Here is a 144179-nt window from a genome sequence, read left to right as displayed (position 1 = left end):
AAACTCCTCCAATCAGACTCTGCTGTTTATTACTGTGCAGCCAGTCAGCACAGTGCTGCACACGTACACAACCACCATACTAAAACCTCAAACCCTGCTTCAAACTGTGGATTGTTCACTAAGACAGTTGAACATGTGAGTAGAGATAACCAGACTGTGGCACGCTCCAGAGAGCTTCTGAACTATAAAACAACAGATCTTGTCCTTGTTCTTTCATTAAATTCTCCGATTTGGTTTTGACTTCCTGAAAAACGTATATGAGAGGTCCCTAGATTATATTAGAAATAATCTACTGTCAGGGAATTAATTGCACTATTTCATCGATTATTTGTATTTATTTTGAAGAGTTGTATTTTTTAAAGTCTTTCAAAAGCCTTTTTGATCTGATGAAGATTTATATTACCAGCTGATGTTTCATATGGAAATGATGACAACAAGTTCAAGCAAATATTAGATTAGATTAGATTAGATTAGATTAGATTAGATTAGATTAGATTAGATTAGATTAGATTAGATTAGATAAAACTTTATTGATCCCTTTGGGCGGGTTCCCTCAGGGAAATTAAGATTCCAGCAGCATCATTACAGATAAACAGAGAAAAGAAATAGAGAAAAACTTCTAGATAAATTAAAATAAATTAATTATTTACATATACAAATATAAAAGAATAAGATATGGAGAAGAGAGGAAGGGGGAGGGGGGAGAAGTGGGGTTAGGGTAAGTGTGTGTGTGTGTGGGGGGGGGGGGGGGGGGGAAGCAGGAAAGATATTGCACATTATATTGCACATTGTCCGGTATTGCTTATTGTTAGTCTTGGCTACTGCTCCTTCCCGTCCTCTGTCCTCCTGTTACCCCTCCTCCCCCCCAGAGAGGAGTTGTACAGTCTGATGGCGTGAGGGACAAAGGAGTTTTTGAGTCTGTTCGTCCTGCACTTGGGAAGGAGCATTCTGTCACTGAACAGGCTCGTCTGGTTGCTAATGACGGTGTGCAGAGGGTGACTGGCATTGTCCATGATGTTCAATAGTTTGTCCATAGACCTCTTCTCTGCCACCGTCACCAGAGAGTCCAGCTTCATGCCGACCACAGAGCCGGCCCGCCTGATCAGTTTGTCCAGCCTGGATGTGTCCTTCTTGGATGTGCTGCCCCCCCAGCACACCACGGTGTAAAACAGGACACTGGCGACCACAGACTGATAGAACATCCACAGGAGTTTCCTGCAGATGTTAAAGGACCGCAGCCTCCTAAGGAAGTAAGATTAGATTAGATTCAACTTTATTGTCATTGCACATGTCACTGGTACAAGGCATCAAAATGCAGATTGCATCTAACCAGAATTGCATCGCAATAAATAACCTAAGTGTGATATACAAATATAAATGTACAGAAATTACAGGGTATGGAATGGTATAATGATATAGATATTTACAGTATGTACAAATGTGCGATATGAATGTACTATAGTGCAATGATATTATATATATATATATATATATATCTGCAGTATATACAACATGTGGTATGAATAAACAGTAGTACAAATGGTGATAGTGCAGTGAAGTCAGTTCAAGTCAATTCAGTTTGGTCGGGGGGGGTTGGTGAGTGTGTGTCCTTGTGTGTGTGTGTGTGGGGGGGGGGGGGGTCAGGGGTGGAGTTCAACAGTGAGACAGCTGAAGGAAAAAAACTGTTCCTGAACCCAGTGGTTTTGGTCCAAAGGCTCCTGTAGCGCCTTCCAGAGGGCAGGGGAGTGAACAGTTTGTGTGCTGGGTGGCAGGAGTCTTTGTTGATGTTTATGGCTCTCCTGAGACATTGCTTTCTGTAGATGTCTTCAATAGCAGGAAGCGAGGCTCCCAACACACGCTGGGCGATTTTCACCACCTTCTGCAGTGCCTTCTGGTCCGAAACAGAGCAGTTCCCATACCAGACTGTAATGCAGATGGTTAGAATGCTCTCGATGGTACAGCGGTAGAAGTTCACCAGGATGTCTGAAGAGAGATGTTTTTTCTTCAGAGTCCTCAAGAAAAAGAGATGCTGGTGAGCCTTCTTGACAAGGTTGGAGCAGTTGGTTGTCCAGGTGAGGTCCTGCGAGATGGGGATCCCCAGGAATTTGAAGCTGGTCACACGCTCCACTGCTGCACCGTTGCTATGAATGGGTGTGTGTGGGTGTGTGTGTGTGTGTGTCAGCATTCCTCTTGAAGTCCACGATGAGCTCCTTGGTCTTATTGGTATTGAGCAGCAGGTTGTTCTCGCTGCACCACACAGCCAGGCGGACTACCTCCTCCCTGTAGGCTGACTCATTGTTGTCCTTGATGAGGCCTATCACTGTGGCATCATCTGCAAACCTGATGATGGTGTTAGTGTAATGTACAGGTCTGCAGTCATGAGTAAAGAGGGAGTAGAGGAACGGGCTCATCACACAGCCTTGTGGTATGCCGGTGTTTAGGATGAGGGTGGAGGAGCAGTGATGGTCTAAACAAACATGTCGGGACCTGTTGGTTAGAAAATCCAACAACCAGTTCCGGGTGGGAGCACTGCTGCCCAGATCTGTGAGTTTGGTGACGAGCTTAGAGAGGATGACAGTGTTAAATGCTGAACTGAAATCTATGAACAGTATTCTGGTGTATGTGTTGCAGCCAGAATGCATACAATATTACAGCATACAATAGATTGAACAGATTTTTCTGAAACTTTTCAAAGGATATGATGTCTCTGGGGCAGCACAGTGGTGTAGTGGTTAGCGCTGTCTCCTCACAGCAAGAAGGTCTGGGTTCGAGCCCCGTGGCCAGCGAGGGCCTTTCTGTGCAGAGTTTGCATGTTGTCCATGTGGGTTTCCTCCAGGTGCTCCGGTTTCCCCCACAGTCCAAAGACATGCAGGTTAGGTTAACTGGTGACTCTAAATTGACCGTAGGTGTGAATGGTTGTCTGTGTCTGTGTGTCAGCCCTGTGATGACCTGGCGACTTGTCCAGGGTGTACCCCGCCTTTCGCCCGTAGTCAGCTGGGATAGGCTCCAGCTTGCCTGCGACCCTGTAGAACAGGATAAAGCGGCTAGAGATAATGAGATGAGATGATGTCTCTGCTGAAACGCTGATGTTTAGAGTGGAGTAACCTGCTCTAGTATTCTACTCCTAGATGCTACGACATTACATCTTAAGGGTTTGAACCAGATATAAATACAGATACAAATATGAATATTTTAATGTAAACTTGCCAGAAATATTCATATGGTATCTGGCTAATATTAGTTAATCATCAGCATCATTTATTCTTCCTTGAATGAATGATTGTATCCCAAAATAACCATCACAGGTGAAAATACCTACATTCACCAATTATCACAACAGCCAGTTGCCATTATACCTATATTTACCCCACTTCTTATGAACAGGGTCTCTGCACATTTCTGACCAGCAAAAATAATACTTTTTAAGACCATTTTAAGACCACTGAGTATAAAAAATAAGACCACTACCGCGGAACAAATACGTACAGTAAAAAAAAAAAAAAAAAAAGCACACTCTAGGTTAAGTTCAAAGCATTTTTTTAAATAAATAAGTGCATCTTCAGTTTACAAAACAGAACATTAGCTGCCTTCTCGATATTTTAATAGTAGGGTACTGCTCTAAACAAACAGTGAGGAAACAAATTGATCTTCAGTTAACAAAACAGAACATTAACTGCCTTCTCGATATTTTAATAGTAGGGTACTGCCATGAACATAAACAGTGAGGAAACAAGGAAGTTTGACTACTGATCGAACTGCCTCAGTGCATCGGATTTCTCCTTAATGTCAGCCTTCAGGCCAACCAACTCCTCCCTTTTTTCTTTGGCTCGACGTCTGAGTGTGTTGGATTTTGTTATTAGAGTTGCCATTTTTGTTCCACCTCCTTATCTTAATTTGTTAGGTTGGTGGAAGCCTACCTTGAAGTTTTCCAGCAAGTCCTCAGCAGTTGAGTGGCCCATATACTGTGATCCGAGATACCGGGACTGCACTCGAGAACCAGTCTCATCCGTCACCCAATACCTCACGTGAATGTCGAGCTGCTTGCGCTTGGTGGTTCGATTCATAGACTCATCAAACATGACAACGAAGCTGCCTTGATTGACGGTAGCCAGAAGTTCACGTTTGATAAATGGAGCCAGACCAAATCGCGCTAGATATGATGTCTTGTCTTTCCCACAAGTAAACAATTTGGCATACTCGGAATCGGGGAACATTGCCTGGAAGACTGCGCCCACACCTTCATTTGAAGTGTATGAGTGGTGTCGGGTAATCGTCTGCAGAACCCACAGTATTTCTGCCTTCAGCGTAGCGGTTGGGGCGAATGCCGCGAAAGCACTTGTGCTGGGACCCGGAGACGCTAAAGCTGGCGTTGCACTTTTTGTGACCATAGAGGCGAACATTGGCATGGGGACTGTTGTTGCCCGACTAGCAGCATAGTGCATATGCTTTTCCCCTTTCGAGTGAGCGTCAAGGGCTTTACAGCCCATTGTTGTTAACTTGATGTCTTTCCGACATACCTTACATCTCGCTTCATATTCTGAAGTTGCTGTTGTTAGCCAACTTTTGTATTTTGGCTCCTCAAGCCACTTGTTACTAAACTTACACTTCCCCATCTCCGTTCAAGTTCAACCACTTCTTCCTTGTCTGCTCTACTCTCAATGGTTCTACTACATGGATAAAAGAACACACTGCCCCCTGTGGCGTGGTTCCTGCGCTATTAGAACTAGTGCTAGACACACAACGGCTCTTGTGCTACTTGTTCAGCATCTTGATAACAAACGACGCTGGTTGAATAAATAACGTTAGCGCGGAAAAAAAATCCAGACATATGGTTTTTTTTTTCATTTACCGTAGGCTACCCGGATGAAATTTAATACCTCCCATGTGAAATTTAATACCATAGCTCAAAAAATAGTGAAATATAATGCTTTTTAAGACCTTAAAAAACACATATTAAAAATAAGACTTTTTAAGACTTTGTAAGGATCCGCGGAGATCCTGTATGAAATTTACAGTAATTGGTGCAGTTTTTCATGTAAGATTCACTGAATGCAACTGTTGGTATGGCAGTTCAGGGGTCTATCAGGTAAAGCTACCGAAGCTGTATGGTATGTTGCTGTTATTTCTTTTTTTGTCTGTGTGACAGAAATGGCTTCGGGTTTGTTCATGTAAAGTTTTCCAGCCCTGACCTAGAGCACTCCCTGTCCTCCATATTTTAGTGTCTTCCTTCTTAACACACCTGATTCAGCTCATCAGAAAATGAACACTCCTGTTAGAGCAGAGAAATTGCTCCAAATTGTGCTGTTCATAAGCAGTGGATTTTGATATATCTTCAGGTTCAGTTCCACATCTGTAAGGATCAGTGCAGTTTGGGGTCAGTAGGGGGAGATATACCTTAATCAGAACTCTCTCTCTCTCTCTCTCTCTCTCTCAGACTTCCTTGTTTAAATGTGGAAGCTCATCACATCATCACACCCAACCCACCTCTAATAGTGTAAATGAAATGTCAATACTCAAACATGTCAGACTCACTCAGGCTGTGGATCAGAAGGATGTATGGTTCTTGTGGACTCTGTGTTTTCTTAATTGTGTTTTATGGTAGGGCATTAAATAAATACATATGAACAAGATAAAGCAGTTAATGAACTTGACTGAATAACTGTCTTAATTATGCACTAACTTTTTTTTTTCTTTAATAGGGAGGGCAAACTGTGTGACAATTCAACAGACTTCATTCATCCTAATCAGTGAAACAGAAGAAATTAAAATCACTTGTAAACATGATGGTAGCACCTTACCAACAATGTTATGGTATCAGCAAAAAAGCAGCACGGTTATGGATCTAATTGGATATACTGCTGGACCGACGAGTGATCCAAACTACGAAGATGGATTTAAAGATCAATTCAAACAGAGCAGACAGAGCACAACTGAAGGAAGTCTGACCATCTCTAAACTCCACCAGTCAGACTCTGCTGTTTATTACTGTGCAGCCAGTAAACACAGTGCTGCACATTTACACAACAGCCTTACTAAAACATCTCACACACACACACACACACACACACACACACACACACACACCAGAGGTTTGTTATCTGATGAGGTTTTAAATTGCTTTCTGGTATTTTACAGTATGTGTATCAGGTGACTGAACTCCACTATGATTATTTGAGTTTTTATACAGTGCTCTTCACACCTATTGCATTTGTTTAGAAAAGTTCTACAGATTTTTTTTTTTCTAGTTTGATCATTACCTGGTCAATTGTTTTGGTTTTTTTTTCATGAAAATTGCTCATTTTGCCTGTTTCCAAATCTTTTCCTTTGTTTTATACTCATGGTCAACAGGAATGGCATAGTACATAATGTTTCAGTATCTGCACTGGCTAGTCAGACAAACCACCAATCAAAGATCTCATGTATCTCTGTGTATTTATACCATTTTTAATCTTTCATTGAATTCTTCTGTTCTGGTGTCAGACATTCTGCAGATCTGGTACAAGGAGAATTAACTGCACAGCAGAGAGTTCTGGAAGATATATTCAATATTTTAGCTGAAAAGGCAAACATTATTATTATTATTATTATTATTATTATTATGTTTTCCAAAAAATTAACTCTGAAAGAGAACCTCCTGAATAGAAACTAATATGAGACACCAAGATTGTAAATATTGTTGTCCATCATCTCTGCGATGAAGATGATTCCAGCATAGCAATCTGCAATGTCTCTGAGAACATTTATGGCTGATCAACCCATCTCATCTCATCTCATCTCATTATCTCTAGCTGCTTTATCCTGTTCTTCAGGGTCACAGGCAAGCTGGAGCCTATCCCAGCTGACTACGGGCGAAAGGCGGGGTACACCCTGGACAAGTCGCCAGGTCATCACAGGGCTGACACATAGACACAGACAACCATTCATACTCACATTCACACCTACGGTCAATTTAGAGTCAGCAGTTAACCTAACCTGCATGTCTTTGGACTGTGGGGGAAACCGGAGCACCCGGAGGAAACCCACGCAGACACAGGGAGAACATGCAAACCCCGCACAGAAAGGCCCTCGCCGGCCTCGAACCCGGACCTTCTTGCTGTGAGGTGACAGCGCTAACCATTACACCACCGTGCCGCCCCTGATCAACCCAATCTTCAGAAAACATACAAGGCCACAGACATCACACACAAAATAGATATCCAGTGGGGCTTATAGTTCATGCTGGTGCTGCTGATCATGGCGAACAAGCCTCTTCACATGTGACACTTCCCTGCGTTCCGCATCAAAAACTGCAATGCTTGAGCTTACTGCATTATGCCACAGCGCACAGTTGGTAGCCATTTCTTCCCATGTTTGGTGATCGAACTTGCAAAGTTTTACATGGTACTTTAGATTGGCCTTGTTGCACTTTCTGTCTGCCTTGAGTTAATTTGCCACGACTAAGTTCGGAATAGAAAATGCACTTGGGTAGCCAATAGATGGGCATACGGACTAGGCAACCTGACTAGTGAAACTGAGACTTTATAGTCTTTGACTCGATACTGGTAGAATTTACATGAGTTAGGATGTCAACATCAGGTAGGTGAACTTGCCAGCGGTAGGTGGTCCACATTTCGCATCCATAGAGTTGGGAGCTGAGAACAACTGCATTATAAACCTTCAACCTGGTCGATAGTTTCAGTCCTCTCTCATCAAAGACACGTTGTCGAAGTCGCCTGAATGTAACACTCACTTTATTGATTCTACTAGTAACCTCTTTATCAATTGTAGTATCATTGGATTGAATACTTCCCAAGTAAGTGAAGCTATGGACAGCCTTCAGCCTTTCTCAACTGATGGTAAATGACAGCTCATAATAAGGTTGACCTCAAGGGAGCTGATGCATCACCTCCATCCTTTTCATGCTTACTGTGAGCCCGAAGCAAGAGATAGCAGTGGAAAACTGCTTTATGAGAAGTTGCAGATCCTCTTCGCTGTGGGCCATGAGCGCCATTTCGTCAGCAAAGAGCAGTTCACGGATCAGCTCTTGCTCGATGTTGGTGGTGGCCTGTAGAAAACGAAGGATGAAGACCTTGCCATCAAGGCGATACTTGATGTAAACCCCTTTGGTGTTGTTTTCATCTTGGGGGACATCCATAAGGATAGTAGTAATTGACAGCACTCCCTGTCCTCCATATTTTAGTGTTTTGTTTGCTCTTGAAACACCTGATTCAGCTCATCAGAAAATTAACACCCTCATTAGAGCAGAAAAATTGCTCCATTGTGTTGTTCATAAGCAGTGAATTTTGATATATCTTCAGGTTCAGTTCCATAGCTGTTAGGATCAGTGCAGTTTTGGGTCAATAGGGGGAGATATATCTTAATCAGAACACTGAACCTCCTCCCTCTCTCTCTCTCTTTCAGACTTCCTTGTTTAAATGTGGAAGCTGGCCACATCATCACACCCAACCCACCTCTCAGACAACAAATGAAATATCAATACTCTAAGATGTCAGACTCACTCAGGCTGTGCATCAGAAGGATGTATGGTACTTGTGGACTCTGTGTTGTCTTCATTTTGTTTTTCGGTAGGACTGATGGAGTGTATCAATGCATGAATGAATGATGATCATATTGACTCGAATCCACGGAAATGAAAGTATGTTTTTGTTTTAATTTTTTTGACAAATATTTCTTTTTTGCTTCTACAGGGAATGCAAACTGTGTAACATTTCAACAGACTCCATCAATCCTCATCAAGGAATCAGAAAACATTGCAGTCAATTGCAGCCATGACAACAATAACTTAGATTATATGTATTGGTATCAGCAAAACCACCGTACAGTTATGGCACTGATCAGATATACCAGTTCTGCACTGAGTGATCCAAAATACGAGGATGAATTTAAAGATCGGTTCAAAATAATCAGAGAGGACACACTTACAGGAAGTCTGACCATCTCTAATCTCCGTCAGTCAGATTCTGCTGTTTATTACTGTGCAGCCAGTCAGCACAGTGCTGCACACTTACACAACAGCCTTACTAAAACATCTCACACATCAGAAGTGTGTTATCTAGAGTGGATTTTCTATTACCATCTGGTGTTTATAAGCATACTGTACCTGAACACTATTCTGATTATTCTTTTTATACAAATGAAGCTCAAGATGTTGTAGACAACAGTATATCATATTTTTTCTCCTTTTTTTAATTATCTGACTTTAATCCTTGTCCAAAATGTGGATTTGCAAGTAAAACTATGAAATAAAGTATTTACAGTTGTGGTCAGAAGTTTACATACAGTGACATGAATGTTATCTTGGATATGAATATCATGGCAATACTTGGGCTTTCAGTAATTTCTTTGAACTGTTCTGTTTCTGTGGCAGAATGATTGTACAACATACATCTTGAATTAAAAAAAACACTAGAATTTGGTGCACAAGTGTTCATTTTCTTTGGGTTTTCTGAAATCAACACAGGGTCAAAATTTTCATAAATGTTCAAAAATTTACATACGCTCACTTAGATTATTAATTCAGAGGTGCTGAAACTTCCAAAATGTCTCTTATCTTGCCAAGGCCGAGGTCTCTTGACTTCCTGTTAGTGATCATGATTGATTACAGCTGGTAGCTTCTCTGTGCCTTCATAAAAAGGGTTTGTTTACAGCACTCACTGGATTGACCAGCACACAGTAAAGTGGGAAAGTCCAAGGAGCTTAGTGCAGATCTGAGAAAGAGGATCACACATACTGTATACACAACTCCGGAATGTCTCTTGGAGCCATTTCTAAACAACTGCAAATTCCAAGATCAGTTCAAACAATTGTATGCAAGTTATTGTTAGGTGTAGTCACTTTGCCAAGCCACTTTGCTTCAAGAAAACCCAAACTGTCACCCTCAGCTGAAAGGAAATTGGTTTGGATGGTCAGGAACAACCTGGAAACCACCATGGCATAGCCCTGCCATGAACTGGAAGCTGATGGATCACTGTCTACAGTTCAGATCACCATGGACTAAGAGGCTGCTATCCAAGAAATAACTCCTTGCTCCAAAATTGACACCTCCAAGCTTAATTAAAGTTTGAAGCTGACCACACAGACAGAGAATACAGCCTTCTGGAGGATAGCTGTATGGTCAAATGAGACAAAGATTGAGTTGTTTGGCCACAATGACCACCATGTACAGAGGGACACTGTACCAGCTGGTGGTGGTCGTAGGATCATCATGCTCTGGGGCTGTTTTGCTGCCAGTGGAACTGGTTCATTGCATAAAGTGGATGGAATAATGAAGGAAGACTACCTCAGAATTCTTCAGCATAAACTATCAGAAACTTGAACACAACTTGGGACTTTGGAGTTACAACAGGACAATGAACCCAAACACACATCAGAGCTGGTTGTGGAGGATAAAGCAGGCTAACTTAAGCTTAAAACAAGTCCTGACTTCAACCCGATTGAAAATATATGGACCGTGCTTATAAGTCAAGTCCATGCCAAGAAAAAAAATTAATTGAACTCTACCAATTCTACCATGAAGAGTCATAAAATATCCAACCAGAATTCTGCCAGAAGCTTGTTCATGGTGAACAAAAATGTTTGGTCAAAGTGAATCTTGTGAAGAGACATTGTACACAAATATTAGGTGTGCTGTATGTATATTTTTGACCATGTATGTATAATTTTGACCATGTGTCGATTTTCAGAAAACCCAAAGAAAATTAAAACTCGTGCACCAAATTCTCATGTTTTTATTTTTTTAATGAAAGATGTATGCTGTACATCCTGCCACAGAAACAGAACAGTTCAAAGACATTACTAAAAGCCCAAATATTGCCATGACATTCATATCCAAGATGACGTTCATGTCACTGTATGTAAACTTCTAATCACAACTGTACATGTGATGAACATCAGTTACAATAGAAACCATTTATAACATACCGGTAGTTATACATCTGATTTCTCCCTTTTTATATAATAGATATCAGAGGTTAAGGTCCTCTGCTTCAAAGGTTCATTCTTAGAAATCTTAAGAATACAGAGAAATTGCAAGAACATCATGCTAATTTTAACAAAATTACAATTTTCATACGACGATTATGGTAGAGGCCTCTTTTTTTTTCTTTTACTAGTTTGCGTGGACTTCCTAGTTTATATGTGGAAGCTGAACACATCCCACCCCTCTGTAACGGTATAAAGTCTCATCTCAATGTGTTCACTGAAGCTGTGCCTCATGAGGATGGATGGTTCTTGGGAACTCTGTGTGTTTTTTATTTTGATTGTTGGTAGGACCATTTAATAATCTTGCATCTACTGACATTTAAAAAAAAAACATATGAACCAGATAAAGCAGTTACTCAATTTGACTGTCTTATTGATATACTCACATTCACTTTAGTACATTAAAATTATCACTATTTCTGTCTCTCTCTTTTCTTTAAAAGGGAGGGCAAACTGTGTGACCGTTGAACAGATTTCATTCATCCTAATCAATGAAACAGAAAAAATAACAATAAATTGTAGCCATGATGGTAGCACCTTGCAAATGATGTTATGGTATCAGCAAAAAAGCAGCACAGTTATGGATCTAATTGGATATACTGCTGGATCGATGGGTGAACCAAACTATGAGGATGGATATAAAGATCGATTCAAACAGAGCAGACAGAGCACAACTGAAGGACGTCTGACCATCTCTCAACTCCGCCAGTCAGACTCTGCTGTTTATTACTGTGCAGCAAAGGAACACAGTGCTGCACATTTACACAACAGCCTTACTAAAACATCTCACACACACACACACACACACCATAGGTTTGTTATCTGATGAGGTTTTAAATTGCTTTCTGGTATTTTATATGTACCAGGTGACTGAACTCCACTATGATTATTTGAGTAACTGTGTGAATGAGAGGAAATTAAGTGTGATACAGAGTAGCTGTCTTTAATCTTCTACTGAATTATTCTTTCACACTCGGCTCTGTTATATAACATTTTAGAGACTAGATGTGGGTAAGAAATATAATAAAAATGATAGCAAGACTTATTGTAATGGTGTTTTTACAGGTCTTAGAAAAATCAATCAGACAGCTGCAGTTTGTCCAGGATGCTGCTTCCAGAGTCCTCACTAACACCAAGAAAGTGTGCTGTATTACACCGTTCCTCAAATCACTGCAATGGCTTCCTGTGTGTCAAAGGATAGAGTTTAAAATACTATTACTAGTCTCTAAAGCACTAAATGGTCTCAGGCCTAAATACTGTATATCTCTGATTTACATGTTCGCTATGAAGCATCCAGACCTCTCAGGTTATCTGGCACTGGTTTACTCAGTGTTCCCTGAATCAAAACCAAATGAAGTGAGACAGCGTTTAGTTTCTGTCTTCCTGACTTGTAGAAGAAGGTTCCAGAATACCTGAGGTCTGCTAAATACTATCACTTCATTCAAATCAGGGCTTAATGCATTATTGTTTAAAGCAGCTTTCCAATAAATTATAGATGAAATTTATTTTTATTTATTTTAACTACTCATGCTTGCCTTTGCTTTTGTTGTTTTTACATGTACTTTTTTCTATTTAATTAGTTTTTAAATGAATTTCTTTTCATCTTTAAACACATTTAGTTGCTTTTGTGATTGTTTCTGTTCTCATCTTTTATCTTTTATTGAATGTTTTATATTCGTATATTTTATATATATATATATATATATATATATACAGTGGGGCAAAAAAGTATTTAGTCAGTCACCAATTGTCCAAGTTCTTGCTCTTAAAAAGATGAGAGGCCTGAAATTTCCATCATAGGTATACCTCAACTATGAGAGACAAAATGAGAAGAAAAAAAAAATCCAGAAATCACATTGTCTGATTTTTAGAGAATTTATTTGCAAATTATGGTGGAAAATAAGTATTTGGTCAATAGCAAAAGTTCATCTCAATACTTTGTTATATACCCTTTGTTGGCAACGACAGAGGTCAAACGTTTTCTGTAAGTCTTCACAAGGTTTTCACACACTGTTGCTGGTATTTTGGCCCATTCCTCCATGCAGATCTCCTCTAGAGCAGTGATGTTTTGGGGCTGTCGCTGGGCAACACGGACTTTCAACTCCCTCCAAAGATTTTCTATGGGGTTGAGATCTGGAGACTGGCTAGGCCACTCCAGGACCTTGAAATGCTTCTTATGAAGCCACTCCTTCGTTGCCCGGGCGGTGTGTTTGGGATCATTGTCATGCTGAAAGACCCAGCCACGTTTCATCTTCAATGCCCTTGCTGATGGAAGGAGGTTTTCACTCAAAATCTCACGATACATGGCCCCATTCATTCTTTCCTTTACACGGATCAGTCGTCCTGGTCCCTTTGCAGAAAAACAGCCCCAAAGCATGATGTTTCCACCCCCATGCTTCACAGTAGGTATGGTGTTCTTTGGATGCAACTCAGCATTCTTTCTCCTCCGAACATGACAAGTTGAGTTTTTACCAAAAAGTTCTATTTTGGTTTCATCTGACCTTATGACATTCTCCCAATCCTCTTCTGGATCATCCAAATGCTCTCTAGCAAACTTCAGACGGGCCTGGACATGTACTGGCTTAAGCAGGGGGACACGTCTGGCACTGCAGGATTTGAGTCCCTGGCGGCGTAGTGTGTTACTGATGGTAGCCTTTGTTACTTTGGTCCCAGCTCTCTGCAGGTCATTCACTAGGTCCCCCCGTGTGGTTCTGGGATTTTTGCTCACTGTTCTTGTGATCATTTTGACCCCACGGGGTGAGATCTTGCGTGGAGCCCCAGATCGAGGGAGATTATCAGTGGTCTTGTATGTCTTCCATTTTCTAATATTTGCTCCCACAGTTGATTTCTTCACACCAAGCTGCTTACCTATTGCAGATTCAGTCTTCCCAGCCTGGTGCAGGTCTACAATTTTGTTTCTGGTGTCCTTTGACAGCTCTTTGGTCTTGGCCATAGTGGAGTTTGGAGTGTGACTGTTTGAGGTTGTGGACAGGTGTCTTTTATACTGATAACGAGTTCAAACAGGTGCCATTAATACAGGTAATGAGTGGAGGACAGAGGAGCCTCTTAAAGAAGTTGTTACAGGTCTGTGAGAGCCAGAAATCTTGCTTGTTTGTAGGTGACCAAATACTTATTTTACCGAGGAATTTACCAATTAATTAATTAAAAATCCTACAATGTGATTTCCTGGATTCTTTCCCCCCATTCTGTCTCTCATAGTTGAAGTGTACCTATGATGAAAATTACAGGCCTCTCTCATCTTTTTAAGTGGGAGAACTTGCACAATTGGTGGCTGACTAAATACTTTTTTGCCCCACTGTATATATATATATATATATATATATATATATATATATATATATATATATCTTCAGGTTCAGTTCCACATCTGTAAGGATCAGTGCAGTTTGGGGTCAATAAGGGGAGATATACAGTGGTGCTTGAAAGTTTGTGAACCCTTTAGAATTTTCTATATTTCTGCATAAATATGACCTAAAACATCATCAGATTTTCACACAAGTCCTAAAAGTAGATAAAGAGAACCCAGTTGAACAAGTGAGACAAAAATATTATACTTGGTCATTTATTTATTGAGGAAAATGATCCAATATTACATATCTGTGAATGGCAAAAGTATGTGAACCTCTAGGATTAGCAGTTAATTTGAAGGTGAAATTAGAGTCAGGTGTTTTCAATCAATGGGATGACAATCAGGTGTGAGTGGGCACCCTGTTTTATTTAAAGAACAGGGATCTATCAAAGTCTGATCTTCACAACACATGTTTGTGGAAGTGTATCATGGCACGAACAAAGGAGATTTCTGAGGACCTCAGAAAAAACGTTGTTGATGCTCATCAGGCTGGAAAAGGTGACAAAAGCATCTCTAAAGAGTTTGGACTCCACCAATCCACAGTCAGACAGACTGTCTACAAATGGAGGAAATTCAAGGCCACTGTTACCCTCCCCAGGAGTGGTCGACCAACAAAGATCACTCCAAGAGCAAGGCGTGTAATAGTTAGCGAGGTCACAAAGGACCCCAGGGTAACTTCTAAGCAACTGAAGGCCTCTCTCACATTGACTAATGTTAATGTTCATGAGTCCACCATCAGGAGAACACTGAACAACAATGGTGTGCATGGCAAGGTTGCAAGGAGAAAGCCACTGCTGTCCAAAAAGAACATTGCTGCTCGTCTGCAGTTTGCCTAAGATCACTTGGACAAGCCAGAAGGCTATTAGATAAATGTTTTGTGGATGGATGAGACCAAAGTAGAACTTTTTGGTTTAAATGAGAAGCGTTATGTTTGGAGAAAGGAAAACACTGCATTCCAGCATAAGAACCTTATCTCATCTGTGAAACATGGTGGTGGTAGTATCATGGTTTGGGCCTGTTTTGGTGCATCTGGGCGAGGACGGCTTGCCATCATTGATGGAACAATGAATTCTGAATTATACCAGCGAATTCTAAAGGAAAATGTCAGGACATCTGTCCATGAACTGAATCTCAAGAGAAGGTGGGTCATGCAGCAAGACAACGACCCTAAGCACACAAGTTGTTCTACTAAAGAATGGTTAAAGAAGAATAAAGTTCATGTTTTGGAATGGCCAAGTCAAAGTCCTGACCTTAATCCAATCAAAATGTTGTGGAAGGTCCTGAAGCGAGCAGTTCATTTGAGGAAACCCACCAACATCCCAGAGTTGAAGCTGTTCTGTACGGAGGAATGGACTAAAACTCCTCCAAGCCGGCGTGCAGGACTGATCGACAGTTACCGGAAATGTTTAGTTGCAGTTATTGCTGCACAAGGGGGTCAAACCAGATACTGAAAGCAAAGGTTCACATACTTTTGCCACTCACAGATGTGTAATATTGGATCATTTTCCTCAATAAATAAATGACCAAGTATAATATTTTTGTCTCATTTGTTTAACTGGGTTCTCTTTATCTACTTTTAGGACTTGTGTGAAAATCTGATGATGTTTTAGGTCATATTTATGCAGAAATATAGAAAATTCTAAAGGGTTCACAAACTTTCAAGCACCACTGTATCTTATAACCCCGATTCCAAAAAAATTGGGACAAAGTACAAATTGTAAATAAAAACGGAATGCAATAATTTACAAATCTCAAAAACTGATATTGTATTCACAATAGAACATAGACAACATATCAAGTGTCGAAAGTAAGACATTTTGAAATTTCATGCCAAATATTGGCTCATTGGAAATTTCATGACAGCAACACATCTCAAAAAAGTTGGGACAGGGGCAATAAGAGGTTGGAAAAGTTAAAGGTACAAAAAAGGAACAGCTGGAGGACCAAATTGCAACTCATTAGGTCAATTGGCAATAGGTCATTAACATGACTGGGTATAAAAAGAGCATCTTGGAGTGGCAGCGGCTCTCAGAAGTAAAGATGGGAAGAGGATCACCAAGCCCCCTAATTCTGCACCAACAAATAGTGGAGCAATATCAGAAAGGAGTTCGACAGTGTAAAATTGCCAAGAGTTTGAACATATCATCATCTACAGTGCATAATATCATCAAAAGATTCAGAGAATCTGGAAGAATCTCTGTGGGTAAGGGTCAAGGCCGGAAAACCATACTGGGTGCCCGTGATCTTGGGCCCTTAGACGGCATTGCATCACATACAGGCATGCATCTGTATTGGAAATCACAAAATGGGCTCAGGAATATTTCCAGAGAACATTATCTGTGAACACAATTCACCGTGCCATCCGCCGTTGCCAGCTAAAACTCTATAGTTCAAAGAAGAAGCCATATCTAAACATGATCCAGAAGCGCAGACGTCTTCTCTGGGCCAAGGCTCATTTAAAATGGACTGTGGCAAAGTGGAAAACTGTTCTGTGGTCAGACGAATCAAAATTTGAAGTTCTTTATGGAAATCAGGGACGCCGTGTCATTCGGACTAAAGAGGAGAAGGACGACCCAAGTTGTTATCAGCGCTCAGTTCAGAAGCCTGCATCTCTGATGGTATGGGGTTGCATTAGTGCATGTGTCATGGGCAGCTTACACATCTGAAAAGACACCATCAATGCTGAAAGGTATATCCAGGTTCTAGAGTAACATATGCTCCCATCTAGACGACGTCTCTTTCAGGGAAGACCTTGCATTTTCCAACATGACAATGCCAAACCACATACTGCATCAATTACAGCATCATGGCTGCGTAGAAGAAGGGTCCGGGTACTGAACTGGCCAGCCTGCAGTCCAGATCTTTCACCCATAGAAAACATTTGGTGCATCATAAAACGGAAGATACGACAAAAAAGACCTAAGACAGTTGAGCAACTAGAATCCTACGTTAGACAAGAATGGGTTAACATTCCTATCCCTAAACTTGAGCAACTTGTCTCCTCAGTCCCCAGACGTTTACAGACTGTTGTAAAGGGAAAAGGGGATGTCTCACAGTGGTAAACATGGCCTTGTCCCAACTTTTTTGAGATGTGTTGTTGTCATGAAATTTAAAATCACCTAATTTTTCTCTTTAAATGATACATTTTCTCAGTTTAAACATTTGATATGTCATCTATGTTCTATTCTGAAAAAAATATGGAATTTTGAAACTTCCACATCATTGCATTCTGTTTTTATTTACAATTTGTACTTTGTCCCAACTTTTCTGGAATCGGGGTTGTAATCAGAACACTGAAACTCACTCTCTCTCTCTCTCTGTCTCTCAGACTTCCTTGTTTAAATGTGGAAGTTCATCACATCATCATACCCAACCCACCTCTAATAGTGTAAATGAAATGTCAATGCTCTAACATGTCAGACTCACTCAGGCTGTGGATCAGAAGGATGTATGGTACTTGTGGACTCTGTGTTTTCTTCATTTTGTTTTTCGGTAGGACTCATGGACTGTATTAATTAATTAATTAATTATCATATTGACTCTAATCCATTGAAATGATAGTATGTTTTTGATTTCATTTTTTTGACAAATGTTTCTTTTTTGCTTCAACAGGGAATACAAACTGTGTAACAATTCAACAGACTCCATCAATCCTAGTCGATGAAACCAAAACCATTACAATCAATTGTAGCCATGACGACAAAAACTTAGATTCCATGTATTGGTATCAGCAAAACCGCCAGACAGTTATGGCACTGATCGGATATACCTATACAGCAGACAGTGATCCAAAGTACGAGGATGAATTTAAATATCGCTTCAAAATTATCAGAGAGAACAAACTTACAGGACGTCTGACCATCTCTGATCTCCGTCAGTCAGATTCTGCTTTTTATTACTGTGCAGCCAGTCAGCACAGTGCTGCACAATTACACAACAGCCTTACTAAAACATCATACACACACACGCGCACACACACACACACACCAGAGGTTTGTTATCTGATGAGGTTTTAAATTGCTTTCTGGTATTTTATGTGGATCAGGTGACTGAACTCCACTATGATCATTTGAGGTTTTATACTGTGCTCTTAACAGCTACTGCATTTTTTTTTTAATTATATGGATTTATTTATTTATTTCTTGTTTGATCATTGCCTGGTAATATTTTTTCTTTAAAGAAAATTGTTCATTTTGCCTGTTTTCAAATGGTTTCCTTTCTTTTATTCTCATGTTCAACAGGAATGGCATAGTACATAATGTTTCAGTATCTGCACTGGCTAGTCAGACAAACCACCAATCAAAGATCTCATGTATCTCTGTGTATTTATACCATTTTTAATGTTTCACTGACTTTTTCTTTTCTGGTGTCAGACATTTTGCACATCTGGTACAAGTAGAAATAACTACACCGCAGAGGTTTCTCGAAGATATAGTCAATATTTTAGCTAAAAAAGATTATTATTATTATTATTATTATTATTATTCCCTGTTTTCCAAAAACATTAAGTCTGACAGAGAACGTCCTGAATAGAAACTCATATGAGACAACAATATTGTAAAAGTATACAATGAAAATAAGTGAAAGTTGATTAACTGTGTGAAAGAGAGGAAATTAAGTGCGATACAGAGGAGCTGTGTTTAATCTTCTACTGATTTCTTCTTTCACACTCGGCTCTGTTACATAACGTTTTATAAAACTCCACCAAGAAAGTGTGCTGTATTACACCGTTCCTCAAATCACTGCAATGGCTTCCTGTGTGTCAAAGGATAGAGTTTAAAATACTATTACTTGTCTCTAAAGCACTAAATGGTCTCAGGCCTAAATACTGTATATCTCTGATTTACATGTTCGCTATGAAGCATCCAGACCTCTCAGGTTATCTGGGACTGGTTTACTCAGTGTTCCCTGAATCAAAACCAAATGAAGTGATGCAGCGTTTAGTTTCTGTCTTCCTGACTTGTGGAAGAAGTTTCCAGAATACCTGAAGTCTGCTAAATACTAATCACTTCATTCAAATCAGGGCTTAATGCATTCTTGTTTAAAGCATCTTTCCAATAAATTATACATTAAATTTATTTTTAATATTTATTTTTAACTACTCATGAGCTTGCCTTTGCTTTTATTGTTTTTAAATGTACTTTTTTTGATTTAATTAGTTTTTTAATGAATTTCTTTTCATCTTTAAACACTTTTTCAGTTGTTTTTGTGATTGTTTCTGTTCTAATGTTTTATTTCATTTTTTATATTCATTTTTTTTATATATATATATCTTCAGGTTCAGCTCCACATCTGTAAGGATCAGTGCAGTTTGGAGTCAATAGGGGGAGATATATGTTAATCAGAACTCTCTCTCTCTCTCTCTCTCTCTCTGTCTCTCAGACTTCCTTGTTTAAATGTGGAAGCTCGTCACATCATCACACCCAACCCACCTCTAATAGTGTAAATGAAATGTCAATACTCTAACATGTCAGACTCACTCAGGCTGTGGATCAGAAGGATGTATGGTACTTGGGGACACTGTGTTTTCTTCATTTTGTTTTTCGGTAGGACTGATAGATTGTATGAATTAATTAATTAATTATCATATTGACTCTAATCCATTGAAATGATAGTGTGTTTTTGATTTCTATATTTTTGACAAATGTTTATTTTTTGCTTCAACAGGGAATGCAAACTGTGTAACATTTCAACAGACTCCATCAATCCTAGTCGATGAAACCAAAACCATTACAGTCAATTGTAGCCATGACGACAGTAACTTAGATTACATGTTTTGGTCAGCAAAACCACGGGACAGTTATGGCACTGATCGGATATACCCGTACAGCACTAAGTGATCCAAAGTATGAGGATGAATTTAAAGATCGGTTCAAAATAATCAGAGAGGACACACTTACAGGACGTCTGACCATCTCTAATCTCCATCAGTCAGATTCTGCTGTTTATTACTGTGCAGCCAGTCAGCACAGTGCTGCACACTTACACAACAGCCTTACTAAAACATCTCACACATCACAAGTGTGTTATCTGGAGTGGATTTTCTATTACCAGCTGGTATTTATCAGCATCTGGTAACTGAGAACTATTATGTTGATTCTTTTTATACATTTGAAACTAATGATGTTTTGTTGTAGAAAACAGTATATCATATATTTTTCTTTTTTTAATTCTCTGACTTTAATCCTTTCCCAAAATGTAGGTCTGCAGGTAAAACAATTAAAGAAAAAATTATTTACATGAGATGAACATTGATTACAGTAAACAATTTAAAACATCCAGGTAGTTATACTTCTGATTTCTTACTTTTTTTTCATAGCTATCAGACATTAAGGTCCTCTACTTTGCCTCAAAGTTTCATTCTTAGAAATTTTAAGAATACATTAACATTGCAAGAACAACATGCTAATTTAAAAAAAAAATACAATTTTGATATGACAATTTCAGTAAAGGCCTCTGTTTTTTTTTTTCTTTTACTGCTTTTAGGCGACTTCCTGGTTTATATGTGGAAGCTGAACACATCCCACCCCTCTGTAACGGTATAAAGTCTCATCTCAATGTGTTCACTGAAGCTGTGCCTCATGAGGATGGATGGTTCTTGGGAACTCTGTGTGTTTTTTGTTTTGATTGTTGGTAGGACCATTTAATAATCTTGCATCATACTGACATTTTTTAAAGAAAAAAAAACAGATGAACAAGATTAAAGCAGTTCCTGAATTTGACTGAATAATTGTTTTATTGATGCACTCACATTCACTTTAGTACATTAACATTATAACTATTTTTCTCTCTCTCTTTTTTCTTTTTGCTTTAACAGGGAGGGCAAACAGTGTGACTGTTGTACAGACTTCATTCATCCTAATCAATGAAACAGAAGAAATAACAATAAATTGTAGCCATGATGGTAGCAGCTTACTAGTAATGTTATGGTATCAGCAAAAAAGCAGCACAGTTATGGATCTAATTGGATATACTGCTGGAGCGACGAGTGATCCAAACTATGAGGATGGATTTAAAGATCAATTCAAACAGAGCAGACAGAGCACAACTGAAGGAAGTCTGACCATCTCTCAACTCCGCCAGTCAGACTCTGCTGTTTATTACTGTGCAGCCAGTAAACACAGTGCTGCACATTTACACAACAGCCTTACTAAAACATCACACACACACACACACACACACACACACACACCAGAGGCTTGTTATCTGATGAGGTTTTAAATTGCTTTCTGGTAGTTTATGTCTATCAGGTGACTGAACTCCACTATGATGATTTGAGTTTTTATACAGTGCTCTTAACAGCTACTGCATTTGTTTAGAAAAGTTCGACAGATTTATTCCTAGTGTGATCATTACCTGGTATTTTTTTTCTTTAAAGAAAATTGTTCATTTTGCCTGTTTTCAAATGGTTTCCTTTGTTTTATTCTCATGTTCAACAGGAATGGCATAGTACATAATGTTTCAGTATCTGCACTGGCTAGTCAGACAAACCACCAATCAAAGATCTCATGTATCTCTTTGTATTTATACCATTTTTAATCTTTCATTGACTTTTAAGTCCTCAACCATTGTATCGCTGCCAAAAAAACCTAACATCAATACCCTGAATGACTACTGCCCAGTGGCACTTACACCTGTCATCATGAAGTGCTTTGAGAAACTGGTGCGGAGTCATATCCTTGCCTGCCTGCCTGCCTGCCTGCTGAGCTGGACCCTCTTCAATTTGCTTATAAAGCAAAGAGATCCACGGAGGATGCTGTATTCACAGCACTACACGCTGCACCAGGGGCGATTCTAGCATCTGATCTTTGGGGGTGCTTAGCCCCCAGAGCTGACAGAGGCACCTGGCTTGAACGACAGTGTTTCCACGTTTATTCTGCATTTAGACTAGACTTAACTAGACAAGAAGACTAGACTAGACAAGACTAGACTTATGCAATGTTTTAACAGAAGCTGACCCAATAAACTATGATGTCTACACATTTACAACCACTGACACAAATATTTACGTTATATTTTTAACTAAACAAGACCTACTACTGCATTTGTAATGTTGGAGCTATTCATTTTGAACAGTGGTAATTGTTAATTAATGTTTTATTGTGTATTGTGTAATAATAGTGTGTATTATTATGATTTTACATTAGGTTACATTAGTTTATATTTTTTGTTATATTTGTTATATTTTGGTAGTGTTCTTTTGATAGACATTTGTTTAATTGTTTGCTTCGTGCATGTACGTTTCAGTGTCTGTTTTGATTAATTTGCTAATTATTATGATGTTATTTAGACACATGAGGGCAGTAGTGGACACAGGTAAAGGTGGATATATAGGTAGGAAGTACAACCCTGATTCCAAAAAAGTTGGGACAAAGTACAAATTGTAAATAAAAATGGAATGCAATGATGTGGAAGATTCAAAATTCCATATTTTATTCAGAATAGAACATAGATGACATATCAAATGTTTAAACTGAGAAAATGTACCATTTAAAGAGAAAAATTAGGTGATTTTAAATTTCATGACAACAACACATCTCAAAAAAGTTGGGACAAGGCCATGTTTACCACTGTGAGACATCCCCTTTTCTCTTTACAACAGTCTGTAAACGTCTGGGGACTGAGGAGACAAGTTGCTCAAGTTTAGGGATAGGAATGTTAACCTATTCTTGTCTAATGTAGGATTCTAGTTGCTCAACTGTCTTAGGTCTTTTTTGTCGTATCTTCCATTTTATGGTGCGCCAAATGTTTTCTATGGGTGAAAGATCTGGACTGCAGGCTGGCCAGTTCAGTACCCGGACCCTTCTTCTACGCAGCCATGATGCTGTAATTGATGCAGTATGTGGTTTGGCATTGTCATGTTGGAAAATGCAAGGTCTTCCCTGAAAGAGACGCCGTCTGGATGGGAGCATGTGTTGCTCTAGAACCTGGATATACCTTTCAGCATTGATGGTGTCTTTCCAGATGTGTAAGCTGCCTATGCCACACGCACTAATGCAACCCCATACCATCAGAGATGCAGGCTTCTGAACTGAGCGCTGATAACAACTTGGGTCGTCCTTCTCCTCTTTAGTCCAAATGACACGGCGTCCCTGATTTCCATAAAGAACTTCAAATTTTGATTCGTCTGACCACAGAACAGTTTTCCACTTTGCCACAGTCCATTTTAAATGAGCCTTGGCCCAGAGAAGACATCTGCGCTTCTGGATCATGTTTAGATACGGCTTCTTCGTTGAACTATAGAGTTTTAGCTGGCAACAGCGGATGGCATGGTGAATTGTGTTCACAGATAATGTTCTCTGGAAATATTCCTGAGCCCATTTTGTGATTTCCAATACAGAAGCATGCCTGTATGTGATGCAGTGTCATCTAAATGCCCAAAGATCACGGGCACCCAGTATGGTTTTCCAGCCTTGACCCTTACGCACAGAGATTCTTCCAGATTCTCTGAAACTTTTGATGATATTATGCACTGTAGATGATGATATGTTCAAACTCTCTGCAATTTTACACTGTCGAACTCCTTTCTGATATTGCTCCACTATTTGTCGGCGCAGAATTAGGGGGATTGGTGATCCTCTTCCCATCTTTACTTCTGAGAGCCGCTGCCACTCCAAGATGCTCTTTTTATACCCAGTCATGTTAATGACCTATTGCCAATTGACCTAATGAGTTGCAATTTGGTCCTCCAGCTGTTCCTTTTTTGTACCTTTAACTTTTCCAGCCTCTTATTGCCCCTGTCCCAACTTTTTTGAGATGTGTTGCTGTCATGAAATTTCAAATGAGCCAATATTTGGCATGAAATTTCAAAATGTCTCATTTTTAACATTTGATATGTTGTCTATGTTCTATTGTGAATACAATATCAGTTTTTGAGATTTGTAAATTATTGCATTCTGTTTTTATTTACAGTTTGTACTTTGTCCCAACTTTTTTGGAATCGGGGTTGTAGGAAGAGGCCTATATGCACCTGGGTTCAGGGGCGCAGATAGGATTTTTGAACTGGGGGGGGACTGAGCTGTCAGCAAATGATTCCATTTTGTATATATATATATATATATATATATATATATATATATATATATATATATATATATACACACACACACACTACCGTTCAAAAGTTTGGGGTCACTTTGAAATGTCCTTATTTTTGAAAGAAAAGCACTGTTCTTTTCAATGAAGATCACTTTAAACTAATCAGAAATACACTCTATACATTGCTAATGTGGTAAATGACTATTCTAGCTGCAAATGTCTGGTTTTTGGTGCAATATCTCCATAGGTGTATAGAGGCCCATTTCCAGCAACTATCACTCCAGTGTTCTAATGGTACAATGTGTTTGCTCATTGCCTCAGAAGGCTAATGGATGATTAGAAAACCCTTGTACAATCATGTTAGCACAGCTGAAAACAGTTTAGCTCTTTAGAGAAGCTATAAAACTGACCTTCCTTTGAGCAGATTGAGTTTCTGGAGCATCACATTTGTGGGGTCGAGTAAACAGGGATGAGAATGAGAAATTGTATTTTCAGCTGAAAATTTAATCGGGGGTCTGGGGGCCATCAGCCCCCAGCCAGGTCCAGGGCGGAGCTTGGTCGGGGGTCCAGGGGGCCGAAGGCCCCCGGAAGCTAATGAGTTTTATACATTTTAGACCACTCGAAATGGTCTCAGATTGCTCAGTTGAATAATATTTTCAGTCCAAAGAAGCTTGAGTTTTGGACACTAATAAACAAAAATAGTCTCAATAATGCTCAGCTAAAAAGAATTTTTAACTTCATGCTAGAATGAAAGGAATGATGAATATAAATTAAACACATAAAGACAGAATATTTGACATAATCCTGTAAATGTTTCAGTTACCTCTTTTGCAGTGAACTTGTCTCAACAGAAGCACAATTTCCCTGTTGAACAGTTCTCTCAGCTCCCTTTCTTCCCTTTTGAAGCATGTTCAATCAAAGCAATGCACCCGCAAGAGCCATAATTAATAATGTCATTGCAGTAGATACATTGGGCTTTGCCAGGAGCGTCACATTTTCCAATGAAATCGGACAATTTCTCAACTACGTCTTCAGTGGTTTTGCCGATTTTTATCTTCAAAGTTACAGTTCTCTCTAACCAGTCCCAACGGAATTTATTCTTCACGTCTTTATCACCTGAATAAGCGATTCGTTTTCTTTTGTGATAATTTTCACCATTTTGAAGCTCTTATTCGCTGTTACATCCTCACTCTCCGGCCTCGTGGAGCGCCATGTTGAATGAGTAAGAAAGCGAAATGCGAAGAACCAATCAGAACGAAGCTTACATGTGACATTTTGGCCTTTCCTATCTATGCTCGTTTACCATTGGTCAAATCGCGATATTTCTCTCTCAACGGCCAATCAAATACAGTGTACGTTCTGAACTGCCGATGTAAACAGAGCCTTGTTCCCGATGGTTGACCGGGTCAACACATACCTAACCCCCCCTAAATATTTTCTCCTCGGATTTAGACGATTCACAAAAATGACCCCTGGGTTGATAAAATCCGCGGATCCACGGAAAATTCCCATCCCTGAAAATGCTCAAAATGGCCAGAAAAATGTCTTGACTATATTTTCTATTCATTTTACAACTTACTAAAATAAAAGTGTGTAAATAAAAGTGTGACTTTTCATGGAAAACACAAAATTGTCTGGGTGACCCCAAACTTTTGAACGGTAGTGTGTATACATGTTATTTCACCTCCCTCACTACCATCACCAGGAACTACCTGCAGGCCAGGACAATGATAACATTTTAACATAGCCTATGGAAATCCAAAGTTTACACGTTATCATCATGCACAGAAATAGCAAAACTGCAAAACTAGTTTTAAAACCGCTAAGTTCCAACTGTTAAACATAGCGAGAGGCTGGGCTACGTGTGTGTGTCTAAAGTGTAAACCAGTGCATCCTGACTTTCTAACTATGCCTGTGTGTTGCGTGAGCGGCAGTCAGTCAACAACTCTTCGCAAAGTTTCCTTATGAAACAATATGCTCACTGAAATTATGGCAGGGAACACCAGATTAAACATTAAAACTGCCTTCTGAGCACTGTATCTACAGGCTACCACCAAAAGAAGGAGGCTACCAGAAAGGCATCTCTACTCCATACGATTTTACTTTCACTACAAAAATAGGCTAAACACGCCTCTGCGCTGCACTGACCCACTTGGAGCAGCAGGGGAGCTACGTCAGAATGCTGTTTGTGGACTTCAGCTCGGTGTTTAACACCATCCTTCCACAACGGCTGGTGTCCAAGCTGGTGGACCTTGGGGTTCCACCACTCAGCTGCAGCTGGATACTGGACTTTCTGTCAGGCCGCTCCCAGAGGGTCAGGCTGGATTCCCACACCTCCACTGCTCTCAGCCTGAACACCATCTCGCCACAGGGTTGTGTATTTAGCCCACTCCTTTACACCCTCTACACGTATGACTGTGTCTCCACCCACCTTAGCAACAAGATTGTAAAGTTCGCAGATGACACGACCGTGGTCGGACTCATCTTGGGGAGGAGGGTGAGCTGGCATACAGGGACGAGGTGGAGCGGCTGTCAGAGTGGTGCAAAGTCAACAATCTGCTCCTCAATACCGCCAAAACAAAGGAGCTGGTTATTGACTTTAGGAAAAACAAAGCTGACATCCAGCCACTCATCATCATCAATGGAGCCTGTGTGGAGAGGGTCCCGGTGTTCAGGTTTCTCGTCATTGAGCTGGAGAACGACCTAACCTGGAGTGCCAACACCAAGGAGCTGCTGAAGAAGGCGCAGCAGAGACTGTACTTTCTGAGAATCCTCAGAAAGAACTGTCTCCCCCAAAATCTGCTCCAGGCCTTATATCACTGCTCCATAGAGAGTGTGCTCACGTACGGACTGTGTGTATGGTACGGCAGCTGCACATCCTCAGAGAAGGCGGCGCTCCACAGGGTCGTTAGGACAGCAGAGAAAACAAAAGGCTGCTCCCTCCCCACCCTGGAACAGATTTATACCTCTAGATACCGCAGGAAAGCAATGGACATTTCAAAAGACTCTTCACACCCCGGTCATTGTCTCTTCCAGCTTTTGCCATCAGGAAAACCAGGACAAACCGCCTAAAAAACAGTTTTTATCCCAAAGCAATCATGGCTTTGAACTCAAATGTGCAATAGAACTATTCTTGGCCAATGTGCAATTTGTGTTATATATATATATATATATATATATATATATATATATATATATATATATATATATATATATATGGGTCTATATATTTTCTTATCAGTGCAATCTGTGTACATACAGAACCAAAACAATTCTGTTTGTACTATTTTAAGTGCAATCTGTGTACATATAGAACCATACAATAGATTTCTGTTTATATTCTGTTTATACCATTTTACCAGTGCAACTCTGTATACTTTACTATTTATTTTTAGACTTTATTTGTTCTCCCCCCTTTTTTCCTTCTTTTTTCTTTTTTTCTTTCTGTAACTCATAATGAGTCAACAGCACCTTCAATTTCGTTGTCCTTTTGGAAAAGTGGCAATGACAATAAAGACTTATCTTATCTTATCTTATCTTATCTTATCTTATCTTATCTTATCTTATCTTATCTTATCTTATCTTTTTCTGTTCTGGTGTCAGACATTTTGCACATCTGGTACAAGTAGAAATAACTGCACTACAGTGGGTTCTCGAAGATATATTCAATATTTTAGCTAAAAATATTATTATTATTATTATTATTATTATTATTATTATTATTATTAATAATAATAATAAAAATCTTCCCTGTTTTCCAAAAATTTAAGTCTGAAAGAGAACATCTTGAAAAGAAACTCATATGAGACAACAATATTGTAAAAGAATACAATGAAAATAAGAGTTTAAAATACTATGACTTGTCTCTAAAGCACTAAATGGTCTCAGGCCTAAATACTGTATATCTCTGATTTAGATGTTCACTATGAAGCATCCAGACCTCTCAGGTTATCTGGCACTGGTTTACTCAGTGTTCCCTGAATCAAAACCAAATGAAGTGAGGCAGCGTTTAGTTTCTGTCTTCCTGACTCGTGGAAGAAGTTTCCAGAATACCTGAGGTCTGCTAAATACTATCACTTCATTCAAATCAGGGATTAATGCATTATTGTTTAATGCAGCATTGCAATAAATTACATATGAAATTTATTTTTAATATTTATTTTTAACTACTCATGTGCTTGCCTTTGCTTTTATTGTTTTTAAATGTACTTTTTTCTATTTAATTTAATTTTTAAATTAATTTATTTTCCTCTTTAAACACTTATTCAGTTGTTTTTGTGATTGTTTATGTTCTTATCTTTTATTGAATGTTTTATATTCGTATATTTTTTTATATATATCTTCAGGTTCAGTTCCACATCTGTAAGGATCAGTGCAGTTTGGGGTCAATAGGGGGAGATATACCTTAATCAGAACACTGATCTCTCTCTCCCTCTCTCTCTCTCTCTCTCTCTCAGACTTCCTTGTTTAAATGTGGAAGCTCGTCACATCATCACACCCAACCCACCTCTAATAGTGCAAATGAAATGTCAATGCTCTAACATGTCAGACTCACTCAGGCTGTGGATCAGAAGGATGTATGGTACTTGTGGACTCTGTGTTTTCTTCATTTTGTTTTTCGGTAGGACTCGTGGACTGTATGAATGAATGAATTAATTAATTAATTATCATATTGACTCTAATCCATTGAAATGATAGTATGTTTTTGATTTCTTTTTTTTGACAAATGTTTATTTTTTGCTTCAACAGGGAATGCAAACTGTGTAACAATTCAACAGACTCCATCAATCCTAGTCGATGAAACCAAAACCATTACAATCAATTGTAGCCATGACGACAAAAACTTAGATTACATGTTTTGGTATCAGATGTTGTAGCCGTTTCTCAGGCTCCCTCTCCGGAATCGGACCTTGATTCCCCGTCACCCATGGTCACCATTTTTTCCCCCCTCCTAGAACTGCCACCTTATTGTGGTGGAGGGGTTTATGTGCTTGAATGATCCTAGGAGCTATGTTGTCGGGGGCATTACGCCCCTCTCAGGGTTTCCCAAGGCAGACAGGTCCTAGGTGACAGGCCAGACCAAGAGCAGTTCACCAAAACCCTTATGGAGAAACAGTCAAGGACCATGACGTCGCCCGGTATGGTGCAGCCAGGGCCCCACCCTGGAGCCAGGCCCGGGGTTGGGGCTCGTATGCGAGCGCTTGGTGGCCGGGCCTTTGCCCATGGGTCCCAGCCGGGCTCAGCCCGAAGAGGTGACGTGGGCCCGACCTCCTGTGGGTTCACCATCCACAGGGGTAGCAGTAGGGGGCTGATGCAGTGTGGATTGGGCGGCATTCGAAAGCAGGGGCCTCGACGACCTGATCCCTGGATACAGTGGCTAGCTGTTGGGACATGGAATGTCACTTCGCTGGGGGGGAAAGAGCCTGAGCTTGTGCGGGAGGTTGAGAGGTACCAGCTAGAGATAGTCGGGCTCACCTCCACGCACAGCTTGGGCTCTGGAACCCAGCTCCTCGAGAGGGGTTGGACTCTCCACTTCTCTGGAGTGGCCCATGGTGAGCAGCGGTGGGCTGGTGTGGGCTTGCTTATAGCTCCCCAGCTCAGCCACCATGTGTTGGAGTTTACCCCAGTGAACGAGAGGGTCGCCTCTCTGCGCCTTTGGATTGGGGAGAGGGCTCTTGCTGTTGTTTGTGCCTACGGGCCGAATAGCAGTATAGAGTATCTGGCCTTCTTGGAATCCCTGGGAGAGGTACTGAGGGGTGCTCAGACTGGGGACTCCATTGTGCTACTGGGGGACTTCAATGCTCATGTGGGCGACGACAGTGACACCTGGAGGGGCGTGGTTGGGAGGAACGGCCTCCCCGATCTGAACCCAAGTGGTGTTTTGTTATTGGACTTCTGTGCTAGTCATGGTTTGTCCATAACAAACACCATGTTTGAGCATAGGGGTTCGAGCATAAGTGCACGTGGCACCAGGACACCTTAGGTCGGAGGTCGATGATAGACTTTGTTGTCGTTTCATTTGATCTCCAGCCCTATGTCTTGGACACTCGGGTGAAGAGAGAGGCTGAGCTGTCAACTGATCACCACCTGGTGGTGAGTTGGATCTGCTGGCGGAGGAGGAAGCTGGACAGACCTGGCAGGCCCAAACGTATGGTGAGGGTCTGCTGGGAACGTCTGGCCGAGCACTCTGTCGGGGGGGGTCTTTAACTCCCACCTCCGGGAGAGCTTTTCCCAGCTTCTGAGGGAGGCGGGGGACATTGAGTCTGAGTGGACCATGTTCTCTACCTACATTGTGGACGCAGCTGTTTGGAGCTGTGGCCGCAAGTTCTCCGGTGCCTGTCGTGGTGGCAATCCCCGAACCCGGTGGTAGACACCAGAAGTAAGGGATGCTGTCAAGCTGAAGAAGGAGTCCTATCAGGCAATGTTGACCTCCAGGACTCCTGAGGCAGCTGACGGGTATCGGCAGGTCAGGCGTGCCGCAGCTCGGGCACTTGTGGAGGCAAAAACTCGGAACTGGGAGGAGTTCGGGGAGGCCATGGAGAAGGACTATCGGTTGGCCTCGAAGAAATTCTGGCAAACCGTCCGGTGCCTCAGGAGGGGGAAGCAGTACTCTGCCAACACTGTTTACAGTGCAGGTGGGGAGCTGTTGACCTCGACTGGGGACATTGTCGGGTGGTGGAAGGAATACTTTGTGGATCTCCTCAATCCCACCGTCATGTCTTCCATTGAGGAGACTGAGGCTGATGACTCAGAGGTGGACTCGTCCATTACCCAAGCCGAAGTCACTTTGCAAGCTCCTCAGTGGCAAGGCACCGGGGGTGGATGAGCTCCGCCCTGAGTATCTCAAGTCTCTGGATGTTGTGGGGCTGTCTTGGTTGACACGCCTCTGCAACATCGTGTGGTGGTCGGGGACAGTGCCTCTGGAGTGGCAGACTGGGGTGGTGGTCCCTCTTTTTAAGAAAGGGGACCGGAGAGTGTGCTCCAATTATAGGGGAATCACACTTCTCAGCCTCCCAGGGAAGGTTTACTCCAGGGTACTGGAGAGGAGAATTCGACCAATAGTCAAACCTTGGATCCAGGAGGAACAATGCGGTTTTCGTCCTTGTCGCGGAACACTGGACCAGCTCTATACCTTTCATAGGGTGCTCGAGGGTTCATGGGAGTTTGCCCAACCAGTCCACATGTGCTTTGTGGATCTGGAGAAGGCATTCGACCGTGTCCCTCATGGTATTCTGTGGGGGGTGCTTTGGGAGTATGGGGTTCGGGGCTCTTTGCTAAGGGCTGTCAGGTCCCTGTACGAACAGAGCTGGAGTCTGGTTCACATTGCCGGCAGTAAGTCAGACCTCTTCCCAGTGCATGTTGGACTCCGGCAGGGCTGCCCTTTGTCACCGGTTCTGTTCATAATTTTTATGGACAGAATTTCTAGGTGCAGCCAGGGGCCGGAAGGAATCCTGTTTGGGAACCACAGGATTTCATCTCTGCTTTTTGCGGATGATGTTGTCCTGTTGGCTTCTTCAAACCAGGACCTTCAGCATGCACTGAGGTGGTTTGCAGTCGAGTGTGAAGTGGCTGGGATGAGAATCAGCACCTCCAAGTCCGAGGCCATGGTTCTCGACCGGAAAAGGGTGGCTTGCCCTCTCCAGGTTGGTGGAGAAGTCCTGCCTCAAGTGGAGGAGTTTAAGTATCTTGGGATCTTGTTCATGAGTGAGGGAAGGATGGAGCATAAGATCGACAGGCGGATCGGTGCAGCCTCCGCAGTGATGCGGTCGCTTTACCAGTCCATCGTGGTGAAGAAGGAGCTGAGCCAAAAGACGAAGCTTTCAATTTACTGGTCGATCTATGTTCATTCAAATCAGGGCTTAATGCATTCTTGTTTAAAGCATCTTTCCAATAAATTATATATGAAATTTATTTTTAATATTTATTTTAACTACTCATGTGCTTGCCTTTGCTTTTATTGTTTTTAAATGTACTTTTTTCGATTTAATTCATTTTTTAATGAATTTCTTTTCCTCTTTAAACACTTTTTCAGTTATTTTTTGTGATTGTTTCTGTTCTAATGTTTTATTGAATATTTTATATTCATATATGTTTTGACATATCTTCAGGTTCAGTTCCACATCTGTAAGGATCAGTGCAGTTTGGAGTCAATAGGGGGAGATATAGCTTAATCAGAACACTGAAACACTCTCTCTCTCTCTCTCTCTCTCAGACTTCCTTGTTTAAATGTGGAAGCTCGTCACATCATCACACCCAACCCACCTCTAATAGTGCAAATGAAATGTCAATACTCTAACATGTCAGACTCACTCAGGCTGTGCATCAGAAGGATGTATGGTACTTGTGGACTCTGTGTTTTCTTCATTTTGTTTTTCGGTAGGATTGATAGATTGTATGAATGAATTAATTAATTATCATATTGATTCTAATCCATTGAAATGATACTGTGTTTTTGATTTCTTTTTTTTTTTTGACAAATGTTTCTTTTTGCTTCAACAGGGAATGCAAACTGTGTAACAATTCAACAGACTCCATCAATCCTAGTCAGTGAAACCAAAACCATTACAATCAATTGTAGCCATGACGACAAAAACTTAGATTACATGTTTTGGTATCAGCAAAACCGCCAGACAGTTATGGCACTGATCGGATATACCCGTTCAGCACTGAGTGATCCAAAGTACGAGGACGAATTTAAAGATCAGTTCAAAATAATCAGAGAGGACACACTTACAGGACGTCTGACCATCTCTAATCTCCATCAGTCAGATTCTGCTGTTTATTACTGTGCAGCCAGTCAGCACAGTGCTGCACACTTACACAACAGGCTGTCAGAGTGGTGCAAAGTCAACAATCTGCTCCTCAATACCGCCAAAACAAAGGAGCTGGTTATTGACTTTAGGAAAAACAAAGCTGACATCCAGCCACTCATCATCATCAATGGAGCCTGTGTGGAGAGGGTCCCGGTGTTCAGGTTTCTCGTCATTGAGCTGGAGAACGACCTAACCTGGAGTGCCAACACCAAGGAGCTGCTGAAGAAGGCGCAGCAGAGACTGTACTTTCTGAGAATCCTCAGAAAGAACTGTCTCCCCCAAAATCTGCTCCAGGCCTTATATCACTGCTCCATAGAGAGTGTGCTCACGTACGGACTGTGTGTATGGTACGGCAGCTGCACATCCTCAGAGAAGGCGGCGCTCCACAGGGTCGTTAGGACAGCAGAGAAAACAAAAGGCTGCTCCCTCCCCACCCTGGAACAGATTTATACCTCTAGATACCGCAGGAAAGCAATGGACATTTCAAAAGACTCTTCACACCCCGGTCATTGTCTCTTCCAGCTTTTGCCATCAGGAAAACCAGGACAAACCGCCTAAAAAACAGTTTTTATCCCAAAGCAATCATGGCTTTGAACTCAAATGTGCAATAGAACTATTCTTGGCCAATGTGCAATTTGTGTTATATATATATATATATATATATATATATATATATATATATATATATATATATATATATATATATATATATATATGGGTCTATATATTTTCTTATCAGTGCAATCTGTGTACATACAGAACCAAAACAATTCTGTTTGTACTATTTTAAGTGCAATCTGTGTACATATAGAACCATACAATAGATTTCTGTTTATATTCTGTTTATACCATTTTACCAGTGCAACTCTGTATACTTTACTATTTATTTTTAGACTTTATTTGTTCTCCCCCCTTTTTTCCTTCTTTTTTCTTTTTTTCTTTCTGTAACTCATAATGAGTCAACAGCACCTTCAATTTCGTTGTCCTTTTGGAAAAGTGGCAATGACAATAAAGACTTATCTTATCTTATCTTATCTTATCTTATCTTATCTTATCTTATCTTATCTTATCTTATCTTTTTCTGTTCTGGTGTCAGACATTTTGCACATCTGGTACAAGTAGAAATAACTGCACTACAGTGGGTTCTCGAAGATATATTCAATATTTTAGCTAAAAATATTATTATTATTATTATTATTATTATTATTATTATTATTATTATTATTATTATTAATAATAATAAAAATCTTCCCTGTTTTCCAAAAATTTAAGTCTGAAAGAGAACATCTTGAAAAGAAACTCATATGAGACAACAATATTGTAAAAGAATACAATGAAAATAAGAGTTTAAAATACTATGACTTGTCTCTAAAGCACTAAATGGTCTCAGGCCTAAATACTGTATATCTCTGATTTAGATGTTCACTATGAAGCATCCAGACCTCTCAGGTTATCTGGCACTGGTTTACTCAGTGTTCCCTGAATCAAAACCAAATGAAGTGAGGCAGCGTTTAGTTTCTGTCTTCCTGACTCGTGGAAGAAGTTTCCAGAATACCTGAGGTCTGCTAAATACTATCACTTCATTCAAATCAGGGATTAATGCATTATTGTTTAATGCAGCATTGCAATAAATTACATATGAAATTTATTTTTAATATTTATTTTTAACTACTCATGTGCTTGCCTTTGCTTTTATTGTTTTTAAATGTACTTTTTTCTATTTAATTTAATTTTTAAATTAATTTATTTTCCTCTTTAAACACTTATTCAGTTGTTTTTGTGATTGTTTATGTTCTTATCTTTTATTGAATGTTTTATATTCGTATATTTTTTTATATATATCTTCAGGTTCAGTTCCACATCTGTAAGGATCAGTGCAGTTTGGGGTCAATAGGGGGAGATATACCTTAATCAGAACACTGATCTCTCTCTCCCTCTCTCTCTCTCTCTCTCTCTCAGACTTCCTTGTTTAAATGTGGAAGCTCGTCACATCATCACACCCAACCCACCTCTAATAGTGCAAATGAAATGTCAATGCTCTAACATGTCAGACTCACTCAGGCTGTGGATCAGAAGGATGTATGGTACTTGTGGACTCTGTGTTTTCTTCATTTTGTTTTTCGGTAGGACTCGTGGACTGTATGAATGAATGAATTAATTAATTAATTATCATATTGACTCTAATCCATTGAAATGATAGTATGTTTTTGATTTCTTTTTTTTGACAAATGTTTATTTTTTGCTTCAACAGGGAATGCAAACTGTGTAACAATTCAACAGACTCCATCAATCCTAGTCGATGAAACCAAAACCATTACAATCAATTGTAGCCATGACGACAAAAACTTAGATTACATGTTTTGGTATCAGATGTTGTAGCCGTTTCTCAGGCTCCCTCTCCGGAATCGGACCTTGATTCCCCGTCACCCATGGTCACCATTTTTTCCCCCCTCCTAGAACTGCCACCTTATTGTGGTGGAGGGGTTTATGTGCTTGAATGATCCTAGGAGCTATGTTGTCGGGGGCATTACGCCCCTCTCAGGGTTTCCCAAGGCAGACAGGTCCTAGGTGACAGGCCAGACCAAGAGCAGTTCACCAAAACCCTTATGGAGAAACAGTCAAGGACCATGACGTCGCCCGGTATGGTGCAGCCAGGGCCCCACCCTGGAGCCAGGCCCGGGGTTGGGGCTCGTATGCGAGCGCTTGGTGGCCGGGCCTTTGCCCATGGGTCCCAGCCGGGCTCAGCCCGAAGAGGTGACGTGGGCCCGACCTCCTGTGGGTTCACCATCCACAGGGGTAGCAGTAGGGGGCTGATGCAGTGTGGATTGGGCGGCATTCGAAAGCAGGGGCCTCGACGACCTGATCCCTGGATACAGTGGCTAGCTGTTGGGACATGGAATGTCACTTCGCTGGGGGGGAAAGAGCCTGAGCTTGTGCGGGAGGTTGAGAGGTACCAGCTAGAGATAGTCGGGCTCACCTCCACGCACAGCTTGGGCTCTGGAACCCAGCTCCTCGAGAGGGGTTGGACTCTCCACTTCTCTGGAGTGGCCCATGGTGAGCAGCGGTGGGCTGGTGTGGGCTTGCTTATAGCTCCCCAGCTCAGCCACCATGTGTTGGAGTTTACCCCAGTGAACGAGAGGGTCGCCTCTCTGCGCCTTTGGATTGGGGAGAGGGCTCTTGCTGTTGTTTGTGCCTACGGGCCGAATAGCAGTATAGAGTATCTGGCCTTCTTGGAATCCCTGGGAGAGGTACTGAGGGGTGCTCAGACTGGGGACTCCATTGTGCTACTGGGGGACTTCAATGCTCATGTGGGCGACGACAGTGACACCTGGAGGGGCGTGGTTGGGAGGAACGGCCTCCCCGATCTGAACCCAAGTGGTGTTTTGTTATTGGACTTCTGTGCTAGTCATGGTTTGTCCATAACAAACACCATGTTTGAGCATAGGGGTTCGAGCATAAGTGCACGTGGCACCAGGACACCTTAGGTCGGAGGTCGATGATAGACTTTGTTGTCGTTTCATTTGATCTCCAGCCCTATGTCTTGGACACTCGGGTGAAGAGAGAGGCTGAGCTGTCAACTGATCACCACCTGGTGGTGAGTTGGATCTGCTGGCGGAGGAGGAAGCTGGACAGACCTGGCAGGCCCAAACGTATGGTGAGGGTCTGCTGGGAACGTCTGGCCGAGCACTCTGTCGGGGGGGGTCTTTAACTCCCACCTCCGGGAGAGCTTTTCCCAGCTTCTGAGGGAGGCGGGGGACATTGAGTCTGAGTGGACCATGTTCTCTACCTACATTGTGGACGCAGCTGTTTGGAGCTGTGGCCGCAAGTTCTCCGGTGCCTGTCGTGGTGGCAATCCCCGAACCCGGTGGTAGACACCAGAAGTAAGGGATGCTGTCAAGCTGAAGAAGGAGTCCTATCAGGCAATGTTGACCTCCAGGACTCCTGAGGCAGCTGACGGGTATCGGCAGGTCAGGCGTGCCGCAGCTCGGGCACTTGTGGAGGCAAAAACTCGGAACTGGGAGGAGTTCGGGGAGGCCATGGAGAAGGACTATCGGTTGGCCTCGAAGAAATTCTGGCAAACCGTCCGGTGCCTCAGGAGGGGGAAGCAGTACTCTGCCAACACTGTTTACAGTGCAGGTGGGGAGCTGTTGACCTCGACTGGGGACATTGTCGGGTGGTGGAAGGAATACTTTGTGGATCTCCTCAATCCCACCGTCATGTCTTCCATTGAGGAGACTGAGGCTGATGACTCAGAGGTGGACTCGTCCATTACCCAAGCCGAAGTCACTTTGCAAGCTCCTCAGTGGCAAGGCACCGGGGGTGGATGAGCTCCGCCCTGAGTATCTCAAGTCTCTGGATGTTGTGGGGCTGTCTTGGTTGACACGCCTCTGCAACATCGTGTGGTGGTCGGGGACAGTGCCTCTGGAGTGGCAGACTGGGGTGGTGGTCCCTCTTTTTAAGAAAGGGGACCGGAGAGTGTGCTCCAATTATAGGGGAATCACACTTCTCAGCCTCCCAGGGAAGGTTTACTCCAGGGTACTGGAGAGGAGAATTCGACCAATAGTCAAACCTTGGATCCAGGAGGAACAATGCGGTTTTCGTCCTTGTCGCGGAACACTGGACCAGCTCTATACCTTTCATAGGGTGCTCGAGGGTTCATGGGAGTTTGCCCAACCAGTCCACATGTGCTTTGTGGATCTGGAGAAGGCATTCGACCGTGTCCCTCATGGTATTCTGTGGGGGGTGCTTTGGGAGTATGGGGTTCGGGGCTCTTTGCTAAGGGCTGTCAGGTCCCTGTACGAACAGAGCTGGAGTCTGGTTCACATTGCCGGCAGTAAGTCAGACCTCTTCCCAGTGCATGTTGGACTCCGGCAGGGCTGCCCTTTGTCACCGGTTCTGTTCATAATTTTTATGGACAGAATTTCTAGGTGCAGCCAGGGGCCGGAAGGAATCCTGTTTGGGAACCACAGGATTTCATCTCTGCTTTTTGCGGATGATGTTGTCCTGTTGGCTTCTTCAAACCAGGACCTTCAGCATGCACTGAGGTGGTTTGCAGTCGAGTGTGAAGTGGCTGGGATGAGAATCAGCACCTCCAAGTCCGAGGCCATGGTTCTCGACCGGAAAAGGGTGGCTTGCCCTCTCCAGGTTGGTGGAGAAGTCCTGCCTCAAGTGGAGGAGTTTAAGTATCTTGGGATCTTGTTCATGAGTGAGGGAAGGATGGAGCATAAGATCGACAGGCGGATCGGTGCAGCCTCCGCAGTGATGCGGTCGCTTTACCAGTCCATCGTGGTGAAGAAGGAGCTGAGCCAAAAGACGAAGCTTTCAATTTACTGGTCGATCTATGTTCATTCAAATCAGGGCTTAATGCATTCTTGTTTAAAGCATCTTTCCAATAAATTATATATGAAATTTATTTTTAATATTTATTTTAACTACTCATGTGCTTGCCTTTGCTTTTATTGTTTTTAAATGTACTTTTTTCGATTTAATTCATTTTTTAATGAATTTCTTTTCCTCTTTAAACACTTTTTCAGTTATTTTTTGTGATTGTTTCTGTTCTAATGTTTTATTGAATATTTTATATTCATATATGTTTTGACATATCTTCAGGTTCAGTTCCACATCTGTAAGGATCAGTGCAGTTTGGAGTCAATAGGGGGAGATATAGCTTAATCAGAACACTGAAACACTCTCTCTCTCTCTCTCTCTCTCAGACTTCCTTGTTTAAATGTGGAAGCTCGTCACATCATCACACCCAACCCACCTCTAATAGTGCAAATGAAATGTCAATACTCTAACATGTCAGACTCACTCAGGCTGTGCATCAGAAGGATGTATGGTACTTGTGGACTCTGTGTTTTCTTCATTTTGTTTTTCGGTAGGATTGATAGATTGTATGAATGAATTAATTAATTATCATATTGATTCTAATCCATTGAAATGATACTGTGTTTTTGATTTCTTTTTTTTTTTTGACAAATGTTTCTTTTTGCTTCAACAGGGAATGCAAACTGTGTAACAATTCAACAGACTCCATCAATCCTAGTCAGTGAAACCAAAACCATTACAATCAATTGTAGCCATGACGACAAAAACTTAGATTACATGTTTTGGTATCAGCAAAACCGCCAGACAGTTATGGCACTGATCGGATATACCCGTTCAGCACTGAGTGATCCAAAGTACGAGGACGAATTTAAAGATCAGTTCAAAATAATCAGAGAGGACACACTTACAGGACGTCTGACCATCTCTAATCTCCATCAGTCAGATTCTGCTGTTTATTACTGTGCAGCCAGTCAGCACAGTGCTGCACACTTACACAACAGCCTTACTAAAACATCTCACACATCACAAGTGTGTTATCTGGAGTGGGTTTTCTATTACCATCTGGTGTTTATAAGCATCTGGGACCTGAGAACTATTATGATTATTCTTTTTATACAGATGAAGCTAATGATGTTATGTTGTAGAAAACAGTATATCATATTTTTTCTCTTTTTTTTAATTATCTGACTTTAATCCTTTCCCAAAATGCAGGTCTGCAAGTAAAACTATGAAATAATAAATGATTTACATGAGATGAACATTGATTACAATAGAAAAAAATTTAAAACATCCAGGTAGTTATACTTCTGATTTCTTACGTTTTTCACAGCTATCAGACATTGAGGTCCTCTACTTTGCCTCAAAGTTTCATTCTGAGAAGTTTTAAGAATACTGAGAAATGGCAACAACAACATGAAAAAAAAATTATAATTTTAATCCTACAATTATGGTAGAGACCTATTTTTTTTTTCTTTTACTGCTTTTCAGGGACTTCCTGGTTTATATGTGGAAGCTTAACACATCCCACCCCTCTGTAACGGTATAAAGTCTCATCTCAATGTGTTCACTGAAACTGTGCCTCATGAGGATGGATGGTTCTTGGGAACTCTGTGTGTTTTTCATTTTGATTGTTGGTAGGACCATTTAATAATCTTGCATCATACTGACATTTAAAAAAAAAAAAAAAAACATATGAACCAGATAAAGCAGTTCCTGAATTTGACTGAATAATTGTCTTATTGATGCACTCACATTCACTTTAGTACGTTAAAATTATAATTATTTCTCTCTCTTTAACAGGGAGAGCAAACTGTGTGATAGTTCAACAGACTTCATTCATCCTAATCAATGAAACAGAAGAAATAGCAATAAATTGTAAACATGATGGTAGCACCTTACCAGTAATGTTATGGTATCAGCAAAAAAGCAGCACAGTTATGGATCTAATTGGATATACTTCTGGACCAGCGAGTGATCCAAACTATGAGGATGGATTTAAAGCTCGGTTGAAACTCAGCAGGAAGAGCATGACTGAAGGAAGTCTGACCATCTCTCAACTCCGCCAGTCAGACTCTGCTGTTTATTACTGTGCAGCAAAGGAACACAGTGCTGCACATTTACACAACAGCCTTACTAAAACATCACACACACACACACCAGAGGTTTGTTATCTGATGAGGTTTTAAATTGCTTTCTGGTATTTTATATGTACCAGGTGACTGAACTCCACTATGATTATTTGGTTAACTGTGTGAATGAGAGGAAATTAAGTGTGATACAGAGTAGCTGTCTTAATCTTCCACTGCATTATTCTTTCACACTCGGCTCTGTTATATAACATTTTAGAGACTAGATGCAGGAAATAAATATTATAAAAATGATAGCAAGACTTATTCATGTGTATATTATCAGCAGGTTAGACTATTGTAATGGTGTTTTTACAGGTCTTCGGAAAAATCAATCAGACAGCTGCAGTTTGTCCAGGATGCTGCTTCCAGAGTCCTCACTAACACCAAGAAAGTGTGCTGTATTACACCGTTCCTCAAATCACTGCAATGGCTTCCTGTGTGTCAAAGGAAAGAGTTTAACATACTATGACTTGTCTCTAAAGCACTAAATGTTTTCAGGCCTAAATACTGTATATCTCTGATTTACATGTTCGCTATGAAGCATCCAGACCTCTCAGGTTATCTGGCACTGGTTTACTCAGTGTTCCCTGAATCAAAACCAAATGAAGTGAGGCAGCGTTTAGGTTTTGTCTTCCTGACTTGTAGAAGAAGGTTCCAGAATACCTGAGGTCTGCTAAATACTATCGGTTCATTCAAATCAGGGCTTAATGCATTCTTGTTTAAAGCAGCTTTCCAATAAATTATACATTAAATTTCTTTTTAATATTTATTTTAACTACTCATGTGCTTGCCTTTGCTTTTATTGTTTTTAAATGTACGTTTTTCTATTTAATTAGTTTTTAAATGAATTTCTTTTCATCTTTAAACACTTATTCAGTTGTTTTTGTGATCGTTTCTGTTCTTATCTTTTAATGAATGTTTTATATTCATATACAGTGCCTTGCAAAAGTATTCATACCCCTTGAACTTTTTCACATTTTTCCATCTTACAACCACGAACTTAAGTTGTTATTTTTTTTGAGATTTTATGTGATAGACCAACACAGAGTAGCACATAATTGTGAAGTGAAACAAAAATGATAAATGGTCTTCAAAATTTTAAACAAATAAAAATCTGAAAAATGTGGTGTGCATTAGTATTCAGCCCCCTGTACTCTGATACCTCTAAATACAATCCAGTGCAATCAATTGCCTTCAGAAGTCATCTAATTAGTTAATAGAGTCCTACTGTGTGTAATTTACTCTCAGTATAAATACACTTGTTCTGTGAAGGTCTCACTGGTTTGTTAGAGAACACTGAAGAACAAACAGCATCATGAAGACCAAAGAACTCACCAGACAGGTCAGGGATAAAGTTCTGGAGAAGTTTAAAGCAGGGTTAGGTTATAAAAAAAAATATCCCAAGCTCTGAACATCTCAAGAAGCACTGTTCAATCCATCATTCAAAAATGGAAAAAGTATGGCACAACTGCAAACCTACCAAGACATGGCCGTTCACCTAAACTGACAGAGCGAGCAAGGACAGCACTGGTCAGAGAAGCAGCCAAGAGGCCCATGATCACTCTGGAGGAGCTGCACAAATCCACAGCTCAGGTGGGAGAATCTGTGCACAGGACAACTGTAAGTCGTACACGCCACAAATCTGGCCTTTTTGGAAGAGTGGCAAGAAGAAAGCCATTGTTGAAAGACAGGCATAAGAAATGTAGGGGACACCGCAAACATGTAGAAGAAGGCGCTTTGGTCAGATGAGACCAAAGTTGAACTTTTTGGCCTAAATGCAAAGCGCTATGTGTGGCGGAAAACTAACACTGCTCATCACCCTGCACACACCATCCCCACTGTGAAACATGGTGGTGGCAGCATCATGCTATGGGGATGCTTTTCTTCAACAGGGACAGGGAAGCTGGTCAGAGTTAATGGGAAGATGGATGGAGCTAAATACAGGGCAATCCTGGAAGAAAACCTGTTGGAGGCTGCAAAAGACTTGAGACTGGGAAGGAGATTCACCTTCCAGCAAGACAATGACCCGAAACATACAGCCAGAGCTACAATGGAATGGTTTAGATCAAAGAATATTCATGTGTTAGAATGGCCCAGTCAAAGTCCAGACCTAAATCCCATTGAGCATCTGTGGCAAGACTTGAAAATTGCTGTTCACAGATGCTCTCCATCCGATCTGGCTGAGCTTGAGCAATTTTGCAAAGAAGAATGGGCAAAAATTTCAGTGTCTTGATGTGCAAAGGTGGTAGAGACATACCACAAAAGACTTGCAGCTGTAATTGCAGCAAAAGGTGGCTCTACAAATTATTGACGCAGGGGGGGCTGAATACAAATGCACATCACATTTTTCAGATTTTTATTTGTTTAAAATTTTGAAGACCATTTATCATTTTCGTTTCACTTCACAATTATGTGCTAATCTGTGTTGGTCTATCACATAAAATCTCAATAAAAAACTTTTAAGTTCGTGGTTGTAAGGTGGAAAAATGTGAAAAAGTTCAAGGGGTATGAATTTATGACTTTTACAAGGCACTGTATGTTTTGATTATCTTCAGGTTCAGTTCCACATCTGTAAGGATCAGTGCAGTTTGGGGTCAATAGGGGAAGATGTATCTTAATCAGAACACTGAAACACTCTCTCTCGCTCTCTCTCTCTCTCTCTCGCTCTCTCAGACTTCCTTGTTTAAATGTGGAAGCTCATCACACCATCACACCCAACCCACCTCTAATAGTGCAAATGAAATGTCAATGCTCTAACATGTCAGACTCACTCAGGCTGTGCATCAGAAGGATGTATGGTACTTGTGGACTCTGTGTTTTCTTCATTTTGTTTTTCGGTAGGATTCATGGACTGTATGAATGAATGAATGAATGAATTAATTAATTAATTAAATATCATATTGATTCTAATCCATTGAAATGATAGTATGTTTTTGATTTCATTTTTTTTGACAAATGTTTATTTTTTGCTTCAACAGGGAATGCAAACTGTGTAACATTTCAACAGACTCCATCAATCCTAGTCGATGAAACCAAAACCATTACAATCAATTGTAGCCATGACGACAATAATTTAGATCGTATGTATTGGTATCAGTAAAATCGCGGGACAGTTATGGCACTGATCGGATATACCATTACAGCAAAGAGTGATCCAAAGTACGAGGATGAATTTAAAGATCGGTTCAAAATAAGCAGAGAGGACACACTTACAGGACGTCTGACCATCTCTAATCTCCGTCAGTCAGATTCTGCTGTTTATTACTGTGCAGCCAGTCAGCACAGTGCTGCACACTTACACAACAGCCTTACTAAAACATCTCACACATCACAAGTGTGTTATCTGGAGTGGGTTTTCTATTACCATCTGGTGTTTTGTAAGCATATGGGACCTGAAAACTCTTAAGAGTATTCTTTTTTATACAAATTAAGGTAATGATGTCATGTTGCAGACAACATTATATATTGTTGTTGGTTTTTTTTTTTTATTTTCCTTTTTCTTTTCTGGATTTACTCCTACAAAATGTGGGTCTGCAATTAAAATGATTAAATAAAAAAGAATACTTTTGTATTCTTTTTTATTTAATAATCCTCTGTTTCAAAGGTTCATTCTTAGAAATTTTAAGAATACAGAGAAATTGCAAGATGCTAGCAACATGCTAGTTTTTGTAATTTTAATCCAATGATTTCAGTCAAGATCTCAAAATATTTTCTTTTACTGCTTTTAGACTTCCTGGTTTATATGTGGAAGCTTAACACATCCCACCCCTCTGTAAAGGTATAAAGTCTCATCTCAATGTGTTCACTGAAGCTGTGCCTCATGAGGATGGATGGTTCTTGGGAACTCTGTGTGTTTTTCATTTTGATTGTTGGTAGGACCATTTAATAATCTTGCATCATACTGACATTTTTAAACAAAAAAACAGATGAACAAGATAAAGCAGTTCCTGAATTTGACTGAATAATTGTCTTATTGATGCACTCACATTCACTTTAGTACATTAAGATTATAACTATTTTTCTATCTCTCTCTTTTTTTCTTTAACAGGGAGGGCAAACAGTGTGACAGTTGAACAGATTTCATTCATCCTAATCAATGAAACAGAAGAAATAACAATAAATTGTAAACATGATGGTAGCACCTTACGAGTAATGTTATGGTATCAGCAAAAAAGTGGCACGGTTATGGATCTAATTGGATATACTGCTGGAGCGACGAGTGATCCAAACTACGAAGATGGATTTAAAGATCAATTCAAACAGAGCAGACAGAGCACAATTGAAGGAAGTCTGACCATCTCTCAACTCCGCCAGTCAGACTCTGCTGTTTATTACTGTGCAGCAAAGGAACACAGTGATGCACGTTTACACAACAGCCTTACTAAAACATCACACACACACACACACACACACACACACACACACACACACACACACACACCAGAGGTTTGTTATCTGATGAGGTTTTAAATTCCTTTCTGGTATTTTATGTGTATCAGGTGACTGAACTCAACTTTGATTACTGGAGTTTTTATACAGTGCTCTTAACAGCTACTGCATTTGTTTAGAAAAGTTCTACAGATTTATTCCTAGTGTTATCATTACCTGGTCAATTTTTTTTTTTCTTTCGTGAAAATTGTTCATTTTGCCTGTTTTCAAATGGTTTCCTTTGTTTTATTCTCATGTTCAACAGGAATGGCATAGTACATAATGTTTCAGTATCTGCACTGGCTAGTCAGACAAACCATCAATCGAAGATCTCATGTATCTCTGTGTATTTATACCATTTTTAATCTTTCATTGACTTTTTTTTTTCTGGTGTCAGACATTTTGCACATCTGGTACAAGTAGAAATAACGGCACAGCAGAGGGTTCTCGAAGATATATTCAATATTTTAGCTAAAAAAGATAAATATTATAATTATCATTTTCTGTTTTCCAAAAATTTAAGTCTGAAATAGAATGTCCTGAATAGAAACTTATATGAGACACCAATATTGTAAAAGAATGCAATGAAAATAAGTGAAATTTGGTTAACTGTGTGAATGAGAGGAAATTAAGTGCAATACATAATACAGATACAGAAGGAAGCAGCAGGTGAGGCTGGGGAGCATCACATCCAGCACCTGGACTATCAGCACTGGCGCCCCCCAGGGGTGTGTGCTCTCCCCACTGCTCTTCTCCCTTTACACCAACGACTGCACCTCAAGAGACCCGTCTGTTAAACTCCTGAAATTTGCACACAACACAACGGTCATCGGTGTCATCCGAGATAGTGACGAGTCTGCATACAGATGGGAGGTTGAACGGCTGGTCTGTTGGTGTGGTCAGAACAATCTGGAGCTGAACACGCTCAAAACTGTGGAGATGACAGTGAACTTTAGGAGGAGCCCCCCCACCCTGCCGCCCATCACCATCACCAACAATATTGTGAGTGCTGTTGAAACCTTCAGGTTTCTGGGTTCCACAATCTCCCGGGACCTGAAGTGGGAGACCAACACAGTCACCATCATCAAAAAGGCCCAGCAGAGGTTGTACTTTCTGTGCCAGCTTAGGAAGCTCAACCTGTCTAAGGAGCTGCTGACACAATTCTACTCTGCCATCATTCAGTCTGTTCTCTGCTCTTCCATCACTGTTTGGTTTGGATCAGTCACCAAGCAGGACAAGAACAGACTGCAACGGACAATAAGGTCTGCAGAGAAAATTATTGGTGTCAGCCTGCCCTCCATCCAAGACCTGTACCTGTCCAGAGTCAGGAAATGGGCAGGTAACATCTCTGCAGACCTATCACACCCTGGTCACAAACTGTTAAACTTCTCCCCTCTGGGAGACGCAACCAGACACAAAAACAGTTTTTCCCCTCAGGCTGTCTCTGTGATGAACAGCTAAAACCGGACTCAAATATCAGTAACATCAACTGTGAAATATCTGCACACTCATACCGTCATTCTGTGCACACTGTATATTTATATTTACTAATTCATCCTTGGACTATGCTGTCTATACATATATTTACCCTTCTACATGTACATAGCTTTTTGTTTTTTTCTACGCTTTTTATCTGTTTGTACTAAGAGAGCTAAGTGAAACCGGAGTCAAATTCCTCGTGTGTGTTCACATACCTGGCAAATAAGTTTATTATTATTATTATTATTATTATTATTATTGGTATCAGCAAAACTGCCAGACAGTTATGGCACTGATTGGATATACCATTCCAGCAAAGAGTGATCCAAAGTACGAGGACTAATTTAAAGATTGGTTCAAAATAAGCAGAGAGGACACACTTACAGAACGTCTGACCATCTCTAATCTCCATCAGTCAGATTCTGCTGTTTATTACTGTGCAGCCAGTCAGCACAGTGCTGCACAATTACACAAGAGCCTTACTAATACATCTCACACATCAGAAGTGTGTTATCTGGAGTGGGTTTTCTATTACCATCTGGTGTTTATCAGCATATGATACCTGAGAACTATCATGGGTATTCTTTTTTTATATAAATGAAGCTCATGATGTAATTTTGTAGACAACAGTATATATATATATTTTCCTTTTTATTATCTGACTTTAATCCTACAAAGTGTGGGTCTGCAATCAAAACTAATAAATAAAAAAAAGAATACTTACATGAGATGAACATTGTCAGTAAACCTGCTGGTGAAGAGCTGAATACAAAAATGGACAGCTCAAACTACAACTCCCAGAACACACAGCGCCCTCTGTCTCCTGCCTTCTACCACACAGCTGACATCCATTTCCTCATCACCTGCCCCTGTATACAAACACCAGTCACACAAGCACTCAATGCGAAGTATTGTTCCGGTTCACCGATCATATCAAGCCTTGTTATCTCTCTGACTGCCTTTCTACCATTCTGACTTTTGCTAGTGTTTCTCATTTCCTTGATCTCTGTTTACCTCTGATATTCTGTTTGCCGATTGTCCGACCCTAGCATGTTTACTGACCTTGATTCCTGTCTCTCGATTTGGCTTGGATCGTCATTCTAAAGTTGTCTTCCGCTGCACATACGGTACATCCGTAAGTGCCTGCGCACTCATAGGATACTTCGCCATCATGGACGTAGCGGAGGATCAAAAGCAGATGGCTCTCAATGCCCAGGGGCGACTGCTAGGAGAACACCAACAGATGCTTGCCGATCTCAACACCAGGATGGTGCAGCTAAGGATTTGATAAACTGGTCTGGATTTGATAAACTGGTCTCTTCACGCAATTGATACAATCTTCTCGACGAGAAGCCTAGGTTCGGGGGAACCAGCCTGTCCTGCTGGAATGCTCGTAGCCAGATATACGAGGGACGCTTGGGAGAAGTGGCATGTCGTGTGCCTGGCTGTTCTTTCTGTGGTGGACATTGAGGATATTTACCTATTCGAAAGTATGATCACAGGACTTTTGCTGATTGGATTAGGCATTGCCCTGGTGTATCGAGGAAATCAAAATACTGTATGGTGACAGCTGCTGAAAGCCCCATAAAGCTGCCCGATATGATTGAAGCGGTGGGCAGAGCTGTCGGAACTCAAGACCGTGGCTATTCAGAACTTGAATCGCAATGTGGATTCGATCTTGGAGAGGTTGACGGCTTTGCAGAAAAAAAGTGTTTCTGATTCTGATTCTAATGACGGTTATGTCTCAGGCCCTCCTAGTGTGCACCAGACCTTCTCCTTGCCTGGCGTTGCAACTCCCCGCATTGGAAAAGTTTGCTGGCGACCCCGCCACATGTAAGGGCTTCTTGCTAAAATGCTCTTTGTATCTTGCCACCATGCAAGATATGCCAGAAGAACATAAAATTGCTAAGTTTCTGTCTCTCCTCTCGGGCAAAGCACTCTGCTGGGCTACAGCTGTCTGGAACAAAAGCCAACAGGGTCATATGAACTGTTTCTCAAGTCAAGTCAACTTGATTGTCATATATGCTATACATGCTCAACATACAGCACAGATGAAATTTCAGTCCTCTCTGACCCACGGTGCAAACAGGCAGTGCAATAAATAATATATAGATTTAGGCACTGCCTAAAAGCGGAGCTCCCATCTGTTTCTGGGTTGTAGAATTTTCTTATATCATAGCAAGTCTCTTTTGTTTTATTTCTTTACTGGCTAGCACTGGCCACTAGGCAGTGTGTATGACTGGTAATTACTAACACTGGCCACTAGGTGGTGTGTATGACTGGTAATTACTAACACTGGCCACTTGGCGGTGTGTATGACTGGTGGTACACGTACACGGGCAAACCACAAAAAATCGACTCAATGGGTTTACCATTTTTTGGTGCTCTGCTGGGAGCTCCGCTAAAAATAGAATAACTGAAATAAACAATATAAACAGTATAAACACTCTAGATAAGAAATAGACATAGACTATTCTCCCTCTTCAAGAAGGTTTTCAACCACGAACCCAAGGGTTCATTTTACTACTGTGGGAGCACCGATCACAACCTCCAGTGCTGTCCAGTTCGACCTGTCCGGGGAACCTCCACTGAGAGATCCACTTCCTCCCTAAGTCTGGTGAGAAAGCACCACTCTAAGGCCTTCAAAATCCCCGTATTACTGAAGTTGGCATCCTCCACTCATGTCTGCCTTCAGAGATTCAGGAGCAGAGGGGAACTTCATCAGCAAAGCTCTCGTACAGGAGCTCCACCTGCCAGTCACCTCTCTGCAGAGTGCGCTTAGCATCCGGACCATCGATGGCGGACCCATAGGCGACGGCCTGGCTACTTCCCGGACACAGCCACTTCAAATACAAGCAGGAGCCCTCCATCACGAATTGATATCCTTGTACATCATGACCACTGATCACCATGATATCATCCTTGGCTACCCCTGGTTACAACTGCATGACCCCCTCATCTCCTGGTAGAACAAGGAAATACTCCAGTGGTCACCTACATGCTTACAGAGCTGCCTCTCTTGTCCTCAACTCATTGTCTCCTCTACCTCAGTAGAGAGCCCACTTCCAGCCTCCATGGACAATGTTCCTGAATGCTACCAGGATCTTTCTGAGGTCTTCAGTAAGGGGAAGGCCTGTGGACTACCACTGCATAGACCCTATGACTGTGCCATCGAACTGGTACCGGGCACGGCACCACCACGAGGGCACATTTATCCCCTTTCCCAGAAAGAACTCGCCATCATGGAGGAATACATCCAAGAAACTCTCAAACAAGGTTACATCGGGCCATCGAAATCTCTTGCCTCGGCCGGCTTCTTCTTTGTAGAGAAATGAGGAGGTGGAATACAACCCTGCACTGACTATCGAGGGCTAAATGAGGTCACCATCAAGTACCCATATCCTCTCTCACTGGTACCAGCAGCTCTGGAACAACTCAGATCGGCCAAGATCTTTTCCAAGCTGGATCTCAGAAGTGCCTACAATTTGATCTGGATTAAATGAGGTGATGAGTGGAAGACAGTGTTCAGTACAACCACTGGTCACTTTGAATACCGGGTCATGCCGTAGGGACTATCTTCAGCTCCCAGTGTATTCCAACGTTTCATCAACGAAGTACTGTGGGACATGCTGGGAAAGTATGTCATCACATACATAGATGACATTTTGATTTACTCTTCAGATTTCCACAGTCATTAAAGCCATGTCAGAGCCGTACCTAAACAGCTGCTTGAAAACCACCTCTACGTCAAGGCCAAGAAGCACGGATTCCACCTAGACAAGATCTCCTTCTTGGGCTACATCATCAGCTTAGAAGGAGTCAGTATGGATTCAGCCAAAGTCTCGGCCGTCACCTCATGGCCGCAACCCAAGTCAGTCAAGGACCTCCAGAGGTTTCTAGGTTTTGCCAACTTCTACCACTGATTCATCAGGAACTTCGGCACTTTGGCCTCAACTTTGATCAACCTCCTGAAAAAGGGTCCCAAGTGCCTTGGGTGGAATCCTCAGGCAGAAGAAGCCTTCAACCAGCTCAAGGCCGCATTCACATCGGCTCCCATTCTCCAACATCCAGACCCCACGAAGCCATTTGTCGTAGAGGTGGATGCCTCTGACACAGGAGTTGGAGCCATCCTTTCCCAACAATTTGGAGAAAGGCCAAAACTACACCCAGTGGCCTTTTTCTCCAAAAAGCTTACCCCTGCGGAGAGGAACTATGACTTGGGCAATCATGAGCTGCTGGCCATCAAGCTAGCCCTAGAAGGGTGGCAACACTGGCTGGAGGGAGCAACTCACCTGTTCACCATCTTAACTGACCACAAGAATCTAGAGTATCTCAAGAAGGCCAATAGGCTGAATCCACATCAGGTCAGGTGGGCACTATTCTTTACCCGGTTTAACTTCTCTCCTTCTGACCAGGGTCCAAGAACACTAAAGCGGATGCTGTGTCCCGGGCTGTAGATCTGTCACCCAGAGACACAGAATCCCAACCCATCATCCCACCCCAACATTTCATCCAGTCCATCACATGGGATTTGGAAAGCAAAATTCGTAAGTCTCAACCTCAGACTACTCCCAACAACATCCCATCTGGTCTTCTCTTTGTGCCCACATATCTACATAGCAAGCTCATCACCTGGGTCCACTCCTCTCCTGCCACCGGTCACCCCAACAGCTATCGCACCTACCAAATGCTGAAGAATAGGTACTGGTGGGATAACATGTTGACCGAGATCAACCATTTTGTTGCTTCCTGTTCTGACTGCACACAAGCCAAGGTTCCCTGAGCTCCTCTGGCTGGCAAACTTATGCCTCTACCTATCCCACAGCGACCATGGTCACAGTTGGCGATTGACTTCATCATAGACCTTCCTGCATCCCAAAACAACTCCACAATCATGGTCACCATAGACCGGTTCTTGAAGGCCTTGAGGCTCATCCCTCTTCTGGGCATTCCCACTGCTGCCCAAACAGCAGAACTCCTGTATCATCAAGTCTTCCTCTACTACAGCATCCCAGAGGACATCATAAGTAACTGAGGTCCTCAGTTCATATCCAAGTTTTGGTCATGCTTCATGGAGAGACTGGGAGTGTCCGTTAGCCTTACATCGGGTTACCACCCCCAGTCCAATGGGCAGGTTAAGCAGGCCAACCAGGAGATCGGCTGCTTCCTATGCATCTACTGCATGCACAACCAGGGGGACTGGGCATGTTTCCTGCCATGGGCCAAGTATGCACAGAACTCACTGAAGCATTCTGCGAGTCAGCTAACACTGATCCAGTGCATACTCTGCTGCCAACCACCCTTGTTCCCCTGGGATGGCATACCCAGTCAAGTCCAGGCAGTCGATGAATGAATGGTTCAAACGCAGCCAAACTGTTTTTGGGAGGAGGAGGTTCACCACTGACTAGAAGTTGTCTGAACAAAATACAAAGCCTATGTTGATCATCAGAGAGGAGAGACCCCCACATACCTTCTGGGAGATTGAGTACAGGTGGCAACAAAGAACGTATGAGAGACACAAACCTGTAAGAAGCGCCAGCCATGTTACATCGGACCCTTCAAGGTACTACGGTGCATCAATGATGTCTCTTACCAACTAGAATTTCCACCACACAGCAGAATCTCTCCCACTTTCCATGTATCCAATCTTAAACCCATCATTCCAGGTCTGCTCTCTGAAAACACACCCACTCTAGACCATCCCTCTCTGAACCTCAACAGAGAACTCATCTACCAGGTCAACAAGATCCTCGACTCCAGGCGAAGAGGCGGACAGATCGAGTACCTGGTAGATTGTGAAGGATATGGGCCGGAGGAACAGAGTTGGGTAAAGTTGAAAGACATCCTCAACCCGCTGCTCAAGCAGGATTTCCATGCTCAGCATCCCAGCAAACCAGCACCTAGAGGTCGAGGACGCCCACAAAAGATTTTAGCTCCTGGAGGTAAAACCTTGGGGGGGCTCTGTCAGTAAACCCGCTGGTGAAGAGCTGACTACAAACATGGACAGCTCAAACTACAACTCCCAGAACACACAGCACCCTCTGTCTCCCGCCTTCTACCACACAGCTGATATCCATTTCCTCATCACCTGCCCCTGTATACAACCCCGATTCCAAAAAAGTTGGGACAAAGTACAAATTTTAAATAAAAACGGAATGCAATGATATGGAAGTTTCAAAATTCCATATTTTATTCAGAATAGAACATAGATGACATATCAAATGTTTAAACTGAGAAAATGTATCATTTAAAGAGAACAATTAGGTGATTTTAAATTTCATGACAACAACACATCTCAAAAAAGTTGGGACAAGGCCATGTTTACCACTGTGAGACATCCCCTTTTCTCTTTACAACAGTCTGTAAACGTCTGGGGACTGAGGAGACAAGTTGCTCAAGTTTAGGGATAGGAATGTTAACCCATTCTTGTCTAATGTAGGATTCTAGTTGTTCAACTGTCTTAGGTCTTTTTTGTCGTATCTTCCGTTTTATGATGCGCCAAATGTTTTCTATGGGTGAAAGATCTGGACTGCAGGCTGGCCAGTTCAGTACCCGGACCCTTCTTCTACGCAGCCATGATGCTGTAATTGATGCAGTATGTGGTTTGGCATTGTCATGTTAGAAAATGCAAGGTCTTCCCTGAAAGAGATGTCGTCTGGATGGGAGCATATGTTGCTCTAGAACCTGGATATACCTTTCAGCATTGATGGTGTCTTTCCAGATGTGTAAGCTGCCCATGCCACATGCACTAATGCAACCCCATACCATCAGAGATGCAGGCTTCTGAACTGAGTGCTGATAACAACTTGGGTCGTCCTTCTCCTCTTTAGTCCGAATGACGTGGAGTCCCTGATTTCCATAAAGAACTTCAAATTTTGATTCGTCTGACCACAGAACAGTTTTCCACTTTGCCACAGTCCATTTTAAATGAGCCCTGGCCCAGAGAAGACGTCTGCGCTTCTGGATCATGTTTAGATACGGCTTCTTCTTTGAACTATAGAGTTTTAGCTGGCAATGGCAGATGGCACGGTGAATTGTGTTCACAGATAATGTTCTCTGGAAATATTCCTGAGCTCATTTTGTGATTTCCAATACAGAAGCATGCCTGTATGTGATGGATTGCCGTCTAAGGGCCCAAAGATCACGGGCACCCAGTATGGTTTTCCGGCCTTGACCCTTATGCACAGAGATTCTTCCAGATTCTCTGAATCTTTTGATGATATTATGCACTGTAGATGATGATATGTTCAAACTCTTTGCAATTTTACACTGTCGAACTCCTTTCTAATATCGCTCCACTATTTGTCGGCGCAGAATTAGGGGGATTGGTGATCCTCTTCCCATCTTTACTTCTGAGAGCCGCTGCCACTCCAAGATGCTCTTTTTATACCCAGTTATGTTAATGACCTATTGCCAATTGACCTAATGAGTTGTAATTTGGTCCTCCAGCTGTTCCTTTTTTGTACCTTTAACTTTTCCAGCCTCTTAGGTGGGGTTTACATTAGACCGTATCAGCAGATCATCAGATTAACATTTTTAAAACAATTAGTGTGCACACAGCAATGCCAATACACGATTCGCGTGCACACAGCAACGCCAATACACGGATACGCTCGGCTCCGCAGGCATCCTGCGCTCCAAATCACTCCGCCCTGAACAGCGAGTGCCCTCTGGAGGGTGCGCACTCCGGCCCTGCGCAGCTCACAGAGCGCGCGAGTGGAGCGCACGAGCAGTGATTTGGGACTGAGCCGCTGTGTGTGTGATCTCAGTGCATGTCGGGCATGCGCGTCACTTACCACTTGCAAGTGGAAGGATGGCAAGCCTAAAGACAATCATAACTACACAATGGGCAGTATTTGCATCAGTATTTGCAGTATTTTCATACTTTTATACTCTGTAATGAAAGGTGATACAAGGCGGAAGTCCGCGCCGTTTTTCAGCAGTCGCGTCACATGACCAACGCCAGCAAATCAGGAAGGTGGATGTCACAGTGACGTTGTCCAATGACGACGCCAGCTAGAGCTCAGCACAGCATATCCGCGTATTCTCAATGTTTACACAGCACTGGACCAGACACGATCTGGATTGAATACGTGGACCCTGGCGGATTCCCGTTTCCCGGCGTTTCCAGGCGTTTTAATGTAAACGGACAGTGCATCCGCGAAGAAAACAAGACAGATACGGTCTAATGTAAACTTGGCCTTATTGCCCCTGTCCCAGCTTTTTTGAGATGTGCTGCTGTCATGAAATTTCAAATGAGCCAATATTTTGCATGAAATTTCAAACTGTCTCACTTTCGACATTTGATATGTTGTCTATGTTATTGTGAATACAATATCTGTTTTCTGGGATTTGTAAATTATTGCATTCTGCTTTTATTTACAATTTGTACTTTGTCCCAACTTTTTTGGAATCGGGGTTGTATAAACACCAGTCAAACAAGCACTCAATGTGAAGTACTGTATCGTTCTGGTCCACTGATCATATCAAGCCTTGTTATCTCTCTGACTGCCTTTCTACCATTCTGACCTTTGCTAGTGTTTCTCATTTCCTCGATCTCTGTTTACCTCTGATATTCTGTTTGCCGGTCGCCCGACCCTAGCGTGTTTACTGACCTTGATTCCTGTCTCTCTATTTGGCTTGGTACACCATTCTAAAGCTGTCTTCCGCTGCACATATATCTGTAAGTGCCTGCGCACTCACAAACATCAATTACACTAAAAACAATTTATAACATCCAGGTAGTTATACTTCTGATTTCTTACTTGTTTTTTAATAGATATCTAAATTTAAGCTCCTCTGCTTTAGGAATTTTAAGAATACAAAGAAATCGCAAGAAGAACATGCTAGTTTTTACAAAATTACAATTTTAATACAATGATTTCAGTCAAGACCTCAATCTTTGCTTTTACTGCTTTTAGGGAACTTCCTGGTTTATATGTGGAAGCTGAACACATCCCACCTCTCTGTAACAGTATAAAGTCTCATATCAATGTGTTCACGGAAGCTGTGCCTCATGAGGATGGATGGTTCTTGGGAACTATGTGTTTTTCATTTTGTTTTATTGAATGTTTTATATTCATATATTTTTTGAGATATCTTCAGGTTCAGTTCCACATCTGTAAGGATCAGTACGGTTTGGAGTCAATAAGGGGAGATATATCTCAATCAGATATCTCATCTCTCTCTCTCTTGCTGACTTCCTTGTTTAAATGTGGAAGCTCATCACATCATCACACCCAACCCACCTCTAATAGTGCAAATGAAATGTCAATATTCTTCCACTGAATTCTTCTTTCACACTCAGCTCTGTTACATAACGTTTTATAAAACTCCATCAAGAAAGTGCACTGTATTACAGCGTTCCTCAAATCACTGCAATGGCTTCCTGTGTGTCAAACGATAGAGTTTAAAATACTATTACTTGTCTCTAAAGTAATATTCATGTCAACACTTGCTGAGTGATTTTTTCTGTGCCATTAAGTAGGGACTGCAGATGTAAATTAGCCTAAGGCTAACTCTGGTGCAATGCATCAAATGGCAACATTTATGTTTTTAACTGCACATGGTCCCTTTCAAATAAAATGAAATGAAATGAAAATGAAATAAAGCACTAAATGGTCTCAGGCCTAAATACTGTACATCTCTGATTTACATGTTCGCTATGAAGCATCCAGACCTCTCAGGTTATCTGGCACTGGTTTACTCAGTGTTCCCTGAATCAAAACCAAATGAAGCGAGGCAGCGTTTAGTTTCCGTCTTCCTGACTCGTGGAAGAAGGTTCCAGAATACCTGAGGTCTGCTAAATACTATCAGTTCATTCAAATCAGGGCTTAATGCATTCTTGTTTAAAGCAGCTTTCCAATAAATTTTATATGAAATTTATTTTTAATATTTATTTTTAACTACTCGTGTGCTTGCCTTTGCTTTTATTGTTTTAAAATGTACTTTTTCTATTTAATGAGTTCTTAAATAAACTTCTTTTCATCTTTAAACACATTCAGTTGTTTTTGTGATTGTTTCTGTTCTAATCTTTTAATGAATGCTTGATATTCATATATGTTTTGATATATCTTCAGGTTCAGTTCCACATCTGTAAGGATCAGTGCAGTTTGGGGTCAATAGGGGGAGATATAATATCTTAATCAGAACTCTCTCTCTCTCTCTCTCTCTCTCTCTCAGACTTCCTTGTTTAAATGTGGAAGCTCGTCACATCATCACACCCAACCCACCTCTAATAGTGTAAATGAAATGTCAATGCTCTAACATGTCAGACTCACTCAGGCTGTGGCTCAGAAGGATGTATGGTTCTTGTGGACTCTGTGTTTTCTTCATTTTGTTTTTCGGTAGGACTCATGGACTGTATTAATTAATTAATTAATTAATTAATTAATTAATTATCATATTGACTCTAATCCATTGAAATGATAGTGTGTTTTTAATTTCATTTTTTTTGACAAATATTTCTTTTTTGCTTCAACAGGGAATGCAAACTGTGTAACAATTCAACAGACTCCATCAATCCTAGTCGATGAAACCAAAACCATTACAATCAATTGTAGCCATGACAACAATATCTTAGATCGTATGTATTGGTATCAGCAAAACCGCCAGACAGTTATGGCACTGATCGGATATACCTATACAGCACTGAGTGATCCAAAGTATGAGGATGAATTTAAAGATCAGTTCAAAATAAGCAGAGAGGACACACTTACAGGACGTCTGACCATCTCTAATCTCCGTCAGTCAGATTCTGCTGTTTATTACTGTGCAGCCAGTCAGCACAGTGCTGCACACTTACACAACAGCCTTACTAAAACATCTCACACATCACAAGTGTGTTATCTGGAGTGGGTTTTCTATTACCATCTGGTGTTTATAAGCATCTGGTAACTGAGAACTATTATGTTGATTCTTTTTATACAATTGAAACTAATGATGTTATGTTGTAGAAAACAGTATATCATATATTTTTCTCTTTTATTAATTCTCTGACTTTAATCCTTTCCCAACATGTAGGTCTGCAAGTAAACCTATGAAAGAAAAAAGGATTTACATGAGATGAACATTGATTACAGTAGAAACAATTTAAAATATCCAGGTAGTTACGGTATACTTCTGATTTCTTACTTTTTTTTCATAGCTATCAGACATTAAGGTCCTCTACTTTGCCTCAAAGTTTCATTCTTAGAAATTTTAAGAATACAGCAAAATTGCAAGAACAACATGGTAATTTAAAAAAAAAATACAATTTTAATACGACAATTTGAAACAAGACCTATTTTTTTTTTTCTTTTACTGCTTTTCAGGGACTTCCTGGTTTATACGTGGAAGCTGAACACATCCCACCCCTCTGTAACGGTATAAAGTCTCATCTCAATGTGTTCACTGAAGCTGTGCCTCATGAGGATGGATGGTTCTTGGGAACTCTGTGTGTTTTTCATTTTGATTGTTGGTAGGACCATTTAATAATCTTGCATCATACTGACATTTTTTAAACAACAAAAAAAAAACATATGAACAAGATAAAACAGTTACTCAATTTGACTGAACATCTGTCTTATTGATGCACTCACATTCACTTTAATACGTCAAGATTTCTCTTTTTTCTTTTTTTTTCTTTTGCTTTAACAGGGAGAGCAAACTGTGTGACAGTTGAACAGACTTCATTCATCCTAATCAGTGAAACAGAAGAAATAACAATCACTTGTAAACATGATAGTAGCACCGCACCATTCATGTTATGGTATCAGCAAAAAAGCAGCACAGTTATGGATCTAATTGGATATACTGCTGGACAAACGGGTGATCCAAACTATGAGGATGGATTTAAAGATCGATTCAAACAGAGCAGACAGAGCACAATTGAAGGAAGTCTGACCATCTCGCAACTCCGCCAGTCAGACTCTGCTGTTTATTAGTGTGCAGCAAAGGAACACAGTGCTGCACATTTACACAACAGCCTTACTAAAACATCACACACACACACACACACACACACACACACACACACACCAGAGGTTTGTTATCTGATGAGGTTTTAAATTCCTTTCTGGTATTTTATGTGGATCAGGTGACTGAACACCACTATGATTATTGGAGTTTTTATACAGTGCTCTTAACAGCTACTGCATTTGTTTAGAAAAGTTCTACAGATTTATTCCTAGTGTGATCATTACCTGGTCAATTTTTTTTTCTCATCTCATCTCATTATCTCTAGCCGCTTTATCCTTCTACAGGGTCGCAGGCAAGCTGGAGCCTATCCCAGCTGACTACGGGCGAAAGGCGGGGTACACCCTGGACAAGTCGCCAGGTCATCACAGGGCTGACACGTAGACACAGACAACCTCACACTCACATTCACACCTACGGTCAATTTAGAGTCACCAGTTAACCTAACCTGCATGTCTTTGGACTGTAGGGGAAACCGGAGCACCTGGAGGAAACCCATGCGGACACGGGGAGAACATACAAACACCGCACAGAAAGGGCCTGGCCAGCCACGGGGCTCGAACCCGGACCTTCTTGCTGTGAGGCAGCAGCGCTGACCACTACACCACTGTGCCGCCTGCTCTGTTACATAACATTTTATAAAACTCCACCAAGAAAGTGTGCTGTATTACACCGTTCCTCAAATCACTGCAATGGCTTCCTGTGTGTCAAAGGATAGAGTTTAAAATACTATTACTTGTCTCTAAAGCACTAAATAGTCTCAGGCCTAAATACTGTATATCTCTGATTTACATGTTCGCTATGAAGCATCCAGACCTCTCAGGTTATCTGGCACTGGTTTACTCAGTGTTCCCTGAATCAAAACCAAATGAAGTGAGGCAGCGTTTAGTTTCTGTCTTCCTGATTTGTGGAAGAAGTTTCCAGAATACATGAGGTCTGCGGGCAGCACGGTGGTGTAGTGGTTAGCACTGTCGCCTCACAGCAAGAAGGTCCGGGTTCGAGCCCCGTGGCCAGCGAGGGCCTTTCTGTGTGGAGTTTGCATGTTCTCCCCGTGTCCGCATGGGTTTCCTCTGGGTGCTCCGGTTTCCCCCACAGTCCAAAGACATGCAGGTTAGGTTAACTGGTGACTCTAAATTGAGCGTAGGTGTGAATGTGAGTGTGAATGGTTGTCTGTGTCTATGTGTCAGCCCTGTGATGATCTGGCGACTTGTCCAGGGTGTACCCCGCCTTTCGCCCGTAGTCAGCTGGGATAGGCTCCAGCTTGCCTGCGACCCTGTAGAAGGATAAAGCGGCTAGAGATAATGAGATGAGATTTATTTTTAGCTACTCATGTGCTTGCCTTTGCTTTCATTGTTTTTTACATGTATTTTTTTTCTATTTTATTGGTTTTTAAATGAATTTCTTTTCGTCTATAAACACTTTTTCAGTTGTTTTTATGATTGTTTCTGTTCTTATCTTTTATTGAATGTTTTATATTCATGTATTTTTTTGATATATCTTCAGGTTCAGTTCCACATCTGTAAGGATCAGTGCAATTTGGGGTCAATAGGGGGAGATATATCTTAATCAGAACACAAACTCTCTCTCTCTCTCTCTCTCTCTCTCTCTCTCTCTCTCTCAGACTTCCTTGTTTAAATGTGGAAGCTCGTCACATCATCACACCCAACCCACCTCTAATAGTGCAAATGAAATGTCAATGCTCTAACATGTCAGACTCACTCAGGCTGTGGATCAGAAGGATGTATGGTACTTGTGGACTCTGCGTTTCCTTCATTTTGTTTTTTGGTAGGACTCATGGACTGTATGAATTAATTAAATAAATAAATATCATATTGACTCTAAACCATTGAAATGATAGTGTGTTTTTGATTTCATTTTTTTGACAAATGTTTCTTTTTTGCTTCAACAGGGAATGCAAACTGTGTAACAATTCAACAGACTCCATCAATCCTAGTCGATGAAACCAAAACCATTACAATCAATTGTAGCCATGACGACAATAGCTTAGACTCCATGTATTGGTATCAGCAAAACCGCCAGACAGTTATGGCACTGATCGGATATACCTATACAGCACTGAGTGATCCAAAGTATGAGGATGAATTTAAAGATCAGTTCAAAATAATCAGAGAGGACACACTTACAGGACGTCTGACCATCTCTAATCTCCGTCAGTCAGATTCTGCTGTTTATTACTGTGCAGCCAGTCAGCACAGTGCTGCACACTTACACAACAGCCTTACTAAAACATCTCACACATCACAAGTGTGTTATCTGGAGTGGGTTTTCTATTACCAGCTGGTGTTTATAAGCATCTGGTAACGGAGAACTATTATGTTGATTCTTTTTATACACTTGAAACTAATGATGTTATGTTGTAGAAAACAGTATATCATATATTTTTCTCTTTTATTAATTCTCTGACTTTAATCCTTTCCCAAAATGTAGGTCTGCAAGTAAACCTATGAAAGAAAAAAGGATTTACATGAGATGAACATTGATTACAGTAGAAACAATTTAAAATATCCAGGTAGTTACGGTATACTTCTGATTTCTTACTTTTTTTTCATAGCTATCAGACATTAAGGTCCTCTACTTTGCCTCAAAGTTTCATTCTTAGAAATTTTAAGAATACAGCAAAATTGCAAGAACAACATGGTAATTTAAAAAAAAATACAATTTTAATACGACAATTTGAAACAAGATCTTTTTTTTTTTTTTCTTTTACTGCTTTTCAGGGACTTCCTGGTTTATACGTGGAAGCTGAACACATCCCACCCCTCTGTAACGGTATAAAGTCTCATCTCAATGTGTTCACTGAAGCTGTGCCTCATGAGGATGGATGGTTCTTGGGAACTCTGTGTGGTTTTCATTTTGATTGTTGGTAGGACCATTTAATAATCTTGCATCATACTGACATTTTTTAAACAAAAAAAAAAAACATATGAACAAGATAAAACAGTTACTCAATTTGACTGAACATCTGTCTTATTGATGCACTCACATTCACTTTAATACGTCAAGATTTCTCTTTTTTCTTTTTTTTTCTTTTGCTTTAACAGGGAGAGCAAACTGTGTGACAGTTGAACAGACTTCATTCATCCTAATCAGTGAAACAGAAGAAATAACAATCACTTGTAAACATGATAGTAGCACCGCACCATTCATGTTATGGTATCAGCAAAAAAGCAGCACAGTTATGGATCTAATTGGATATACTGCTGGACAAACGGGTGATCCAAACTATGAGGATGGATTTAAAGATCAATTCAAACAGAGCAGACAGAGCACAATTGAAGGAAGTCTGACCATCTCGCAACTCCGCCAGTCAGACTCTGCTGTTTATTACTGTGCAGCAAAGGAACACAGTGCTGCACATTTACACAACAGCCTTACTAAAACATCACACACACACACACACACACACACACACACACACACACACACACCAGAGGTTTGTTATCTGATGAGGTTTTAAATTCCTTTCTGGTATTTTATGTGGATCAGGTGACTGAACACCACTATGATTATTGGAGTTTTTATACAGTGCTCTTAACAGCTACTGCATTTGTTTAGAAAAGTTCTACAGATTTATTCCTAGTGTGATCATTACCTGGTCAATTTTTTTTTTCTCATCTCATCTCGTTATCTCTAGCCGCTTTATCCTTCTACAGGGTCGCAGGCAAGCTGGAGCCTATCCCAGCTGACTACGGGCGAAAGGCGGGGTACACCCTGGACAAGTCGCCAGGTCATCACAGGGCTGACACGTAGACACAGACAACCATTCACACTCACATTCACACCTACGGTCAATTTAGAGTCACCAGTTAACCTAACCTGCATGTCTTTGGACTGTAGGGGAAACCGGAGCACCTGGAGGAAACCCATGCGGACACGGGGAGAACATACAAACACCGCACAGAAAGGGCCTGGCCAGCCACGGGGCTCGAACCCGGACCTTCTTGCTGTGAGGCAGCAGCGCTGACCACTACACCACTGTGCCGCCTGCTCTGTTACATAACATTTTATAAAACTCCACCAAGAAAGTGTGCTGTATTACACCGTTCCTCAAATCACTGCAATGGCTTCCTGTGTGTCAAAGGATAGAGTTTAAAATACTATTACTTGTCTCTAAAGCACTAAATAGTCTCAGGCCTAAATACTGTATATCTCTGATTTACATGTTCGCTATGAAGCATCCAGACCTCTCAGGTTATCTGGCACTGGTTTACTCAGTGTTCCCTGAATCAAAACCAAATGAAGTGAGGCAGCGTTTAGTTTCTGTCTTCCTGATTTGTGGAAGAAGTTTCCAGAATACATGAGGTCTGCGGGCAGCACGGTGGTGTAGTGGTTAGCACTGTCGCCTCACAGCAAGAAGGTCCGGGTTCGAGCCCCGTGGCCAGCGAGGGCCTTTCTGTGTGGAGTTTGCATGTTCTCCCCGTGTCCGCATGGGTTTCCTCCGGGTGCTCCGGTTTCCCCCACAGTCCAAAGACATGCAGGTTAGGTTAACTGGTGACTCTAAATTGAGCGTAGGTGTGAATGTGAGTGTGAATGGTTGTCTGTGTCTATGTGTCAGCCCTGTGATGATCTGGCGACTTGTCCAGGGTGTACCCCGCCTTTCGCCCGTAGTCAGCTGGGATAGGCTCCAGCTTGCCTGCGACCCTGTAGAAGGATAAAGCGGCTAGAGATAATGAGATGAGATTTATTTTTAGCTACTCATGTGCTTGCCTTTGCTTTCATTGTTTTTTACATGTATTTTTTTCTATTTTATTGGTTTTTAAATGAATTTCTTTTCGTCTATAAACACTTTTTCAGTTGTTTTTATGATTGTTTCTGTTCTTATCTTTTATTGAATGTTTTATATTCATGTATTTTTTTGATATATCTTCAGGTTCAGTTCCACATCTGTAAGGATCAGTGCAATTTGGGGTCAATAGGGGGAGATATATCTTAATCAGAACACAAACTCTCTCTCTCTCTCTCTCTCTCTCTCTCTCTCTCTCAGACTTCCTTGTTTAAATGTGGAAGCTCATCACATCATCACACCCAAACCACCTCTAATAGTGCAAATGAAATGTCAATGCTCTAACATGTCAGACTCACTCAGGCTGTGGATCAGAAGGATGTATGGTACTTGTGGACTCTGCGTTTCCTTCATTTTGTTTTTTGGTAGGACTCATGGACTGTATGAATTAATTAAATAAATAAATATCATATTGACTCTAAACCATTGAAATGATAGTGTGTTTTTGATTTCATTTTTTTGACAAATGTTTCTTTTTTGCTTCAACAGGGAATGCAAACTGTGTAACAATTCAACAGACTCCATCAATCCTAGTCGATGAAACCAAAACCATTACAATCAATTGTAGCCATAACGACAATAGCTTAGACTCCATGTATTGGTATCAGCAAAACCGCCAGACAGTTATGGCACTGATCGGATATACCTATACAGCACTGAGTGATCCAAAGTATGAGGATGAATTTAAAGATCAGTTCAAAATAATCAGAGAGGACACACTTACAGGACGTCTGACCATCTCTAATCTCCGTCAGTCAGATTCTGCTGTTTATTACTGTGCAGCCAGTCAGCACAGTGCTGCACACTTACACAACAGCCTTACTAAAACATCTCACACATCACAAGTGTGTTATCTGGAGTGGGTTTTCTATTACCATCTGCTGTTTATAAGCATCTGGTAACGGAGAACTATTATGTTGATTCTTTTTATACACTTGAAACTAACGATGTTATGTTGTAGAAAACAGTATATCATATATTTTTCTCTTTTATTAATTCTCTGACTTTAATCCTTTCCCAAAATGTAGGTCTGCAAGTAAACCTATGAAAGAAAAAAGGATTTACATGAGATGAACATTGATTACATTAGAAACAATTTAAAATATCCAGGTAGTTACGGTATACTTCTGATTTCTTACTTTTTTTTTTCATAGCTATCAGACATTAAGGTCCTCTACTTTGCCTCAAAGTTTCATTCTTAGAAATTTTAAGAATACAGCAAAATTGCAAGAACAACATGGTAATTTAAAAAAAAATACAATTTTAATACGACAATTTGAAACAAGACCTATTTTTTTTTTCTTTTACTGCTTTTCAGGGACTTCCTGGTTTATATGTGGAAGCTGAACACATCCCACCCCTCTGTAACGGTATAAAGTCTCATCTCAATGTGTTCACTGAAGCTGTGCCTCATGAGGATGGATGGTTCTTGGGAACTCTGTGTGTTTTTCATTTTGATTGTTGGTAGGACCATTTAATAATCTTGCATCATACTGACATTTTTAAACAAAACTATATGAACAAGATAAAGCAGTTCCTGAATTTGACTGAATAATTGTTTTATTGATGTACTCACATTCACTTTAGTACGTTAAGATTATAACTATTTTTCTATCTCGCTCTCTTTTTTTCTTTTTGCTTTTACAGGTAGGGCAAACAGTGTGACAGTTGTACAGACTTCGTTCATCCTAATCAATGAAACAGAAGAAATTAAAATCACTTGTAAACATGATGGTAGCAGCTTACGGGTAATGCTATGGTATCAGCAAAAAAGCAGCACAGTTATGGATCTAATTGGATATACTGCTGGACCGACGAGTGAGCCAAACTATGAGGATGGATTTAAAGATCAATTCAAACAGAGCAGACAGAGCACAACTGAAGGAAGTCTGACCATCTCTCAACTCCGCCAGTCAGACTCTGCTGTTTATTACTGTGCAGCAAAGGAACACAGTGCTGCACTTTTACACAACAGCCTTACTAAAACATCACACACACACACACACACGCACACACACACACACACACCAGAGGTTTGTTATCTGATGAGGTTTTAAATTGCTTTCTGGTATTTTATGTGGATCAGGTGACTGAACACCACTATGATTATTTGAGTTTTTATACAGTGCTCTTAACAGCTACTGCATTTGTTTAGATTAGATTAGATTAGATTAGATTAGATTAGATTAGATTAGATTAGATTAGATTAGATTCACTTTATTCATCCCACATCGGGGAAATTCATGTGTTACAGTAGCAAGAAAATGTCAAGCAGATAACAAATAAAACTGAAATAAAAATTAGACAAACGAAGGATTAAATACAAAGGGCTATTTGCATTATCTACCGTGAAAAAGTATAGAAAAATTGCCTTATTGAGAGGCTCAGAAAAATTGCACATTACAGGTAGACTCTGTATATATACACACATACAAAAATAATATTTATATATATATAAATATAAGTATGCATAAAAATAGTTTAAGGCCTATATTATTGCACATAATAATTGCATCGATGAGAGATGGCAGAGGTAGTTAGTGGTGAAGTAGTGCAAATATAACGACAAACAGGTTATTGGTGCTACGTTACAAGTTGTGGGTGTTATACAGTCTGACAGCAGCAGGTATGAATGACCTGCGGTACCTCTCCTTCTTACTGTACACCGTGGGTGTAGCAGTCTACTACTAAAAGAGCTGCTTAAAGCCCCCACAGTCTCATGTAGGGGGTGAGATAGGTTATCCATGATTGAGGTCAGCTTGGCTAACATCCTCCTCTCACCCACCACCTCAATGGAGTCCAGAGGACAATCCAAGACTGAGGCCTTAAACTATTTTTATGCATACTTATATATATATATATATATATATATATATATATATATATATATATATATATATATATATATATATATATATAAAATTTATTATTTATTATGTGCCCTTCTTGTACAGGACATCTGTGTTGTTAGTCCAGTCCAGTTTGTTGTTGAGGTGAACACCCAGGTATTTGTACTCCTCCACGATCTCAATGTCCAAACCCTGGATGTTCACTGGTGCAATCTGAGGAACCGTCCTTCTGAAATCAATCACCACCTCCTTTGTCTTGCTGGCATTGATGCGCAGGTGGTTCAGTTCGCACCAGGTGACAAAGTTGGTGATGACCTCTCTGTACTCCAGATTGTCCCCCTCTGACACACGTCCAACGATGGCTGTATCATCTGAGAACTTCTGGAGGTGGCAGCTGTCCGTGTTGTAGCTGAAGTCAGATGTGTAAAGAGGAAAGGAGAGAGCGCTGTACCCCGTGGAGCCCCTGTGCTGCAGACTACCACATCAGACACACAGTCGCGGAGCCTCACATACTGAGGTCTGTTAATGAGGTAGTCGGTGATCCATGCAGCCAGGTGGTAGTCGACACCAGCTCCCTCCAGCTTCCCCTTAAGCAGTGATGGCTGGATTGTGTTGAAAGCACTGGAGAAGTCAAAGAACATGATTCTCACAGTGCTCCCAGTGCCCTGCAGCTGCAAAAGTGACCGGTGTAGCAGGTAAATGACAGCGTCATCCACACCAATGCCCGGTCGATATGCGAACTACAGGGGGTCCATCTCGCTGTTCACCAGGTGTCGGAGGTGGGAGAGAACAATCCTCTCCATGATCTTCATTAGGTGAGATGTTAAAGCTACTGGCCAAAGGTGGTTGAGCTCCCTGGGGTGCACAGTCTTGGAAACTGGAACCACACATGATGTTTTCCACAGAAGTGGAACTTTCTCAAGACTGAGGCTCAGGTTGAAAATGTACAGAAGAATCCCACAGAGCTGATCTGCACAGTCCTTAAGCACTATGGAGTTGATACCATCAGGGCCAGCAACTTTCCTTGTCTTGATCCTCCTCAGCTCCTTCAACACCTGATCAGCTGTTATGGAGAGGCGAGGGGTGTAGCCGAGGTGTGAGTCCTGTAGAGTGAGGTCAGGGGTGGAGTGTGTGGATTGGTCTGGCAGGGATCGGAGGGGGGTGATGTGGTGTGAGGAGGGAGCTGTTGGTGTCAGAGGTATTATGAGGGGAGGGGGGGTGGAGTGATATCACAGACTGGTCAGGACTATGGTGAGTGGGGGAGGGTGGGGTGGCACAGTCAAATCTGTTGAAAAAGAGATTCAACTCATTTGCCCAGTCTTGGCCCCCAGATACAGGGCCCCTCCCACTGTCCTTTGTGTGGCCAGAGATGGTTTTCAGGCCTCTCCATACCTCTCTGGTGTTGCTCCCCTTGAGGCGCTCCTCCAGCTTCTTCCTGTAGCTGTCCTTGCCTCTCCTTATCCCCCTCTTCAGCTCCCTCTGCACTCTCCTCATCTCCTCCTTGTTGCCAGATTTAAAAACCCTCTTCTTCTCGTTTAATAGGGCTTTTAGTTCAGAGGTCACCCAGGGTTTATTGTTGGGAAAACACTGTACCTTCCTGACTGGCACAGTGTTTTCAACACAGAAATTAATGGAATCCGTGATGCAGGTTGTCAGGCTATCAATGTCATCCCTGTGAGGTTCACACAACACATCCCAGTCCGTGGTGTCAAAGCAGTCCCTCAGTGCCATACTGGTCTCCTCAGACCAGCTCCTTACATACCTCTTGGTGGGTGGTTGTTTATTCACCATAGGTATGTATGTAGGGGACAAGTGAACCAGATTGTGGTCAGAACGGCCCAGCGGGGGGAGGGGTGATGAACTATATGCGCCCTTGGTGTTCACATACATTAACCCTTTGGTGACTGACCCCTTGAACATGGTTCCTCCAGGAACGATGACGTTTCAGTCGTCAAGACAACGGAAAAACTAAAATACAAGAGCATTTTGTTTTGTGCACAAGAGCATTGTGACGTATCTTTCTGTTTTTGTATTTTAGTTCTTCTGTTGTCTTGACAACTGAAAAGTCATAGTTCCTGGAGGAACCATTTTCAAGGGGTCAGTCACCAAAGGGTTAAATCCAAAGTTCTCTTGTCTCTGGTGTGGCATTTCACATACTGAGTGAAGGTTGGGAGAGTGGAGGACAGGGAAGTATGATTGAAGTCACCAGAGATTAGGAGCAGGGACTGGGGGTGCGATGTCTGAAGCTTTGACACTGTAGTATGTAAGAGCTCACAGGCTGCAGCAGCATCGGCCACTGGGGGGATGTACACAGTTATTGCGATAACGTGCGAGAATTCCCTCGGGAGGTAATATGGCCGAATGCTAACCGCTAGCAGTTCAATGTTTTTACTGCAATACTGCTCCTTTACCCTGATGTGCCCCGGGTTACACCATCTGTCATTCACAAACATCGCTATGCCCCCTCCTTTCCTCTTACCTCTCTCCTTGGCTTTCCTGTTCGCTCTCATGAGTTGAAATCTGTCCAGAGTGACGTGTGAGTCAGGTGAGAGTTAATTCTGCCAAGTCTCTGTGAAGCACATAAGGCTACACTCCCGGTACTCCCTCTGCAGCCTGGTTAGCACCGTTAGCTCATCCATCTTATTAGGGAGAGATCTTACGTTTCCCATGATGACAGACGGTCTACATGGTTTATACCATCTTTTCTTCTCCCGGCACTTCATTCCAGCTCTGCATCCCCTTCTCCTTCTCCTTAATTCCGCGGGGATCACTGGTCTTTCCACAGGGAGTACCTTGGTGTTGCGCAGTGCTAACAGCTGCTCCCAAGTGTAAACAATGGAGCCGTGGCTGAAAGGGTCCGCTGATGCTGATTTAAATAGCCCCAGAAAGAAAAAGAGAAAAATACAAATGCACAATCTCATGAGTAGTACATCCCGAGGTGCACACTTCCAACTGAGACTAGTGCAGAAAGAAACACGAAAAAGTACAAAAACATACCAAAACACATAAACACACTCGGAGTTACTGCAACTAGCTGCCGCTCTTGCAGCACCATCTTTAAGGAAGGATGAAAAAGAAAAGTTTAGAAAAGTTCTACAGATTTATTCTTAGTGTGATCATTACCTGGTATTTTTTTTTTTCTTTCATGAAAACTGTTCATTTTGCCTGTTTTCAAATGGTTTCCTTTGTTTTATTCTCATGATCAACAGGAATGGCATAGTACATAATGTTTCAGTATCTGCACTGGCTAGTCAGACAAACCACCAATCAAAGATCTCATGTATCTCTTTGTATTTATACCATTTTTAATCTTTCATTGACTTTTTCTGTTCTGTTTTCAGTGTTCTGATTAAGATATATCTCCCCCTGTTGCCCCCAAACTGCACTGATCCTTACAGATGTGGAACTGAACATGAAGATATATCAAAACATATATGAATATCAAACATTCATTAAAAGATAAGAACAGAAACAAATACAAAAACAACTGAATAAGTGTGTAAAGATGAAAAGAAGTTAATTTAAAAAAATCAGAGACAAAAACAGCAAAGGCAACATATGAGTAGTTAAAACATAAATGTTGAAAAGAAATTTCATATGTAATTTATTGGAAAGCTGCTTTAAACAATAATGCATTAAGCCCTGATTTGAATTAACTGATAGTATTTAGCAGACCTCAGGTATTCTGGAAACTTCTTCCACGAGTCAGGAAGACAGAAACTAAACGCTGCCTCACTTCATTTGGTTTTGATTCAGGGAACACTGAGTAAACCAGTGCCAGATAACCTGAGAGGTCTGGATGCTTCATAGCGAACATGTAAATCAGAGATATACAGTATTTAGGCCTGAGACCATTTAGTGCTTTAGAGACAAGTCATAGTATTTTAAACTCTATCCTTTGACACACAGGAAGCCATTGCAGTGATTTGAGGAACGGTGTAATACAGCGCACTTTCTTGGTGTTAGTGAGGACTCTGGAAGCAGCATCCTGAACAAACTGCAGCTGTCTGATTGATTTTTCCTAAGCTCTGTAAAAACACCATTACAATAGTCTAGCCTGCTGAAAACATACACATGAATAAGTCTTGCTATCATTTTTATAATATTTCTTACCTGCATCTAGTCTTTAAAATGTTATATAACAGAGCCGAGTGTGAAAGAATAATTCAGTAGAAGATTAAACACAGCTACTCTGTATCACACTTAATTTCCTCTCATTCACACAGTTAACCAACTTTCATTTATTGTCATTGTATTCTTTTACAACATTGATATGAGTCTCTTTCAGACTTTATATTTTGGAAAACAGGGAATAATAATCGGTCTACATGTGTTTTGTGGACCTCGAGAAGGCTTTTGACCGTGTCCCTCGTGGTGCCTTGTGGGGAGTGCTTCGGGAGTATGGGGTTCAGGGCCCACTACTGCGGGCCATTCGGGCCCTGTATGACCGGAGTAGGAGTTTGGTTCGCATTGCCGGCAGTAAGTCAGACTCGTTCCCGGTGCATGTGGGACTCCACCAGGGCTGCCCTTTGTCACCGGTTCTGTTCCTAACTTTTATGAACAGAATTTCTAGACACAGCCAAGGGGCGGAGGGTGTCTGGTTTGGTGGCATCAGGATTACATCTCTGCTTTTTGCAGATGATATGGTCCTGTTGGCTTCATCAATCTGTGACCTACAGCATGCGCTGGGACAGTTTGCAACCGAGTCTGAAGCGGCTGGGATGAGGATCAGCACCTCCAAGTCCGTGGCCATGGTGCTCAGCTGGAAACAGGTGGAGTGCCTACTTCGGGTCAGGGGGGAGTTGCTACCTCAAGTGGAAGAGTTTAAGTATTTTGGGGTCTTGTTCAGGAGTGAGGGTAAGGGGGAGCAAGAGTTGGACAGACGGATCAGGGCAACTTCAGCAGTGATGCGGACGCTAAATCGATCTGTTGTGGTAAAGAGAGAGCTGAGCCAAAAGGCAAAGCTCTCAATTTACTGGTCCATCTATGTTCCCGCCCTCACCTATGGTCACGAGCTGTGGGTAGTGACCAAAAGAATGAGATCACAGATACAAGTGGTTAAAATGAGTTTTCTCTGCAGGGAGGTTGGGCTGTCCCTTAGAGACAGGGTGAGAACCTTGGCCATTTGGGAGAGACTCAGAGTAGAACCGTTGCTCCTCCACATTGTAGTGGTTTGCACTGACGCCTCACAGCAAGAAGGTTCTGGGTTCAAGCCCAGCGGCCGGGAGGGCCTTTCTGTGTGGAGTTTGCATGTTCTCCCCATGTCTGCGTGGGTTTCCTCCAGGTCCTCCGGTTTCCCCCACAGACCAAAGACATGCGATTTAGGTTAATTGGTGGATCTAAATTGACCATCGGTGTGAATGTGAGTGTGAATGGTTGTTTGTCTCTATGTGAGCCCTGCGATGACCTGGTGACTTGTCTAGGGTGTATCCCGCCTCTCACCCATAGTCAGCTGGGATAGGCTCCAGCTTGCCTGCGACCCTGTAGAACAGGATAAGCGGCTACAGATAATGCATGGATGGATGGATGGATGGATGGATGGATGGATGGATATTTAAATGTGGAAGCTCATCACATCATCACACCCAACCCACCTCTAATAGTGCAAATGAAATGTCAATACTCAAACATGTCAGACTCACTCAGGCTGTGCATCAGAAGGATGTATGGTTCTTGTGGACTCTGTGTTTTCTTCATCTTGTTTATTGGTAGGACTGATGGACTGTATGAATGAATGAATGAATGAATGAATGAATGAATGATCATATTGACTCTAAATATTCTCAGGCCTAAATACTGTATATCTCTGATTTACATGTTCGCTATGAATCATCCAGACCTCTCAGGTTATCTGGCACTGGTTTACTCAGTGTTCCCTGAATCAAAACCAAATGAAGTGAGGCAGCATTTAATTTCTATGCTCCCCACTTGTGGAGGAAGGTTCCAGAATACCTGAGTTCTGCTTAATGCCATCAATTCATTCAAATCAGGGCTTAAAGCATTCTTGTTTAAAGCAGTTTTCCAATGAATTAAATATGCAATTTCTTTTTAATATTTAATTTTTAACAAATCATGTGCAAAACATTTTATTGTCTTTTAAATGTATTTTTTTGCATTTTTCTTGGTTTTGAAATGAACTTTTCATCTTTCAACACTTATTCAGTTGTTTTTTGTAATTATTTCTGTTCTTATCTTTTCATGAATGTTTTATATTCCTATAGGTTTTGATATATCTTCAGGTTCAGTTCGACAACTGCAAGGATCATTGCAGTTTGGGGTCAATAGGGGGAGATATAGCTTAATCAGAACACTGAAACTCTCTCTCTCTCTCTCTCTCTCTCTCTCTCTCCTTGTTTAAATGTGGAAGCTCGTCACATCATCACACCCAACCCACCTCTAATAGTGGTAGGACTGATAGATTGTATTAATTAATTAATTAATTAATTAATTAATTAATTATCTATCATATTGATTCTAATCCATTGAAATGATAGTGTGTTTTTGATTTCATTTTTTTGACAAATATTTCTTTTTTGCTTCAACAGGGAATGCAAACTGTGTAACAATTCAACAGACTCCATCAATCCTAGTCGATGAAACAAAAACCATTACAATCAATTGTAGCCATGACGACAGTAATTTAGGTTACATGTTTTGGTATCAGCAAAACCGCCAGACAGTTATGGCACTGATCGGATATACCATTACAGCAATGGGTGATCCTAAGTACAAGGATGAATTTAAAGATCGGTTCAAAATAAGCAGAGAGGACACACTTACAGGACGTCTGACCATCTCTAATCTCCGTCAGTCAGATTCTGCTGTTTATTACTGTGCAGCCAGTCAGCACAGTGCTGCACACTTACACAACAGCCTTACTAAAACATCTCACACATCACAAGTGCGTTATCTGGAGTGGGTTTTCTATTACCATCTGGTGTTTGTAAGCATCTGGGACCTGAACACTATTATGATTATTCTTTTTATACAAATGAAGCTTATGATGTTGTGTTGTAGACAACTGCATATCATATTTTTTTATCCTTTTTTAATCCTTTTTAATTATCTGACTTTAATCCTTCTCCAAAATGTAGGTCTGCAAGCAAAACTCAGTAGAGACTTCAATTTTTTTTTTTAATTTATTTATTTGCTTTTACTGCTTTTAGGGGACTTCCTGGTTTATATGTGGAAGCTGAACACATCCCACCCCTCTGTAACGGTATAAAGTCTCATCTCAATGTGTTCACTGAAGCTGTGCCTCATGAGGATGGATGGTTCTTGGGAACTCTGTGTGTTTTTCATTTTGATTGCTGGTAGGACCAGTTAATAATCTTGCATCATACTGACATTTTTAAACAAAACCATATGAACAAGATAAAACAGTTCCTGAATTTGACTGTCATATTGATACACTAACATTAAACATTAAATTTAAAACTGTTTCCCTTTTTTTTCTTTAACAGAGAGGGCAAGTTGAACAGACTTCATTCATCCTAATCAGTGAAACAGAAGAAATAACAATAAATTGTAACCACGATGGTAGCACCTCACCAGTAATGTTATGGTATCAGCAAAAAAAGTGGCACAGTTATGGATCTAATTGGATATACTGCTGGATCAATTGGCGATCCGAACTATGAGGGTGGATTTAAAGATCAATTCAAACAGAGCAGACAGAGCACAACTAAAGGAAATCTGACCATCTCTAATCTCCGCCAGTCAGACTCTGCTGTTCATTACTGTGCAGCCAGTAAGCACAGTGCTGCACATTTACACAACAGCCTTCCTAAAACATCACACGCATGTACGAGAGGCTTTTTATCTGATGAGGATTTAACAAAAATAGTACCTGGTATTTTATATGTATATAGGGACTGAACCAATTATTGAAGTTTTTATACAAAATAAACTAAGATGTTCACAGCTATTTACATTTGTTCAAAAAAGCTGTAAGGATTTACACTGTATAACCAAAAGTATATTATCCCTGACCATCACACGCATATGTGTCCAGTCCAAAAGTTATTCTCCCCTTTCCTGTTATAATAAACGTCACTCTTCTGGGAAGGTTTTTCGCTAGATTTTGGAAAATGACTCTGGGGATTTTTGCTCATTCAGCCACAACAGCATCAGTGAGATCAGGCAATGGTGTTAGCTGAGAAGGCATGAGGTGCAGTCAGTATTTCCAACTTATCCCAAAGATGTTCAGTGGGGTTGAGGTCAAGGTTCTGTGCAGGACACTCAATTTCTTCCACTACAACCTTGGTAAACCATGTCTTCATGGACCTCGCTTTGTGCACAGGGGCATTGTCATGCTGGAACGGGCTTAAGCCTTTTAGTTCCAGTGTTTTATCAAAACCCTCCATGAGTTTTGTGGGTTAGAATGTAAATCACATTCACCTTATATACCAAATCAAGGCATTTATCTTTGGATTTGGATTTATCAATTTATCTTTGGATGGTTGCAATCCGTATGCTGTAAGTGTACTTGGATTATAAAGCACAAATCAGATTCTGATTAGATTTAAAGTCACTCTAATAACAGCACAATAATTAATCTAGGGGGAAAATGTTACATAACAGAAAAATCAACGAGACCGTCAATGATGGCGTAGCTCACTCTGGCCCCATCTAGTCCAGAAGGAATGATCTAAAGTGGGCCACCTTGCACAATAAATGTTGCAAGTAATATACACTATATACAAGCTATATATAGAAGCTATGTACATCCTAGGAGGGCGGCATGGTGGTGTAGTGGTTAGCACTGTCACCTCACAGCAAGAAGGTCCTGGGTTCAAGCCCAGTGGCCGATGAGGGCCACTCTGTGTGGAGTTTGCATGTTCTCCCCGTGTCTGTGTGAGTTTCCTCCGGGTGCTCTGTTTTCCCCCGCAGTCCAAAGACATGCAGGTTAGGCTAATTGGTGGCTCTAAATTGACCGTAGGTGTGAATGTGAGTGTGAATGGTTGTTTGTCTCGATATGCCAGCCCTGTGATGATCTGGCGACTTGTCCAGGGTGTACCCTGCCTCTTGCCCATAGTCAGTTGGGATAGGCTTGCCTGCAACCCTGTCCAGGATAAATGGCTACAGATAATGGATGGATGGATGGATATCCACCCCTGGGATACTGACCTATTTGCCAGAAAGAATCCAAAAGGGTGAGGAATTGACAAAAAAGAAGTGATTTTTGTTGAACTGCTCATTAAGGCTTAATTAGTCCAAAACTTCATTAAGAATTGTAATTAAGCAAATCTAAAAATTAAGCAAATAAAAAAAGAGGAAGTTATATGCAGCCTAGGTACCCCTACCTTCATGCCAGAAAGAATCAAAATCAGTGAAGAATTGAGGGAGAAGCAATTTGTGTGGAAACTGCTTGTTAGGACTTAATTACTCCATATCTTCATTAGTAATTGCAATTATGCAAATTTGGGTAGAAGCTGTAGTATATGCAACCCAGGCAGACCTACCTTCCTGCCAAAAAGAATAAAAATCAGTGAAGAACTTAGAGAAGAAGCAATTTTCATGAAATGTGGATGACAATGGATGGACAATGGGCAACACACGATGGCATAAACTCATCGCCAGTCGGCCAGATAATAATAATAATAATAAATCAGAATTACATTAAAAATACAAGTTCTATATAAAGGGTTTTGTTGTTGTTGTTTTAATCAAGCTAAACTCAAACTCAATTACAAATCCACAAACTCTTAGCTAAATTCAAACCCACTACCAACAAGAACCATTCATATGAGTTAAGAGCTAAACTGACATAACTACAGTATACAGTCAAAACTTTCATCTATGAAAATAATGAATTAATGAACGTCTTGCTGCCGATGTGTCACATTCTTACATTCAGAAAAAAATTAATGGTCCAATTAATGTGCAGCTGAGCCACTATCATTGATAAGATAATAATTGTCAAAACCTATCCTTAAAAGTAGACATCCTTTCAATTTCATAAAATCAGTGAAATGTAGTTCCCTCTGAAATGTGGTCATTGTGATATATGTTTATTTCTGTAATATCTCGCAAAATATCAGGCCATTCTGTGGCTGGGAAGTTATTTAATTTGAAGGGATTCCCAAGCAAATAATGTGCATGAAATCACTCGCTTCGCACAGTCAAACAGACAGAAGAAGTCCGTGTGCGCATGCACAGGTTTACCTTTGACCATGCACTGACAGTTACATCATTCTCTCACTAAACGAACAGCTGATCACACCGAGGTGCTCACTGACCGCCAATATTTATTTTGCTTGATGCTGCGTTTCCTTTCCTTCACCTATAACATAATGTCTTTTCTTCTCGCTTTCTGTTACTGTAGTCGGTCTTTCACGTTTCATTCGCACACTCATGTCCTCTAATTCCCTCTCCTGTTTCAAATTTGTATCCCACAGTGCCTTGCACGAACAGGGAAAGCCCACCATGCGATGCATGACGTAGTATCTAGTATTGCATCATGGTGAAGCAGGAAAAAATAGCGGAGAATTTAGAGCCACATGGCCCTAAATTCATTAATTGTTCTATTACAAAAAATAAAATTAAATTAAATTGGAACTCCATGATTCAAATTCAGTATCTTTTGGTCCACTAAACAAAAATAATTGGGTGTTGGGAAAATTCTTTTCATGACTTACACTTGAAAAATCTGAAAGGCAGTACAGCTTTAATAAGAGAGTCACAAAGTTTGCATTGATTGTTTTTAGAAGGTTTAATGGTTCATTTGTGGAAGGTTAACACCCTCCGCCCCCATGATAGTATAAATGCAACGTGAATGTTACAAAACAAATCAGACTCACTCATGCTGATGAACAGAAAGATGGTTGGCGCTTATGAGCTTTTAATATTGTTTGTTTTGTTATTTGGTAAGACATATTGAACATACACTGACAGTCCATGATTTGGAATTAAAGTAAAATGTTTGACTATTTATTTATTTATTTATTTATTTATTTATAAACAGGGACGGCAAAGTGTGTAAAATTTCAACAGATCTCCTTTCTCCAAGCCAATGAAACAGAAGAAGTAACAATCCAATGCCGCCATGATGAAAATAACTTAGCAGTAATGTTATGGTATGTGCAAAACAGTAGCACAGTCATGGCACTGATTGGATATACTAATACTGCTATGGGTAAACCAAATTACGAAGATGGATTTAACAATCGATTCAAACAGAGCAGACAGACCATGACTGAAGGAAGTCTGACCATCTCTAATCTCCACCAGTCAGACTCTGCTGTTTATTACTGTGCAGCCAGTCAGCACAGTGCTGTATATTCACACAAACACTTCACTAAAACCTCAAATACACTGAAGCACAAATGCAGCACCTGTTTTGATCTGAGGGTTTTTTGTTTTTGTTGTTTTAAATCTGATGAGGTTTTATATTACCATCTCATGTTTCACAAGGAAATGGTGACAACAGGCTCCACTGATGATTAATTATTATTATTATAGCATCTACAATAGTTTAATAGCTATTTTGGAAGCTTTTCCTTGGTTATGATGCCTCTGTTCAAGCTACAAAGTCAGTCAAAATGGTTTTTGACTCAATAACGTCTTCTACTATGGCCTCTACTGTGACCTGACTTCCTGGTTGTCACACACCTGCTGGCTCAGACCAGCCACTGATATCATCAACTTTTTATTTAATCCTAATCCGTCTACTGCCTGTACTGACACTATATTCAGACTTGTGGCATTTTAATGTAATCTACTGTACATACATGTCCTTATTGTTACAGCAAAGAGTGTTACCTTCAAGGAGATATGCAGAACCTTTATTTTTAAATATATTTCTGATTGGATAGTATTTCCATCCTTGACTCTTGTATGCGGCATAAATGAGAATAAAAAATATATATTTTTGAGAGTTAAAATCGACCGCAAAGTTGGCATTCGAGCTGCCCCGCTGAGCCAGCCAGCCCCGAGTGCATTATGTCACAGCGGTAACTGGTTTTAAGGCCGAGGCCTTTGACAGCTATAGACCAAAGTCATGTAAATAAAAATGTATGGTGGAAGTAAGAAATACCGTTACCGACTTGCTCAACTAAGACTGATTTGACTTCATTGATTGTGGGTTGACTCTCATTAAAACAGGATGGGTGTTATAACTTATGCAACATACATGTACATGCATGCATTTTCACTGATAAAACGTAAAAGGCTCATTAAATAATCAGATGAACTGAGACAATCACATTCTGAAGCAAATTAAATCATCTTATAACGGTAACTTAAACACACAATACAAGTTACACGGATTAATCTAAATGCAGGGCCCTGTACTACGAAACGGGTTTTCTGGCTTACCAGGGTAACTTCGAGAGTAACTTGATCACGTGCAGCGTAACTTCCCGATTAACCCATACTACGAAAGTTGGCTATGTTCAAACCGAGGTATGCTGCCATGGCAACTTACGCTGCATCTCAAACCTGCTCGTCTCAGGTTATGTTCTTGGTTAACCCGAGGTTTCCGATTAACCACACCCTTTTTAAACACCACCTCTCCACCGACATTTCCTCTAGAGACAATGCCAGCGTACCTGGATGACCCGTGCGATATCGGAGCGCAGATTAGAGATGGGATTTATGGCTCTTTGACGGGATCCGCATCTTTGTGATCCGTTCTTTGAAAAGAGCCGTTCAAAAGACTGGCTCATTTGGCTCTTTTTAAATATTTATTCAGTTTTAAGAAGACAGCGTCTAAAGAAGCCAGATCCCTCTGCTTAGACAGTGACATCAATATTTCTGGACATACCTTTTATATAAAGCAACCTAGACTTACATTATTGTAACCCCTAAACGCTCATAAATAACCATTAAAAAACAATGAGGGCTTCAATGAATGTCCATGCAGAACGGCTTTTCTGTAAAAAAAAAGAACCCACTCAAGAACATAGTTATCAAGAACGCAAGAATATTTTATAGAAAAACACTTGTTTTACAAAAATATTTAAGTCTGAGATATAAAATAGATACAACTACAATAAATATAACACGAACATTTTAATAGAAAAAAACTTATATTAAAAATATTGAAATTGTAACAAAAATAGATACAACTAAACAGTCAGATAAATAGATAAAGCTATAACAAGAACACAAGATTATTTTAATAGGAAAAAACAATTAATGCAAAAAATATATTAGAAAAATAGATACAACTAGACAAACAGATAAATAAATAAAATACACAAAAATAGAACAAACAAAATGACGATAGAATAAATTAAATGAACGTCCGTGCAAAGTAGTTTTTCCACAATATTATCATTAATATCACACAACTACATTATAAACTATATACAAAACAATTTGAACTATTAGGCAAACAGATAAAACTTGAATAAATAAAAGGCAAATGCTGTTTAGCCTACTTCTTGTCCTTGGGCAAAAGCTTTTTCATCTGAAACACAGTACAGAAAAAGAACGACACACACACACACACCATTATGAATGATGTTTTTATATTTCATTTTCACCTGTTGCCAGGTGCGTTTGGCACTGCTGTTGCCTCTGAAATGTTCACAGGACATACACCAACTTAGTCAAAGGGACTGAACAGTCAGTCATCCTAATTCATGTGACTCTGTGCACATATCAGTTTAAGTAGGCTACTCCATGAATTTACCATACCAAATTTTATTCAGGATTTTTCGGACATTAAACAAGCTATATATGACTGGGGCCACGTCGAAGGACCATTTTCTGTGACTTGTGATTGATCATGAAGCTTTCTCTCATCCTATACTTCTGTTCTGGAACATGTAGAAGGGAGAATGTACTTGCGCATTTACCCGATCGGCAATTCGTTGCCAACATGCTTGCCGCTCCTTATTGGCAGCCGCTGTGTTAGATTTTGCTCTTAATGTTGTTTTGAACTCCTCGTAGCTTTGCATTATGACAGCGCATTCTTCCTCCGTGAAGTGCGGCGGCCGTGCCATTGTGAACAGTGGGGATTTGCGCTGATAACCTCCCCTTTAACGTGAACGCGCATTAACCCTGATTAGGTTAAACCAGGTTCAACAAATCAACTTCATAACTGGCGTCGTAGTACCGTTTAACCCCAAACAAGATAACCAGGTTTTGTCAACCCCGGTTTAGCGGGGGAACCCTGGGTTACTTCTGGGTAGGTTAACCTCCGTTCGTAGTACAGGGCCCAGGTAAACAGCGAGTTTTGTTGTTTTTGTTGTTTTGTATCCAAATGAGAGTTGGAGCTTACCCATCTGTGTTCTCGCTTCTTGAAGACTGATCTTGTGGCTGATTGTTTTGAAACAATCTGACTTTCAGTTGTTCGTTCCGCTCTCTGTTCATTTGCTTCTTCCACGTAAGGGTGAGATACTGCTGCTGAGGCGAGCATATCCAGCGGAGAAATCAGACAGCTGGTCCACTCATTCTCCATTTTCTCCATACTGAGTACTCCACCATTACTGCTCAGCTCAGACAATTACTAAAACCCGGGACGAGACAGGACATCACCAGTTTTAGCAACAACCGCGGGGAGGTCGCTGCCAGAGCGATAATATGTCATGTCCCATTCTGTCTTGGGTTTTAGCAACAACCCTCAGCTCACACTCCAGGAGAACTGGTGCAACTGAACTTACTTTCCTTTTCTTGTAGTTTTCTTTTCCTTTAATTGTTGGTACTGCACCCTCTTTCAATACGGGCTTATAGCCAACGCTCATCAACAGATCAGACGGCTTGTATGAGTCTTCAGTAAAATGTGCAGAGCAGAGGAGAGATCACTTCGTAGGCGCCCAATGTGCTCATGAACTTCTCGCAAAACGTGTCCAAATCTTTGCAGTTTGAACATTCTTGGGCCATGAATGCAACGTAAATCCACCTTCTGTCGTGTTGCTGCACCCACCAGCAACACATCTACGTGGCATGGTGATAAATTAGCTCAAAATGGAAGCTCACAGTTGCAGTTAGCTCAGCGTCTTAGTATAGCAGAAACGGCGATGAGACCGATAGCCTTCCTGCCATGACGTTACAGATGTCAAGGTCATTCACTCAGACCGCTACCTATATGAATCATTTTAATCGTAAAAATTGCTATATTAGATATATTGTTAATGCTTAAAACTATTCCTGTGCCATTCTTGAGGTCTCAAGGCATTGATAAACAAAAAGTGAGGCAGTGGTTCTGCATATCTCCTTTAAAAACACTTTGCACACTATAATTCAGTTCTGTCTATTCCTTATCAGCAGGAGGAGATGTGATCCCGAGGATCTTCACTCTCTGTACACTGCAGCATACAGTACACTAAACTCGATAACAGTCACACAGCACACTTTATAGTACTTTGAGAATGCCTATATTGAGAGCTTTTAAACTTGACATTGTACGATATTTTTTTCATCTTATTTTCATATTTGTTCTGTATTTTCATTTTTAGACATCCTACAGTTTATATATTCATACAATGTATATGCTACATACATTTTTAAAGTAATGTGATAGGATTTGTGTAATAGACATATAGAATTTATATTATATGAGCACGAGTGTTTTACTAGGAAATACACCACTTGTATTTTTCATATGAGCTACAGACGGGACATTGAGAAAGGCAACCATGGCATATTTTTCTATAGGTCACTTGTGAGGAAATTGATGAATTGTTTTGATAAATTTGGGTACTTTTTGTTTGTGAATGTGTCTCATCTCATCTCATCTCATCATCTCTAGCCGCTTTATCCTGTTCTACAGGGTCGCAGGCAAGCTGGAGCCTATCCCAGCTGACTACGGGCGAAAGGCGGGGTACACCCTGGACAAGTCACCAGGTCATCGCAGGGCTGACACATAGACACAGACAACCATTCACACTCACATTCACACCTACGCTCAATTTAGAGTCACCAGTTAACCTAACCTGCATGTCTTTGGACTGTGGGGGAAACCGGAGCACCCGGAGGAAACCCACGCGGACACGGGGAGAACATGCAAACTCCACACAGAAAGGCCCTCGCCAGCCACGGGGCTCGAACCCGGACCTTCTTGCTGTGAGGCAACAGTGCTAACCACTACACCACCGTGCTGCCCGTGAATGTGTCTATATAATAAAAAGAAAATCACAGGTTGACTTGAAGATATAAAGTTTATCTTCACATGTTGAAAAACTTGCATTTTTCATACAAAATACATCGCGGATCTGAGCAACATATTTAAATAATATTAGCTGGCTTTTTTTCATGGTATATCAGGTATATTCCATTCAGCTAGCATAATACTGAATGAGTCGAAGATGAGTAGCTGAATGGAATATATCTGATATCTCATCTCATCTCATTATCTCTAACCGCTTTATCCTGTCGTACAGGGTCGCAGGCAAGCTGGAGCCTATCCCAGCTGACTACGGGCGAAAGGCGGGGTACACCCTGGACAAGTCACCAGGTCATCACAGGGCTGACACATAGACACAGACAACCATTCACACTCACATTCACACCTACGCTCAATTTAGAGTCACCAGTTAACCTAACCTGCATGTCTTTGGACTGTGGGGGAAACCGGAGCACCCGGAGGAAACCCACGCGGACACGGGGAGAACAAGCAAACTCTGCACAGAAAGGCCCTCGCCGGCCACGGGGCTCGAACCCGGACCTTCTTGCTGTGAGGTGACAGCGCTAACCACTACACCACCGTGCCGCCCCATTATTATTATTATTGTTGTACATACACATTCCTTTCAGATGTTCAACGCGTCTTTCTCTTTCAAAATTCTCTCTTCCGTATTTAACAAAACAAACCTGGTGGCCATGTTTGTTTGCAAATTGTTACAGTCGCTCGCTAGCGTGGAAGTTTTACGTCTCTGATGTGTGATGTCATGTTGTCTTGACAACCATGCAATATCGTAAATCATATTCAATGCTCATTCTCCATTGGGTAGAATGACGCAATACATGTAGGATAAGCAAAATGTGAACAATATTGCATGCTATCAAACCAAATGAATGAAACACGCTAGAAGGGAATAGAACACATGTTTTTATTCCATCGAAAAAGTGTCCTGTATGTATAATAATTCCCAATATTTCACTCCGATGACGCCCATGTTTTCCCACTGACTAGATGTGCGTTGTCAAAATGGCGAACCAGTTCAAAATTACATTTATTTTGATTAATTTGCATATTTTTTGTGGACGCGTCTATATAATATAAAGAACATTACACGCTGTTGCGCAAAGATATGAAGTTTATCTTCTTGTGTTGAAAAATATATCACTCGTTCACTTCACTCACTCATGATATATCCATTCACTACTCGAAGATAAACTTCATATCTTCGTGCAACAGCGTAATAGCCTCTATATATGTGGAGACAGCATTATGTGGCCATTATATAAAAGAGGAAAAAAACTAGACACTTCAATTATCATTATACTGTACATTATATGGCCAAAAGTTTGTGGACACCTGGCCACCACATCCATGTGCCTTTGTTGAGCATCCCATTCCAGATTTATTCCCCTTGTGCCATTATAATAAGCTCCACTCTTCTGGGAAGGCTTTCCACTCCATTTTGGAGTGTGGCTGTGGGGATTTGTGTAAATTAAGCCAAAAGAGTATTACTGAAGTCAGACACTAATGCCAGGCAAGGAGAACAGGGGTGCAGTTGGTGTTCCAGTTCATCCCAGTTTTTTTTTTAATCTGTAACATAAATAAGTACAGAATTGTATGTTCATTGACTGAAGTGTTGGCAATTAGTTTGCATTAAAACTATTAATAAGCACTATTCCAATACAGGTTTACTTCTACCGTATATAAATCCCATATCTCATCCAGATGAGTGATTTTCATGCCTTCAGATTAAAGGTAGACTGCCTTTCAGATTTTTCAAGTGTAGGTCATAAAAAGAATTTTCCCTGACACCCAATTATTTTTGTTTGGTGGACCAAAAGCTACTGAATTCAAATCACAGACTTCCAATTTTATTTATTTATTTTTATTTTTTTAATAGAACAATTAATGAATTTCGGGTCACATGGCTCTAAATTCTACGCTACTTTTCCCTGCTTCACCATGACCCAGTACAAGATATTATGTCATGCATCACGTGGTAGGCTTTCCCCATTCGCGCACGGCATTGTGGGATACAAATTTGAAACAGGAGAGAAAAATGGAGGATGTGAGTCTCATCTCATCTCATTATCTCTAGCTGCTTTATCCTGTTCTACAGGGTTGCAGGCAAGCTGGAGCCTATCCCAGCTCTGACTACGGGCGAAAGGCGGGGTACACCCTGGACAAGTCGCCAGGTCATCACAGGGCCGACACATAGACACAGACAACCATTCACACTCACATTCACACCTACGGTCAATTTAGAGTCACCAGTTAACCTAACCTGCATGTCTTTGGACTGTGGGGGAAAACGGAGCACCCGGAGGAAACCCACATGGACAACATGCAAACTCCACACAGAAAGGCCCTCGTCGGCCACGGGGCTCGAACCTGGACCTTCTTGCTGTGAGGTGACAGCGCTAACCACTACACCACAAACTAATAAATATCGGCACTCAGCAAGCACCACGGTGTGATCAGCTGTTCGTTTAGCGACAGAATGATCTAACTGCAGTGCACGGTCAAAGGTAAACCTGAAGATGGCAGTAATGCAACACTGTGGATGTCAGCTGCCATAAAACCCTAAACACGGACTTCCTCTGTCTGCTTGACTGTGTGAAGAGAGCAATTTCATGCACATTATTTGCTCAGGAATCCCCTCAAATTAAATAACTTCCCAGCCACAGAATGGCCTGTTTTGTTTTGGTTTTTTTAGATATTACAGAAATAAACATATATCACAATGAACAAATTTCAGAGGGAACTAAATTTCACCGATTTTATGAAATCGAAAGGCCGTCTACTCTTAAAGTGGTTATCGATTTTGCATTTGCCTTTGTACACCCTCTACAGATCAATATATTTAAGAAGTTCTTCTCTCATACTAAATCAAACCTCAAATGTTACCTTATGCCATTCATTCTTCACCCAAATAGAATGTTGTAAATGAATGGTCTTGACAAGACTTTCTTAAATCATCCAGCATTACTTTATGAAAGATTTATATAATGCTTATGAATGTGTTATGAATGGGCCTGTTGTAGGAACCCATCAAATAAAGCATGACACAAATCTTAGTGCAGATAACATTATGATTGAAAATACAGTATAATCTGAACAGACAGCAGAGAAAGTTTGTTGTTGTTGTTGTTGTTAAAGGTATACTCGTATAATTGTTTAAACTAACTAACTAACTAACTAACTAACGAGCAAAAAAACAGATAAATCAATAAAAGCATCAAACCAAGGTATACTATGATAATTAAATCTTTGAAACACATTCACTGAACAGTGTACTAAAGATGGCCACTGGCACACTCTCTACCCCAGTTTGCTTTAATAAATGGTTAAATCAAGTAATAAAGGGCCAGATTTTACAACATAAACAGCCTGAAATGAATGTTCCTTCACAGTGAAGCATGAACACGGAGTCAGATCAGTATTGCGTGGAAGCCTCCTCGTCTCCATCCATGCAGTGCCTCAGTCTCTGACTTTACTCTTGTTTCTGTCTGTGATAAAGAAGACATTCATAGAAGGAGTGAAAAGATGTTGAAAATGTTCTCACTCGGCATGTTGGTGTTGCTGCTCCTGGGCATTTGTGTGTGTTTATGTTTTTGTTTGTTTGTTTGTTTGTTTGTTTTTCCCCACTCAACTGCTTAATTGGAGAACAGGGCCCTGTACTACGAACGGAGGTTAACCTACCCAGAAGTAACCCAGGGTTCCCCCGCTAAACCGGGGTTGACAAAACCTGGTTATCTTGTTTGGGGTTAAACGGTACTACGATGCCAGTTATGAAGTTGATTTGTTGAACCTGTGTTAACCTAATCAGGGTTAATGCGCGTTCACGTTAAAGGGGAAGTTGTCAGCGCAAATCACCACTGTTCACAATGGCACGGTCGCCGTACTTCACGGAGGAAGAATGCGCTGTCATAATGCAAAGCTACGAGGAGTTCAAGACAACATTAAGAGCAAAATCTAACACAGCGGCTGCCAATAAGGAGCAGCAAGCATGTTGGCAACGAATTGCCGATCGGGTAAATGCGCAAGTACATTCTCCCTTCTACATGTTCCAGAACAGAAGTATAGGATGAGAGAAAGCTTCATGATCAATCACAAGTCACAGAAAATGGTCCTTCGACGTGGCCCCAGTCATATATAGCTTGTTTAATGTCCGAAAAATCCTGAATAAAATTTGGTATGGTAAATTCATGGAGTAGCCTACTTAAGCTGATATGTGCACAGAGTCACATGAATTAGGATGACTGACTGTTCAGTCCCTTTGACTAAGTTGGTGTATGTCCTGTGAACATTTCAGAGGCAACAGCAGTGCCAAACGCACCTGGCAACTGGGTAAAAATGAAATATAAAAACATCATTCAGGTGTGTGTGTGTGCACGTGCAAGCAAGCATTCATTTGCCTTTTATTTATTCAAGTTTTATCTGTTTGCCTAATAGTTCAAATTGTTTTGTATATAGTTTATAATGTTGTTGTGTGATATTAATGATAATATTGTGGGAAAACTACTTTGCATGGACGTTCATTTAATTTATTCTATCGTCATTTTGTTTGTTCTATTTTTGTGTATTTTAGTTATTTATCTGTTTGTCTAGTTGTATCTATTTTTCTAATAATAATATATTTTTTGCATTAATAGTTTGTTTTTTCCTATTAAAATAATCTTGTGTTCTTGTTATAAATTTATCTATTTATCTGACTGTTTAGTTGTATCTATTTTTGTTACAATTTCAATATTTTTAATATAGAAAGTTTGTTTTTTTCTATTAAAATGTTCTTGTGTGATAACTAGTTCTTGTGTTATATTTATTGTAGTTGTATCTATTTTGTATCTCAGACTTAAATATTTTTGTAAAACAAGTGTTTTTCTATAAAATATTCTTGCGTTCTTGGTAACTATGTTCTTGAGTGGGTTCTTTTTTTTTTTACAGAAAAGCCGTTCTGCATGGACATTCATTGAAGCCCTAAATTGTTTTTTAATGGTTATTTATGAGCGTTTAGGGGTTACAATAATGTAAGTCTAGGTTGCTTTATATAAAAGGTATGTCCAGAAATATTGATGTCACTGTCTAAGCAGAGGGATCTGGCTTCTTTAGACGCTGTCTTCTTAAAACTGAATAAATATTTAAAAAGAGCCAAATGAGCCAGTCTTTTGAACGGCTCTTTTCAAAGAACGGATCACAAAGATGCGGATCCCATCAAAGAGCCATAAATCCCATCTCTAATCTGCGCTCCGATATCGCACGGGTCATCCAGGTACGCTGGCATTGTCTCTAGAGGAAATGTCGGTGGAGAGGTGGTGTTTAAAAAGGGTGTGGTTAATCGGAAACCTCGGGTTAACCAAGAACATAACCTGAGATGAGCAGGTTTGAGATGCAGCGTAAGTTGCCATGGCAGCATACCTCGGTTTGAACATAGCCAACTTTCGTAGTATGGGTTAATCGGGAAGTTACGCTGCACGTGATCAAGTTACTCTCGAAGTTACCCTAGTAAGCCAGAAAACCCGCTTCGTAGTACAGGGCCCAGAATTCAAATCTGCAGTTATAGACTAATAATTTGATTTGCATTTCAAGCTGTGGACGGATTATTAAAAAAATATATAAGGACTTTTTTTTTCCTGTTTTTGCATACAGTGGTGCTTGAAAGTTTGTGAACCCTTTCGAATTTTCTATATTTCTGCATAAATATGACCTAAAACATCATCAGATTTTCACACAAGTCCTAAAAGTAGATAAAGAGAACCCAGTTAAACAAATCAGACAAAAATATTATACTTGGTCATTTATTTATTTATTGAGGAAAATGATCCAAAATTACATATCTGTGAGTGGCAAAAGTATGTGAACCTTTGCTTTCAGTATCTGGTGTGACCCCCTTGTGCAGCAATAACTGCAACTAAACGTTTGCGGTAACTGTTGATCAGTCCTGCACACCGGCTTGGAGGAATTTTAGCTCATTCCTCCGTACAGAACAGCTTCAGCTCTGGGATGTTGGTGGGTTTCCTCACATGAACTGCTCGCTTCAGGTCCTTCCACAACATTTCGATTGGATTAAGGTCAGGACTTTGACTTGGCCATTCCAAAACATTAACTTTATTCTTCTTTAACCATTCTTTGGTAGAACGACTTGTGTGCTTAGGGTCGTTGTCTTGCTGCATGACCCACCTTCTCTTGAGATTCAGTTCATGGACAGATGTCCTGACATTTTCCTTTAGACTTCGCTGGTATAATTCAGAATTCATTGTTCCATCAATGATGGCAAGCCGTCCTGGCCCAGATGCAACAAAACAGGCCCAAACCATGATACTACCACCACCATGCTTCACAGATGGAATGAGGTTCTTATGGTGGAATGCAGTGTTTTCCTTTCTCCAAACATAACGCTTCTCATTTAAACCAAAAAGTTCTATTTTGGTCTCATCCGTCCACAAAACATTTTTCCAGTAACCTTCTGGCTTGTCCACGTAATCTTTAGCAAACTGCAGACGAGCAGCAATGTTCTTTTTGGAAAGCAGTGGCCTTCTCCTTGCAACCCTGCCATGCACACTATTGTTGTTCAGTGTTCTCCTGATGGTGGACTCATGAACATTAGCATTAGCCAGTGTGAGAGAGGCCTTCAGTTGCTTAGAAGTTACCCTGGGGTCCTTTGTAACCTCACCGACTATTACATGCCTTGCTCTTGGAGTGATCTTTGTTGGTCGACCACTCCTGGGGAGGGTAACAATGGTCTTGAATTTCCTCCATTTGTACACAATCTGTCTGACTGTGGATTGGTGGAGTCCAAACTCTTTAGAGATGGTTTTGTAACCTTTTCCAGCCTGATGAGCATCAACAACATTTTTTTCTGAGGTCCTCAGAAATCCCCTTTGTTTATGCCATGATACACTTCCACAAACACGTGTTGTGAAGATCAGACTTTGATAGATCCCTGTTCTTTAAATAAAACAGGGTGCCCACTCACACCTGATTGTCATCCCATTGACTGAAAACACCTGACTCTAATTTCACCTTCAAATTAACTGCTAATCCTAGAGGTTCACATACTTTTGCCACTCATGGATATGTAATATTGGATCATTTTCCTCAATAAATAAATGACCAACTATAATATTTTTGTCTCATTTGTTGAACTGGGTTCTCTTTATCTACTTATAGGACTTGTGTGAAAATCTGATGATGTTTTAGGTCATATTTATGCAGAAAGATAGAAAATTCTAAAGGGCTCACAAACTTTCAAGCACAACTGTAACTGAGCACTCCATGTCACATCTAAGTGTCATCTCTCTCTCTATCTGCTCCTGTCTCAACTTGCAAGTCACAATATTCTCAATGAGCTGCACCAGACAATACAGTGACTTTCCACGAACTCCATATCTCACACAATAAAGCCATAGAAGATCATTCTACATGGATATCCCACAAATGAACAGCAAAATTTTAGCTGCAGTTTTGTCAAGTAGAATTATTGCATCATCATTTGCTGGCTTTGTCTCTACATTTGTGAGGATTTTTGATTTGAAATTAAATACAAATTTAAAGGTTGATATAATATTCTCCTTCTCATAATGTGTCAAATACTGATGACATGATTAACATTAATAATTAATATTATATAGCCATAATTATATGGAAGGCACGGTGATGTAGTGGTTAGCACCATTGGCTCACAGCAAGAAAGTTCTGGGTTCGAACCTCATGGCCATTGTGGGCCTTTCTGTGTAGAGTTTGCATGTTCTCCCCGTGTCTGCATGGGTTTCCTCCCACAGTCCAGATTAGGTAAAATACCCAGCCACTGGAGTTGCACAAGCCAGTACATACTTAGTGCCAGTCCCATGCCCGGATAGATTGGGGATGGTTGTGTCAAACCTACCCATGCCAAATTGAATATGTTGAAAAAGAGCCACTGTGGTGACCCCTAATGGGAGCAACCGAAAGAAGAAAATTAATATCATATTATGTATTCTTTTAAAAATTATAAGTGGTTATTACAGAGTCCCTGAAAGGACACAGTGTACGTTTGGGCTTCATTGATTATTTATTATTGATTATTTTTGTCATCTTTATTCCTTTTTTCTGCTCTTTGTAAATCAATTACATGTTGTATTTTTAAATAAGGGTGGCACAGCGGTGTAGTGGTTAGCGCTGTCTCCTCACAGCAAGAAGGTTCTGGGTTCGAGCCCCGTGGCCGGCGAGGGCCTTTCTGTGCGGAGTGTGCATGTTCTCCCCATGTCCGCGTGGGTTTCCTCCGGGTGCTCCGTTTTCCCCCACAGTCCAAAGACATGCAGGTTAGGTTAACTGGTGACTCTAAATTGACCGTAGGTGTGAATGAGAGTGTGGATGGTTGTCTGTGTCTATGTGTCAGCCCTGTGATGACCTGGCGACTTGTCCAGGGTGTACCCCGCCTTTCGCCCGTAGTCAGCTGGGATAGGCTCCAGCTTGCCTGCGACCCTGTAGGACAGGATAAAGCGGCTACAGATAATGAGATGAGATTTTTAAATAAAAACAACTCCATATCAATAATTTGATGCATTGCATTACATGCAGCTACATGACTGGCTGATCAGAAGATTGCATGAATGAGTGAGTGCAGTTGTTCCTAATAAAGTGGACGATGACTGTCATTGTGTGGTCACAGTAAATAGAAGAAGACTTTATTTGTCACATGCACACTTAAGCACAGTGAAAGTCATTTAACCCTTCTGAAGCAGTGACCACACGCATGCACACATAGTGCAGCAGATTAAGTCAATATTCCAGAAGCATCGTTCACTTTGTGATACAAGCACCAAATTTGGCATGAACAATGATTAGGACCCACTTTTTTAGAAAAGCCCATTAGCCGCCTGAAAATCCAAGATGGCGGACATTTTTAAAGATGGCCGCCATATTAAATGGAAAGTAAAGGTTTTCAGTGTAGAAATTGAGTGTATGGACATACAGGGAGTGCAGAATTATTAGGCAAATGAGTATGTTGACCACATTACCCTCTCTATGCATGTTGGCCTACTCCAAGCTGCATAGGCTTGAAAGCCTCCTACCAATTAAGCATACCAGGTGATGTGCATCTCTGTAATGAAAAGGGGTGTGGTCTAATGACATCAACACCCTATATCAGGTGTGCAAAATTATTAGGCAACTTCCTTTCCTTTGGCAAAATGGGTCAGAAGAGGGATTTGACGGACTCAGAAAAGTCAAAAATAGTGACATATATTGCAAAGGGATGGAGCACTCTTAAAATTGCCCAGCTTTTGAAGCGTGACCATCGAACAATCAAGCGCTTCATTCAAAATAGTCAACAGGGTCGCAAGAAGCACGTTGAAAAAAAAAGGCGCAAACTAACTGCCCGTGAACTGAGGAAAGTCAAGCGTGAAGCTGCCAAGATGCCACTCGCCACCAGTTTTGCCATATTTCAGAGCTGCAACATCACTGGAGTGTCAAAAAGCACAAGGTGTGCAATACTCAGGGACACGGCCAAGGTAACAAAGGCTGAAAAACGACCACCACTGAACAAGACACACAAGATGAAACGTCAAGACTGGGCCAAGAAGTATCACAAGACTGATTTTTCTAAGGTCTTATGGACAGATGAAATGAGAGTGAGTCTTGATGGGCCAGATGGATGGGCTCGTGGCTGGATCAGCAAAGGGCAGAGAGCTCCAGTCCGACTCAGACGCCAGCAAGGTGGAGGTGGGGTACTGGTATGGGCTGGTATCATCAAAGATGAGCTTGTGGGACCTTTTCGGGTTGAGGATGGCGTCAAGCTCAACTCCCAGTCCTATTGTCAGTTTTTGGAAGACACCTTCTTCAAGCAGTGGTACAGGAAGAAGTCAGCATCCTTCAAGAAAAACATGATTTTCATGCAGGACAATGCTCCATCACACGCATCCAAGTACTCCACAGCATGGCTGGCCAGAAAGGGTCTAAAGGAAGAAAGATTAATGACGTGGCCTCCTTGTTCACCTGATCTGTATCCCATAGAAAACCTGTGGTCCCTCATCAAATGTGAGATTTACAAGGAGGGGAAACAGTACACATCTCTGAACAGTGTCTGGGAGGCTGTGGTTGCTGCTGCACGCAATGTTGATCGCAAACAGATCAAAACACTGACCGAATCCATGGATGGCAGGCTTTTGAGTGTCCTTGTAAAGAAAGGCGGCTATATTAGTCACTGATTTGTTTTTTTGTTTGTTTTTGAATGCCAGCAATGTATATTAGTGAATGTTGAGTTGTTATATTGGTTTCCCTGGTGAAAATAAATGAGTGAAATGGGTATACGTTTGTTTTTTGTTAAGTTGCCTAATAATTATGCACAGTTATAGTCACCTGCACACACAGATATCCTCCTAAGATAGCTAAAACTAAGAAAGCCCTACTCCAACTTCCAAAAATACTCAGCTTTGATATTTATGAGTCTTTTGGGTTCATCAAGAACATAGTTGTTTTTCAATAATAAAACTAATCCTCAAAAATACAACTTGCCTAATAATTCTGCACTCCCTGTATTGTGATGTTCTGGGCATCATATTATATAAAATTTGGCATGACACATTCATTAGTGCCAAAGCAAATCCAAGATGACAGGTATTTTAAACTCAAATTCTCAGTTTCCATCATAAGTTGATTAGAAATGCGATTTTAAAAAGTAGTAACAGTCCAAGGTCCAAATGATCTTTATCCACGTAAAAATATTGTAATCAACCTCAATTGATGTTCTTTTTATAAGAGAGTGATGTCAAAGCACAACCAGGGCACACTGGTGACATCATTGCTGTGAGACTCGGCATGGGGTTCGGTGTCAGCTAAGTACTATACTCACTAGTTGTAGTGTACTAACTGTAGGACTCACTGTAGTTACAGTATAGTTTAGTGTCCCAAATGCTATTTTGCAACCAACCCAACAATCTGGAAGGCTTGAGTCCTTGCAACCATGAAGAGGCAGATTCTAGAATCTTCCTGCATGCCTTGCATGCTGTTCAGCAACAGAACAAAACTGTGTTGATTAAGGCCTGCAACACAGATATTCTTGTTGTTGCAATCAGTGTTTTTCTGACTTTACAGGAAGCAGGCTTAGATGAGCTGTGGATTGAATTTGGTCAAGGTCAGTCCATCAGGTGGTTACCAGTTCATGACATGGTGAAGAATCTAGGCCCTGAAAAATTGAGAGGAATCCTTTTCTTTCACACTTTCACAGGATGTGATGTTGTGTCAGCCTTTTGTGGCAAAGGTAAAAAGACTGCATGGCAAACCTGGGAGGTATGCCCTGAAGTGTCTCATGTTTTTCAGAAACTCAGGCAGTACCCACCAGTAACAGATGACGCAGATCTCAGCATGCTTGAGAAATTTGTCATCACTATGTACAACAAGAACAGCACTGCTGATGGGGTTGATGATGCAAGACTTGACACGTTTGCCCAGAAGCAACGGTCTTATGATGCCATTCCACCCACAAGGGCATCCCTTGTACAGCATGTGAAGCATGCCATTTATCAAGCTGCCTGCATCTGGGCCCAAGCAACTTTATGTCAAATGCATACAGAGAGCCCAGCCAACTAGGGTTGGTGAAAAGAAGGCGAAATTTGTAAAATAGTTTGGACAACACTCCCACCAATAGCCCAGAGCTGTCAACAGTTGACAAAATGCAGGTGCAAGACTGAATGCTTTGGAAAGTGCAAATGCTACCGCTTTGGCCTTAGATGTACACAGCTGTGTGCCTGCAAATGTGATGATTCATTTTAGTTGCAATCTATGCAATTTGCCATTCCAAGACAATATCCTACCATCTAGCCCGATATCGTGTCAAATTCAATGCCAAAATACACTATTTATGCAATTAATTTGTTTTTTATCTTCATAATATACCACAATTTAGAATTTCTAAATGCAGAACTGAATTTCCCATACTCAAAAACCTTTTTTTAGACACCAAGATCATTAAAAATGGATTATCCAATCATAATAGAGACAAAAAACACATAGAAGGGTGGCCATCTTGGAAAATGGCAGCCATATAGTTTTTTTTTTTTGTGTGTGTGTGGCTAACGGGCTTTTTGGGTAAAGTAGGTCGAGAAGAAGATTTGTGCCAAATGTCATGTTTGTATCACAAAGTGAACGATTCTTACACTAATCTGCTGCACTACACACAAGTGAGCACTGAGCATACACACATACCCAGAGCAGTGGGCAGCTATGCTAGTTGCATCAGAGCAGTTGGGGGGTAGGTGCCTCGGTCAAGGGCACTTCAGCCCAAGACTGCCCCATGTTATCCTAATCACATGTCTTTGGACTGTGGGGGAAACCAGAGCACCCGGAGGAAACCCATGCAGACATGGGGAGAACATGCAAACTCCACATAGAGAGGCCCTCGTCAGCCACTGGGCTCAAACCCAGAACCTTCTTGCTGTGAGGCGACAGTGCTAACCACTACACCACCGTGCTGCCATAATTAATTTTATTGTCTAAATTAATTTTCCTCCCCTTCCCCTTACAGCACCACCTGGAAGAAAAATCATCTTATAATTACCAGAAATATAATCAACACAATGAATGAAATCTTGTGTTCATGTCTGATGTCTATAAGGTTCCTAACTCCGATTACTGTAAGGTATCTGTGGAGTTGCTGAGAGAGAGATGAGGTAATTACAGTGCCATAAAGCTGATTATAGATCATATGCTGACCTCTGCAGGATGAAATGAGGCAAAAAGCAACATTTACAGTAAACTACAGCAGAGAAATACATGATCCTACTGAAATCACATGTTCTATACTTACAGTAGTCTTAGCAAATTAAATACTATTTAATCAAATTTTTAAAAAAAAGTTGATATATTTATATCTTTTAAAATTACAACATTTAATTGCATTTGCACTGTTATATAAATTATACATGGGGTTGAGAAATAATGCAAAGTTATAATAAAGAACTTCGCTGTGCTTTTCATTAGATCTTCCAGACTTGAGTCTCACACTTACAGTAAAAATACCATTAGTCACAAATTATTATCTAAAAGGATTTTTTTTTCCCTTGGATAGGATAATACATGTACTTGGCCCATCAGGAAATAATGAAGTGTGTCCATTATCACTCAGTTACCTGGTATATGAAGTTTCTTTTCAAGTGATGAATATATATATATACACACACAAGCGAAAGAGTGAAATATTCAACACAAAGAAAAACTTTATATCTTCACACACCATGTAATGCTCTTATTATATTGACAAATCCACAAAAAATACACAAGTTAACCAAAAGGATTTTAATTTTGAATCGGTTTGCCATTTTGACAATGTACATCTAGTCAGTGGGAAAACACTGGGAGTGACATCATCAGAGTGAAATATCAGGAAAGATGTCACTCAGATCCACAATGTATTTCATTTGAAAAATGTGATTTTTTTTTTAACACAAGAAGATAAACTTCATATCTTCAGGCCAACATGTGATTTTCTTATTATCTAAGACACATTCACAAACAAAAAGTACTCAAATTTATCAAAACACTTAATTGATTCCCTCATGAGTGACAGAGAATTAAGTCACAGTTGCTATTCTCGATGGCCCAGATGTAGTTCCTATGAAAGATAGGAGTGGTTTATTTCCCAGTAAAAACACTTGTGTGTATAAAATATATTATATATAAATTAAAAAAAAAAAAAACATACACAGTACCGTGCAAAAGTCTTTGGCACATGTAAAGAAATGTTGTAGACCAAATTAGCTTCATCTCATTATCTCTAGCCGCTTTATCCTTCTACAGGGTCGCAGGCAAGCTGGAGCCTATCCCAGCTGACTACGGGCGAAAGGCGGGGTACACCCTGGACAAGTCGCCAGGTCATCACAGGGCTGACACATAGACACAGACAACCATTCACACTCACATTCACACCTACGGTCAATTTTAGAGTCACCAGTTAACCTAACCTGCATGTCTTTGGACTGTGGGGGAAACCGGAGCACCCGGAGGAAACCCACGCGGACACGGGGAGAACATGCAAACTCCACACAGAAAGGTCCTCGCCGGCCCCGGGGCTCGAACCCAGGACCTTCTTGCTGTGAGGCGACAGCGCTAACCACTACACCACCGTGCCGCCCCCAAATTAGCTTAAAAAAATTAAATGAAATGTTTCAACATTAAAAAAAAACAAAACTATAAAACAGCAGTAAGTCATACGATAGTAAATGAAATAAAGTCAATATTTCGTGTGAGATGACCCCTGGTTTTACTATTTTTTTTTTTTTTTACTCTCAGGTACAAAGAGTGCAGTTTTATAAGGAAATGAACTGTAGGTTTTACTGAGCATCTTACAGAACCAGCCACAGTTCTTCTGGACACTTTGTCACACTCACTTCTTAATTTTGCCCCAAAACCCAGCAGCCTTCACTAGGTTTTCTTTTTTCATCTGAAAAGTGGGCTTTTAGGCGGCACGGTGGTGTAGTGGTTAGCGCTGTCGCCTCACAGCAAGAAGGTCCGGGTTCGAGCCCTGTGGCCAGCGAGGGCCTTTCTGTGCGGAGTTTGCATGTTCTCCCCGTGTCCGCGTGGGTTTCCTCCGGGTGCTCCGGTTTCCCCCACAGTCCAAAGATATGCAGGTTAGGTTAACTGGTGACTCTAAATTGACCGTAGGTGTGAATGTGAGTGTGAATGGTTGTCTGTGTCTATGTGTCAGCCCTGTGATGACCTGGTGACTTGTCCAGGGTGTACCCCGCCTTTCACCCATAGTCAGCTGGGATAGGCTCCAGCTTGCCTGCAACCCTGTAGAACAGGATAAAGCGGCTACAGATAATGAGAAGAGATGAGATTTAATTTTGTGCTGGAAAACAAGTGTTTAGAACTCATCTCTCCAGCCCATAGTGCATGCCTTGCACGCTCCTCTCATATACCGTACCTCTGCAAACAGGTTTATTAATGTTGAGGCCGCGTTCTGTTATGTCCCAGCCTAGGAGAAACCTGAGCATAGCATTTATAATTTAAAAAAAAAGAAAAAAAAAAACTTCCCCTTTCCCCACTTCCAAGGGCGACCAGTGCTACAGTCAGCTGCAGTCCAAAATACGGTACAACTTGTTTATTGCAGCACAGGTAAATTAGCATCAGGGTGAGTATGGCCCAAAATAACAAACCCAGGGATCTTACCTAACTCTCTAACATAAGCAGGAGAAAAATAAAGTGCAACAAAAAGGGCTTCTTCTCACCCCTACAGTTACCTGGACTGCTTTAGGGAACTGTTTACAACTCAAGGCACGGTCCTGTTAGAAATCAGGAGAAAGTGAATGAGAAAGGAGCCAGTGTCTCCAGAGAGCATTTTAAAACCCGTGCAATCAACCATAGTCCAATCAGCTGCCAACACCTACAACTGAAAACCCTTAAAGAAGCATCATGAATGAAACAGCACCTCCTTTAGGCAGGGAGGGAGAACAGCAGCAACAACAAGAAATCAAACAATAGGACACATTATGACCCAGGGTCATAACGATTCAAATTTGAATGCAAACCTGTAAACTCCATTGACCTAATTAATGGGTTGCACAGTGGTGCAGTGGTTATCACTGCCGCCTCACAGCAAGAAGATTCTGGGTCCGAACCTCATAGCTGATTGGGGCCTTTCTGTGTGGAGTTTACATGTACCGTACAAACCAGCCAGAGAGGATTGGAAATACAGATTGGTTTGTGGATTTTTATTCGAAGCTGGCGGCTGCAAAATATAGGGAAAATATTTACATGTACCCCAATAAATGCAGAAATATAATCTTTAAAACGTACACTTATTCAGTGTAATTACTGAAAGAAAATCTGAAGTGGACGATAATAGGGGAATCAATGAAATGTCAGATCAAATGTCATTTATTCAATAAATGGGTTTCTTTTTTGCTCCAGTAATTCCCATGTGGTCGTTCTGGTGGTGATGAACACTTGATGAATCAGATTTATTATTAGTAGGCGACACGAAATCTGCCTGCTTCGTTTGCACAAACCTCAACCACTGTCGCTTTAGATTAGTGTCATTTCTCGGAAATTTGTGAACTGAATCTCCTGTTGTATATGGATTTGAATATGGATTCCAGTTCCCCCCATGTCTGCGTGTGTTTCCTCCAGGTGCACCAGTTTCCCCCACAGTCCAAAGACATGCAGTTAGGTTAATTGGCTACTCTAAATTGCCCATAGGTGTGAATCTGTTTGAATGGTTGAGGGGGAGTGGGAACTGCTCTACAACTTCATCATCCACCCTGAGTAGTTCTCCTGAGCTAGTTCAAGTGCATGTAATGCCTTACTGTAATGCTTTAAAATGAATATATATAATTAGTAACAACCAAAATGAATTAATAAAGCAGGGGGGAAATTATATTAATTATTTGTTATTTTTATTATCAAGAACAAAACTATCGATAAATTGCGGCATCCGGATCCCGGAAAAAGGCAGCCTTGCCTCAGCGCTAATTTCACATGGTATCACGCGTGGAACCTAGCCTGGGAAATCCCATGCTGCTTTGCACAATTGTTCCGATCTGAAAAGACAGCATGGAAACTATGGTCTAAAGGCTCGCCTGAGTTAGGGAGCCAATCAGAGAGTGGGGAGGGGTGGAAAGACGGTGATGCGTACTACTCAACAAATGGAAGCTTGTAGTTTATTTGGGACTGTTTACGGATCACATTTAACATGGCGGCGAGCGATACGAACCAAACTTTCGATCAAGCTTTGTCTTGCACAAACGGCAGTAATCGTTCGGTGCCATTGTTTTCCTATTTTTGTTTTGCCTTCTCTTTCTCTTTCCTTCTCTTCTTCGTCGTTCTAACTACGTCACCGGGTACAACTGCCATGGTTGGCCATGGGCTACGTATACGCCAAATGATAGACATTCGCAACGTCCAATAAACGGCCGTTGACAATCGTAAACCGCACCTCCCCTACGAGAAATTCAATAGGCGGATTCCAGACCATATTCACTTGTGATATGGTCTGGTGTTAACCAGACTACGTGGAACCCCAGTTATCTGGGTCATTTCAGTTCATCTGACTCCATGCTTGTTTACTCACTGAAATTGGATATTGTTGTTGGAATCTTACAAAAATAACGATGTGAAAGTGCTGAGTTGTGTTGGATGTTCAAATCCATATACAACAGGACATTCAGTTCACAAATTTCCAAGAAATGACACTAATCTAAAGTGACAGTGGGTGAGGTTTGTGCAAACGAAGCGGACAAATTTTGTGTCGATTTCCTATTAATAATAAATCTGATTCATCAAGTGTTCATCACCACCAGAACGACCGCATGGGAATTATTGGAGGAAAAAAAGAAACCCATTTATTTAATAAATAACCTTTGATCTGACATTTGGACAGTTCATCGATTCCCCTATTATTGCCCACATCTTCATATTTTCTTTCAATAATTACACTGAATAAGTGTAAATTTTAAAGATTATATTTCTGCATTTATTGAGGTACATGTAAATATTTTCCCAATATTCTGCAGTCGCCAGCTTCAAATAAAAATCCACAAACCAATCTGTGTTTCCAATTCTCTCTGGCTAGTGGTGCACTATCGGCGCTGAGTGGGACTGTCGTGAACTGAGTGAACTGGCTTCTGTTTCTCGTCTTGGGGGCTCGAAAAGATAACCATTTACTCTGGAATGTCCTTGATAATCATCTGCCGCTTCATCCGACATATAAGAATCCCAATCACGATCAGAATTCTCTCCAAAATGTGATTCCATATTGAGACTGGTCTCACCACTGCTGCGTACAGGAACGAAATTAATACCTGGATTGTTACACATGTGACGTCACGCACCCCTTCGGGATTTTCCGGTTCAGTCTTGGCAGATTCCATGGAAATCGGCTGATCTTATTGATTTTCCTTTAATTTATGATCTTTTGGATCAGCTATAGCTCGAAAACACATGGTCAATCAACATAATGATTGCTTTGTACCAGGGCTTTGAACCAGAATTTTTTTCTATTGTTTCGTTCCGAACAGAAACGGAATTTTAACGTTTCCGGTTTTGGGTTCCACCATTAAATAGACGTTCCCGAACCGGTTAGAACAAAAAAATTTCGTTCCCGGAACGGTTAATTACGTTCCCTGTCAGCTGTTTAACAAATGGCTATAAAATTATGTCTCTGTCTCATCCAGCTTAAGCCAAATGTAGGCTAATTCTATTACAACCTTCATTAAATAAGACAAGAAATAATTCAAAACAATTATTATTTCAAATGTTGGCGATTTGGATTCTCAGTATGTCTTCCCATCTACACAAACAGAAAAAGTGCCAAAAATGAAAGAGAATTCGTTTAGTGTGTTACCAAAGGCTAGTCAGGCCCTATGCATTGATCGGCTAACAGAGGTTAACGTCATTTAATGTTCGCGAGCCTCTCATTAACGTGGACAAATATACTGATATCGTGTTTGAAATTGACGTTTTTGAATAACGATAGACTGCAATATTTACCTCTTATTTAAGATGTAGAGACGTGATAGTAGTCCACCCTTCCGCTCTCTCCATTCAGTCAGCGAACGTCACACAGGAAGTGAACCCCAGCGGGTCATAGAAACTTGCACAGGAGAAGAATGACTTTTTTTATTTGTAGGCTACGGAAACTTTGAGGAATGAAATAAAAACCGGTATTAACCGGTTACCATTATTTTTAATAAGCGTTTCTGTTCCAGAACATAAAAAATAATAAAGTTTCTGGTTTCGTTTCTGTTCCATGTGAAATAGAAAAAGTTCCCGGTTTTCGTTTTCGTTCCTTGAACCGGTTCAAAGCCCTGCTTTGTACGAAGGAAAAAAGTGTGTTTAGGGACATTACATTCACTTTAAGAAATCTACAGTAAAACAGTCAACTACAGCCTTGATTAATTTGATTGCGTGTAGCTGATATATGAGAAGAAGAATTAGTTAGGCGAAAACATTTGGTGAATTTTTCACCAAACAATGAGGGTGAATACTTTTGCAATCACAACTGTTGTCCATGCCTGTTCTTTGTTATTGTTAAGAATTTTGGTGGAAGGGGCGGGGTGGGACAGGAGGGTTTAGTTGTCCATTGATATGAAGAATAATGCTATATGAACAAAAATCTGTTTGATCAAACTATAATGTTCAAAAATGTAGGTGTGGTCATCTTTTGTAATTTCATCATATAATATAGTCATATCGAATAGTTTGTCCTGGGCCTTGGAAATATGCATGGTAGGCATGTTTTTTACAAAATCCCAATTCTGTCCATATCCATTCTATCTTAGGCTACAAAATGTGTAAAAGTAAATACTTATGTAAACCACAGTACATCAGTATTTCAGGGCTTTTTCAGCATTCGTAAGTAAATGAATATTTTAACTTAAGGCTTCTGTGTCTCCATCTCCTGGTGTAGTTACAGTGAAGGCAGCAGATCCTGGAATCAATCATACTTTGATACAGTTACAGGAGGATGTGGGTGGGGGTTATGACACAGGAAGATTTTTTTTTTTCTTTTTGATACGATGCACCTGCTCGATTTCTTGGTACTCACAGAAATAGCAACATTCAGTTTAGATTACACTGCCTGCTAAAACACCTGACAAAATTATAATAGTGTGCAAAGTGTCCGATGAGAAATAAAGATAAAGTGAGCCATGGGAGGGGTGTGGGTTAGAGGCAGAATGCACAATTTTGTTTTTGTTTAATGTTTTAACACCGTGGGGACAGGGGGCCACGATGATACATTTCCATAGAGCCGCTGTACAAAAACCTCCCTGCATTTACTGTTTGTGTTAGTCGATCAGAGAACTGGAACATGTGGTTTATTTCACATCAATTTAAACTTCCAGTCTCTACATATTCTTTTCAGTATGCAACTTTCTTTTTCTACTCATTATTGCTAATTTTATTTTATTTTTCCATCATGGAAATGCACACTGCTGCATCTTAGCTCTTCTTTCTTTATTTATTTTTATCATGACGCATCACTGAAAACTTTAAACCAAAGTGCTTTTTAATTGGAAATCATTCTGGATCTGCTTTGTTTTGTGTTTTTATCTTTTATTATGGAATACCATGAGGACATGATGCATATTTTGAAGCACTGCTTTACAATGTGACACTGGCTCTCAAGCATATTTTGGAGCTGGAACAAAACTAACCGTTTTAGGTAAGTCCACTCGTTTCAAATTTTAACATGTAGCTTGTAACATAGTTTACGTCTGTGTTTGCACATTTGTACATCTAAAATCCATTTTTATTGAGCGACATTAGCCCTAAGCAGATTCTGCAAAATGCAATTATGCCAGGTTCTTAAAGCTAGCATAAGAAAGATCGAAGAAATTTGTTTGCACAAGTGTACTGTGCCAACGCGTATCAAGCATACTTTGGAGCTGGAACAAAACTCACAGTTTTAGGTAAGAAAGTTTGGCCCTGTAATTGTCAACAATGTTTAATTAATGGAAACGCATGGCGTGGTTATTCATTAGATAACGAAGAATGTAACTTTGCTTTGACTTAATGGTTCCAGATTGTTTCTCTATGTGCCAATGGCTAACTCTCTGAGCCAGTAATGTTCTCTATTTAATGTACCATTTCACTTCGCCATAGCAGCAACCAGGAAAAATTGTATAGTCATATAGTTTTAGAGAGTTGAGAAAAAAATAGCATTAGAAAGATCTAGGAAATTTGTTTGCACAAGTATACTGTGCCAACACCAGTCCAGCATACTTTGGAGCTGGAACAAAACTCACAGTTTTAGGTAAGAAAGTTTGGCCCTGTAATTGTCAACAATGTTTAATTAATGGAAACGCATGGCGTGGTTATTCATTAGATAATGAAGAATGTAACTTTGCTTTGACTTAATGGTTCCAGATTGTTTCTCTATGTGCCAATGGCTACTCTCTGAGCCAGTAATGTTCTCTATTTAATGTACCATTTCACTTCGCCATAGCACCAACCAGGAGAAATTATATAGTCATATAGTTTTAGAGAGTTGAGAAAAAAATAGTATTAGAAAGATCTAGGAAATTTGTTTGCACAAGTATACTGTGCCAGCACCAGTCCAGCATACTTTGGAGCTGGAACAAAACTCACAGTTTTAGGTAAGAAAGTTTGCCCCTGTAATTGTCAACAATGTTTAATAAATGGAAATGCATGAAGGGGTTATTCATTAGATAATGAAAAATGTAACTTTGCTTTGACTTAATGGCTGCAGATTGTTTCTCTATGTGCCAATGGCTACTCTCTGAGCCAGTAATGTTCTCTATTTAATGTACCATTTCACTTCGCCATAGCAGCAACCAGGAGAAATTATATAGTCATATAGTTTTAGAGAGTTGAGAAAAAATAGCATTAGAAAGATCTAGGAAATTTGTTTGCACAAGTATACTGTGCCAACGCCAATCCAGCATACTTTGGAGCTGGAACAAAGCTGACAGTTTTAGGTAAGAAAGTTTTGGGCCTGTAATTGTCAACAATGTTTAATTAATGGAAATGCATAAAGTGGTCATTCATTAGATAATGAAGAATGTAACTTTGCTTTGACTTAATGGTTCCAGATTGTTTCTTTATGCAGCAATGGCTACTCTCTGAGCCAGTAATGTTCTCTATTTAATGTACCGTTTCACTTCGCCATAGCAGTAACCAGGAAAAATTATATAGTCATGTAGTTTTAGAGAGTTGAGAAAAAAATAGCATTAGAAAGATCTAGGAAATTTGTTTGCACAAGTATACTGTGCCAACGTCAATCCAGCATACTTTGGAGCTGGAACAAAGCTCACTGTTTTAGGTAAGAAAGTTTACTTCTTGAAATTTCCAACAATGTCAAATGTATTTTTGATGGTAATGAAAATTCTGAAGTATTCCAGATTTTAGGATTTAAATGAATGATTTGAGAACTTTTCTAGTGCTAGTGGTTCAAGTCTAGGTCATATTTTACTTCTATAGCACTGTTTCGTTCAGCTGTTAGAACAATCAAGATGTTTTTTTCTTCCTAAAGTTGTGAACCATCAGATACAATGTGAATGTATGGGAAATTTTGTCAAGCTAGTTTCACAGTATTAGCATTAGAGAGATCTGGGATATTTGTTCATACAATCATACTGTGACAGCGGTAGTTATCAAGCATACTTTGGAGATGGAACAAAATTAACCGTTTTAGGTAAGAATGTTTTGATCTTGTAATTATCACCAATATAAGATTGTAAGATTGCATTGCTAATTGGAAATCTGAACTGTTCATCCATTAGGCATTACAGAAAAACATGTAGTGTAGATTAATATTTCACTCAGCCTTAGCAGGACCCAGGAGGTTTGTTTGTTTGTTTGTTTGTTTGTTTGTTTGTTTGTTTGTTTGTTTGTTTGTTTGTTTCATGATATAAAAACTAGAGAGTTGAGGCAAAAATCCAGACAAATAGCATTAGAGCGATCTGAAAAATTTGTTCACACAATCATACTGTGACAACCGTGATCAAGCATACTTTGGAGATGGAACAAAACTCACAGTTGTAGGTAAGATCATTTTGGTCTTAAAATCATTGCATGTTTTATTTCGAGACAAGGCTACTGTATATGAAAATTTTATCATGTCAGGTTGACACAGTTAGCATTAGAGAGATCTGGGAAATTAGTGAATGCAATCAGACTGTGACCTTCAATGATCCAGCATACTTTGGAGATGGAACAAAACTGACAGTTTTAGGTAAGAAAGTAAAGAATACTAAAAAAAAATCTACTAAGCAAACACCAGTGTAAAAAATCATGCATCACTGTAATTATATAAAAAGCCATTAGAGCGTGAATTGAGACGCACTTTTTGATATGACACCCAAATGCTGTGCCAATTATGAAGCCTATTTCGGCAGCGGCACAAAATTGACCGTTCTTGGTAAGTACTGCTTGTGTTTTGTTGAAAATATTTCTAGCCATTCTTGCTGTAGGAAGGAACAGGTTTCTACAAGTGGTATTACAAGAACTCTTTAGGAAAATCAGGTAAATCTGATCCTGTTCAAGGCCCAGGAGCCAGTTAGACAATAGGGATCCTTCATTTAAGTCATTTTCACTACAAGCTTTCACCTTGTGACTATAGAAACCCAGTTTACTTTTGGTAAAGGAACAATTACTGATATAAGTAAGAAATATCAACTTGCTCTACCATATAAATGCTCATAACTGTTAAGGTTTACTGTGTTGATTATAGGAAAATGTGTGATGTACAAACATAGAGAGTCAGACAAGCAAAGCAGGCAGTAATTCTCTAAGATAAGATGTAGACATTTACGATGCAGCCCTGAAACTCTGTGCTCATATTCACAAGCATATTTTGGAGCAGGCACCAAACTCACCGTTATAGGTAAGAAAAAATACAATAAAACTCAATATTGTGTATGTATTGTATAACAGAAGGGCTACACTGAGGGTCACATTGAGGGTTTTGCACAAAGAGTGGAGGTTTTTCAGTAGCTTAGTGTCAACGTGTCGAACTACAATCCTGCATACTTTGGCAGTGGAACTAAACTCACAGTAAGAGGTGAGAAAATTTGATTCGACTTTTCAAATGCATGATAACGGTTTCTTAAAGCAATCTGAACAAAAACTTATTCGATTCAAAATTATAAAGGGGCTCGTGTGCTGGTAATATCATGTCCTTTCTTTAATTAATTATGTTAAAATTCTGCTACAGTATCATACATCTATTTGTTATAGTGTATTGTAATATTATAGTAAAATGTATAGCACTATAGAGATAAGTTGAGGTTTTTTCAGTAGCTTAGTGTCAGTGTGATAACTACGATCCTGCTTACTTTGGCAGTGGAACTAAACTGACAGTCAGAGGTGAGAAAGCTTAATTATATATATTTTTTAAAGTATGATATATATATATAAAGGATTCAGTTTCATTGTGTGTATTTATTATATTTCTGAAAGAGATTGCTCATTTGAGCTGCGTTTCGAGAAATCTGTAGTTGAAACGCTATTCTGAGGAAAAGACCTTCTTTACAAGGTTGATAAGCTTGCTATAAAAATGTACAAATTATGCACATGTGCTGCACAAAAGTAATTCAGCAGTAGACAGATGATGGATTTTGTGGACTATTTGCACATGATGCTTGGTTGATTTCATTCGTGAGTTTGTACACTGTGTCTCTGGGACCGGTCAAGCTTACTTTGGTGGAGGAACCAAGTTAACAGTTCTTGGTAAGAAATATCATGTTACTAATCAATTGCAATAGCTCTTTAATATCATCAGCATATAGCTTTGCTTATCTAGGGCATTGAAAAATGTTCAGTCCTTCGGGAGTTTTTCAGTAGCTGAGTATCAGTGTGATAGGCAACGATCCTGCTTTCTTTGGCAGTGGAACTAAACTGACAGTCAGAGGTGAGAATGCTTAATTATATATTTTTTTAAAAGTATGATATATATGTATATAAAGGATTAAATTTCAGTGAGACAATTTATTATGTTTCCTGAAAGAAGTTGCTCATTTCATCTGGCTGTTGTTGTTTTTTTTTTTTAACCTACAATTAAAATACTACAAGGAGAAAGCTTACTTATTGATTTGCTCCACTTGCTATACAAATATGCACATGATGTACGTGCGATGCACAAAAAATAAGTAAGCAATAGATTGTATAGACTATATGGCACATGATGGTTGGGTGATTTCATTAGTGAGCTAGTATGCTGTGTCTCTGGGGCCAGTCAAGCTTATTTCGGTGGAGGAACCAAGTTAACAGTCCTTGGTAAGAAATATTACGTTACTATTTGATGGCAATTCCTCTTGAATATCATTCGTATTCAGCTTTAGTGATCTGTGTAAAATAGGAAGGTTATACAGAAGGTAATTCTTTTAGGGCATAAAAATATTCAGTCCTTCAGGAGTTTTTCAGTAGCTTAGTATCAGTGTGACAGGCAACTATCCTGCTTACTTTGGCAGTGGAACTAAGCTTACAGTAAGAGGTGAGAACGTTTCATCAGCTGTTGTAAAAAGCATGGGTAATGTTTTGTTGTGTTTCTTTAAAAAGCTTTAAAACAATGTGAACCAATTGTGTCCAGTTTGCTGAACAAAATTTATTGTTATAAAGAACTGCTGTCGTAGAGCGTAGATATTATGTACATGGTAGAAATGTGATGCACACAAAATAATCAAGCAAATCATGGACTGTACAGACTATATAGGAGTTGGTGGATAGATGATTTAATTAGTGAGTTTGTGCACTGTGCCTCTGGGAGCCGCGAAGCTTACTTTGGTGGAGGCACCAAGTTAACAGTTCTTGGTAAGAAATATTATGTTGATTATGATAAACATTGAGTTTTGAAGACATTCAGTGTATTATGTGAAAAGCAGACAAATCCTGAAGGGTTATGTTCAAAAAAAAAAAAAACAGCAGATGAATTTGTTCTCCAGCAAAGAGCATGAATGCACTTCAAGCCCTTTCTTTCTTAAGTGTTCATGTTGTGCTAATGGATACAATCCAGCTTACTTTGGTGAAGGAACCAAACTAACTGTTCTTGGTAAGAAACATAAACTTGCTCTATAGATTCACTAAACTCAATCTGCTTACACTGTGCTTGTTTTAATGTACTGTAAACGTCTGATACTGTAAACAATACTGAAATATCGAGGGTAATTCTCTAAGCTGAAGTGTAGATGTTAAAGATACAGCTTTGAAACTCTGTGCTCTACAACGCAAGCATATTTTGGAGCAGGCACTAAACTCACCGTTTTAGGTAAGAAAAAATGCATATCTGTACTGTATATCTTCTTAAGAACATAGAAATGTTGCCATTATTACTGTACTGCATAATAGCAGAGCTTCAGTGAGATTCACATTCATTTTGCGCAAAAAGAGTGGAGGTTTTTCAGTAGCTCAGTGTCAGTGTGACAACGACAGATCCTGCATACTTTGGCAGTGGAACTAAACTCACGGTTAGAGGTGAGAAAATATGATTTTCGTATGATTAATATTTATTTGTGAGGTGTATACGAAGGCCTAAAGCAATGTGAACAGTTTGCATTTTTAGATGAACTCGTATATATTTCTAATCATGATTACTGTATGAAGGGTTTTTTCACCTCTTAAAAGAGTCAATCGGCGTGCATGAGAAACATTATAGTAAAGGTTCTTGAGAAAATTTGCAATTAAAAGTGCAATGTAAAGATTTCAATGTGAGCATCCATGTAAGCCTAAGTGCTGCAGGCTGTTTTAATCTTACTGCTGTTCAGTGTGAACACTCAACCTGCATACTTCGGCCAGGGGACCAAACTCACGGTTCTCGGTAAGCTTACGTGTTTTATTCAGGTTAAGCAGTTTAATGTCGACTTAGCATTCTTGGTAAGAACTACTAAATCTGTCGATAAATGTCCTGAGCTAATACAGCTTTAGGTGTGAAAGAAATGCATCACTTGTTTGATGTAAATGGCTAAAAAAAAATGCTAAGCGAAGTCTAGGTGTTAAAGATACAGGTTTGAAACTCTGTGCTCTGGTTTGCAAGCATATTTTGGAGCAGGCACCAAACTCACCGTTTTAGGTAAGGAAAACCAAATCTTGAAGATAATTTCTTACAATCCTCTAAAAATCATCATTGTGTAATAGCAGAGCTGTATTAGTTTTGCACAAAGATTGAGGGTTTTTCAGTTGCTTAGTGTCAATGTGACAGGCTCCAATCAAGTGTACTTTGGTGGTGGAACTAAACTCACAGTCAGAGGTGAGAAAGTTTGATTTGGTGGTTTAAACCTTTCTGAGGTTTCCTGAAAGGGATTATGTATTTAATTTACATTTTAATGTAATGTATATTCATGTCTATTTAGCTGAAACATAACAATAAAGACAGTCTGGTCTCCTTTTGGATAGAACTGATAACATGGGCATTATAGACATGTTAAGGGCATGATGATGCACTAAATAATTCAACAACAGGCAGATAATAGATTGCATGGACTATTTGGAGTATGATACTCGGTTGATTTCGATAGTGAGCTATTAGTGTATGCTGTGCCTCTGGGAGCCTTCCAGCTTATTTTGGTGGAGGGACCAAGTTAACAGTCCTTGGTAAGAAATTTCATGCTACTAATCATATCCTGCAATCACTATTTAATATGCTAACTGTTCTGGTGATAACTATTTGATATTGGTTTGTAACTCCATGTGATAAATCTATAAATCTTTATAGATCTGATGCAAAACAGTCCGTTACAGCTCCAGTGCAAATATTTTTTGCTCCACGCTTAACTGTATTGCTCGAAGTAGAGTAGATTTGCTTTAAAATACCCTTCAAAATCTTGATTGCTGGTGTGTAGCAGACTTTGATAGTAGTACAGGTTTCCTCTATAGCGTGATATCAGTGTGAACTACAACAGCCCAGCATACTTTGGCAGCGGCACCAAACTCACAGTGAGAGGTGAGAAATTCACTACTCCTTTAAAAAATTGTACCTTTTACTGGTGTGATTGCTTGATTGCTGGTGTGTAGCAGACCTTGAGAGTAGTACAGGTTTTCTCTATAGCGTGATATCAGTGTGAACTCCAACAACCCACTATACTTTGGCAGTGGGACCAAACTCACAGTGAGAGGTGAGAAATTCACTACTCTTTAAAAAAAAATACCTTTCAACATTGGTTTTTGTTATTACCTTCACACTAACTTTTACAGCATTCCCTGAGTAATGAATATCTTGGAATTGGTCATTTTGTGAGTAAAGATACAGTATAGTATGTTGATAAAAGCATTGATGTGGATGGATTGAACTCTGTGGGCTATGGTGAAAAAGCTGTGTTTGGTCCTGGTACTAGACTCACCGTTTTAGGTAAGAGTTACTAAATTCATTGAGTTTGCTCATGTTCAGATTCATAAGTGGACGTTTTGCTTACCTTTATTTTATTGAATTTTTATATTTACTCTTGAAGGCAGTTCCTTAAACCTCAGCTCAAAATTCATACTTGTTGATTCGAAAATCTATCAATTTTTGAATAGATCTCGTTCTTGATACTAGAATGATTCATTAAATTAAATGAGGCACTTTAGGCCTTCCAAATGATCTGGCAAGTTATTATTTACTAGGACATGTTTTTAGAGTTATGTTTACATTTATGTTGCATCTTTGACAGTTTTCTTCAGTTTGAAAGTGCATAAAAGTGCATGGTAGACAAATTTGTTTTAGTATGGTATTTTAAAGAACGCAAGGATTTAAATTATAGTCTAGCTGGATCAGATAGGCTTCTTTCAAGCCGAGGAGCTGCAGATTGTTTTACTCTTACTGAAATTCAGTGTGAACAACCAGCCTGCATACTTTGGCCAGGGGACCAAGCTCACTGTTCTCGGTAAGGTTAAGCTTATCCGTTTTATTCAAGCATTGTAATGGCTTTTAGACACTGTTTTGTTATGTCAGAGAAGTTAGTGCATACCTGTAATCTTTGAAAGTAATACATATTATTATGATGACTACAAATCACTGTAAAATGCTGTATTTTTTGTATTCAGTGCAAGCAAAAGAAAATTAAGCTTTATTTATCAGTGTCTGTGATGTATAAATGTATGAATTTAAAGACTTAAAGGCAATTGTGCTCAAAGACTTGCTTGAAATGGTTTGTACGTTGGAATGAAAACTCACAAGATCATTGTAATTTCTGAGAAAACTGCTTGTGGTTTTCCTGCCAAGGAGTCAGTTGAGTTCAACATACAACTGTAACATCAGATGAATAATCCAAGAAAGTACAATCAGAAAAAAAATGGCAGTGTTTGTTTGCCAAAACGTACTTTTTCTGCGATAAAATTTAATACTGATTTATCAGTGTTTGTGCCATTCATACGTTAATGTCATATAAATATAAACTTTATTCAGTAATACTGTATTATTCTTGAGGTGATTGTCTGAGAAGTCAATCCCTTATTTGTATTCTACTGGTTGTAGTTTGCAGAGTTCAATCATCAATCTAATTCCTTATTAAGAATCTGAAAAGTTGCTATTTTTGAGTCATCGTCTTAAAAAAATCTTGTGTTCCAACTAAGTTAACCAGACACTAAGTACATCATCTAAGGCAGCAATGTATTTTCAGAGTATTTTCTATTTCATTATTAATAATCAATAATTATCCATAACAGCCATGCATTTTATTAAATATAATTATTATTGTGGTATCTTGGTATCGTGAACTTCCATGTGCATGTACATAATACTGGATGTGTTGCTTATTAATATGTTTAAAACATTTACCTTGCCTTGAGGTACAACCAATCAATAATTCTATTTTCCCCCCAGTTTTGTGTCCATGAACAGCATGTTGTATCCCTTTAAATCAAAGTCTTCTTTACAAACGGCTCATTTACGACAAATAGACTGCTTCCGAAAAATAACTACAGTATCAAGGTCTAAAAACAAGCACTTTCTTAAAGGAAGTGAATTTAGGAAAAGAATTGACTTTAACCGTGTAATAATTTAAAATTTATGACCGTATTGGAACGGCAAGGCCAGTTCTTTTGTTTTTGCTGTACACAAGACATTTGGATTTGAGATCAAAAGCTGGATATGAGATAATAGATTATAATTTCAGATTTCATTCATATTTACATCTAGATGTGTTACACAATTTAGAACATGACACCTTTGGTGGCTGACCAACCACCCAATTTTCATATTTCATATAAGGAAAATAAAGCAGCTAGACTTAAAATAAATTAAGTTAATCACACTTAATATGTGGTTATGACTTGCTCGCAATAAGTGCATCAAGCTGGCAGTGCACTGACATCACTGTTGCATTCTTCTTTTATGATGCTTTTCCAGGCTGGTACCAAAACTTTTTCAGGTATTGCTTATTTTGGGGGGTTTCTCCCTTCAGTGTGCTCTTCAGAATGTGAAATACATGCTCAATTGGGTGGTATTTGACTTCCAATAATATGCCTATTATGAGACGATAAATTTAAATTTCATATTTATTTTCCTTATATTTTACATCTACATGGGTGAAACAACTTAGAACATGAGACCTTTGGTTTGAACCAACCCATTTTTCAAGTTGCCCAGGTGTGTCCGGTTAGATTGATTGATTGATTGATTGATGTTAGATAGATCGATTGATGAAGTAATAACTCTGAACATCTACTCTTTGTTTGAACCCTGGGTTTCACCTGCACTTGTTGTTAAAAAGGATAAGACCAGAGAGCTGATCTATGGGGAAAAAAGCAAGCCATTTTGAAGCTGAGAAAAGAGGGGAAATATGAGCTCACTGATTTTTATTGATGATGTAGCTCATGATGGTAGAAAAAAATTCAGAAGTCTACAGAAACATTCTGTCTGCTAATTTACAAAGAAATGCATCTGGTCTAATTGGGAGGAATGTCACCATGCAGCAAGACAATTTGGCCCAAAACACACTGGCAACACAGCAAAGGACTTCATCCGGGGGAAAAACTGGAGGGTTTTAGACTGGCCAAGTCAAATACCACCTAACCGTGCATGTATTTCACATTCTGAAAAGCAGACCGAAGGGAGAACCCCCCAAAATAAGCAACAACTGAAAAAGTTGTGGTACCAGCCTGGAAAAGCATCGTAAAAGAAGAATGCAACAGTGATGTCAGTGCGCTGCCAGCTTGATGCACTGATTTCAAGCAAGGATATGCAGCCAAATATTAAGTGTTATTAACTTAATTTATTTTAAGTCCAGCTGCTCTAATTATTTTCCTTATATGAAATATGAAAATTGGGTGACAGGCGGCATAGTGGTTAGCACTGTCGTCTCACAGCAAGAAGGTTCTGGGTTCGAGCCCAGCAGCTGACAGGGGTCGTTCTGTGTGGAGTTTGCATGTTCTCCCTGTGTCTGCATGGGTTTCCTCTGGGTGCTCTGGTTTCCTCCACAGTCCAAAGACATGCAGGTTAGGCTAGTTGGTGGCTCTTAATTGACTGTGAGTGTGAATGGTTGTGTGTCTCTGTGTGTCAGTCCTGCCATGATCTAGCGACTTGTCCAGGGTGTACCCTGCCTCTCGCCCATAGTCAGTTGGGATAGGCTCCAACTTGCCTGCGACCCTGCACCGGATAATGGATGGGTGGAAAATTGGGTGGTCAGCCACCAAAGGTATCATGTTCTAAATCATGTAACACATCTAGATGTGAATCAAAGCTGAAATTGTAATCTATTGTCTCATATCCATCTTTGGAAAACTTGAAAAGTGGGTAGGTTCAAACAGAAGGTGTCATGTTCTAAGCTGTTTAACCCATATAGATGTAAGGAAAAGAAATATGAAATTACAGTCTCATAATAGGTGTATTATTTGGGGAAAAAAATTGTCAAGCTTGAAGCTTAAGAATGAAATGGCAAAAGGACCTTAGAATATTTCTACCTTAAATTGCAGACAGTGTGGTCAGTATAGTCTTTGCTGTTGGCGAATTTTGGGCATGTGATTTATTAAATACATAAATATTGCAAAGAATGAGCATGAATACTTAAGATATTAGTGTAAAAAGGTTAACCTAACCTTACATTGACAACCTGGGTGAAAATGATTTACATTTCCAAAACACTTGGGTTTGGAAAAACATAGATAAAAGGGAATATTTTATACATTCGTCTCTTGGTTATACAATATCATTCAGTTACTTAAAATAAAGAGTTCCTTTTAAAAAAAAAACTATGAGGTGTGAGTAATAATTTGATGAATCCCTTGTAATAACCTTTTCTTAATTATTAAGCCATTTACACTGATAATCACAAATGTTCCTTTTCTTCTGTTTTCAGATCCAGCCATTGATATCACACCACCAACTGTCCGGGTGCTAAATGTCTCTAAGAGTGAAGTGTGTACAAAAGAAAATGTCACATTGGTATGTGTGGCTGAAGATTTTTACCCTGACCATGTGACTGTGTCCTGGGAAATTGATGGAGAACAACGTACCACTGATGTTAGTACAGACAGTGCTCCCATACAACATGATAATAAGTTCTACAGCATCTCCAGCAGACTGAACATCTTTTACAAAGAGTGGACCAAAGGCAAAACCTTTACATGTCTTGTCAGATTCTTTAACGAGACAGAAAAGTACGAAATCTATTCCGACAGTATAGTAGGACCTAAAAGTAGGCATTATTATTATTATTATTATTATTATTATTATTATTATTATTATTATTAATAAACACTAATGTGTTCAAAACCTCCCCCCGCAGTTGCAGGTGATGAGGATAATGCCGGTAAGATCCTTCATCGCAATACATAAATGAAACTTCAAATACACTTTAAATACCTTTATTTAAATACACGCATTCGTTTGAATATTTTTGAAACAATTCAATTTACAGTTCGATTGTTTTCTCTTTTGTCTGATTTTAGAAAGATATGCTCGAACAGTGAAAACAACTATGCTAGCCTATGGCATGTTCATTGCCAAAAGTTTTGCATACGGCTTTTTCATCCTGGTCATCATTAAGAAACAGGTAAAGACCTCCTTCAGTGCTGTTGTATTTACAATGTTACTGTCCACCTATTACATGAAGGCTCTGTACTGCAATTACTTTTAACTGCTTAAATTGAGAGCAATAGTTTTATAAAAGTGTAATTTTCTGTTGCACAGGGTTTTATTTCAAAGTAAAGGCAATGAAACTGATGGAGTCTGATGATGGAGAACAGCCATGTGGTCATGTGACAGAGGAAGAGGAAGAGTTTATATGAATATGCTAACAGCTAGTTCAGACATGAGCTGTGTATTTAAAAGCATGATTATTTTCAAGCGCTTTGCTAATTCTGCCCTACTTTATTTATCTTACTGTTGTCTTCAGTTTGGTTTAACAAAATTTATACTGTACATATTTTATGATGAATATATATATATATATATATATATATATATATATATATATTTTTTTTTTTTTTTTTTTTTTTTTTTTTTTTTACTCAGCACTTGTTCTTTCACTTGATGTTTAAAACAAGAATCTTTTGCATTTTTTAATGACTGTACACATCATTCAAGCTTGCCTGTAATGCTTCAGTATAATGATGATTTTGGTATTAAAACAAAATGTATGTTCGTTCATGGCATGAAAAATATTGCTGAAGGATGTTTGCAACTTTATTCACGTACATTTCACATACACGTGATCCGATGATTTTCACATGCGATTATGTGAGTCATGTGTGGTCACATTTGAAAAACATGCGACTGTGCATTTCAACGTGTTACGGCCTGAAATTGCACATGTGAATTCAAGTAAACACACGAGATAAATAAAACAACGTGTCCTAAATTATCTTCATCATTTATGTCCAGGAAGTGTTTTGTCCTGCTCAGAGTCAGTGAATTCTGAGCCAAGCCCAGTAACACTGAGAGCAAGGAGGGAGATTTCTGCCAGAAGGAGATGTCAGGACATCACAGGGCACCATTTACAGTACATGCACATATTCATACCTGGGGCAATTTATCATAGCCAATCCACTTACTTGCATGTTTATTGATAGTAGGACAAAATCTGAGAAAACCAAGGAAACCCACATATGCACATGGAGAACATGTGGAATTCTGCTCTAAACTCTTAGGTAGCAAGGTGACGGCCTTGCGATGGCCTGCGTCCAACATATGAAAGATTAAAATGTGAATATAAGTGAATCATATACAAAAATACATATCTGGAAAAATAAAAAGCACATGCACTACATGTGAAAGGTCCACATAAAAATGTGTGAAATACAGTGGCGAACTGGGACTTGAGTTCAGCCAAAATTTAGCCAGACACCAAAAAAGCAACAGGGCAAAGGATTTTGCAGGGGATTAGCGGCAGGCTGCCAAGTCGCTCCGTTGTGTGTAGCTGTCGATGCTGATTTTAAAAGTAACTCAGTAAATTACACAGGGAAATGAATACTTAAGTACACTACCGTTCAAAAGTTTGGGGTCACCCAGACAATTTTGTGTTTTCCATGAAAAGTCACACTTTTATTTACCACCATAAGTTGTAAAATGAATAGAAAATATAGTCAAGACATTTTTCTGGCCATTTTGAGCATTTAATCGACCCCACAAATGTGATGCTCCAGAAACTCAATCTGCTGAAAGGAAGGTCAGTTTTATAGCTTCTCTAAAGAGCTCAACTGTTTTCAGCTGTGCTAACATGATTGTACAAGGGTTTTCTAATCATCCATTAGCCTTCTGAGGCAATGAGCAAACACATTGTACCATTAGAACACTGGAGTGAGAGTTGCTGGAAATGGGCCTCTATACACCTATGGAGATATTGCACCAAAAACCAGACATTTGCAGCTAGAATAGTCATTTACCACATTAGCAATGTATAGAGTGGATTTCTGATTAGTTTAAAGTGATCTTCATTGAAAAGAACAGTGCTTTTCTTTCAAAAATAAGGACATTTCAAAGTGACCCCAAACTTTTGAACGGTAGTGTATGAGTGAAAAATACTATTGCGAGCAGCATGGAAGAAGAGTCTGGAGACAGAAATCTTAGTTTCTCAGCCGTTAGCCTGTGCTACTTGCTCTCGATAGCACTGGCTTGATCGCTTTATTAGCATTCGCTAACACTACTGATGAACGCTACACTGGCTGGAAGGTGACTTCACTGCTACACTGACAGCACCGACTCACGGTTAAGCTCATGTTGGCCTTCGAGAAGGCTGAGGGAGATCAATTTTTGGTCCCTCCTACTATAAATCAGTATCTGATTGCTGAATTCATCTGTCACTTCCTACACTACCGTTCAAAAGTTTGGGGTCACTTTGAAATGTCCTTATTTTTGAAAGAAAAGCACTGTTCTTTTCAATGAAGATCACTTTAAACTAATCAGAAATCCACTCTATACATTGCTAATGTGGTAAATGACTATTCTAGCTGCAAATGTGTGGTTTTTGGTGCAATATCTCCATAGGTGTATAGAGGCCCATTTCCAGCAACTATCACTCCAGTGTTCTAATGGTACAATGTGTTTGCTCATTGCCTCAGAAGGCTAATGGATGATTAGAAAACCCTTGTACAATCATGTTGGCACAGCTGAAAACAGTTGAGCTCTTTAGAGAAGCTATAAAACTGACCTTCCTTTGAGCAGATTGAGTTTCTGGAGCATCACATTTGTGGGGTCGATTAAATGCTCAAAATGGCCAGAAAAATGTCTTGATTATATTTTCTATTCATTTTACAACTTATGGTGGTAAATAAAAGTGTGACTTTTCATGGAAAACACAAAATTGTCTGGGTGACCCCAAACTTTTAAACGGTAGTGTACATAAACATACACTGCCATGGCCTTCTGTCCCGGCAATGAAGTCCTAACCAATGAGTGAGCAGCTCTAAACTCTTCTCAGCCTGGAGACAACAAACAAAACAATCTCATTGGATAACTCGATTTTAATGTTTTCAGGACAGTAACGCTTTCATTTCTGAAGCAAATTTGATAGAAAATGAGGCCAAATTAGAATTAGAAGAGAATAATTATAATGAAATTATAAAAGAATGAAAGCAATTAAAGAATGAAAAAAATTAAATATAACATTTGAATGCTGATATGCTTGGGCCTTCTCTGAACACCTAGAAGGCCCTGACAGTTCCCCGGTGGTGAAGTATATTACATGTCTAAAATCCATGTTTATATTTTATTCGATTATTAACATCTGAAGATCCTGTGACTTTTTTTGGAGGCAGCAGCAATGGCTGACAAACAACATCCCAGCTAGCAACCCAACTAATCCCAGACTAATCATGCTAATCATAAATAACGCGATAATTCCCAGAGAGGGCTTATTTAAAAATGAAAATGATTCCAGCAAACATTCCCAACAAACAAATCAGACCTAGCAGATACTGCAGAGTTCTGGAGGTTATGAGAGGCCCCTCTTAGGTTGTACAGAGGAAAGCTTTGTCTTTTCCAGTTTCTAATAGATGAGGGGCCTCAAACGCTGATAGCCATCAGTGCCTTTACGCTGCTGCAGTTTATGTCAGGCCTTGTGTAAGTGTGTCAGCCTCACCGACTTGAAATTTGGACCTGGGACAAAATTAACAGTTCGAGGTGAGTAAGTTGCTTTAAAAAAAAACCTAAAAGGATTATCATTGGGTTCTTCATTGTTCTCTTTTATTCCATTACTAAAAGCATTTACCTCGGCATAGTCATAATTATAGTGCACGAAGTCAGTTTGATTGGCTATTCAATAATCTCAACTATGTTTTGTGTTCATTTTATAGCTTCATGGAATAACATTGAATTTTCATGACTTCCTCAATAACATTCTCTCACATAAATCTAAATGATATTTCACTTATACAACTCGGGAAACATGCCACACAGCTTTTATAACTCTCTTGGAAAACTAGTTTTCAGCGATGCAGTTACAATCCACTGCTAAACGTCAGTTACTGTACTATATAGTTTGCAAAATACACCTTTATACTGTTTACAATCATATCAAGTTTGCAGTGACAGAATTATTTGGTGATTTAATGGTAATTTTATTAATGAGATAGCAAAACCCCAATAAAGCTTATTTCTGCAAGTTTAGTTTCTGTCATGAGTTAAATCAACGTGTACTGGTTATGCAAAACTGGAATTTGGATCAGGGACCAAACTAACAGTCTTGGGTAAGTTACATATTGTGTTGTTATTATTATAACACTCAGTGATCATTTTACAAGTACTCACTTTTACTAATCAACTAGATGCTACAAGTCATTACAAGTCTCGTTTTTAACCAACAAAATTATCTATTCAAGCATACAGTTAAAGTTTGGAAGTTCTACGTAGAGTACAATTTAGATTCATAGATTTAACCTTGTTTTCTTCGGCTATTATCATTAAGAATTTAGCTAATTAACAATTATGTAGCCCTGAATTTTGTAATTGTCAAGATAGTTTTAAATCACCTTTTTAAATGTTCTTACTTTACTCCAACCAAAAAGCATTCGGTAACACAGTGAGTTACTATACTATATGATATTGCTTAAGGTCCACAAATAAGTAATATATTAATACTTCACCAAGAATTATATGGATATAACTTAAAAATATGACAAATTAATCCATGCACTAATCTTTAGCCCATCAGGAAAAAATTAAGTGTTCACATTAACAGCTGAGTCATATATGAATAGCCATTAATAATGGTAATATCTTGTGAACTCATTCCACTAATTAAAATTACCTATGCAGCATTAATAAAGATTATTTACATTGTCTTTTTTTGTGCACAGTGTAGATTAACCAAACCCTAAGGTTGTTTAAGTAACTTGAAACAATTCAGAATTTGAAACCAACACCACTAACAAATTGTTTTGATATCAAGGGTCTCAAACTTTGCCGAGATGTTCCAATACTTTTGTTCACCTAAAAATTGAGTGGTCTGCTACCAAAGGTGTCATGTTCTAATTGTTTAACACATCTAGATGTAAATATCAGGAGAAAAAAATCTAACATTCAGATGTATCTTTTGTCTGATATGTATCTATCAGGAGTTAATACTAATTAACAGAATAAGGTACAATATTCATATTCATCAGTCCCCTCCGAAATTATTGGAACAGCAAGGCCAGTTCTTTTGTTTTTGCTGTACCATGCAAACATTTGGGTTCAAGCTCAAAAGATAAATATCAGACAAAAGATACATCTGAATGTCAGGGGTTTTTTTTCCCTGATATTTACATCTAGATGTGTTAAACAATTCGAACATGATACCTTTGTTAGCAGACCACTCCATTTTTGGGTGAGCAAAAGTATTGGAACACCTAGTCTTAGTAACTTTAAATAAATAACACTTCATTATTTGGCTGCATATCCCTTGTTTGCAATAACTGGATCTAGCCAATGACCCACTGATATCACCAAACTGTTGCATTCTTCTTTTGTGATTTTTTTTTTCAGAGGTCAACCACAGATTCTTTCAGTTGTTGTTTGTTTTGTGGGGTTTCTTCCTTCAGTCTCCTCTTCAGGAAGTCAAATCCATGCTCAGTTGGGTTAAGGTCTGGTGTTTGACTTGGCTAGTCTAAAACCTTCCACTTGTTTTGAAGTTCCTCCCAATTAGATTTCAAGCATTTCTCTGTAAATTGGCAGCAGGAATGTCTCTGTAGGCTTTTTAATTAATTCTGCTGCTACCTTCATGAGTTCCATCATCAATAAAAATTAGTGAGCCCATTCCAGAAGCACCCATGCAAGCCCAAGCCATGATATTACCGTACCTCCACCATGCTTGACCTATATTTCATAATATTTCTGTCATCAACTGCTGTTGTTTCCTTGGCCAACATGTTCAATGTGAAACCAGTAGAAACCAGTGGCTTCTTTTTCAGGCCATTCCAAATTGTTGTATTGGCTTTGCCCAATGCTTTTCCAATAGCTCTGAATGATTTTCCCTCTTTTCGCAGCTTTAAAATGGCTTGCGTGTATCGCATAGAAAGCTCTCGGGTCTTCATTTTTTTAAACAATAAATGCAGTCTGCATTGATGAAAACCAAAACCAAGAGGCGTAGGCCACACCTGGGCAACAAGAAACACATGTCAGTCATGTGTTCCAATAATTCTGATCACTTGAAAAATGGGTGGATTCAAACAAAAGATGCCATGATCTAATTTGTTTAATATATGTACATTCCTGTTAATATCAGGAAAGGGAAGCTGAAATTCTAATCTATCGTCTTATATTCATATTTTGATTTCAAGCCAAATGTCTTCAGTGTATAGCAAAAATATCAGAACAGGCCTTGCTATTCCAATACTTTTGGAGGGGACTGTATGACTCGGAGCCTGTTAATATAAGCACATCAAGATTTCCGGATGTGCTAAGGATTAGTGCATGTATTCATTCATCATTATGAACAAATGAGTTAAGTCTTAATACATTGCTTAGTTTTGGACTTCATAGTAAATTGTTACCAAGGTTCAAAAATAAATATATAAAAAACCTGATAACTATGAGGAAAATTAGCATATCATGACAGTACTTAAAAATATTAAAATCTGATGAGAATTGAAAAAGGGTGTAATAATTAAATGTGCTTCCTAATGATATTTAGTGTATAATACATGATTTCAAGCACATCATGCAGTTCTAATGTAGTTTACAAAACACCTGATAAAAAAGCAAGATAAAATGGCAGTGAAAATCTATTTAAAATCAAAATCATTCATCATTCCATGCATTTTATGTGAAATAATATTTTGAAATAATCTTTCATGTGATTATTTCTGAGCAACCTTTCACACATTTACAATGACTGGCAAATAATATATATTTTTTAAATGTCACTGATGACATTCATAATGACATTTTCCCCTGAAATTCTTTTCATTTTCTTCTAAGATCCCAACATGAACATATCTGAGCCAGAAATAAAGTTGATGCCACCTTCTCCGGTAGAGCTCTGCGAAGCCCAGAAAAAAAAAAAAGGCTTTGTAACTTTGGTGTGCTTAGTGACAGATTTTTATCCAGATCACATTAGCATTGTTTGGAAAGTGAATGGGGAAAATAGAACGCATCGTGTTGCGACAGACCATGCAGCCCTACAAGATCCAGACACAAGGCTCTACAGCATGTCCAGCAGACTGAGAGTCAATGAAACTGAGTGGACCAACATCAAAAACAAATTCAAGTGCAGCGTTGCTTTCTACAAGGAAGACGAGTACGTGGTGCTTGAAGACACCATCACATTTTCACCAGGTAAAACGCACAAACATATACACAAAATGAACATAACCCTCGACGTCAAGATCATGGTTCTCAATTTCAGAAGCACATGATGATTCCATGATTGGGCTGCCATTTTGAACTTGTAAGGTTTAAATTTTAAACTGTATTTTTATCTTCTTTTTTTTTAATCCAAGAAAACCATTCATTAAACCATTAAAAAAAAGGCATCTCATGCAACAGTGCCTCTTTTTTTATTCAAGTTCCTTTGCTGATAATTGACTGTAAATAAAACAACGTGTCCTAAATTATCTTCATCATTTATGTCCAGGAAGTGTTTTGTCCTGCTCAGAGTCAGTGAATTCTGAGCCAAGCCCAGTAACACTGAGAGCAAGGAGGGAGATTTCTGCCAGAAGGAGATGTCAGGACATCACAGGGCACCATTTACAGTACATGCACATATTCATACCTGGGGCAATTTATCATAGCCAATCCACTTACTTGCATGTTTATTGATAGTAGGACAAAATCTGAGAAAACCAAGGAAACCCACATATGCACATGGAGAACATGTGGAATTCTGCTCTAAACTCTTAGGTAGCAAGGTGACGGCCTTGCGATGGCCTGCGTCCAACATATGAAAGATTAAAATGTGAATATAAGTGAATCATATACAAAAATACATATCTGGAAAAATAAAAAGCACATGCACTACATGTGAAAGGTCCACATAAAAATGTGTGAAATACAGTGGCGAACTGGGACTTGAGTTCAGCCAAAATTTAGCCAGACACCAAAAAAGCAACAGGGCAAAGGATTTTGCAGGGGATTAGCGGCAGGCTGCCAAGTCGCTCCGTTGTGTGTAGCTGTCGATGCTGATTTTAAAAGTAACTCAGTAAATTACACAGGGAAATGAATACTTAAGTACGCTACCGTTCAAAAGTTTGGGGTCACCCAGACAATTTTGTGTTTTCCATGAAAAGTCACACTTTTATTTACCACCATAAGTTGTAAAATGAATAGAAAATATAGTCAAGACATTTTTCTGGCCATTTTGAGCATTTAATCGACCCCACAAATGTGATGCTCCAGAAACTCAATCTGCTGAAAGGAAGGTCAGTTTTATAGCTTCTCTAAAGAGCTCAACTGTTTTCAGCTGTGCTAACATGATTGTACAAGGGTTTTCTAATCATCCATTAGCCTTCTGAGGCAATGAGCAAACACATTGTACCATTAGAACACTGGAGTGAGAGTTGCTGGAAATGGGCCTCTATACACCTATGGAGATATTGCACCAAAAACCAGACATTTGCAGCTAGAATAGTCATTTACCACATTAGCAATGTATAGAGTGGATTTCTGATTAGTTTAAAGTGATCTTCATTGAAAAGAACAGTGCTTTTCTTTCAAAAATAAGGACATTTCAAAGTGACCCCAAACTTTTGAACGGTAGTGTATGAGTGAAAAATACTATTGCGAGCAGCATGGAAGAAGAGTCTGGAGACAGAAATCTTAGTTTCTCAGCCGTTAGCCTGTGCTACTTGCTCTCGATAGCACTGGCTTGATCGCTTTATTAGCATTCGCTAACACTACTGATGAACGCTACACTGGCTGGAAGGTGACTTCACTGCTACACTGACAGCACCGACTCACGGTTAAGCTCATGTTGGCCTTCGAGAAGGCTGAGGGAGATCAATTTTTGGTCCCTCCTACTATAAATCAGTATCTGATTGCTGAATTCATCTGTCACTTCCTACACTACCGTTCAAAAGTTTGGGGTCACTTTGAAATGTCCTTATTTTTGAAAGAAAAGCACTGTTCTTTTCAATGAAGATCACTTTAAACTAATCAGAAATCCACTCTATACATTGCTAATGTGGTAAATGACTATTCTAGCTGCAAATGTGTGGTTTTTGGTGCAATATCTCCATAGGTGTATAGAGGCCCATTTCCAGCAACTATCACTCCAGTGTTCTAATGGTACAATGTGTTTGCTCATTGCCTCAGAAGGCTAATGGATGATTAGAAAACCCTTGTACAATCATGTTGGCACAGCTGAAAACAGTTGAGCTCTTTAGAGAAGCTATAAAACTGACCTTCCTTTGAGCAGATTGAGTTTCTGGAGCATCACATTTGTGGGGTCGATTAAATGCTCAAAATGGCCAGAAAAATGTCTTGATTATATTTTCTATTCATTTTACAACTTATGGTGGTAAATAAAAGTGTGACTTTTCATGGAAAACACAAAATTGTCTGGGTGACCCCAAACTTTTAAACGGTAGTGTACATAAACATACACTGCCATGGCCTTCTGTCCCGGCAATGAAGTCCTAACCAATGAGTGAGCAGCTCTAAACTCTTCTCAGCCTGGAGACAACAAACAAAACAATCTCATTGGATAACTCGATTTTAATGTTTTCAGGACAGTAACGCTTTCATTTCTGAAGCAAATTTGATAGAAAATGAGGCCAAATTAGAATTAGAAGAGAATAATTATAATGAAATTATAAAAGAATGAAAGCAATTAAAGAATGAAAAAAATTAAATATAACATTTGAATGCTGATATGCTTGGGCCTTCTCTGAACACCTAGAAGGCCCTGACAGTTCCCCGGTGGTGAAGTATATTACATGTCTAAAATCCATGTTTATATTTTATTCGATTATTAACATCTGAAGATCCTGTGACTTTTTTTGGAGGCAGCAGCAATGGCTGACAAACAACATCCCAGCTAGCAACCCAACTAATCCCAGACTAATCATGCTAATCATAAATAACGCGATAATTCCCAGAGAGGGCTTATTTAAAAATGAAAATGATTCCAGCAAACATTCCCAACAAACAAATCAGACCTAGCAGATACTGCAGAGTTCTGGAGGTTATGAGAGGCCCCTCTTAGGTTGTACAGAGGAAAGCTTTGTCTTTTCCAGTTTCTAATAGATGAGGGGCCTCAAACGCTGATAGCCATCAGTGCCTTTACGCTGCTGCAGTTTATGTCAGGCCTTGTGTAAGTGTGTCAGCCTCACCGACTTGAAATTTGGACCTGGGACAAAATTAACAGTTCGAGGTGAGTAAGTTGCTTTAAAAAAAAACCTAAAAGGATTATCATTGGGTTCTTCATTGTTCTCTTTTATTCCATTACTAAAAGCATTTACCTCGGCATAGTCATAATTATAGTGCACGAAGTCAGTTTGATTGGCTATTCAATAATCTCAACTATGTTTTGTGTTCATTTTATAGCTTCATGGAATAACATTGAATTTTCATGACTTCCTCAATAACATTCTCTCACATAAATCTAAATGATATTTCACTTATACAACTCGGGAAACATGCCACACAGCTTTTATAACTCTCTTGGAAAACTAGTTTTCAGCGATGCAGTTACAATCCACTGCTAAACGTCAGTTACTGTACTATATAGTTTGCAAAATACACCTTTATACTGTTTACAATCATATCAAGTTTGCAGTGACAGAATTATTTGGTGATTTAATGGTAATTTTATTAATGAGATAGCAAAACCCCAATAAAGCTTATTTCTGCAAGTTTAGTTTCTGTCATGAGTTAAATCAACGTGTACTGGTTATGCAAAACTGGAATTTGGATCAGGGACCAAACTAACAGTCTTGGGTAAGTTACATATTGTGTTGTTATTATTATAACACTCAGTGATCATTTTACAAGTACTCACTTTTACTAATCAACTAGATGCTACAAGTCATTACAAGTCTCGTTTTTAACCAACAAAATTATCTATTCAAGCATACAGTTAAAGTTTGGAAGTTCTACGTAGAGTACAATTTAGATTCATAGATTTAACCTTGTTTTCTTCGGCTATTATCATTAAGAATTTAGCTAATTAACAATTATGTAGCCCTGAATTTTGTAATTGTCAAGATAGTTTTAAATCACCTTTTTAAATGTTCTTACTTTACTCCAACCAAAAAGCATTCGGTAACACAGTGAGTTACTATACTATATGATATTGCTTAAGGTCCACAAATAAGTAATATATTAATACTTCACCAAGAATTATATGGATATAACTTAAAAATATGACAAATTAATCCATGCACTAATCTTTAGCCCATCAGGAAAAAATTAAGTGTTCACATTAACAGCTGAGTCATATATGAATAGCCATTAATAATGGTAATATCTTGTGAACTCATTCCACTAATTAAAATTACCTATGCAGCATTAATAAAGATTATTTACATTGTCTTTTTTTGTGCACAGTGTAGATTAACCAAACCCTAAGGTTGTTTAAGTAACTTGAAACAATTCAGAATTTGAAACCAACACCACTAACAAATTGTTTTGATATCAAGGGTCTCAAACTTTGCCGAGATGTTCCAATACTTTTGTTCACCTAAAAATTGAGTGGTCTGCTACCAAAGGTGTCATGTTCTAATTGTTTAACACATCTAGATGTAAATATCAGGAGAAAAAAATCTAACATTCAGATGTATCTTTTGTCTGATATGTATCTATCAGGAGTTAATACTAATTAACAGAATAAGGTACAATATTCATATTCATCAGTCCCCTCCGAAATTATTGGAACAGCAAGGCCAGTTCTTTTGTTTTTGCTGTACCATGCAAACATTTGGGTTCAAGCTCAAAAGATAAATATCAGACAAAAGATACATCTGAATGTCAGGGGTTTTTTTTCCCTGATATTTACATCTAGATGTGTTAAACAATTCGAACATGATACCTTTGTTAGCAGACCACTCCATTTTTGGGTGAGCAAAAGTATTGGAACACCTAGTCTTAGTAACTTTAAATAAATAACACTTCATTATTTGGCTGCATATCCCTTGTTTGCAATAACTGGATCTAGCCAATGACCCACTGATATCACCAAACTGTTGCATTCTTCTTTTGTGATTTTTTTTTTCAGAGGTCAACCACAGATTCTTTCAGTTGTTGTTTGTTTTGTGGGGTTTCTTCCTTCAGTCTCCTCTTCAGGAAGTCAAATCCATGCTCAGTTGGGTTAAGGTCTGGTGTTTGACTTGGCTAGTCTAAAACCTTCCACTTGTTTTGAAGTTCCTCCCAATTAGATTTCAAGCATTTCTCTGTAAATTGGCAGCAGGAATGTCTCTGTAGGCTTTTTAATTAATTCTGCTGCTACCTTCATGAGTTCCATCATCAATAAAAATTAGTGAGCCCATTCCAGAAGCACCCATGCAAGCCCAAGCCATGATATTACCGTACCTCCACCATGCTTGACCTATATTTCATAATATTTCTGTCATCAACTGCTGTTGTTTCCTTGGCCAACATGTTCAATGTGAAACCAGTAGAAACCAGTGGCTTCTTTTTCAGGCCATTCCAAATTGTTGTATTGGCTTTGCCCAATGCTTTTCCAATAGCTCTGAATGATTTTCCCTCTTTTCGCAGCTTTAAAATGGCTTGCGTGTATCGCATAGAAAGCTCTCGGGTCTTCATTTTTTTAAACAATAAATGCAGTCTGCATTGATGAAAACCAAAACCAAGAGGCGTAGGCCACACCTGGGCAACAAGAAACACATGTCAGTCATGTGTTCCAATAATTCTGATCACTTGAAAAATGGGTGGATTCAAACAAAAGATGCCATGATCTAATTTGTTTAATATATGTACATTCCTGTTAATATCAGGAAAGGGAAGCTGAAATTCTAATCTATCGTCTTATATTCATATTTTGATTTCAAGCCAAATGTCTTCAGTGTATAGCAAAAATATCAGAACAGGCCTTGCTATTCCAATACTTTTGGAGGGGACTGTATGACTCGGAGCCTGTTAATATAAGCACATCAAGATTTCCGGATGTGCTAAGGATTAGTGCATGTATTCATTCATCATTATGAACAAATGAGTTAAGTCTTAATACATTGCTTAGTTTTGGACTTCATAGTAAATTGTTACCAAGGTTCAAAAATAAATATATAAAAAACCTGATAACTATGAGGAAAATTAGCATATCATGACAGTACTTAAAAATATTAAAATCTGATGAGAATTGAAAAAGGGTGTAATAATTAAATGTGCTTCCTAATGATATTTAGTGTATAATACATGATTTCAAGCACATCATGCAGTTCTAATGTAGTTTACAAAACACCTGATAAAAAAGCAAGATAAAATGGCAGTGAAAATCTATTTAAAATCAAAATCATTCATCATTCCATGCATTTTATGTGAAATAATATTTTGAAATAATCTTTCATGTGATTATTTCTGAGCAACCTTTCACACATTTACAATGACTGGCAAATAATATATATTTTTTAAATGTCACTGATGACATTCATAATGACATTTTCCCCTGAAATTCTTTTCATTTTCTTCTAAGATCCCAACATGAACATATCTGAGCCAGAAATAAAGTTGATGCCACCTTCTCCGGTAGAGCTCTGCGAAGCCCAGAAAAAAAAAAAAGGCTTTGTAACTTTGGTGTGCTTAGTGACAGATTTTTATCCAGATCACATTAGCATTGTTTGGAAAGTGAATGGGGAAAATAGAACGCATCGTGTTGCGACAGACCATGCAGCCCTACAAGATCCAGACACAAGGCTCTACAGCATGTCCAGCAGACTGAGAGTCAATGAAACTGAGTGGACCAACATCAAAAACAAATTCAAGTGCAGCGTTGCTTTCTACAAGGAAGACGAGTACGTGGTGCTTGAAGACACCATCACATTTTCACCAGGTAAAACGCACAAACATATACACAAAATGAACATAACCCTCGACGTCAAGATCATGGTTCTCAATTTCAGAAGCACATGATGATTCCATGATTGGGCTGCCATTTTGAACTTGTAAGGTTTAAATTTTAAACTGTATTTTTATCTTCTTTTTTTTTAATCCAAGAAAACCATTCATTAAACCATTAAAAAAAAGGCATCTCATGCAACAGTGCCTCTTTTTTTATTCAAGTTCCTTTGCTGATAATTGACTGTATTTTGATCTTAAATGAGAAAAAGGTTTAATTTTTTAGCAAAGAATTAGCAAATGTATAAAATGTGTCAAACTAGTATCCATGCTAATCACATACAAACATAAAGTAATTAATAATTTACTTTCAGTTAATAAACTTGGTAACGGGGTTATACTTTCAAATCAAGATGAGAGAACATACTTTTCTTCTTCCCGTGATCTTCAGAAAATAAAGTCTGATTTGTGTTTATCAAAAAGTAGGATAGTACTACCTACGTTCACATGTCTTTTACCTTTACTTTACATGCATTTCTTTAATGAGAAAAAATGGCACCCCAATCGGTAAGGACGTGTTCTGTTTCCCTTAACACCATAAACTCATCCCCTTTTGTGATGTTGATTCAGTTGTGTTCGGGCAGTAATAACATGTCCAGGGGAAAACTGAAGACCTGCAGCACCACAGACATAGAGTAGAGAACCCATATTTATGGTTCTTTAAAAATACTTGGTCCAGTGTGAGATGAATTAATTTAAATTTTTTTGCTTTGTTTGTTTTTCAGTCAAAATACCAGGTGAGTTGAAATGAATATCAGGGATATTTTCATAGTTTATATTATGAATGTATGTTAAAGAGAAAAGTAGCATTTATATAGATGTGTAGCTAATTAAACTAATATTTGACTATCCATGATTTTAGTACGAGTGTATCTCACAATACAACTTGGTTACTGGACGGTTATTATCAAGAGTCTGCTGTATGCTGGGTTTGTCAGCTTTTTCATATGGAAATGCAAGGTACAACACGACATGATGTCACCAACACAATGTAGTCTGTATATTATATCTTTCATACACTGCCAGGCCAAAAAAAAAAAAAATTGTCTCACACTCTAATATTTTGTTGGATCACCTTTAGCTTTGATGATGGTGCGCATTCAGCATGGCATTGTTTCGACAACCTTATGTAATGTCACAATATTTATTTCCATCCAGAATTGTGTTAAGCCTTCGCCAAGATGTTGTCTTGACAACTGCTGAGTCGACTCACTCCATAAAGCCTTCTCCAGCACATCCCAAAGACTTTCAATGGGGTTAAGGTCAGGTGGCCAATTCATGTGTGAAAATGATTCCTCATGCTCCATGAACCACTATTTCACAATTTGAGCCCTGATTTTATGCCCGTGTTATCAGGGGCGCTGCTAGAAATTTTGGGCCCTATAAAAGAATATAATACCCCCCCCCCCCCCACACACCCCTTTTACATTTCAAGTAACCCGACTTCGTCATGATGGTGTCAATCTATTGATGGTTCACTATCAATTCTGCTTCTACGCAGCTACCGTTAGTGCTGGATTGGAAAGCAACAAACCTAACACGGTGTCACGTTCTGGCTCCGCCTACACAAGACTGTACCATGTAATGAATAGGGACAGGGGTGAAATATAAAGACTATCTATTCTAATAATTTTGTGGAAAATGGGAACCAAACTGGGCGGTACGGTGGTGTAGTGGTTAGCACTGTCACCTCACAGCAAGAAGGTCCTGGGTTCGAGCCCAGCGGCTGGTGAGGGCCTTTCTGTGTAAAGTTTGCATGTTCTCCCTGTGTCTGTGTGGGTTTCCCCCAAAGACATGCAGGTTAGGTTAATTGGTGGCTCTAAATTGACCATAAGTGTGAATGTGAGTGTGAATGGTTGTTTGTCTCTGTGTCAGCCCTGAGATAACCTGGCAACTTGTCCAGGGTGTTCCCCCCCTCTCGCCCATGGTCAGCTGGGATAGGCTTCAGCTTGCCTGTGACCCTGCAGAACAGGATACGTGGCTACAGATAATGGATAGGTGGATGGGAACCAAACCAGAAGGTTGTTGTATTTGCTTATTTTAAGAGACAAAATTATTATTATTTTTTTTATTAATTTAACTTACACATGGTAATAATGTTAACATTATCTTCTGAGGGCCCTCTGTCAATGCTGGGTCCTTAGAATTGTCCTAACTACCCCCCTAATGGTGCCCTGTGTGCCATCATGGAAGAAAAAGTCCATTGATGTGATGATAACCTGGTCATTCAGTACATTCAGGTTGTCAGCGGACTTCATTTTATTGCCCCATAACTTTGCTGAGCCTCAAAATAACCAACTGAAGTAACCCCAGATATAAAATAGCACTGCCTCCAGAGGCTTGTACAGTGGCCACTATGTATGATGGATGCATCGCTTCATGTGCTTCCCTTCTTACCTTGACACACCCATCACTAAGGAATAGGGTCAATCTGGACTCATCAAACCGCATGACTCTTTTTCCATTGCTTCACAGTCCAATCTTTATGCTCCCCAGCAAACTGAATCCTTTTCTCCTGATTAGTCTCACTAATAAGTGGTTTTCTTCTGGACACACAGCTGTTTAGTCCCAAGCCTGTGAGTTTTTGTCACATTGTGAGTGTGGAAATGTTCTTAATTTCACTTTTAAACATAGATGTGAATTCTACTGCCGATTTTTTTTTTACAGTTTGACTTCACCAAATATTAAAGTGATTTCCAATCATCGTCAATCAAGGTTTTTTTGTTGTTGTTGTTGTTGTTGTTTTCCGATGACATTTCTTCTACAAATTTTACATTTCACCACTATTCTTCCAGGTTTTAATAATGCATTGGACAGTTCTTAACCCAATTCCAGTCATTTCAGTAATCTCCTTAGTTGTTGTCTTTGCTTGACGCAGGCCAATAATTTGACTCTTCTGAAACACAGTAATATATTTTCCATGACCACGGGATACGTATTCTGACATGTTTGTTTAAGAAATGAGAAGCTACTCACTGCATCAATTTGGGTTAAAAGAATTGTTGCCAGCTGAAAAACATTAATCACTGCAGCAATTATCCAATCAAAGGCTCTTAATTATTTGTTTATTTGAATCCAAATGGTGACTTTTTTTTTTTTTGGCCAAGCAGTGTATTATATAACTATATTAGCTGCACATATAGCCTACCATATAGCTACCTTTTAATGGATGTGTTCATATTGACTGTAGTGTGTTTTGACCAAACATGTAATTAATAATTAATACACTTAATTAATACTTATATTTATACTATAATATATTTTATGTATAATTAATGTATGAATGTTTATAGAATATCCATAAATGAGTTATTAAGTAGCATGATGTAATATAACCCTTACAAGAAATAAAACAGCTGTCGCAAATTGTTTAGATTTTGGTATTTATTTAAAGATGCGTATTTTCCCTGCAGGCTACAAAAGAGAAGACTCTGATGACAGAAAATGGAGACATTATGATCAGCTAAATAATATTCAACCAATATGCTTATAAATAAAACTGTCAAGCACTGTCACAAATTACAGAATTATTCACTATTGTATATGATTAAAATTACATACCGCTTTAATTGATGTGACTTTAACGCATTAATGCAATTGTTATAGCTCAGGATAAAAGTTATAGTGCATGCTAATATGTTCTGTATTGCTGTACAACTATACTATGTAACTATGTTTGTTTTATATTTCTTACCATACAATATAATTTTCTTTTTGCTGACATCATTTAGCAGATTAGTTAGTATACAACAAACCACGAACCTAAACATACATATGCCTGAAGTAACATTAACAAAGCAATTAATAATTTGTTCTTTTAAATTAACCAGATAAGCCAAATAATCAAGAACTGAATTAACTAATGTTCATAAATTCAATATGTATTCATATATGATGCATTCAGGTGGCATGGTGGTGTAGTGGTTAGCACTGTCACCTCACAGCAAGAAGGTCCTGGGTTCGAGCCCAGCGGCCGATGGGGGCCGTTCTGTGTGGAGTTTGCATGTTCTCCCCGTGTCTGTGTGGGTTTCCTCCAGGTGCTCCAGTTTCCCCCAAAGACATGCAGGTTAGGCTAATTGGTGGCTCTAAATTGACCATAGGTGTGAATGTGAGTGTGAATTCACACCTAGTTTGTCTCTATGTGTCAGCCCTGCGATGACCTGGCAACTTGTCCAGGGTGTACCCCGCCTCTCGCCCATAGTCAGCTGGGATAGGCTCCAGCTTGCCCGCAACCCTGCACAGGATAAGTGGTTAGAGATAATGGATGGATGGATGGATGGATGGATGGATGGATGGATATTATGCATTCAAATTAAAACTAAGTCCACAATATTGAATATGAACACCTTATTAAATGTTTGCAGTTGATAATTGACTTAAAAGGTAAAAGTTCAGAACTGAGGCTCCAATGTTTCAGGATTTCATAGTCATAGCTACTCACTCCCTGTGTCCGAAATCATTCACTACTCACTATATAGTGGACTATATAAATAAGAATTTCATAACCCAATAATAAACCGCTGTGTCTGTTGTTGTGTATATGACAAATAAACATCTTGAATCTTGAACTATATAGTGAGTTCGCCATTTTGTAGTGCTGTCCGAATGTATAGTAAGAATTCTTACACATTATATAGTGGACTCCTAGTATCGCATAATGCATCGTGAAAAGTAGTGTACAACTGATGATCACTAACCAAGCAATATATACCATCATGCATTGCGGTCGCGCTGAAAGAAAAAAAAAAGTGTGTTGGGCTGAACGGACAGAGGAAGAAACACATTATAAATGGACATTCAAGTACAATTAAAAATAGTAAGAGAATAGAAAAAAAGCTAAAATAGAATAAATACAGATGAAGTACAAGAATAAAAGTTACAGTGCAGAGCGAGAAATTAATCAAAAGCCTCAAATGTGATTGAAGAAAAGGCAGCGGAAAAGAAGAATGAAAGTATTCAGCCTTGATTTAAAAGAACTGAAAGATGCAGCAGATACAAAGTACTTTGTATTGATTAATGTGGGAAATACGCTCAGTATAATATGGATTTATCACAAAAATACATGCATGTATTTATTATTTTGAAAACCCACCAGCCAACTGATCTGGCAAGTTTTAATTGTGCGACAATAATGACGTAAATAACGGTGTGACGGAGTAGTGTCCGAAAGTGTTTTTTTCATTTTACCAGTGAGCTCACTATGTAGTCCTCTATATACAGGGTGTCCCAAAAAAATGCACTCACTCAGGATCGTCTTCATTTAGAGCGTGAATTAATGTTGGAATGTAACATTTCCAATGAACTCACTTCAAAATGTGATGGGCACTTGATTTTGAGATTCCTGTCTCACGGCCCATTTATCGTACAGATTTCTGTGGGGATCGGTTGAGGGTTTCCAGCAATTTGTGGGGCTGCTTGATGACCGTGGTCTTCCTGAACGCTCCTTATGGACGTCATGCACAGTTCCATCTGACTCAAACTTATCTCGGATGTGAGCAATGATGTGTCGTGTTGGTGGATCTTTGTGAAAATGTCTTCTAAATTGTCTTTGCACTTCCATGATGTTTTCGTGCTTCCAGTAGCACTTTATGATAAATTTTCTTTCTTCAAAACTTAGTCGTACTTCTGCCATTATTGGGGCTAATTTGATCTGAAAAGAAATGAAAAATCCAATGAGTTAAGAGGAGTCAAAATGTGAGTACATTTTCTTGGAACACCCTGTAGAATTCCCTATATAGTGAGTAGGGAGTGATTTCAGACATAGCCATTATTTAGAAACTGCTTTACCATTATTTGCTAATTTGTATGGACTGATTTGTAAGTCATTATTTGAATATTAATCAATGCTAGTGTATTTAGTTAACATTGAACAAACCTTGATTAATTCATGTGTTAACATACTTTGTTACTTTTATAACCATTACAGTTTATTAATATTAACTTATGCAGTAAGTAATATTAGTTAAAGGAACCTGAATGTAAATTCTTACTTTAAAAATGTTTCTAAGAACAATAAGGGAACAATAAAGCAAGTAAAACTGTTCCCTGCCCACATTTTCCTTCTACAAGAGAATAACACTGTACTGTTCCCGTATACCATGAATGAATGTTTTGATCAAAACAAAATATTTTATTGCACAGCACAGTGGCTTCTCAGAAACAGCATTTCTATTAAAATCTGTATTTCTACAATGGAAAGTCTGCATATTTGAAACTATGTAGGTGTGTTCCACGGGTCATATCAGGATTTTCCAGTTTAACATGAAGATTGTTAATGCTATATGACTGGTATATGCACAGTATGGTGAATGACTAATGGAAATGTAGCTCATATGTAAATCAGATATTATAATGCCAGCAAAACAGATCAAAATGTGCATGTGGAAAAACACTTTTTTTCAGTTTTACTGAAAGTGCCTTGTGACAATATAATACAAATGTTGTTCGGGGTTTTTTTTTCAATACCAAACAGGTATTGAAACTGAGACAAAATAGTACATTTGTACGTGCACTGTTATTTTTATTCACTTATCGAAAACTTAAGATCAACCTCTATGCAAGCCATGTGTGTTAAAGCATGTCAGTGAGGGCTGAGGGCAGGATGTGGTAGCTGCTTGCTGAGAGCAGGGCGATGATATCGGGGCAGACAAAGGAGAGGATGTGGGAAATGCAGTCTCAGAATGAAGTTTTTGTTCCACCCGGTTTTTCACCGCAGAGCTACTTTTTGCAAACACCTGCTGCTGCGAACAAAGCCTCAGAGCTCACAGAGCTCTGCAAAGTAGAAAGCCTGCAGTGTGGAAACTGGTGCAGAGCATTTTCATTTGTGAAATGTGTGTGCAACATTTCGAGTTTGCTCATTGTTTGTGTCACACGTGTGACACAATGAGCTTATGAGATGTTTAGTCTACCTAGTTTGAAACACAAGGCAAAACATTTCTGTTCTGGAATAGAAAGTACTCAAATGATTAGTGCTATGAATTTTAAATGAGGTTTGCATGTCACACCTAGCATCTCATTATCTCTAGCCGCTTTATCCTTCTACAGGGTCGCAGGCAAGCTGGAGCCTATCCCAGCTGACTACGGGCGAAAGGCAGGGTACACCCTGGACAAGTCGCCAGGTCATCACAGGGCTGACACATAGACACAGACAACCATTCACACTCACATTCACACCTACGGTCAATTTTAGAGTCACCAGTTAACCTAACCTGCATGTCTTTGGACTGTGGGGGAAACCGGAGCACCCGGAGGAAACCCACGCGGACACGGGGAGAACATGCAAACTCCGCACAGAAAGGCCCTCGCCGGCCCCGGGGCTCAAACCCGGACCTTCTTGCTGTGAGGTGACAGCGCTAACCACTACACCACCGTGCCGCCCACACCTAGCATGGTGTTTTTTAAAACTTTCTTTGAATTCTGAGTCAAAAGAAGGACAGACAGTCACCTCAGCCAAAACACGCCAGATATAGCCGGATGGAATAAAAACAAATGTGAATGGAAATGTTCATTAATCTGACTCATACTTGACTGTAAGTAAGGAGAGCACCTGAACAAACATATCTGTGGCCCTGACAATAAAGGTCATGAGGCCTCAGACAGTTGTCCTAGTCCTCATGAACATTTATGGTTTTTGTACAGCTTTGCCATTATGCTGGAATGCTGTGGGGACTGGCTGCACAGTACCACACTACAGAACCAATTTCACTCACGCCTTCAGACTCCAGAACAATATGAAGCCGATCGGGTCTATGAGATTTAAATTGACCGTCACTGGATGGATCCACTGAACCAGCACTTATAGAGTAGAATACCAGTGTGAACCCTTCTGCAGGAGTCCAGCGGTACCAGTAAAGATATGGGTCATCAGTACCACTGATGAAGCAGGAGACACTTAGTGATGATCCATTTGAAAGAACCACGTTCTCTGGGTCCTGCTGGACCTGTATGAGCGCTAAACCTGCAGTGATGAAAATGAATTAGTTCAAATACTGTCATAAAAGTTATCAGTAATGATGAATTAATCATGTTATTTGCTTACATAGAGTCAAAATCCAGTGTAATGTCAGAATAAAAAGAGTTAAATGCAAATGCATCATGTCAGGCAGCTCAACATACAGTACTAGTTGTAGTAACTAGGACTCAGTGCTGAGAAATGAGGTGGGACGCTGTGCTACTTTACCCTGCGTCACAGTGGGAGAATCACCTTTTTTTTCTTTACTTTAACGGTTCCTGGAAATGTTGGCATATAAACTTAGCCCATATTCAGTGCATGTGCAACCTGGATGGCTGCTCAGATCATTTCTACAGATACATATATGGTGCAATTGGTGGCGCCGATCTCCATTTCATAGCCCTTGGCCTCTCGCCTATATTACATAGCTAGGGTTACAGTGGGGGGGCTAGTCCTCTGGTAACCATGAGAGTTTGAATATATATGTGTGTGTGTGTGTGTGTGTGTAAGGATATTATTATTTTTGCATCACATGGTCATGGTCTTCCAACTGAATTATTATTATTATTATTATTATTATTATTATTAATCTAAATATAATCTAAACAGCAGACAGACCATCTTTCAGTCTGTAGCCTACTTTGGTGTGATGACCCTTTTCTTCAAAAAAAAAAAGAAAGAAGAAAAGAAAAAAGATGACTCAGGTACAATTTGTGCAGTTTTATGAGGAAATTACTTGGTAAGATTTATGCACAGCTACAACCCCGATTCCAAAAAAGTTGGGACAAAGTACAAATTGTAAATAAAAACAGAATGCAATGATGTGGAAGTTTCAAAATTCCATATTTTATTCAGAATAGAACATAGATGACATATCAAATGTTTAAACTGAGAAAATGTATCATTTAAAGAGAAAAATTAGGTGATTTTAAATCTCATGACAGCAACACATCTCAAAAAAGTTGGGACAAGGCCATGTTTACCACTGTGAGACATCCCCTTTTCTCTTTACAACAGTCTGTAAACGTCTGGGGACTGAGGAGACAAGTTGCTCAAGTTTAGGGATAGGAATGTTAACCCATTCTTGTCTAATGTAGGATTCTAGTTGCTCAACTGTCTTAGGTCTTTTTTGTCGTATCTTCTGTTTTATGATGCGCCAAATGTTTTCTATGGGTGAAAGATCTGGACTGCAGGCTGGCCAGTTCAGTACCCGGACCCTTCTTCTACGCAGCCATGATGCTGTAATTGATGCAGTATGTGGTTTGGCATTGTCATGTTGGAAAATGCAAGGTCTTCCCTGAAAGAGACGTCGTCTGGATGGGAGCATATGTTGCTCTAGACCAGGGGTGGGCAATTATTTTTTCCATGGGGCCACATGAGAAACAGAAAATTTTGTGGAGGGCCGGACCAAAAGGCTGAACTAAATTCTGCATAATATTAATTGTATTTCTTTATATAAAGCAATAAATAACATTGTTTTTACAAGCTGCTAAGACTGGTAAGAGTATGGGGAAAAAACGAGGTTGCCTTACAAAAAATGTCATTTATTCAATCAAATTTCCCAAAACAATGGTTAACAAAATATGAATGTTTGTACCATTTTTTTCCAGTCACATTCACCCCAAAACACAATGAAGACATCACAATATTGTCTTTCTACTCCAAGTATCAAGCAAGATACATCATATTATAATAATGATGCCCACATTTGTAGTTTAATCACCTCATTTGGTGCTTTTCGCCGGAGATCGGCTCCGGCACCTGCTGGTGACGTCACACTATGTGATTGGCTGGACCGTTTGAAGGATGATGTACAAGTTTGTGGTTGGTCTGGACAAATTACGGAAGTAGTTATCGCGGGATTAGGTTTCGTGGGATTTCATGTCATTTTCATGTCGCGCACATTGCGTTTTTGTTGAACACAACTTCAAAATAAAAGCAATGCACATTCAGTCCATGCATGAGGTAAAATTAGAAAATGCGTTTATTTTGTAATTTCTCATTAACCTTACGTGGGCCGGTCAGAATGAACCAAAGGGCCGGATGCGGCCCGCGGGCCGTAAAATGCCCAGGTCTGCTCTAGAACCTGGATATACCTTTCAGCATTGATGGTGTATTTCCAGATGTGTAAGCTGCCCATGCCACATGCACTAATGCAACCCCATACCATCAGAGATGCAGGCTTCTGAACTGAGCGCTGATAACAACTTGGGTCGTCCTTCTCCTCTTTAGTCCGAATGACACGGCGCCCCTGATTTCCATAAAGAACTTCAAATTTTGATTCACCTGACCACAGAACAGTTTTCCACTTTGCCACAGTCCATTTTAAATGAGCCTTGGCCCAGAGTGAGATGTCTGCGCTTCTGGATCATGTTTAGATACGGCTTCTTCTTTGAACTATAGAGTTTTAGCTGGCAATGGCGGATGGCACGGTGAATTGTGTTCACAGATAATGTTCTCTGGAAATATTCCTGAGCCCATTGTGTGATTTCCAATACAGAAGCATGCCTGTATGTGATGCAGTGCCGTCTAAGGGCCCGAAGATCACGGGCACCCAGTATGGTTTTCCAGCCTTGACCCTTACGCACAGAGATTCTTCCAGATTCTCTGAATCTTTTGATGATATTATGCACTGTAGATGATGATATGTTCAAACTCATTGCATTTTTACACTGTCAAACTCCTTTCTGATATTTGTCCACTATTTGTCAGCGCAGAATTAGGGGGATTGGTGATCCTCTTCCCATCTTTACTTCTGAGAGCCGCTGCCACTACAAGATGCTCTTTTTATACCCAGTCATGTTAATGACCTATTGCCAATTGACCTAATGAGTTGCAATTTGGTCCTCCAGCTGTTCCTTTTTTGTACCTTTAACTTTTCCAGCCTCTTATTGCCCCTGTCCCAACTTTTTTGAGATCTGTTGCTGTCATGAAATTTCAAATGAGCCAATATTTGGCATGAAATTTCAAAATGTCTCACTTTCGATATTTGATATGTTGTCTATGTTCTATTTTGAATACAATATCAGTTTTTGAGATTTGCAAATTATTTTTATTTACAATTTATACTTTGTCCCAACTTTTTTGGAATCGGGGTTTTATATATATATATATATATATATATATATATATATATATATATATATATATATATATATATATATATGGGCGGCACGGTGGTGTAGTGGTTAGCTCTGTTGCCTCACAGCAAGAAGGTCCGGGTTCGAGCCCCGTGGCCAACGAGGGCCTTTCTGTGTGCAGTTTGCATGTTCTCCCCGTGTCCGTGTGGGTTTCCTCCGGGTGCTCCAGTTTCCCCCACAGTCCAAAGATATGCAGGTTAGGTTAACTGGTGACTCTAAATTGACCGTAGGTGTGAATGTGAGTGTGAATGGTTGTCTGTGTCTATGTGTCAGCCCTGTGATGACCTGGCGACTTGTCCAGGGTGTACCCCGCCTTTCGCCCGTAGTCAGCTGGGATAGGCTCCAGCTTGCCTGCGACCCTGTGGAAGGATAAAGCAGCTAGAGATAATGAGATGAGATGATATATATATGGGTTTTTGTTTTCAAATAAAGGTTGCATCTCACATTTTTTCAGAGTCTGAGATGAAGCTAACCTTTTTTCCTAATTTTTGCAAGGGGTGCCAATAACTGTGGATGGCACAATAATCATCATCATCATCATCATCTGGTATATTTAATTATTAAATATGCCATAAATTAGGTTTCTACACAGAGACCCCAATCCAGATCTCAGTCAATTTCACATGGGGTCGCGACCCTCAGCTGGAGACCCTGTGCGTTAAATCTTCTGTGTCATCTGCATGTGTTTAACTGTTTGTGTTGAAACTGGTTGTATTTGAACTGTCCGTGTCTCTGTGGTGATAAATGTGTTCCATCGATGAGTTTTAAACCAAAACACAGCATCGAGTTTCTCCTTCACTACGGATCGACTGAACTCTAAACTGTTCAAAAAGTGACTCTGGACAAAGAAAGCCATGGATTTCTGAAGACCTGTGCCAGATCTGAAGACCTGAACGCTGTTGGAGATTGACTGTGCTGCTCATGCTGTCTGCTGGTGCAGGATACTGCGTTTACCGCCACATGCTGAGAGGAAGTGCTCCTTTGGACCACACCCACATTCAGCCTCCTCCTCAAGGTAGGAGGGGTTTCAGTCAGTCATGTGTCTTTACTGCCTCACTGTTTTTACAATAAAATTATGTTGAAGTTACACCATGTCACAGTCTAATGTTATCTCTCTTCAAACGACCTCATGTGTTGGTGTGAATTAGCTTGGCTACTGCTTTAAATTCCACACTAAAACCCTGAACTGAGCTCCTGACCTTGGATTAAGAATTTAGTTTATTTCCACAATATAATTTTTACCCCATTATTATTGACAGATACTCCCATCTCCACTGTGGAACTTTGCGGCTCCTTCAGTGCTATCTTTGGTGTCTTTGTTGCATCTCTGATTAATGCCCTCCTTGCCCGGTCTGTGAGTTTTGGTGGGCGGGGCCTTCTCTTATCAGGTTTGTAGTGGTGCCATATTCTTTCCATTTTGCTATAATGGATTTAATGGTGCTCCCTGAGATATTCGAAGTTTGGGATATTTTTTATAACCCAACCCTGATCTATACCGGTACTTCTCCACAACTTTGTCTCTGACCTGATTGGAGGCTCCTTGGTTTTCATGTTGCTTGCTTAGTAGTGTTGCAGACTCAGGGTCCTTCCAGAACAGGTTGATTTATACAGACATCATGTGACAGATCATGTGACACTTTGATTGCACACAGGTGGATCTTAATGAACTAATTATGTGACGTATGAAGTGAATTGGGGCGGCATGGTGGTGTAGTGGGTAGCGCTGTCGCCTCACAGCAAGAAGGTCTGGGTTCGAGCCCCATGGCCGACGAGGGCCTTTCTGTGTGGAGTTTGCATGTTCTCCCCGTGTCCACGTGGGTTTCCTCTGGATGCTCCGGTTTCCCCCACAGTCCAAAGACATGCAGGTTAGGTTAACTGGTGACTCTAAATTGACTGTAGATGTGAATGTGAGTGTGAATGGTTGTCTGTGTCTATGTGTCGGCCCTGTAATGACCTGGCGACTTGTCCAGGGTGTACCCCGCCTTTCGCCCGTAGTCAGCTGGGATAGGCTCCAGCTTGCCTGCGACCCTGTAGAACAGGATAAAGCGGCTAGAGATAATGAGATGAGATGAAATATAAAAGGGAGTGAATACCTATGCACACTCCAGAGTTCTGTTATTTCATCTTAATTCTTGTTTGTGTCACACAAAAAAATTGCACCTTTAAAGTGGTATGCATGTTGTGTAAAACAAATGGGGCTAACCCTCCAAAAATCCATTTTAATTCCAGCTTGTAATGCGATAAAAACAGGACAAACACCAAGGAGGATGAATACTTTTGCAAGACACTGTACATTGGTGCTTGAAATTTCTTTTTTTCAGAAAAATATTTTCTGTTCAATTAGTTTTTGTCATAATGTTATGACAAAACAATATCATTTTTAATTTCACTCATTTGCACAGAAACGATATGATGTGATTGTGACTGATTAATATGATAATATGGATGGGGGGAATCAATACCTTGGTAAAAGCATTACTGAAACAGTCATGAGCTGTGAGTAATCCAACACTATCACCCCGTTCCAAATGAGAATCTTTCTCTGTTTTTTTTTTTTTTTATTGTTTGGTGGCTTCCTGTTGACTGTCTCACCCAAAAATGTCACTCTACACTCATTTATTCTTCCCTGTAGGAGATGGAAACACATGACAAGATTAACTACAGTCATGCTGTGATCTTAACCATGTAAAATGCATGCAGAAGTGTGTATTTGATGGTTCTCGTGTTCCTGCTGAGCAGTTGTGATTTTTGTACAGCTCTGTGATGACACTGTGATGCTGTGGGGACTGGCTGCACAGTACCACACTGCAGATCCGATCGCACTCACTCCATCAGACTCCAGAATGATCTGAAGCCAATCAGGTCTGTGAGATTTAAACTGACCCTCACTGGTAGGATTCACTGAACCAGTAGTTAGAGAAGTAAAGACCAGTGTGAACCCTGCTGTTTCATTCCAATGGTACCAGTAAAGATATGGGGTATTAGTGCCGGTTATAGAGCAGGTGACCTTCAACAATGATCCTTTGGACAGAACCAGGTCCTGTGGGTCCTGTTGGACCTGTATGAGCTGCATACCTGTAAATAGAAAAAAAAATGTAATTAGCTTGATATCGCTGTTCTAAAAGTTCTCAGTAATGCTGAATTAATCACACTATTAGCTTACATATAGTTGAAAGCCAGTGTACTATCAGAATAAAAAGAGCTAAATGCAAATGCATCATGAACATTCGGACAACATGCAGTAGCAGTTGTAGTAACTCGGGCTCTGTGCTGAAACTCTCTCTCTCTCTCTCTCTCTCTCTCTACTCTCTCTACTCTCTCTCTGTTACTGAGCAATGGGGTGGGACCCTGTGCGAGTTCACCCTGCGTCATAGCTGGAGAATTACATCCACTGGGGTTTATCTCAGGTGATGTTTTTCTCTCGTTTCAAAGTGTCTGGAAGTCATGAGAGGATATTAACGCCCATAGAACACATACTCTCTCTCGATCTCCATGTCACTACAGTGAATATCAAAGTCGACACACATCTATTAATTTTGCAGCTTTTCATGATGTAAAAAATGAAACCAACATCAATCATATCAGATTATTTTTCACCTTTAATGTGATATAGCAGCTAACAAAATTCAACTGAAATACAAATATAATTTTTTTGGAAAAAAAAGAAAAAACTTTTAATAACTGTTTTGCATAAGTGTGCACACCCCTGAAGTAATACTTGGTTAAAGCACCTTTTGCTTACAATACAGCAGTCTGCCTTGTTTGGTTAAGAGTCTACCAACTTAATCATCATGATTTGGCTAATTTATTTCACTCTTCCTTGCAAAAATGCTCCATATATATCAAAGTGTGAGAAGATCTCGTGTGCCCAGCCTTCTTCAAGTCCTTCGACATGTTATCGATTGGATTTTGATCAGGGATCTGACTGGAACATTCCAAAATATTGATCTTCTTCTTTTGAAGCCATTCCTTTGCTGACTTGGATTCATGCTTGGGTCGATATCATGCTGGAAAATGAATTTGTTTCATCTTCAGCTCTCTAACAGAGGCACACTGTTTTGTTTTGCCAAGACAGATTGGTATTTGGAGTGAACCATGATTCCTGTCTGTTGATTAAAGACCTATTCTCAGCTGAAGTGAAGCAGCCCCACAGCATGATGCTGTCACGACCATGCTTCACCATGGAAATGGTGTCCTTTGGGTGATTTGTCTTGTGTGTTTTATCCCCCCCCCCAAAAAAAAAAACATATCAGAATTATGCCTACCACATTCTACCTTGGTGTTATCAGACCATAGCACATTTTGCCATATGGCTTTGGGTGACTTAGGCAGGCTTGGGTGCTTTCCTTTATTGTGAGAAACAGCGTCAGTCGAGCCACCCTACTCCATAGCCTAGATATGTGAAGAATACATGAGATCGTTCTCACATGAAGAGATAGAGGAGTACTAGCAATATATTCCTGCACCTCTTTTAACATTGCCAAGCTCTCTTGGCAGCGTCCCCGATAGGTTTTTG

The 144179-nt window shown here is 39.8% G+C and overlaps 1 protein-coding gene, 2 long non-coding RNA genes and 2 gene segments (V, D, J or C); 4 read left to right on the top strand and 1 right to left on the bottom strand.

Annotated features, from left to right (window-relative positions):
• Positions 1 to 57587: 57587 nt before the first annotated feature.
• Positions 57588 to 58665, top strand: LOC132894620 (uncharacterized). The gene is made up of 3 exons (XR_009655664.1): positions 57588 to 57669; positions 57878 to 58023; positions 58203 to 58665. It is a non-coding gene; the product is annotated as an uncharacterized LOC132894620 (long non-coding RNA).
• Positions 58666 to 60213: 1548 nt separating this feature from the next.
• On the top strand, positions 60214 to 115448 carry LOC132893681 (uncharacterized). The gene is made up of 12 exons (XM_060932824.1): positions 60214 to 60305; positions 60430 to 60838; positions 61259 to 61310; positions 64643 to 64694; positions 64972 to 65072; positions 93544 to 93720; positions 105153 to 105204; positions 107543 to 107728; positions 113946 to 114284; positions 114375 to 114398; positions 114538 to 114641; positions 114779 to 115448. The coding sequence occupies exons 1-12, from the start codon at positions 60227 to 60229 to the stop codon at positions 114794 to 114796; spliced, it is 1593 nt and encodes a 530-aa protein (XP_060788807.1). The 5' UTR covers positions 60214 to 60226; the 3' UTR covers positions 114797 to 115448.
• On the top strand, positions 63590 to 65268 carry LOC132894619 (uncharacterized). The gene is made up of 4 exons (XR_009655663.1): positions 63590 to 63689; positions 64353 to 64434; positions 64643 to 64788; positions 64972 to 65268. It is a non-coding gene; the product is annotated as an uncharacterized LOC132894619 (long non-coding RNA).
• Positions 115449 to 124061: 8613 nt separating the features above from the next.
• On the top strand, positions 124062 to 133140 carry LOC132894618 (T-cell receptor beta chain C region-like). The segment is given in 5 exon segments: positions 124062 to 125440; positions 128151 to 128507; positions 129298 to 129309; positions 129435 to 129532; positions 131986 to 133140. Coding segments are annotated over 4 exon segments (513 nt in total).
• Positions 133141 to 136218: 3078 nt separating this feature from the next.
• LOC132893680 (T cell receptor beta variable 30-like) lies at positions 136219 to 140586 on the bottom strand. The segment is given in 2 exon segments: positions 136219 to 136529; positions 140553 to 140586. Coding segments are annotated over 2 exon segments (345 nt in total).
• Positions 140587 to 144179: the final 3593 nt, after the last annotated feature.

The sequence above is a fragment of the Neoarius graeffei genome, chromosome 11 (genome assembly GCF_027579695.1).
Source record: "Neoarius graeffei isolate fNeoGra1 chromosome 11, fNeoGra1.pri, whole genome shotgun sequence".
Classification (NCBI taxonomy): domain Eukaryota; kingdom Metazoa; phylum Chordata; class Actinopteri; order Siluriformes; family Ariidae; genus Neoarius; species Neoarius graeffei.
The sequence above is the reverse complement of the archived record's forward strand: the minus strand, read 5'-3'. Positions and strand labels throughout refer to the sequence as shown.

Coding starts and splice junctions, on each gene's coding strand:
- LOC132893681 (XM_060932824.1), top strand. CDS start 60,227: ATGTCAGACTCACTCAGGCTGTGGATCAGAAGGATGTATGGTACTTGT. Junction 65,073..93,543: donor ATGATGGTAGCAGCTTACGG/GTAATGCTATGG, acceptor CATGTTTTTCAG/AAACTCAGGCAGTACCCACC. Junction 107,729..113,945: donor AACCAAACTAACTGTTCTTG/GTAAGAAACATA, acceptor TTCTGTTTTCAG/ATCCAGCCATTGATATCACA.